Below are 135,231 nucleotides of genomic sequence, written 5' to 3'. Positions count from 1 at the left end.
AGAGAACCAGAAGCAGGGGGCGCCCAGGACCCTGGCCTTGGGCAGGGCCCTCACTGTCTCAGGAACTCAAGGGCCAGCCTGTGGCACTGTGTCCACTCAGCCACTGCCCTGCAGGCCTCTGGGACTGGGCCCATGTGTTCTCTGCCCTCGCCCCGAGGATGAGGCTGAAGGGGTTCCCTCCCGGGGAGGGAGTGAGCAGGCCTGGCTCACCTGGCTCTGGGACCACCCCCTAGCTCTGGGACCACCCCACCTGGCTCTGGGACCACCCCCTAGCTCTGGGACCACCCCACCTGGCTCTGGGACCAACCCCCTAGCTCTGGGACCACCCCACCTTGCTCTGGGACCACCCCACCTTGCTCTGGGACTACCCCACCTGGCTCTGGGACCACACCCTAGCTCTGGGACCACCCCACCTGGCTCTGGGACCACCCCACCTGGCTCTGGGACCACCCCCTAGCTCTGGGACCACCCCACCTGGCTCTGGGACCACCCCACCTGGCTCTGGGACCACCCCCCTAGCTCTGGGACCACCCCACCTGGCTCTGGGACCACCCCACCTTGCTCTGGGACCACCCCCCTAGCTCTGGGACCACCCCACCTGGCTCTGGGACCACCCCACCTGGCTCTGGGACCACCCCCCTAGCTCTGGGACCACCCCACCTGGCTCTGGGACCACCCCCTAGCTCTGGGACCACCCCACCTGGCTCTGGGACCACCCCACCTGGCTCTGGGACCACCCCCTAGCTCTGGGACCACCCCACCTGGCTCTGGGACCACCCCCCTAGCTCTGGGACCACCCCACCTGGCTCTGGGACCACCCCACCTGGCTCTGGGACCACCCCCCTAGCTCTGGGACCACCCCAACTGGCTCTGGGACCACCCCCTAGCTCTGGGACCACCCCACCTGGCTCTGGGACCACCCCACCTGGCTCTGGGACGCTTGCCCTCTGACCCTGGACTCCCTCTGCCTCAGATGTCAAGTGAGGGTCTGGGGTCGCTGTCTTCCTCCTGCTGGGTCAGTGGTACTGACTGAGGCAGTGGGACCGAGCCCTGGGGCAGGGGCGGGGTTAGTGGAGGCAGCGGTCCCTGTCTGCCCTGCAGTTACTGACCAGCAGGGAGGCCACCTGCTGCTGCTGAGACCTGGGAGAGGAGGCAAAGAGAGCCTGGGACCCCTCCCAGGCCCCGCTAGGGCCCCCTGGAGGGGCGCTAGAGGCCACGCCTGCACAGCCTGCTGGTTTGTTGGCAGGTGGGGCTCAGTGGTCCCGTTTTCCGGACAGGAGAAGAAACAGACTGGGGGCAGCCAAGAACTCGCCCAAGGCCACGCAGCGGACTGGGCCTGCGGGGCGGGGGGCGCCTGTGTGCTCTGGGGGGAAGGGGAGAGGCGCAGGGGTCGGGGTGGGGTGAGCGCGGGGGAGGGGTGGGGGCAGGGCTCCGTCTCCCTGGGCCAGGAGAGGGAGTTTCTGGGGGGAAGGCAGGCTGCTGATCTCTAAATTACAGCGTCGCCGGCTCCGGTTGCTGTGGCAACCGAGCGTCCTGCACCGGGGAGTGTATACACATTGCCGCAGATGCACAATTAGATCAGCCAGAAGAATGGGATAGAAAATAGAAACCCCCAGCCTTGTAGGGTTCTGGGCCAAAACATTCTCGGGCACCCAGGCCCGGCGCTGGCCCTGGCAGCCGCTGGGGGCCCCGGCAGCACCGTCTCGGGCCCAGGGCTGCAGAGGCACGGAGGGGCGGACGGAGGTTTGCCTTCCCAGGCCCAGCTGCCACCAGCAGGGTGAGGGCCTCCTCCACCGCAACAGCTGGGGGCGCTGACAGGCGGCCCTGCCTCTCCCCGGCTCCCGGCACGTGGGGAGCAGGAAGGCGGCCGGGAGGGTGACTGGCTCTCAGCCAACACCTGCCAAACCCTTAGGTCCTGTGAGGTTGGAGTTTTCTTAGTTCCATTTTACAGATGGAGCAACGGAGGCCCGAGTGGGGGACATAGCCAGGCTGGGGGTGGGTCTGCCTCTGCCGAGAGCCAGCAGCGTTCACAGCACTGGGGCTGGAGCCGCTTACCTGGCCTCAGTCACGTTCCCGCTCTGAGCCGCCTGTGACCTGGGAACGGGGATGCGTGGCGGGGGGGCAAGGCTCAGGGCTTCCTGTCCCTCTGTTGCCACCGCCACTGCTCCAGGTTGGGGACAGGGCAGGAATCTGGGGCTCAGGGAGAGGAGGCTGGACTGAGGCGGGGCTGCCGTCAATCTGCAGCGGTGGGGGAAGTTTGTGTCTTTCTGCCCGTGTGGCTGTGAGTGCTCTGAGATGTGCCAGTGCAGACGAGGGTATGAGGTTAGCCAGATTCTCACATATCTGAGAGAGCGGGCAGGGCCCCCACCCATTACTTTACTTCTCAAATACCCACCTTGGCGGAAGCCGGGAGCCAGGGACTCCAGCCAGGTCTCCCCGGTGGGCGGTGGGCGGTGGGCGGTGGGCGGCAGGAACCCACTGACTTGAGCCATCACCACTGCCGCCCAGGGTGTGCATCAGTGAGAAGTTGGAGCCAGGGATCGAACCCAGACCCCCTGATGTGGGACAAGGCCAGTTCGCTGCAGAGAGCCACGGGGGTCAGTGGCTACTGCGAGGGGCAGCAAAGGAGGCCGCTCAGCCCCCAAGAGACCAGAGGCAGGGGCTGAAACCAGGGAGCAGAGCCGGAGCAGAGCCGGGCCAGGCAGCCCCGGGGAAGCATCTGGAACAGGAACCAAGGTGGGGCCGAGGGCAGCCTTTGGGAGACTGGCTCCTGGAACTACATCCTGGTGGTCTTGTCTGCCCAGCTGGGGGGACTCCAATCCCAGAGCTGGGCCGGCCTTGGGGGGCGCTGGCTGGGGCCCCGTCCTAGGAGCCACCGCGGCATCGCATGCCCCTCCCACACCCCGCCGCTGCGGGGGTGAGGTGGGGAGCCGTGGGCTCGGATCCCGGCTGGGCCTCCCTGGACAGGCGTCTCTCTCATGCTGCCCAGCGACTCACCTGCCCGCCTCTCCTCCCCTGCAGGCCCTGCGTCTTCCCAGGTGACCACGCCGGCCTCAGGACATGCACGGGCACAGCCGCAACGGGCAGGCCCACGTGCCCCGGCGGAAACGCCGCAACCGCTTCGTCAAGAAGAACGGCCAGTGCAACGTGTACTTTGCCAACCTGAGCAACAAGTCTCAGCGCTACATGGCCGACATCTTCACCACGTGCGTGGACACGCGCTGGCGCTACATGCTCATGATCTTCTCCGCGGCCTTCCTTGTCTCCTGGCTCTTTTTCGGCCTCCTCTTCTGGTGCATCGCCTTCTTCCACGGCGACCTGGAGGCCGGCCCGGCGGTGCCCGCGGCGGGGGGCCCGGCGGGCGGCACGGCCTCAGCGGCCCCCAAGCCTTGCATTATGCATGTGAACGGCTTCCTGGGCGCTTTCCTGTTCTCGGTGGAGACCCAGACGACCATCGGCTACGGCTTCCGGTGCGTGACGGAGGAGTGCCCGCTGGCCGTGATCGCCGTGGTGGTCCAGTCCATCGTGGGCTGCGTCATCGACTCCTTCATGATTGGCACCATCATGGCCAAGATGGCGCGGCCCAAAAAGCGGGCGCAGACGCTGCTCTTCAGCCACCACGCGGTCATCTCGGTGCGCGACGGCAAGCTCTGCCTGATGTGGCGCGTGGGCAACCTGCGCAAGAGCCACATCGTGGAGGCGCACGTGCGGGCCCAGCTCATCAAGCCCTACATGACCCAGGAGGGCGAGTACCTGCCGCTGGACCAGCGGGACCTCAACGTGGGCTACGACATCGGCCTGGACCGCATCTTCCTGGTCTCGCCCATCATCATCGTGCACGAGATCGACGAGGACAGCCCGCTGTACGGCATGGGCAAGGAGGAGCTGGAGTCCGAGGACTTCGAGATCGTGGTCATCCTCGAGGGCATGGTGGAGGCCACGGCCATGACCACGCAGGCCCGCAGCTCCTACCTGGCCAGCGAGATCCTGTGGGGCCACCGCTTCGAGCCGGTGGTCTTCGAGGAGAAGAGCCACTACAAGGTGGACTACTCCCGCTTCCACAAGACCTACGAGGTGGCCGGCACGCCCTGCTGCTCGGCCCGGGAGCTACAGGAGAGCAAGATCACCGTGCTGCCCGCCCCGCCGCCCCCGCCCAGTGCCTTCTGCTACGAGAACGAGCTGGCCCTCATGAGCCAGGAGGAAGAGGAGATGGAGGAGGAGGCGGTGGCCGCGGCAGCCGTGGCCGCGGGCCTGGGCCTGGAGGCGGGCTCCAAGGAGGAGGCGGGCATCATACACATGCTGGAGTTCGGGAGCCACCTGGATCTGGAGCGCATGCAGGCCACGCTCCCGCTGGACAACGTCTCCTACCGCAGGGAGTCGGCCATCTGACCTCCCACGCTCAGGGCTCCGAGGACCTTCGGCACGAAGGCGCGGGGGTGGGGTGGGGGGCTTCCGAGACTGGCAGAGTCCATTCCTGTGCACTCCAGAGCCCGGGCCTGGGAGAGGGCCCAGGGTCCCCCAGCGCCCACCCACGGGCGGCTCCGGGCCCCCAGACCCACTGTGCTCCCCGCACTGACCCTTGCAGGACATGCCCCGGACTGCTGCGGGGGGGAGGGGGAGGCGGCATCGTGGGGTCCTTGGGGGGGCAGGGGCTTCGGTGGGGGGAGGGCGGGGGGCTGCTTTTTCTTTGCATGACTGTGGCCTGTTGCTCATGACCGTGTTTTGTAAATATTTAAAAGGGAGAGACACGGAGACACCCATCCACCTTCTGCCATTTCTACCTGCAGGACGAGGAGATGCAGTCCCGATCCGCGCACCCCGCCCCGCCCCGCCCCTCCAGCCCAGCGCCTGCCCTTGCCCGGCTGGCCCCGTGCGGCCCTCGGGGCCGGCCGTCTTGGCCCCTGGATGGCTCTGGGTTTGGGTGCAGAGGGAGGACCCCAAGGGGCAAGGGGGAGGGCCCTTCCCTCCCTCCTCGTGGTCCCTCCAGGCTCCCAGGCCCAGCCAAGACTGACAGTGGAGTTTGTAACTATATATTTTTAATAAAGTATATGGTCCAGGAGGGGTAGGCTGGTTGTAGACGGAGGGGTGAGAAAGAAGGAGAGAGAGCATTTGGGAGCGTGTCTGTGCGTGCCTGTACCAGCACGCGCACGCGTATGTGTGTGTGTGTGTGTGCGTGTTTGTGTTCATGCTTGTGTGTGTGCCTGCGGGATGCGTACATGCCCATGTGTAAGTGTGTACCCACGTGTGTCGTGCACGTGCACGTGTGTGGCCCGTCCTCAGACACTGACCATGGGGGACTTGTCACCTGCGTTCTCCCCCTGGGAGCTACTGGGGAGGCTCCCGTCGGCACCACAGAGCCCGTGCCGGAGTCGAAGCTGAGTTATTACCTCCTGGGAGAGCCTGGCGGGGTGACAGGCAGCCCTCCTAACCGGGGTGGGGGCAGTGGGGGAGGGGACCTGACGCCGGCCACCGTGGTCACACGGGCTCCAGGAGCAGCGGGCGGCTGGTCCCTGCCCTGCTGTGGGGTCTCCAGGAGGCGCTCCCCTCCCTGGGCCTCCGCGGTCCTGGGCTGGGTCACAAGCACTCACTCAGGGCTCCCACCCTGGTTTCTCCCGAGCTCCCTGCGGCCGCTGTGCTCAGCTGGACGGCCTGGCTGTTTGCTGGCTGGGGTCCTTGGTCCTCCTCCAGGGGTCTCTCCTCCTCCAGCAGCCACCTTGGGCACCTCGGTGCAGCAGCCTTTGAGGGCAAAGGCAGAGGCTGTCAGGTCTCTGAACTTGTAGAACTGCCACTGGGTTCCAGTGGCCTATCCAGGTCACAAGGCCCTGCCCAGATTCAAAGGGTGGGGAATGGACCCCGCCCACCGCAGGAGCCCTAAGTCGAGGGGCCCTTCCAGCTCCAGCCCTGTCCCACGTGCCAGCCACACGCCCAGCATCCGGGCTGTAAGGAGGCAGAGGGCACCGTCCCTGCCCCCGGGAATCCCCTACCTCAGGAGCCAGCAGGCGAGCTCCCGGGGAGGGGCCACTCTGAAAGACCAGCACGGGCACCGTGCACCCGGCGTGCCTGGCAACAGTCTCACCAGGGGCCTCCAAGTCCCACCCAAATACCTGGGTGCACCTCTCACCTCCCTCAGTTCCCCGAACTCATCCCAGACCCCAAGAGGTCTCGTTGGGCAGGGGAGGAGGTGGGGGCTCAGGAGCCAGGGCCGGGAGACCGGAGGCAGAGGGGCTGCTTCCACTTTGCTCTCCGTGCCTCCAGCAGGGGCTGCCCCCACCTGACTTCCCAGCGTGCACTTGGCTGGGGCAGGGCTACTGGGGCGGGGGGGACGACGCCCTTCCACCCTCTGCCTGGGGAGACCCCCTCAGGCTCTCACCTGGGAGCCCCGGCCCCTCTCTCCAGCACTGCAGGCCTGGCAAGCCCTGGCCGGTCTCGCCCCCCTGCCCCTGCCTGCTGGGTTCTCCGTAAGGCTGCGCCGAGCAGCACCCACAGAGGACTCGGGCTCAGGTGCTCCTGGACTCAGACCCCAGGGCACATGGGGCCCACCCTGCGGGGCCCCCACCACACCCAGAGCTACGGGGCCCCTTCAAGGTCCCTCCCCAACATCCTGGCCCCCGTTTGCCACCTGCTCAGACACCCCTGGCTCTCCGGCCAGTCACAGCAAGGCGACCTGCGGGACGCAGGAGGGGCAAAGCCAAGAGCTCCTGAGCGCCAGGGAGGCACTGAGGGGGCGGGGTGCAGAGCTGCAGAGTGGAGCACAGGCGGGCGCAGGGCGCGGCTGCACGGAGCGGCTCCGCCCCAGATTCTGCCGCTCCCTCCGCTCAGAGCTGACTCACCTTCCCTCTCCCACCTGCTCCCCGTTCACAGCCCTCCCACCTGCCTCCCGCTCTGCTCCCTGCTCCCGCGTGTGCCGCTCCCCGATCTCCCCTGGCAGCCGTGGCGCTGCGCTGTGGGCATAAATCAAGCCTCAGCTATGGGGCTGCAGGCTGCAGGGGCCCAGCCGCTTGCCCCCCACTGCCCTGCCCTGCCCTGCCCTGCCCTGGCCCCTCCCGCTCAGTCACAGCCCCCAGGGAGTGGAAGAAGGGGAGCTGGGAGGGGTGCGGGGGGGGGTGCAGGAAGAGGGTGTGGTCTGGGGGAAGCTGACAGTCAGCTGCTTGCCCACAGCCCCCCCAGACACCAGCCTTGCGAATTCACTGTGGCTTCCTACCCCCCGCTGTTTCTGGAAACCTCCTTTCCTTAGGCGTTTAAACGCCTCACGGTGAAACAGAAGGACATCCGGGGGAGGTCAGCAGGGCACTGCGCCCAGGGCTGCTCCCTCCTGGTCTCTCTGAGTCCTCTCAGGTCAGCGGCCATGACCAGGACTCCTTCTTCCTGGGTTGCATTTCCTGGGTCGTGACTTTGCTGCGCACCGGCGGAGTCTTCCATGAGGACATCGTGCCCCGAGATCACAGGGCTCAGGGGCCTCTGACGGGTCCTGGGGGCAGCCCGAGCCCCGGAATGCGGGCACCTTGAACCCAGGCCTCCCGGCCCCCAGCCCAGCGACCTTCCCACGGCTCCACACAGGACCAGCTACGTCATTCGTGGGGCCCACGCTAGATGGGAGGTGTGGAATTCTTGTTCGATAACCAAGTAAACAGAGCCGTGAAAAGCAGTAAAATCTTGTGCTTTTCCTCGCTTCGGAGTTCCTCCTCTGCTCACACGTGTGCTGTGAAGTTCACTTGCAAAACACAAGCTCGAAGGTCGAAGGAAGACATTCTGAAGCGGAGAGCACAGGGCACGGGTCCCTGCGCGAGGCCGGCCCGGGACTGAGCTCTGCGGCCTCACCCTTCCCCCACTGCAGAGCCCCGGTGCTTCCTCCTCTCCATCCAAGCCCTCCGATGACCATCTGGGGGCAGCTTTGTCCCCCTTGTGGCCGTTTGCTTGGGCTAAGCGCTAACTATAAAGGCTGTCGGGATTCCAGGGAACGTTTGCCAGCCTCTCTGTAAACACAAGCTTCAGGGGTGGGCATGAGGACAGCACTAGGGGCCGGCGCTGTGGCGTAGTGGGTAAAGCTGCCGCCTGTGACGCCAGCATCCCATACGGGCGCCGGTTCGAGCCCTGGCTGCTTCACTCCCAACCCAGCTCCCTGCTAACGGCCTGGGAAAAGCAGCGGCGGATGGCCCAAGTGCTCGGGCCCCTGCACCCACGTGGGAGACCCTGATGGAGCCCCTGGCTCCTGGCTTCAGCTTGGTCCAGTGCTGGACACTGAGGCCATCTGGGGAGTGAACCAGCAGGTGGAAGACCTCTCTGTGAAAAGACACCGCTGTGTATCTCTGATCTGCGCCCTCTATCGGAGTGCCTGGGCTGGAGTCGCAGTTCCTCTCCCGACTCCAGTGTCCGGCCGCTGCCCCTGGGAGACAGCAAGTGGGGGCTCGAGCAGGTGCGCCCCTGCCACCCACGTGGGAGACCTGAGTGGAGCTCCTTGGCTCTTGGCTTCGGCCCAGCCCAGTGTCCAGCTGTTGTAACATTGCACAATGAACCGGTGGGTGGGAGCTGTGTCTGTCTCTCTTTGTGCTTCTCAAATTTTAAAAAAGCCAACTTTAGGGACTGGCACTGTGGCACAGCGGGTTAATGCCCTGGCCTGCAGAGTCGGCATCCCATATGGGCGCCGGTTCGAGACCCGGCTGCTCCGCTTCTGATCCACCTCTCTGCTGATGGCCTGGGAAAGCAGTAGAAGATGGCCAAGTCCTCGGGCCCCTGCACCCATGTGGGAGACCCGGAAGAAGCTCCTGGCTCCTGGCTTCAGATAGGCACAGTTCTGGCCATTGTGGCCATTTGGGGATTAAACCAGCGGATTGGAGACCTCTCTCTCTCTCTCTCTCTCTCTCTCTCTGCCTCTCCTCTCTCTGTGTAACCCTGACTTTCAAAAAAATAAATAAATATTAAAAATAAAAGCCGACTTTAGCACCCAAACCTCTCCACGAGGATAGTACAGAGCAGGATTGCAAAGAGGGGACAAGGAAAAAGCTTCAAAACCAAGCCCCCACCCCCTCTCCTCAGGGTGCTCCCCCGGCCAGTGAGGAAAAGTGGCAGGCACTGGGCACATCCGTGGGCAGGAGGGTGGCCCTGGGGCTCGGGGCCAGGTCCAGTGGCACTAGCATGCCTGTCTGCAGAGGACGGATCTTGGCTGGGAGGGCCCCAGAGTCTTGGGTTCGAATTCTGCCGCTGTCATACAGGAGCTCTGTGACTTTGGCCAAGTTGATTTCTGTCTCTGTGTCCAGATCTATAAAAGGGCATGGCTGTCTGTCCCACGTGCTCCAACAAGACCCCGCGTGTGACCAGGCAGGGAACGGGGTCAGGCACGTGACTGGAACCAAGACAACATGCCCTGCCTCTGGGAGGATTTTGGCTGGCTTACAGGACGAGCCCAGGTGGTTTACGAACGGCCTCTGAGCTTCCTGGCAGCCGCGCAAAAAGGGAAACCCGACGGGCGGCAGAGCTCTCAGTGCCTGAGCCCCGGTAGCAAGAGAAAGAGCTTGGGTTTGACTCCCTGTGGCCCAGCGCAACCTCCTCCCTCCTCTGGGCCCCTCTCCCCCCGCAGCCCTGGCGTGTGGCATCAGCCAGGAGGCCTGAGACAATCCTGCCACGCCTGTCAGGCCTGGGGCAGCAGCGGGCTCCCCCCTGGCTGCACCGGCTGCCCGCTGTGGCCCCAGTGCTCGGGCCGGCCGTGGAGGAGGCAGACCCCTGGGCAAAGCACACCGCGGGAGGGAGGCCACGAGGGGGCTTGGGTGCCCCCTGCAGGGGGACGACGTGCTTGCAGCTACCGCACAGAGCATCTCCCGACCCTGACCGAGGCCCCACGGAGCAGCACCTGCCCCGTCCACTTCCTGGGTCAGCTCACCTGACCCTCCCCTATCACGTCCAGGAGCCGCTCCGGGTCTGTCTGAGCCCCCTTCTCCAGGTCTCCCAGTCACCACCTGGTGCAGGGACAGAGAGGGCTCAGGGAGAGGTGGCAGAGACAGGCGGCCGAGTCGGGCGGAGAGGGGGCGGGACGAGAGGAGACCCGAGCAGACTGGCAGCTCAGCTATGGCTCCTCCCAAGGCCCAGCGAATGCCGGTGCTCAGCCTGCACCTGTCCACACAGGACCCGGGACTTTGGGGACGGGTGGGCATGGAGGGTGGCTGGGGCGGCGTGGGGGGTGTACCCCGAGGACAGCACCGGGGTGCTGAATAACCAGCTAAAGAGAATTCGGAGGCTGAGGCAACCTTGAACTAGAGCAGCTGCCCAAGCCTGGGCCACCCGGGGCCGGGGACCAACCGGTCAGCACCAGGCGCGGCAGCAGCGCCCCGAGCCCTTCCTTCCCTGGGGGTGGAGACAGCTCTGGCCCTGCCCTGGGGGCTGATCTGCATGGTCACGTGGGCCACAGCAGTAGCTGGAGAGGCCTGCACTGCCCTGGTTGCAAAGCTCCCCCTAGCAGGGCGGGGGTCCAGGTCCTTCCCTACCCTGTATGAAGATGGACAGGCTCAGCAGGGTCTTATCCCAGGTCGCAGGGCACCGTGGCCCTCGTCCCGAGGCTGCGGCTGCCAGCCCCCCCACCCCGCCCGGAAGGCAGACTGCAGATGGGGGGGCTTTCCCGTGCGGGCAGCGGTGAGCCATGGGCGGTCTGGGAGCAGAGGAGTGAGAGCCGGGGCCGGCATTCGGGGAGCTGCATGTGGTGGCTGAGTGGTCTGGAGTGGGAGCGGGCGGGGGCAGGAGCAGGAGGCGGGGGCGGGCGGCGCCGCAGCCGGGAGGGGCACAGCCTGCATGTAGCCCTTGCCCAGCTCCAGCTCCCTGGCTCCGGCGGGGGACGCTAGATGGACAGCAGGGAAAGGACGGGCCGTTCTCCCAGCTTGGAAACACAGGCAGGACCCGGGACTCCGGCCGAGGCGCACACACACGTGTGTGAACGTACGTGTGCATGTGTGTGCTTTGCAGCACGGTGAGCACCTGCCCCCCCCCCAGGACACCAGCGCTGCTTATGGCCCGGCCGCCCCCAACCCCCAGCAGCCAAAACCCAGGCTGGAGAGGGCAGGGGGCTGTGCGCCAGGCCCTGCGGGCTCGGCTACCACCGGTGCCCCCTCCCCTGCGGGGAGTCCTGGGCTTCAGCTGTAAACACAGAGGCCCAAGAGCAGTCCCTCCTCTGCAGGGGCGAGGCCGGGCGGGTGGGCCCCTGGGGAAGGCGGGCAGCCCCCGGGCCATCACACAACCTCCGGATGGACAGCCCTTGGGGCCTGCATGACCCCATCTCCTGGAAGCTCAGATGGAGACACCGAGGCAGCAGGAATGGATGCCCACCCCTCCCAGGTCGCCCCCGGGGCACTCAGGGGACAGTGGCTCCTCCTCGTCCCGCCCTCTGCTGTGCAACGTCCGGCATCGTCCGGACCTGGGCTCAATCCCGGCTCTGCCACGTGCTGCTGTGTGACCTTGGACAAGCGTCTCGGCTCCTCGGTTAATGGGGAGCCCCAGTACCCACTTCCATGAGGGTGGAGGGGATAAGGCGTGCAGCCCCCCGCACCCCTGCCTTGCACCCCACCCCCAGAGCCCTCATCTCCTCCCTCGGGGGAGGGGGGCTGGCCGCAAAGGGACTGGACAGGAAAGGACTCCTGCTCCTCTCACGCCCAGCGGGGTCCTGTTTTCGCTCCCCTTCCCCACCCAGGGGCCCAGAGCACCGGGCAAGGGCGTTTGGCTGCCCAAGGCTTGAGGCGTGAGGCCGGTGCCCGCTTTCTAGCCAGAGCCTCAGACTCCAGCCGCGTGGCCCAGGCTTGCGCCCCGCACCGCCAGGCAGGAGAGGAGCCCCTCGGGCTGGCCAGGCGCGAGCCGAGGGCGCGCAGAGGCGTCTGGTCCCCCCGCGGAACCGAGGGATCTGGCTGCGGGCAGGCCGAAGGAAGCGGCGGGAGCCAGGAGAGCGCGGCTCTGCCGGGAGGCCCTGCCCCGCTCCCGTCGCAGCGACTGCAGGGGGCGCGCGGAGCGCTCACCTGCGTCTCCCCCGCTGCCGCGCAGAGCGCGCCCCGCCGCCTCCCCAGGGAAGTCGGCCCCGGGCCCCGAACCGCGGACGGCACCCGCCCGGGCCCCGCGGGGTCCCTGCCCCCCACAGCGCCGCCCCGTGGCGGCCTCGGGCGCTGCGGCCGCTCGCGGACCCCCGCACCCCGACTCGGCGCGGAGCCCCGGCCCTCCGCGCCCCCCGCGTCGAGCACCCCGAGGGCGCCAGGGCTGTGCCGTCCGCACCTGGCACCTGCTCACCCGACACGTGCGCACCTGCACAGCTCCCAGGCCCTTGGCCCATTTTGCAGGCGAGGAGAAGGGATTTGCAAGGCCGTGCCGCGAGCAAGGGGAGAGGGGTTGGGGTAGGAAAGGTTGGGGAAGGGGCTCAGGTAGCCCCGCCCTCAGGGCCACTGGATTAGGTAGGACGTGCTGTGTTTGGAACATATACACTGTATCTCGAAGACCTGGAACCTAAAAAAAAGATTCTATTTTTTTTTTTAATACGGATTACATTGTTTAAGTGATACTGTGTGGGTCATAGTGAGTTACATACATACTGAATAAAATTAATCTCATCTGCTTTTTATTGGATTACTGGAACACTCCCATTGACACGTGGATTATTTGTGCGGCTCTTGTATTTCTAGGAGACATCTCCGGACTGGCTTGACACTAGGTGCGAGCTCCCAGGCCACCCCCAGACCCCTGACATCCCGACCTGGGAGTTGGGGGCGGGGAGCCTGCATTTTAGGAGGATATCGCCCGGGATTCTGCAGGTCCTAGATGGAGACTCATCGTAGCCCCATCATAGTTCTCAGCACCTGACGGAGTGAGTGCTCATTAAACACTTGTGCCGTGTGCGTTATCTCGTCCAGAACTCGTGAAAGGTAAGTAGAGCAGATAACACATTTTTAAAGTTCTGTGCACCTGCTCACCCCCAGAACTGACGTACATGCAAGGACTTTAAAACGGTCGTGGAGGGGCAAGCGTTTGGTGGAATGGTTAAGACCCTGCTTGGCACGGCTGCATTCCGTATTGGAGCCTGGGTTTGGGTCCTGGCGCTGCCTCTGACCCAGCTTCCTGCTGCTGTAGACCCCGGGGGTCAGCAGCTGACGGCTGAAGTGGTTGAGTCTCTGGCACCGTGTGGGAAACCTGGGTTGGATTCCCAGCTCCTTGGGTCAGCCAGAGGACTGAACCAGTGGATGGAAGACCTCTCTCTTCCTCTCTGCCTATCTGATATAAAAATGAGCAGAGGCCAGCACTGTGGCACGGCGGGTTAAAGCCCTGGCCTGCAGCACCAGCATCCCATATGGGTGCTGGTTCGAGTCCTGGCTGCTCCACTTCCCATCCAACTCCCTGCTGATGGCCTGGGAAAGCAGCAAAGGACAGTCCAAGTGGGCCCCTGCACCCACATGGGAGACCTGGAAGAAGCTCCCGGCTCCTGGCTTCAGCCTGGCCCAGCCCTGGCTGATGCGGCCATTTGGAGAGTGAATTGGTGGATGGAAGACCTCTCTCTCTCGCTGCCTCTCTGTAACTGACTTTCAAATAAAATAAATCTTTAACAAGAAGAAGAAAAGGAGGAAGAGAACGGGGGTTACGGAGCTGGGCTGGAGGGAGGAAGGGAGATGAGACCTTGGGCAAAGGACACAAAACCTCCCTCAGAGGACTGAGTTTGGAGCTCCAGTGGTGCCCCGGTGACTGGTTAGCAGCGACGCCCGGTGCTGAGAATCCACTCCGGCCTTCTCACCACGGGAACAGCTGGTGGGTGACGCGTATGCTAATTAGCTGGACACACTTCACAACAATGCACTGGACTTGGTAAATGACTGGAATTTGTCAATTTAAAAAGACAAACAAATATGATTCTTGAAAATTGTAAACTAAATTAAAAAATCTGTGGGGTGGCGGGCGGGCACCGCGGCACAGCCGGTGGATCGACGCCCGCACTGGGGCCTGGTTTGAGCCCGGCTGCTCCACTTCCCATCCAGCTTCCTGCAGGTGCACCCAGGAAGGAGCAGGGATGGCCCAGGTGCTTGGGCCCTGCACCCACCTGGGAGACCCAGATAGCGCTCCTGGCGCTGCCTTGGGCCCGGCCCAGCCCAAGCTCCTGCCGGCATTTGGGGATGAACCCACAGATGGAACATCTCTCTGTCTCTGTTTCTCTCTCTCTCTCCCTCTCTCTCGGTTACTCTTCCTTTCAAATAAATAGGCATTTTAGAAAAGTTTGTGGAAAATAAAAGACAAATTTATTCTGATGCAAAAAATTCTGAAACTCATGTATACAAAAGGTCTCCCAAAAGTTAACGGGTAATGTATTTTTGAAAAAGCCATGGGGCTGGCGCTGTGGCATAGTGGGTAAAGCCACTGCCTGCAGTGCTGGCACCCGATAGGGGCACCGGTTCGAGACCTGGATGCTCCACTTCCAATCCAGGTCTCTGCTATTGCCTGGAAAGCAGTGGAAGATGGCCCAAGTCCTTGGGCCCCTGCACCCGCGTGGAAGACCTGGAAGAAGCTCCTGGCTCCTGGCTTTGGATTGGCACAGCTCTGGCCAATAGGGGAGTGAACCAGTGGATGCAAGACCTCTCTCTCTCCCTCTCCCTCTCCCTCTCCCTCTCCCTCTCCCTCTCCCTCTCCTTCTCCTTCTCCTTCTCCTTTACTTTCTGTGTAACTCAGACTTTCAAATAAATGAATAAATCTTTAAAAAAAAAAGAAAAATCCATGTCTGATTTTAAAATTTTTAACAAAAATAGCTTACCTTTTAACTTAATTTTCCATGAATTTAAAAAATTCACTTATTTATTTAAGATTTGTTTTTATTTATTTGAATGGTAGAGTTACAGAGAGAGGTAGAGACACTTCCCAAATGGCTACAACGGCTGAGCTGATCCAAAGCCAGGAGCCAGGAGCTTCTTCCGGTCTCCCACATGGGCCCAAGGACTTGAGCCACCTTCTACTGCTGGATTGGAAGTGGAGCAGCCGGGACTCGAACCCGTGCTCTGATGTGGGACACTGGTGTTACAGGTGACAGCTTAACCTGCTGTGCCAGGAGTTAATTTTTTATTAAAAAATATTGATTTATTTGCAAGGCAGGGTGACAGGAAGGAAGGGAGAGAGACCTGTGTGGTCTGCCATCTGCTGATTCACTCCCCAGATGCCCACGACAGCCAGGACGGGGTCAGCCTGAAGCCAGGAGCCAGGCACCATCATGCACTGCCCCAGGCTCGTTAACAGGAAGCTGGGTTGAGAGCAGAGGCAGGACTCAAACCCAGGTGCCCCATACATGACGCGGGTGTCCAAGTGGCGGCTTCGGCCCTGCCCGGCCCTGGCTATTGTGGCCATTTGGGGGAGTCAACCCGTGGAAGCTCACTCGCTCGCTCACTCTCTGTCCCTCTGCCTTTTAAATAAAATAAATGAATATTTTTAAAAGATTTACTTATCTATTTCCAAGTCAGAGCTACAGAGAGGGCGAGGCAGAAGCCAGGAGTTTCATCTGGGTCTCCCATGCAGGTGCAGGGGCCCAAGGACTTGGGCCATCTTCTACTGCTTTCCTAGGCCACGGCAGGGAGCTGGATCAGAAGTGGAGCAGCCGGGACTCAAACTGGTACCCACATGGGATGCCGTCACTGCAGGCGGCGGCTTTACCCGCTACGCCACAGCGCTGGCCCCATAAATGAATATTTTTTAAAAGGCAGGTATTTGTCCGGCGCCGCAGCTCACTAGGCTAATCCTCCGCCTGTGGCGCCGGCACACTGGGTTCTAGTCCCGGTTGGGGCGCCGGATTCTGTCCTGGTTGCTCCTCTTCCAGGCCAGCTCTCTGCTGTGGCCCAGGAGTGCAGTGGAGGATGGCCCTGCACCCACATGGGAGACCAGGAGAAGCACCTGGCTCCTGCCTTCTGATCAGCGCGATGCGCCGGCCACAGCGTCCATTGGAGGGTGAATCAACGGCAAAGGAAAACCTTTCTCTCTGTCTCTCTCTCTCACTGTCCACTCTGCCTGTCAAAAAAAAAAAAAAAAAAAAAAAAGGCAGGGGCCGGCGCCGCGGCTCACTAGGCTAATCCTCCGCCTAGCGGCGCCGGCACACCGGGTTCTAGTCCCGGTCGGGGCGCCGGATTCTGTCCCGGTTGCCCCTCTTCCAGGCCAGCCCTCTGCTGTGGCCAAGGAGTGCAGTGGAGGATGGCCCAAGTGCTTGGGCCCTGCACCCCATGGGAGACCAGGAAAAGCACCTGGCTCCTGGCTCCTGCCATCGGATCAGCGCGGTGCGCCGGCCGCAGCGCGCTGGCCGCGGCGGCCATTGGAGGGTGAACCAACGGCAAAGGAAGACCTTTCTCTCTGTCTCTCTCTCTCACTGTCCACTCTGCCTGTCAAAAAAAAAAAAAAGAAAAAAAAAAAAAAAGGCAGGTATTGAACATCATTAGCCGCGATGGCAGAAATTACAAGTTTGCACGGCTTGGAAAGACGGTGGCTCTGTGGGCCTCGTGTGCTCTGGGCGGGACAGCAAGTGGCCGGCTGTCCCAGGGAGACAGCCTAGCCTGGCGCAGCAGGGCTGAATACGTCAGCAACTCTGGTCTCCAGTTTCAGACAGAAGGCGACCTGTGTGGGGAGGCGGGGCCGTGCCGTGCAGGGGGCGGGGCTGTGCCGTGCAGGGGGCGGGGCCGTGCCGGTGCAGGGGGCGGGGCTGTGCCGTGCAGGGGGCGGGGCTGCGGCCGGGGGAGGGGGGGCAGCGTCCAGCTCGCAGCGTCTCTGCTGCTTCTCTTTTGCTTGTGCATCGTGGGACCTACTGCCGAGGCGTTGGGCTGCCCTTTGGAACTGGCGGCCCAAATCAGGTCTCCCAGGTGGGTGCAGGAGCCCAAGGACCTGGGCCATCTTTTACTGCTTTCCCAGGCCACAGCAGGGAGCTGGATCGGAAGTGGAGCAGCCGGGACTCAAACCGGCTCCCATATGGTGCCACTGCAGGAGGTGGCTTTACCCCTGCGCTACAGCGCCGGCCCCGACTTGGTTTATTTTCAAGACCTCACGAAAGTGAGTGACTTTAAAACAAAACCCAAGTAACGGACAGGAGATACACGAGGACCAGGAAGGAAGAGGCCTCCCGTTCCGGGCCCTCAGCTTGCCCGTCTGTAGAGTGGGCCCACGGCCCCGTCTACCAGGGTCCCTGCAAGACTGGGTGGGATGAGAGGGGCCCCGGCCACAGAGATGGTGCTGAGACCACGGAAGGAAGGGAGGGGGTGTGGGGATTCCACGGGGGGCTAGGGGACGTGGGGACGGCCGCATGATGGCACTGTGGCTGGAGGTGGGGCCAGCTGGGCCTGGGGAGGTGGGCACTGGGCAGGAATAAGATTGACCCAGAGATGGTATGCAAATAAATGCAAATGTGCATGCAAATGAGCCCAGCTGGGTGGCCAAGGGAAACTTCCCAGCTGTCGATTTTATTGTGAAGTGCGGCCCAGGGCCACCTGTGCCGACACCTTGGTCCCCTCCCCCCACCAGCCCTCTATGTCCGTCTTCTGGGGCAGCAGCCCAGGAGCCCACGTGTGGGGAGACCCCCGGGTGAGTTTTTCTTCCGCACACACGTGGCGTGCGGGGTGTGAGAACACACTGCGCCACACCGTGTAAACATCCCGACAGCGCCCAGCCCCTCCTCACAGGCAGTGCCAGCGCCGTCCTGTGCCCTTCTGGGGGATCCTCTGCACATTTCAGATCCATGGCGTCTCAGGGTCAGGCACGCTGGGAAGCCCACGCCCCCAAGCACTCGGGTCTCTCCCGATCAGCCCTTTCCTCCAAGGCCTGCCTCCTCCAGGCAGCCTTCCTGACTTCTCCGGCTACGAGAGGTGGAGAAGGAGCACTCACTGCCCACCAGGCTCACCAGGCACCTGCTGCTGGTCCTGCACTTCCACCCACAAAAATACCAAATGGTGGGGGCATTAGCCTAGCGGCTCGGCAGAGCACCTGGGCTCCGGCTCCGACTCCTGGCTCCAGCTTCCTGCGGCTGAGCCCTGGGAGGCAGCGGCCAGGGCTCCAGGGATTGGGTTCCTACGGCAGAGCTGGGCTGAGGCTCCGGGCTTCTGCGGGCGTTTGGGGAGTGAACCAGCAGATAGGAGAGCTCGCCCTCGCCCTCGCCCTCGCCCTCGCCCTCGCCCTCGCCCTCTCCCTCTCCCTCTCCCTCGCCCTCTCCCCCTCTCCCCCACTCTCTCTCCTCCTCCCTCTCCCTCTCCCCACCTCTCTCTCCCTCCCTCTCCCACTCTCTCCCTCTCTCTCTCCCTCTCCCTCTCTCCCCCTCTCCCCCTCTCCCTCTCCCTCCCCCACTCCCTCTGAAATAAGTAAACACAAATTTTAAACTAACATCAATAAAAAAAGGAAAAATTCTGATTTGTCTCCCTGATTCCTTGATAGCATTAGCACCTGTGATGACTTGGGCTCTGGGGCCGCCCGTGCACGCTCGGAGCCTGCGCCGTCCTCTCCTTGGGCCTCCCAGCAGCGACGCCCGGGGACAGGGCGGAGCCGGGCCAGCTGGGCTCCCGCCAGCCCAGTCACTCATTAATGGGTGACCCTGGGTGACCCGGCCTGCTCTCCTTCCTCTGGGCCTTAATGATCTCATCCGTCAAACGGCCTTGCTGGGGCCCTGGGCGCGGGGGTGCTGCTGGCTCCACCTGGGCGCCCCACCCCGTCTTCCCCCATCTTCTTGTCTCTGCTGCAGGCCCTGCGTCCTGTGGCTTCTCCAGGCACAGGGCTCCCGCAGAGCAGCTCTGTGGTCCCCGTGGGCAGGCCCAGGCTGCTTCAACTCAGAAACACCTGCAGGACAGGCGCACCGGCCGACAGCAGTGCTGCCGGGGGGGGCCGGGGGCCATCTTCCGTGGCTGTCCCGGGTAGGAGCGAGCTGCAATGCCGGCATCCCACGCAGGTGCTGGCTTGAGTTGAACTCCACTGTCAGTCTTGGCTGGGCCTGGGAGCCTGGAGGGACCACGAGGAGGGAGGGAAGGGCCCTCCCCCTTGCCCCTTGGGGTCCTCCCTCTGCACCCAAACCCAGAGCCATCCAGGGGCCAAGACGGCCGGCCCCGAGGGCCGCACAGGGCCAGCCAGGCAAGGGCAGGCGCTGGGCTGGAGGGGTGGGGTGGGGTGCACCCGTATGGGATGCCGGCATTGCAGATGGTGGCTTAACCTGCTGCGCCACAGCGCCGGCCCCATCAAAAGGTCACTTTCTTTCTTTTTTTATTTTGATTTTTTTAATTTGAGAGATAGAGTTACAGAGAGGGAGAGACAGAGAGAGAGGTCTTCCATCTGCTGGTTCACTCCCCAAATGGCCACAATGGCCGGAGCGTGGTCCATCTGAAGCCAGGAGCCAGGAGCTTCTTCCAGGTCTCCCAGGAGGGTGCAGGGGCCCAGCAGAGAGCTGGATGGGAAGAGGAGCAGCTGGAACATGACGGTGCCCTTTCAGAATGCTGGTGCGGCAGGCAGAGGCTCAGCCTACTGCGCCACAGCGGCGCCGGCCCCAGGTCACTTTCGAATCCACACCAAGTAGCTGGAGGGGCGCGCACTGTCAGGCTCCAGGCCTTTCTGGCCCTGGCCCCGACACCCCGTGACCCGCTCTGCTCCTTCCCCTCAACTCACCCGCCCTGGGCCAGGTGCCTGTCTCCCGGTCCCAGACGGAAAGCAGTAGGTACAGGCCATAGCCGGGGCTACGGGACTAGGGGGCAGCACACCCAGAGCCGGGGTGTTCATGCAAAGGGGGGTTGTGCACCCCTTTCATGCTGAGAAGGGAGCACGGGAGAGGCTAAGGCACTGCTGGAGCCCCACAGCTCCCAGGCTCGGGGAGGCCGGACAGGGGCCACAGCCTGGTCACGTAGCACCGCCTCCCAAAAGCGGCTCTGGTTTTCCACTCGGAAGTGCACCCGTGCAGGGCACTTCTGGGGGTCGTAGGCTCAATATGGAGAGGCTTCCGGGCTGGGGGTTCAGGGCTCATCCTCTCTCTGCCTCAGGCTCCCTGGACTTGGCATCAAGAAAGGGCCCGGTCTGATGTGACCCGGACCCGGCCGTAGCCCCGCCGCCCGCCTGCAGCGTCCGACCTGGCCACACGGGGGCAGCAGGGGAGCGCCTCCCGAGGGCTGCAGGTTGAGCCCCGCCCCCGCGCTGCCGGAGGAGAAAGGGGGCGCCCGAAGCCCCAGTATCTCCATCCGTCAAATGGATCAGGCTGCCTGCAGAGGCCTTTCTGACCCGGGCTTTGCAAAACGGAGAGGGCTTTGTGCCCGTGCGCCCGTGTCCCCGCCCACTGCCTTCTCACCAAAGCCCTCAGGCCCGGATGGAGCCAGCCCCAGAGGCCACTCCCAAGCCCAGCTCAGCTCTGGGTGGGGCTGGGGGAGAGAGAAGGACTGAGGAAGAATGAGGCCCCCCGCCCCGGCCTCAGGTAGCCCTGGCAAGAGAAAGATGTCAGCCCGAGATTCCTCCTCCTCTTTGTCACCACGGTCATCTCCATCATCATCATCATCATCGTTGTCATCATGGACATCAAAGAAAAGCAAGCGACTTCCTCCTCCGGCCCAGTGAAGCCTCGGAGGCAGGAGGCCCCCACCCGTGGCTGGGGAGTGGGCTGGGGGGGGCAGGGGCCCTGCTCGGAGGACACGCCCACCCGTGAGCTCTGAGGCCCGGACAGGCTGTGTGCGGCTCCGCTCACGCGAGGGAGCCGGACGCACAGCGACAGAGCAGAGTGGTGGCCGCCAGGGGTGGGGGGCAGGGCGGGGGCAGAGTTTCAGTTTGGATGATGGGAGCTTCGTGCCACAGGGCTGTGCGCCTACAAGTGACAAAAATAAGCAATTTTGTGGGATGTCGATTTTGCCACAACTTGAAAAAGTATTTTCAGGGCTGGCATTGTAGTGCAGTGGGTTAAGCTGCCACTGGCATCCCAGAGTCCCAGATCGGAGCAGGGGTTCAAGTCCCGGAGGCTCCACTTCTGACCCAGCTCCCTGCTAATGCACCTGAGAAAGCAGTGGAAGATGGCGCCAGCGCTGGGCCCCTGCACCCATGTGGGAGACCCGGATGCAGCTCCTGGCCTCAGCCTAGCCCAGATCTGCCTTTTGCCGCCCTTGGGGGAGTGAACCAGTGGATGGAAGATCTTTTTTCTTTTCTGTCTCTCTGCCTTTCAAATAGATAAATAAATCTTTAAACACTTACTTTCATTAATTCCTTTTAAATGAGCAAGAAATGGGCAAATGGAGCCCCCGGGGGCAGTGGGGGGGTCCTCAGAGGGCAAGGACACAGAGGGGCTGGGGGCGTGCACTGGGACCGCCACCCACACCTCTTCCTCCCAGCCCCCCTCCCCACGGAGCCGCGCTGGACATGGCCAGGCGCAGGGACTCTCAGGCCTACGTGCTCCCGCCCTGCCCCGCTGTCAAACAGCCCTGCCTGCACGGAAGACCCTCCCCCATCTGTCCTAGGCCAAAAGCCCCCTGGAGCCCGGCTCAGGCCCTCAGGCCAGGTGGGGTCAGGTGACAGGGTCATGGGCCTCACACTCACCCACAGCCGGTGCTGAGCCTGCCCAGGCCTGCTGGAATGTCAGGGAGGGGCCGGAGCTCTGTCACCACGCCACCCTCCTCTTCCTCACACACTCATCCCCACTGAGAAGTTCAAAGCATTTCCTGCTCTGGAGAGGAGGCTGTGTCCTTCCCGACTCTGGCCTTGCCCGCCACTGCCTCGGCCTCCTGTCTCAGACCCCGCTGGGACCCTGCAGCCCTCATCCCTCCCGGCTGGGGGCTCAGAAGGTCCCCCCCATCCCCTGCGCTGAGCCGGGACCCTGCAGCCCTCATCCCTCCTGCCTGGGGGCTCAGAAGGTCCCCCCACCCCCCGCGTGCGCACCAAGGGCCTGGAGTCCCACGCTCCCTCCCCCCAGGCTGTGTGACCTCCGGCAGGGCCCTCTCCCTCTCTGAGCCCAGGACTGCTCTAAGCACAAAGAGAAAGTGCGGGTGCTCTCTGCGGCTCGGGGAGTGTGGCGCTCTGGGGGCGCCGTGTGTGTGGGCACTGGGCACTGGCTGGAATGGCAGCAGGAGGCTGAGTGGTCTTGGGGTGTCACGCCACCCTACCCCTAAAGACCCAAGACAAACATGGCAGCCAGGTGGGGGCAGAAGTGGGGTCCCCAGCCCCGGAATGAGGTCAACTGAACTGAATTCATTCCTGCCCTGGCCCTCGCCACTGCCCAGGGCTGGAACCCAGGTAAGTCGCGGGCTCCCTGTCCCTAAGAAGCCGAGGGTCTGTTGGGGTGATGGCTGGCTGCCCCCGGAGGGGACCGGAAGCCAGATGGGGTGTGGGGGTCCCCGGGCTCCCAGCTCACCCCTGAGCCCGACTTGGGAGAAAGCAGCGTTTGGAATCAGCAGGACAGTGGTGGGAGCCCCGTGTCCCCTAGAACTTTCTAGAAATGTCTCCTTCAGAGAGGAGGGAACCCTAATCCAGAAAGACATGGCTATAGCTCAATCAGAAAAATAGGCCCGTAGATTTTATCACAGAACCAGTTAATTGGATTTCCTTCCAAATCTAGGCCTATTGAGAAAGCCAGACTCCAGAGCCTAAGTTGGAAGCAAACCCCGACGTGGTCCCACGAGCGGGCCCCGACACATCCAGCCCGGGGTCCCTCCAGTCCACAAGTGACCATTCGATGGGCTCAGCCGTTCCTTCTTGAAACGAAGTGTGGTTTAGGCCAACGAGAGCCCACTTTGGGCAGAGGAGCGGAAAGATCGGAACAGGGCTGGCGCCGTTAAGCGAGGAATCCGTCGCCCCTGCTCCCCATCCAGGGTGGCACTGTGTGGCGACAGGGCCAGGGGGAGGGCTGTTGATGCGAATCGGACACCAGCTGCCCCCCACGTCCCCGCCTCGTGAGTCCTCGGTGTCACCCTCTCTCCCTGAGCCCAGTTCCCCCCCATTTAGAAAATAGGGAGACAGCAGCGAAAACTAAATCCAGAAACCCAGCAGAGACCCCCACCCCCAAGGGCTCCTCTGCCCCGCTCCCTCCCCCTGGGCCTGGGGAGACAGGACCCTGCTGCCTCCCTCTCTAAAGAGGATGCGGGCACTTTAAGGGGCTCAGGAAGAAGTCTCCCACCCTCCAGTCCCCTAGTGCCCACTCCCACTCCTGGACATCATCAGAGGCTAGGAGGATGTGCAAGGTGTGTGTGTGGGGGGCAGGGGCCTGTCCACGCCCCTCCCCACCTTTCTCGCACACGCAGCTACAAAGCACAATGTGCCCCCACCCCCCACCCCGTGGCCCCTGCTCACTGCCAAGGCTCTGTGCAGATCTGTGCAGGACGCTCTTCCTTGGCCACGCGCTCGGCGCCGTCACGGTCCGTGTGCGTGGGGGTGCATCCCCCACCAATGGACACAACTTGCTCCCCGCCTCTCCTCTCTCTCTCTCCCTCACCTGCTGCTATGAACAACCCTTCCTGCAGATCCTTCCCCTCCCCTGTGGGTACCCCGGTGGATAAACAGGAGGGCCCGGAACCCCGCAGGGAAGGGCCGGCCGGGGTGGCAGCGGGTTTTGAGAGAGAGGGACGCCACCGTTGTCGCCAGCCTGGTGGTGTGCTCTCCTCTCTCCCTCACAGAGCTGCCTCCGTCCCCCATCCGGGTCTCCCACGGGGGCGGCAGGGACCCAGCGACTTGAGCCATCATGAGTCAGTCCCCAGCCCAGGCACCCCGGGTGCAGGACGTGGCTCTCAGCCACCAGGCCAAGCGTGCCCGGCGCAGCCTGGTCTTCCCCGTGAATGAGGTTTTACCGCATTTCAGAAGATCTCGTACTGCCTTTCCCGCAGACCCTCCCTATGCCTTTATCCTGGAGGGCTGGCAGTGTTCTTGCTGCTCTCTAGGTGTTCTTTATAAATACTGAGGACACGCGTGTTCCAGGGGCACTTTGAATGCGCGCGACCCGGAAGGAGTTTCCGCCGGCTGGAGGTGCATCCCTCCGGAGCTCGGGGGCCTCTCTGGGGGCAGGAGCTGCCGACCCCAGGGCTGTCTCCAGCAGGCAGGGAGCATGCGTGGGTGCAGCGCCCAGGCCTCTCCCGCCGCCCGGCCATCGCCATTCTCAGACCTGGGCCTCTGCTCTAACGAAGTCTGCACACCCTCCCCCACCTGAGGGGGCTGGGCCACACCCTCCCTCGTGCTCCTGCCCCAGGGCAGCATTGGGTCAGGCTGGAGTCTTTGGCCACAGCTCAGATCACACGTCAGGCCTTACCCAGGTGGCAGGCCCATTCCTCTGCCTGGACTGCCCAGGGCAAACTCCTACACATACCTGAAGGCCCCACTGCGTCAGGGAAGATGCCAGGGTGCCCGCCTCCTCCCCTGTGAGGTCTCGGGGCACCTGTCTGCGTCTGTATTTGCCCCAGCACAGCTGTGTTTCACAGTCCCTGTGTCCCCTAGATCTCCTGAGACGAATGACCGGGCGACTCATCAAAGGCAGGGCCCTCACCTTTGTCATCGGAAAAGGGCCATCATGACGCAAGGGGTGCTGGGAGGAGCAGGTGAGTCAGCTCCTGTGAGGCCCGGGTACGGGCCAGGCACACGGGAAGGATGCGGACTGCACATCCGCCCCCGGACCTCGGGCAAAGCCCTGCCTCTGTGCACGCTGGCGGGTGGAAAGTCACAGGCTCCCAACCGTGGAAGACGGCCCAAGTCCTCGGGCCCTGCACCTGTGTGGGAGACCCAGAGGAAGCTCCTTATCCAGCCCTGGTTGTTGTGGTTATCTGGGAAGTGAACCAGCGGATGGAAGACTTCTCTCCTCTCTCTCTCCCTCTCTCTCTCTCCTCCCCCCCCCCCCCCCCCCCAGCTCTGCCTTTCAAGTGAATAGAATCTGAAACCCACAAGGATGCTTTTAGCCAAACCCAGACTGTGGCAACCTTGGTGTGGGTCTCGCTGAGCTGTGAGGAGGGCGGAAGCACAGGCCCGTGTTGTCATCCGTGAACCCTGATGCCATCTGCTGAGAGAGAAGCCAGCCGCAGAAGGCCACAGACACAGGACTGCACCTGCAGGAGGCGCCCAGAACAGGCCGGTGCACGGAGACAGAGCACGACACATGCTCACCCGCGGGGAGCCGCGACTTGGGAGGGCCTGCTGGCCTACAGAGAGAGAGATGTGAGAGATACGCGGAGCAGATCTCGATTCAAACAAACCAACTATAAAAAGACACGAGACATTCCGGACACAATTAGGAGGATTTGAACCCTGACTGAAATTACACGCTCTAATGAAGGGAATGGCCGCGGCTTTGCGCGCGTCCTGACCCAGCCCCTGCCTGCTGGAGGCATTCCCTGAGGGATCCAGGTGACATCTCCGGGTGTTGCCTCCCCTTCCACACACCCCCCCGTATATGGGGGGGCTTGGGAGGGGCCCCCACCCCTGCCAGGCCAACCTCACAACCAGACAGAGACAGCAGGACAGGCAGGATCTGGGCCGCCAGCATCACGCAGGGGCCTGATACGCAGGCCAGGCCCGGGATAACTGTGCGGCAAGAACGCCAGATGGCCAGCCAGCTGCCCTCCTGGGGGACAGCGCAGAGACCGCCGGGCCTCCAGCCGCGCCGCAGCGAGTAGACCCACGGACGTGGCTGCTGGGAGCCCCCGCCGGCCACTGCTCAGCCCCAGGACATGGCCAGTGACGGCAAGCACACCAGGGGACCGGGCCCTCAGCCCCACAGTGGACGTCACCGTGGTGCAGGCAGTGCGGTGCTTCCTGCTTCCAAAGGCGTGAAGCCGGCACACAGCTCAGCTGTGCCCTGACGAGGCACAGGTGTTGGGCTTCGGGGCCCCCTGAGCGGCTACAGCAGCCCCCCTCTGTCTCCCACCATCTCAAGAAAAGCTGGGGTTCCCCGTTTTACAATGGGGGAGACCAACGCACAAGCGTGGAAGCGTTGACCTTGGGTGCGGGCGGCACAGGTTCACTGTCCACAATAAAAAGTGAAGCGTAAATGCATTGCCTTCCGTTTCTTCTTCCCATTTTACTGGCTTTCCCAACTGTCCACAGAACACGCGTGCACACACACACACACACACACGCACGCACACGGCTTTCATCACCAGAACCTATCGATGCCATGAAACTAGCGGGGCCGACGCTGCTGACTCCCAGTGGGAAGCCCCGCTCTTCCTGAGGCCTGGCTCTCGGGCAGCACCACCCTCGCAGGCCCCGGGGTGGGCAGGAGGGGCTCCCCTGGGTGGGCAGGAAGAGGCTGTGCTGGGACTCCTTCCGCCACACCCCACCGCCTCCCCTTGTCCCAGTCCTCAGCTCCCTTCAGCCCAGTGGAGGCTGGTGACCTTTTTAAAAATTTTTTTTTTAATTTTAAAAGAAGATTGATTGATTTGAAAGGCAGTTACAGAGAGAGAAAGAGAGAGAGAAAGAGGTCTTCCATCCACTGGTTCGTCCCTCAAATGGCCACAACAGCTGGAGCTGGGCCAGGCTGAAGCCAGGAGCCAGGAGCTTCTTCCGGGTCTCCCACGTGGGTGCAGGGCCCCAAGCACCTGGGCCATCCTCCACTGCTGGGAGCTGGACTGGACATGGGGTGCCAGGGTCGCAGGCAGCAGCTTAACCCACTGTGCCAGGACGCCTGCCCCTGGTGGCCCTCGAATCAGGAGCGTCCAGGGCGCCCTTGGCCTTGGCACGGAGCGGCCTCCCTGTCTCTGTTCTTTCTCACACTTGATCACCCAGGGCTCCACTTCCCATGGACCAGGAGAACCGGCAGTCCCAGCCCAGGGCTACTGCTAGGACTGGGAGAGGGGCCTCCCCGGACCACGCCCGGTGCTCAGACAGTAGGCATGTGTTCATGTGTTAAGAAATGAAGGCACTCTCTGAAAGCGCTGCGAGCCCACTGGATGTTGAAAACACAACAAACCCGGCTCAACGGCGCACTTCCACGTGCCGCCTCGCAGGCAGGGGCGCAGCAAGCTGTCTTTCCCGGCTCGGCCCTGGGCGTAAGCCTGTTTTCTCCTGAGCACCAGTGCAATCCCTGCATGTGGACCGTGAGAGAGACAGAGAGAAAGGTCTTCCTTTTTCCATTGGTTCACCCCCAATGGCCACTGCGGCCAGCGTGCTGTGGCCGGCGCACCGCGCTGATCCAATGGCAGGAGCCAGGTGCTTCTTCTGGTCTCCCATGGGGTGCAGGGCCCAAGCACTTGGGCCATCCTCCACTGCACTCCCTGGCCACAACAGAGAGCTGGCCTGGAAGAGGGGCAACCGGGACAGAATCCGGCGCCCCGACCGGCACTAGAACCCGGGGTGCCGGCGCCGCAGGGGGAGGATTAGCCTAGTGAGCCGCGGCGCCGGCCGCTTATGTTCTCCTAATAGGATAAACTATTTCTGGGGCCAGTGCTGTGGCTCACCAGGCTAAAGCCGCAGCCTGCAGTGCCAGCATCCTATCTGGGCGCTGGCTGGTTCAAGTCCCGGCTGCTCCACTTGTGATCCAGCTCCTGCTAATGTGCCTGGGAAAGCAGCAAAGGAGGACCTAAGTCCTTGGGCCCCTGCACCCGTATGGGAGATGAAGAAGCTCCTGGCTGCAGACTGGCCAAGCTCCGGCCATTGCAGCCATTTGGGGAGTGAACCAGCAGATGCAAGACCTCTCTCTCTCTCTCTCTCTCTCTCTCTCTGTAACTCTGCCATTCAAATAAATAAATAAATAAATAAATCTTCAGCATAATAAAGTACTTCCTTGTATGGTTATAAGCTACGCGCATGCCTGGTGCTGTTGTGTAGTATTCCATTGTGCACCCACGCTGCTAGCCAGTCCCCATTGTTGGGTGTTCTGAGTGGCTCCGTCACACAGAACGCTGCATTGAGCATGTGTTCTGGGTGACTTCATCACGGTAGGTTTCCTGGAACGGAGTTGCTAAGGCAAACACGTGTTTCAAGTTCTCGGGTAGTTAAACCTTTCGGAAGCCGGGGCTTTTGTCTGCCACCACGAGCACCCGGGCACTTTAAACAAAGAACCTGGCCGGAGGGGAACCAGCTCTCCGAGGAGAGTCCGCGGTTTCCTGAGCACAGGTGCCCTGCCCTGAGACAACGGGGCGCGACCACCCGGGGCCCCTCACCCCGCGCCGGCGGCGTCCCAGGCTCCTGCGTTCTTTGTAAGCCGGCGCGGGGTTGGGCCGGGCATTCCGCCTCTTTTTCGGATTCCTGTCCTGTCCGCCCAGCCCGGAGGGTGGCTTTGGCAGGCACAGCTGCGGCCGGGGAGCCCACGCGGGGCGTGCGTGAGGGCAGAAGAGTCCCCGCACCTCACCCCGCAAGCACGAGAACCACGAATCCCCCGGGGCCGGGAAGCCGGGGCGGGGCCGGGAGGTGACGTCACGGCCCCGCCCCCGGCCGGCTCCCTCCTCCTGGCTCGCGTCTCCCTAGCCGTAGTCCTCACCTGGAGAGACAGGTGTGCGCGTCTCGGAGGCCGACCCGCAAGTGTCAGGTGAACGCCAGCCGGAGCCGGGGCAGGGGCTGGGAGCGGGGCGGGGGCGGGGGGCCTCAGCTAGCTCTGACCTGGAGCGGGGAGGGGGAAGAAGCCGCTGGGGTCCCTCGGGGGCGGGGGGCGCAGATGCTTTCTGTCCAGTGGTTATCGCGGCCCCGCTGTGCTGAAACTGCAGATCTGGGGTGGGGTGGGGTGGGTGGGGGGCTGGAAGGAGAGGGAGCTGAGGAGAAAGCTGCGGGGTGCCCGGTGTTTGGACCAGAAATGTAGCATCAGGATCTTTGCACAGTGTCTCTGCTCTGCCGCAAAAGTAGTGCGCGCTGATTGGCTGCCTGATGGACAGAGAAAAGTAGGACCGAGCCCGCCGACGGTGCTAAGCGCCGAGGACACCAGTGGGGATGCCTGTGTGTTTGTGTGTTCCCGTCCAGCCTTTTTTCCACGCACGACCCTTCTCCCGTAGTTTTCTCCCACGGTGTTTACAGTTCTTTATGTCCTGCGCTTCCTCTCCAACATTGTGTCATTAGCATTTTGGGGTGTTGGGATTAGTCATCGAGCAGGTGTAGTCATTCTTTTTAATGGCTGTAGTGTTACACTGGAGGGGTTGGCTGGAGCTGGGGCCCTGACCGAGACAAGGAGGCCATGACCGAGGGCAAACAGGGGCTCGGGCTGGCCGGGGCCTCTCCCGCCAGCATGGAGATGCGGGAAGAGACTTCTCTCTCCACACATCAGCTTCCACGTCTGGGAAGTGGGCACGTAAAGCAACTTCCCCAGGGTGTTGTGAGGATAGGAGGAGCTAATTTAAAGTAGAGTCTCTGCCTCCTCTCACTCGCACACACGTCTGGCAGGGAAAGGGGGCACGTGTGTGTGGGTTTAAAGGAGGGACTGGAACCAGGTGACGCTGCTTCGAGGCCACAGGTGGGGGTGGGGCTGGGGCGAGGGGGAGGGGGAGGGGGCCGAGCTCCAGGAAGCCCCAGGTGGCAGGAAGGAGCCAACGGGTGGCAGAGACCCCGGTCTGCTCTACACGGGCCAGGCACAGACAGAGCCCCCCGGGCAGGGCTGGGATCTCCAGGCCCCCGGCTGGGTTCAGCCCTTGGGACAGGCTTCGGAAGAATTCAGAGAGAGCAGATGGGTGGGGCTTGGCTGTGAACTCCTCGTGCAGGCGAGGGAACGGACGCTCAGAGGACAGAAGATTTGTTCAGGGCCATGCGCGGAGCAGAAGTAGGTTTGGACCCCGGAGTCCGAGGTCCCCAGGGGCCTCGATTCCAGAGCACCCCGGAGGAGGCAGGCAGAGGCGGGTCCGGGCTGAGTCATCCGCCGCACGTGGACCAAGCCGAGGGCAGCTCCTCTGTTCCTGGAGCCTCCGTGTCCTCACCTGCGAATTGGGGATAATGACTTCCTGTCCACGGACGGCGAGCCTGGCCCTCCTCCCGCCTCCAGGGGCCTGTCCAGTCCGTCTCTGGCCAGACACCCTCCACCCTGACCCCTCGGCTTCTCACTGCCTGGCCATCTTCAGAGGGGGGCCTGGGTGTGTGTCAGCTGAACCTAGCCTGAGGCCGCAGCTCGGCTGGGGGAGCCTTGTCTCTGCCTCTAGTGTGCGCCCACAGTGTGCGACTCGGTGTGGGGGATGGGCTCTGGGACCTGGTGGGAGTTCTGGGTGTTGGGGCAACACGATGTGGCTTCCCCAGCCGCAGCCCCAGCCCCAGCCCCAGCCCCAGGCCACCTCCCTCTGCCTGACTTCTAGCTCCAGGGCGGTGATCAGGGTGTGGGGTCTCTGCCAATGCAACAGAGTAGGGGCAGCTAGCTCCTGAGTCCCAGAAATTCAGAGGTGGTCAGTGCAGGGTCAGGGTGACAGTCCCAGGACCCGGAATCAAGGCTCTGCCCTGGGCCTGGGAAGTGAGGCTCCGTGCTGTTCCCACGCCTCTACCGCTTGCCCTTCGAGATCTGACAACCCCTCCCTGGGAGCCCTATTTCTCAGCCTCTTGTTCTGAGTGCGCGCAAGGAATACTGTGAAATGGGTACATGACTCTTTTACAGATGGTGAAACTGAGGCCCAGAGAGCTAGCGTGAGCTGCCCTAGTGGTGTAAGGATTCGACAGCCTCCCTCCAGGCCCCCTCTGTTACCACCCTGGGACGCCTCTTTAGCCGAAGTCAGTGTCTGGTTCGCCACATGCCTGGGTTTTCGGTGCACGTCCGTGTTGCCTCTGCCCGGGCATCGGTGTTTTCCGGGAGAGTCCCCGAGTGCCGGGGTCAGCTGGCAGCCCCGTCTCTGCCTAGTCCCTGACTCGGCTTGCACTGGTTCACAAGGACCTGGTCTGGGGCCTGGGGATCCTGGAGGAGGTGAGCGCTGCCAGGGCAGGCCCCACGGGCATCTCCTCTCCGCGCTCCCGCAGGGCTCTGCTCCCCTAACTGAACCGCTGGTGACAGCCCCCACTGTCCGCGTGCCAGGCTCTGGGCTACAGCTTCGTGCACCTCATCTTCCGATCCGCATGGAGTGGCTGCTGTCTCCACCCCCATTTCTCCTTTCATGCTTGTTTACTTACTTCCATTTTTATCTGGAAGGCAGAGAGACAGAGACACAGATCTTCCATCCACTGCAACAGCCAGGAGCCCACGACTCCTCCAGGTCTCACGTGGGTGACAGGGACCCCACACTCTAGCCGTCACCTGCTGCTTCCCAGGTGTACATTAACAGGAAGCTGGATCAGAAGTGGAGCTGGGACTCGAACCCAGGTGTCCCGGGTGGAGCTGTACCCACTGTGCAGCAGTGCCTACCCCGACCGGCCCATTTCTGAGATGAGAAAACTGAGGTTGAGGAAGGGTTCCGTAAGCTCGCCCAGCCGCCACCGGCCTGGAGTGAGAGTAGCTGATCAAGGAGGGAATGAGCGTGCTGCAGCCTGGTCTTTCCCGGGGGTCTCCCACTGCCCTACAAGGTGCACCCTCTGATAAAACAGGGCCCGGCATGCGCTCCGCAGTCACAGACGCGCTTGCTGGCTTGCCTGTAACTCAGGAGTATCCAGATCTCTGTAGGAGAGTGTGCGCTATAAAGGAGAGATGAAAACCACGGAGTACAAACCCCCACTGTTTCCTCCCCACAGCCCACGGGGTCGCTGGGTGAACTCGATGGGGTGCGGGCATTCACTTGGAGACAGCCACGCTGGCTGCTTCCCGTGGGCCGTCCTGAAGGCGGAGGGAGACTGAGGCAGGACGGGGCTCCGGGGTGGGGTGCTCCCCAGCCTTTCTGACCATGAGGTTGGATTCTCTGAGGCTCTCCGGGTCTCTCCCTGTAGAGCAGGTGGGGCGATCTCCAGCCGTGGAACTAGACAAGCCCCAGGGATAAGTGCCCCGCGCCGAGCTGGCACTTCGTCCCAAACCCCGAGCTGTCAGCTGCCTGGGGTTGGGACGCCCTGCCCGCCTTCTCCCTCCCCAACAACCTGCTCTCCCAATGGAGGTGATCCTGGGGGCCATCTGGCAGGCTCCCCACGTGGCCCCTGCAACCCCAAGTCTCTGGGGTTCACCTGCTTGCTCAGGTCGTCCCTTCCCACCCCTTTCATCCCCTCCATGTTCAAATTCACCCCCCCCACCTCCTCTCACCCACCCAGGGGCATCTCCCAGCTTTCTGTGTGGTCAGGGCTTGGGGGCAGTCTGGTGGTTGTCCACACTGGGGGACTGATCCGATGGTGAATCCACATAGCCCCTCACATACAGTTAGCCACCAGTGTGCCCCTCATAGAACACCTGGAAGAGGGGGAAGGGGGTCTCCTGGGTCCCGTGGCCTGTCCCGTGGCCCTCACCGTCCAGTGGGTTCTTTCTAGTATTGCCCATATGTGGTCTGTCTTGTGTATACCCACGCAGGAATCAGATTATCCTCTCGGGCTCTGCGAGCAGTTGGCATTGGGAAACAGTGGCAGAGGGCCACGTGACATGGCAAGGAGAAGAGGGTGAACCGCACCAGCCCTGTGGAGCCGAGGACTGCTGTTGTGGGCCTCGGGATTGGTAGCCGCCGCAAGCAGCCTTGTTCCGTGGCCCGGCTGAGCGGTTGTGTGTCCCCGGGATGGTGAGCCCCACTTCCTGGAGGGTGGGAGGAGCAAGCTGGGGAGCAGAAGTGGCTCTTGGGATGAGCAGAGGGGTCCGATGTGCCCAGAGGGCTGGGAGGCGACAGACAGGCAGGGCTGAGCTGGGAGCAGGGCAGGGGGCCTTTGGGGAGAAGGGGTTGCTTGGTGCTCCCTGTGCGCCAGGGAAGCCAGCGGTGTAGGTGATCCCGAGAGGGGTCCGCGTGCCTCCAGCCGACCTGGAGCAGGGGGCACAGGGTGGAGAGGGGCCACAGGACAAGCCTGTTCCCGAGAGAGGGCTGCTAGGCCAGCTGTGGCCCAGGGATGGACAGCGCCAGCCCCTGCCTCTGCCCACCATGGCGCATGGCACAGTATTCCCCACTGGATGTCCGAGGAGGAGTGCCGTCTCTTGGAGCTTACGTTCAAGGGCATTCAAGGTGAAGCAGCTAATGTTTTCAACCGGTCTAAGTGGCACAGAGGAACAGCCTCCCAGGTAGAGAAGGACCAAGGGAGAGGAAGCTCACCTGCAACTGCGTGACCAAGGAACCCCGGGGAGGAAGTGGCTTCTGACTTGTGTCCTGAGCCACGAGTAGGCAGCAGCCCTTGAGGATCTGGGGGGTGGAGGGGACAGCCAGTGCAAAGGCCCTGAGGTCTGAGGACATGACAGAAGACCAGTGAGTGGGGGGAGTGAGGTCTGGGCAGGCAGGGGCCAGAGTGTAGCAGGCCCTGGGAGAGGATGTGGGTTTTATGGCAAGAGAAGGAGCCGAGGTTGTGTTTTCAGTAGCCAAGGACATGGTCTTGATCCACAGGCCACTGTGGTGTCCAAGAGAAAGACACACCTGGCACGGGGGTCGGGGGGACTGGGAGGTAGAGCTGACCGGAACCACTCGCATAACCCTCCCCACTGAGCCTAGATTTGCGTGACTTCAGACGCCTTTTCAACACAGTGCCTTGGACCCGGATCTCAGCCCCCGGTTTCCCTGGGCCTACCCTGAACGGCTCTAGGTAGCACCACAAACAGCCCCCAGAAGGGTCCCGCTGGACTCAAGCCCAGGCTCTGGGGCCCCGTCCTGAGCCTGGAGGAGGAGGGAGGGGCCGCCACGGGGGCTGACCCGACCGGGCATGGCCCTGTGCTGAGGTCACCTGCAGGGAGACGCCAGGCTGTGGCACTGCCTTGGGCACAGTCAGGGGTGGGGGGACCCTCATGGAAGTTGAGACAAGGAGCCGAGGCCTTGCTGGGCATGGCGAGGAGAGGGGAGCTGACGGGGCAGCATCTTCTGGCTGGTGGGGCCTGGGTCTGCTGACCGCTGACCTCAGGGGTCTGGGAGAGATGTGAGCAGCACCTGAGGTGGGGAGGACCCCGGAAAGTTTTCTGCAGGGGCCCCTGAGGAGCGAGACCGAGACGAGCAAGGCTGGTGGCTCCCCGGGGCCCAGCTAGGTCTGAGACTCCAGCCCACCTGCTGCAGTGGGGGAAGGGGGAGGCTGGGGATCCAAGTCCCAGCAGGAGCCCGGCCCAGGGCCGCTCTGTTCCCCACAAGAGGACGGGCCAGCGCCTTCCCTTGCTCAGGGATGCCGCTGCACTGCTGTGTTTGTGCATTCAATTTTTTTGTTGTTGTTTTGAAGATTTATTTTATTTATTTGAAAGTCAGAGTTACGCAGAGAGAGAAGGAAAGGTAGAGAGAGAAAAATCTTCCATCTGCTGGTTCACTTCCCAGATGGCCACAACGGCCGGAGCTGCACCAATCTGAAGCCAGGAGCCAGGAGCTTCCTCCAGGTCTCCCATGCGGGTACAGGGGCCCAAGCACTTGGGCCATCTTCCACTGCTTTCCCAGGCCACAGCAGAGAGCTGGATGGGAAGTGCAGCTGCCAGGACTCGAACCAGTGCCCACATCATGGGATCCCAGCTCTGTAGGCAGTGGCTTTACCCACTATGCCACAGCACCAGCCCTTGTGCATTCATTTTTTTATTTGACAGGTAGAGTTATAGACAGTGAGAGAGAGAGAGACAGAGAGAAAGGTCTTCCTTCCGTTGGTTCACTACCCAAATGGCCGCTATGGCTGGCACTGCGCCAATCCGAAGCCAGGAGCCTGGAGCTTCTTCCTGGTCTCCCACACGGGTGCAGGGCCCAAGCACTTGGGCCATCCTCCACTGCACTCCCGGGCCACAGCAGAGAGCTGGACTGGAAGAGGAGCAGCTGGGACTAGAACCCGGCGCCCATATGGGATGCGGTGCCGCAGGTGGAGGATTAACCAAGTGAGCCACGGCGCCGGCTGTGCATTTAATTTTTAAAAAAGATTTATTTATTAATTTAAAAGAGTTACAGAGAGAGATCTTCAATTCCCTGAATGGCCACAAGAACCGGGGCTGCGCCAGGCAGAGGCCAGGAGCCAGGAGCTTCATCCAGGTGTCCCACACGGGTGCAGGAGCCCAAGCACTTGGGCCGTCCTCTGCTGCTTTCCCAGGCCATCAGCAGGGAGCTGGATCGGAAGTGCAACAGCCAGGACTCAAACCAGTGTCCTTATGGGATGCTGGCATTGCAGGCAGCGGCTTTACCAGGTACAATGCTGGCTCCCAGAATTTTTTTTTTTTTTAAGATTGATTGATTTAGGCCGGCGCTGCGGCTCACTAGGCTAATCCTCCGCCTAGCGGTGCCGGCACACCGGGTTCTAGTCCCGGTCGGGACACCGTATTCTGTCCCGATTGCCCCTCTTCCAGGCCAGCTCTCTGCTGTGGCCCAGGAGGGCAGTGGAGGATGGCCCAAGTGCTTGGGCCCTGCACCCCATGGGAGACCAGGAGAAGCACCTGGCTCCTGCCATTGGATCAGCGCGGTGCGCCGGCCGCAGTGCGCCGGCCGCGGCGGCCATTGGAGGGTGAACCAACGGCAAAGGAAGACCTTTCTCTCTGTCTCTCTCTCTCACTGTCCACTCTGCCTGTCAAAAATAAAAAAAAAAAAAAGAAAAAATGAAAAAAGATTGATTGATTTAAAAGGCAGAATTACAGAGTGAGGTGGAGGGGCAGAGAAAGAGAGATCTTCCAATCTCTCCATCTTTCCCTCTCTAATGGCCCTGATGGCTGGGGCTGGACCAGGCCAAAGCCAGGAGCCCACATCTCTCATCTGGGTCTCCCACATGGATCCAGGTGCCCACGCACCTGGGCCATCTTCTACGGCTTTCCTCGGAGCATTAGTAGGGAGCTGGAGCTGAAGCAGAGCAGCCAAAACTCGCTGGAACTGGCGTTTGTATTGTGTCTCAGACAGCGACTTAACCCACTGGTCCACACCGCCAGCTCGTGTGTGCGTTCTCACTTGCATCATCCCCATTTTACAAGCAAGGGTCAGAGGGTTTCAGGAACTTGGCTGGTATCACACAGTTAAAAAGGGGCAGAAGGGCCGGCACTGTGGCGTAGCCGGTGAGGACGTTGCCTGCAGCACCGGCATCCCATATGGGTGCAGGTTCGAGTCCCGGATGTTCCACTTCCAATCCAGCTCCCTGCTAATGTGCCTGGGAAAAGCAGCAGAAGATGGCCCAAGTGCTTGGGCCTGAGCCGTCCATATGGGAGACCTTGATGAAGCTCTTGGCTTGGGCCTGGCCCAGTGCTGGCCATTGCAACCACCTGGGGAGTGAACCAGCAGATGGAAGACACCCCCCCCCCCCGTGAATAAATAAATAAGTAAATCTTTATAAAAAAAAAAAAGTGGCAGAGTCAGCATTTGAAGCCGGCTGCTTTGCCATGGCGGGCCTCCCGCCACCCGGCCATAGTCCTTCCCCTGCCCAGGCCTCCGTCTCTGGGTCTGTAGGGCAATGGCGCAGAGCAACAGAGCGCCAAGGACCTGCAGCTGTCCTGCAGTCCGGACTTGCGTCCAGGAGAGGGGGGGAGGGAGGGGGCTGGGGGCTTGCTGGGGCCACGTCCTCTACCTGCCTCCTGGGAGGGTGGCTGTGAGCCCTGAATGAGTGCAGGCAGGGGGCTGTCTCTTTGCAGCCCATTCACTCACACACTCAGCAAATACTTGTGAGAAGCCTCCTGGGTGCCAGACTCTATTCTAGATATTGGCCACACAGTGGTGCCCAGAATAGCATCAACTGCCTGCCTCCCTGCAGTTTTGTCCTTTAAGTGGGGGACACAGACAAGAAAGTCCTAAAGTGCCTTACGGGGTGCCTGAGAGCGCGCGAGAGCCAGCGGAACAGTGAGGCAGAGAAGGGGAGAGGCAGGCCCTGGGGGCTCGGAGGTGTTTTTTGGCTTTAATATTTATTTTATTTATTTGAAAAGCAGGGTTACAGAGAGAGAGGGAGAGGCCCAGAGAGAAAGGGATCCTCCACCCACCTGTTCATTCCCCAAAGGGCCACAAGGCTCAGGGCTGGGTCAGGCAGAAGCCAGGAACCAGGAGTGTCTGAATCTCCCGCGGGATGGCAGGGCCCCACGCACTCGGCGGCCTTCCCAGGCGCGGTAGCAGGGAGAAGGATCAGAAGCGGAGCCGTGCGGGGTGCTGGTGTCTCACGGGGCCATGACACAGGCCCCGGGTGGGTGGGTGGGGGAGGTAAGGATTTCTAATCAGGACACAGGAAGCCCTCCCTGGGAAGGCCCTGGGAGCCAGGACCCAGAGCCCTGCCAGGCCGTGTGGCTCCCAGGTGGAGCCTGCAGCTGCACTCACTCCGGTGAGACACTGCGCTGTCTCCTGATTAGAAATCCTTACCTCCCCCACCCACCCACCCACCCACCCGGGGCCTGTGGCCCCATGAGACACCAGCACCCCGCACGGCTCCGCTTCTGATCCTTCTCCCTGCTGTCGCGCCTGGGAAGGCCGCCGAGTGCTTGGGGCCCTGCCGTCCCATGGGAGACGCAGGAGTTTGCAGGCGGTGAGCAGGAGCGAGGCTTGCGGGAGCAGAGGTGAGGGTTGAGGGGCAGATCCTCAGATCCTGCAGGGGGCGAGCGGACTCAGACTCCCGCAGGGGTGCTGACACCGTCTCCCCTCACCCATTTCCTCCGCGGCCCTGTCATCACTGGCTGGCAGTTCCGGGGCAGTCCATGGGCCCCCAGCCCCATGCCTTGGGGTGCTGCGGGCTCTCAGGGGACTCTGAAGATGGCAAACAGGTACAAAACGTCAGGTTGGCAGGCGCTAGAAAGCTGTTCCTCTCCCTCCCACCCAGTGCTGTGGCGGGGTGTTGGGGTGGGTCTATGCCTGGAGCTCCAGCCTGGTTACCTCTTCTGGGAGGAAGCAGGTGTGTATGTGTGTGTGTGTGTGTGTGCGCGTGCGTGCGTGCGTGTGTGCAAGTGGCAAGGGGGTGGGAGGCTGGGGGACTGCGGCTGGCCACACCTTGCTTTGCGGTGGGGGGTTGGAGCTGTTATTTTGGTGGCGCAGCGGGCTAAGCCGCCTGTTGCTGACACTGGCATCCGTGTCAGAGTGGCTGCTGGACATCCGACCCGTTTCCCTGCTAATGTGCCTGGGAGGGTGGCAGGTGATGGCGCGGGGACTACTCACGTGGGAGACCCCAGTGGGCTTCCTGTCTCCTGGTTTTGTCCTGGCCCACTGCTGGCTGTGTGAACATTTGGGGAGTGAACCCATGGATGAAAGATCTTTCTCTCCCTGTCTTTCTGTCCCTCGTCCTCTTGAATAAACACATCTTTCAGGAAAAGTAAACTTGGGGGTTAAGTCCGGGAGGAAGCATTGAGGATCAGGTTGGAGAGAGAAGCCAGGCCTGGGGCTGCTGGCACATGGTGAAGGGGCCTCTTGCTTTGATGGGTCTCCTGTCCGCTCTGCATCACCCCTTGCTTCCCCTGGAAGCTAACCTGCAAAGCTGGGAAAACAAAAAACCCATTTTTTTTTGAAAGGCAGACACACAGAGAGATCTTGCACCTGCTGGTTCACTCCCCCAATGCCCTCTCAACAGCCAGGGCTTGTCCAGGCCAAAGCCAGGAGCCAGCAGCTCCATCCGGATCTCTCACGTGGGCGGCAGGGACCCCAGTACTTGGGCCGTCACCTGCTGCCTCCCAGGGGGTGCATTAGCGGTAGGGCGACTCCAACCCAGGGACTCCAATAAAGGGTGCCGGTGACAGAGCCACTGCACCAAGTGCCTGCCACACCTGCCCCCGCTGAGCTCTTCAGAAAGATCCATGGCCAGGTAGTGGACAGGAAGAGGACTTGGGCCCACAACCGCCAAGGGGGTGAGGAGACGCCTCTGAGGGTCCAGGAACTCTGGGCTTCTTAGCTGGCTCTGTGGGCAACCGGGAGGCCCAGGGGCCTACCGCGTCCAGGGCCCCTGCTGAGTAGTGGGGAGGTGGGGCATGGCTGTAAGCGTCGGGTGCCTGGAAGCTGCAGACCCATGAGGGCTGGGGTGGGGCGGGGGAGGTGTCCAGGCTCCTCCAGGTTTGGGGCTTGCAGGAGTTACCTGTGCCCGTAGGCAGCTGCTGGGAGGAGCCTGGTTCGCTGTAGGGCACAGGAAAGAGAAGGATGCCCTAACAGCCTGTTGGCAGGAAGTGATGCAGAGAATGCCTGTCCCAGGGCTGGGCCCTTTGCTGGCACCCAAGAAGAGTAGGGTCTGGGCTGCTCCGAGAGGCCAGGGCCCTGCTGCCCGGGCTGCTGCTCAGGCCGGCCAGGCAGGGGCCAGGTTGACCACGGCGGGCCTCACTCTCCTCCTCCAGGGAGTGGGCTCCTGAGAGACTTGGCTTCCTGGGAGCCACTGGGAGAACAGGCCTGGCTTGTGCAGCTGTGTGTTCCTGCCTGGGCCACCGTCTCCTGACCTGGGAAAGGACCCGATCAGCCAGGCTCCGGGCAGTTTGGCCAGCGTGTGACTAAGGCCCTGAGGCTCGAGGGTAGATGCGCCCATTATGGAAGTGACTCTTCCCAGGGCCCAGCGCTTCCGGATGGCACGCGGGGCACTGGGGCGTTCTGTGTGTTCACGGCTGCCGTCCTGTGTGTGTGAGAGCCTGGGTGTGTCACTGACGTGAAGCTTTGCATGGCACAGTGTAAATATCATTGTTTTAATAACCCGTGCTGGACCCTTTCATCGAAGCCGCGGAAGCCTTAATTAATTCTCCTGGCGACCCGGGGGAGGGCACTTCTTCCCAGGGCCAGGTGGGAAGACTTGGTGAGGTGTGCACCTGACTCCAGGGTGATGGCGCTGTGTGCCGTCGCTCATTCAACAGGTGAGCGGAGCTCGGTCAGGATCTGCCCTCTGCCCAGCGCGGCTCGAGCTGCAGGGCAGAAGGGAAAGCTCTTGGCGCTGAGTCTTCCGTGGCTGGAGAGGGCGAGAAGGCAAGGCTGCCTGCCCGGGCCTTTTGTCAACGCCCCTCCCACCCCCACTGTCTCTGCAGCACCCAGAGGCCGCAGGGAGGGAGCCCCCAGCTCCCCAGAGCGCGAGCACCCGCAGGGCAGCCAGGAGCGGGGCCACCAAAGCCCCGGCCCCACCCCGCCCTCCCGGCTGGGCCCCGGCCGGCCGTCTGGGTGTCGGTGTCCATCTTTGCTCCCCGACACCCCCCTCCCCCGCCGCGGACGCCTGCGTCCCAGGCAGGGCTCCCCCGGGGGCGGCGGGCACTGCGTCTCCCCGGCCGCGCCACCCCCACCCCCGCCCCCCGCGTCCTCGGACTCCGGCGCGCGGGCCCTTTAAATCCTCCGGGGCGGCGGCGGGCCGGGGATGACATCAGCGGGCGGGCCCGGGGCTCAATGGGAGCCGGCGGGCGCGCGCCGGGCGGGAGCGCGCGAGCCGGCGGCGGGGGCGGGCGGGCAGGCGGGCCGGGCAGAGGGCGGCGGCGGCGGCGGCGGCGGCGGCCAGAGCTCGGAGCCAGAGCCCGGCCGGGCCGAGCGGAGCGGAGCGCGGCGGCGGCGGGGCCGGGAGAGGCTGGCGCGCCGGGCGGCTCCGCGAATCCTCCGGCATCCGCCCCGGCGGGCCGCCCCCGCCCGCGGCAGCCCCCCGAGCAGCGGCCCGGCACCGGCGCCTTCCCGGCGGGGTGAGTATGGGGGGTCGGCGGGCCCGCGGCGGGGCGCAAGCCCGGGGGGAATCGGGGCTCCCCCGCCTCTTTGTTTTTGCCGGGAGAGGGCGGCGGACACGCGCGTCCGCGCCGGCTGTGGGGGGCGGCCCGCTCGGCCGGGCGAGGACAAAGGCGCGGCCGGGGCCGGGTGGGGGGGCGGCTGTTATTTTTCGGGCCGGCCCCCGCCTGCCCCGGCGGGTGCCCTCGAGGCCCGCGGCGGCCACCCCGGCTGCGGTCGGGGGCGCCGAGGGCGGGGCCCGGCGCCGGGGCGCCGGGGCGCGGGTGGCCGGGACCGGGGTCAGCTAGGCCGCGGGGCGAGCGGTCGCCGGGCCCGCGGCCGCGTCCTCCTTTGTGGAGGGAGCCGGGCTGGAAGGGGACCGCGGGCCCCGGCGCCTCGGAACGGCCAGCGGCCGAGCGGGGTGGGCCCCGCCTCAACTTTCCCCCGAGTTGTGTCGCCGCGGGGAGGGAGCGGGGACGCCCGGTGTCCGGGATGCGCCCTCCGCCCGATTTCGACGCCCCAGCGAGAGGCCCGTGCGCCGTGCGGGTTGTAGTTTTCTGCTTTTTTTTTTTTTCTTTTTTTTCTTTTTTTAACCAGCTGAAACTCCTGAATCTTCGATTTGTGTTTTTTGTGTTTTTTTGTTTGCCTTTTTTTTTTTCCTTACTTTCTCTCCCCACCCTCGCGGGAGAAGCCCAGAGAACTGGGAAGTCTCTCCCTTTCGTGAATGAAGCTGTCTGCCCGCCTCTGGGAGGCAGCCCTCCCTGGGGCCGTGGCCCCCGTGGGGTGGGGGTGCCCCCCCGGGGGCCTGGCTGGAGGCTCCGAGCAGTCCCAGGGGCCCGCTGATCCGGGTTGTTGCTGCCGGAGTCCCCGCTCTGCAGGCGGCCCCAGCCAGGGCAGAGGGGCTGGGGGTCATGTGCAGTGTATTTACGTAAGACACCCAGACAGAGGGCTCGGTATTTATGTAACCCGCGTGGGTATTTATGTAATATAGGATGCGGATATATTTCTGTTCCTCTCCTAACCTGCGGCTTTCCTGGCTCAGTGCGTGGTCTCTGAGTTGGCATTGGTGGAGGATGGACTGGGGTGAGGAGGAGGAGGGAGTGTTTGCGCGGGGTGGGGGGGTTGGGGGACGCGTGTACACCCATGCCCCCCTTGGGAGCAGGGCCCCCGTGTGCCTGGTTTCCTATCTTCCCTTGGTGTGTACACACTCGGGAAGCTGGGCGCTGTGTGTGGGGGAGCAGCGTTCTGTACGGGTGCGCTGCTGGCAGCCGCGCACCTCGGCTGGGCCGGCCAGGCTGTGGGCAGAGGCCCTTGATTGAGAGCCCAGAGTGTGGCTGGCACAGGATGGAGGCTTTTTCTTGTGGCTGTTGGAGAAGCGCTCGTGGTGGCTCCCTGGAGCCAGGTGCCAAGGCTGGGGTGTCCCCTCGGGCCGGTCTGACCCCGGGCTCAGCTGGGGTGTCCCCTCGGGCCGGTCTGACGCAGGGCAGGAGTCACTCGCGTCTTCCTTACTCTGTTGGCCTGGCTGCTGGGGGCACCCTTGCCGTGGGGTGGGGCAGACCCTCGCCAGCACAGGCACAGCTGCTTCTTGTTTGTGAGGGTGGAAGCCACAGGATCCCTGACTGGTCCTGGGCGGCGCTGGGCCCGAGTCCCTGGCCTGCTGGCTGTCCCCACGGCGAGGCGAGGCTCTGGGCTGCCTCTTCTCTCACAGTCCACTGTCCCCGTCCCCCCCAGCAGCTGCAGTGACTCCCAGGCCTTCGAGTTTCCCACTGGTCAGTCAGGAGCGTGAAGTGCCTTGATGTCCCGCAGGATCCGGGAAGGAGTCAGAAGCTCCCTGCCCCGTGGGGCCTGAGCCCCCAGCACAGGGGCTCCTGGGAGGGCAGAGGTCTCCAATTCCCTGAGGCTTTGCCTGGCCTTTGGTGGGCGAGGGGCAGGGTCCAGCAGGCTGGGCCCCTCCCTCAGCTCCCATTCTCTGAACCTGGTGTTTCTGCTTCTGTCTGCAGCTAGAGCGAGTCATGGAGCTGCGAGTGGGGAACAAGTACCGCCTGGGGCGGAAGATCGGGAGTGGGTCCTTCGGAGACATCTACCTGGGTGAGTGTTCCTGGGCTCAGCCCTCCTGGGGCCCCCTGGGGACAAGGAGGAGGATAGGTCCCAGGTGTCAGCCCCAGGGCCATCCAGGGGGAGGGCAGAGAGCCTCAGGTGTGGGTGTGACCGCTGGGGGCTCCTCCCCTTCTGGGTGGGGCTCTTGTTTGCTGCAGGCTGGGGTGGGGGGATTCTTAGCTCTGATTTCCAGCTGTAGCTGCCCTGGGTCTCTGGCTGGGCGTGGGAAACCCCAGGCTGAGTTGCATCCTGGTGGGTGGTGAAAGGCCTGGGCTGCCCTTGACCCCCACCCCCAGTGAGGTCCGCTCCCTGTGGCCTGGCTCCTGGAATGTAGCCCGCGGGAGGGCCTTGGGGATGAGGGAGGGAAACTCTCCCCCCGGATGTGCTTCCTGTTGAGGAGTCTGAGCTTGTCCTGGTGTTGTCTGATTTTAAACAAATCGCCCACCGCAGCCCTCTCACGTGGCGTGTCTCGGGTCCTTCTCAGGGCACAGGGCCTGATCATGAGCCACAGCCCCGGCTTTGCAGTTGTGGAGCGGAGGTCTTCAGTGGTGGGGGTGGGGGTGCCTGGGGCTGGTGGAGGAAGGGGCGAGCCCCCGCCCTGCCAGTCTCAGGGCCTAAGAAGCAGGCTAGCGCCTGGTCTGGGCCTACTTCCCTCCTTGGAACTGAAAGTGACCGGGTTCCGTCCTGGCCCCTGCGGCTCGGGGAGCCTGTGCCACGGTCACACTCTTAGCCGCTGGCCCCTTCTGAACGGGCTCTCTCCTCCTGGCCGCCCTGGGCCTCTTTCACACATCGGGAAGTGGAGGCAGTGCGTGGCCAAGGCACCCTCCCGAGGTGACGGGGGAACTCACTCAGGCGTCCTGATGCTGCCGCCCACTCCTGAGTGGTGGGAGGGAGTCCCAGCCCCTGCTGCGGGGCTGCCCTGCGCCTCAGTGTCCCCACTGCGCAGGCCGGGCGGTGATGCAGCCTGACTGACCACTGCTCTCAGGAGGCAGAGCCGGAGCAGCGCGGGGCGAGCTTCGGCTGCTGAGGGGCTGGCCGAGTGTGCAGGCTGCTGCCAAACGCTAAGTCGATAACTGGCCCAGAGGAGAGTGTGCCGCGCTGCGGAGCTGGTCAAGGGTCCTCTGTGATCCCCGCTGCTCTCAGGAGCCAGTGTGGGTGACGTTCGTTTGCCCTTTGTCCCCTGGCCGTTCACTGAAGCCTTGTCGAGGGAACCAGTGGGGAGCTGGGGACCGTGAAGCGGCTTCAACTTAAGGCTGGGCGGAAGAAGGTTGGGGTTTGGGGATCCCGCTCATTTCCCTCACTGTGTGACCCGAGATGAGCCCTTGTCCCCCTGAGCCCGGCGTTCTTACCTGAGAAACGAGACTGTGAGCTTGTGCTGGGGAGAGAGGGTCCTCCTGCCGGACTCAGCCCTGGGGCCCGGAAGCCGCACTCCTGAGAGCAGCAGGTGCAAGGTTAGCTCTTGGCACAAACGCACCCCCTCTCCTGGAAGGCACCCTCCTTTTACAGAGGGAAACTGAGGTCCAAGGCCACTCAGAAAAACCAGGGTCCCTGGCTCGTGTGGGGACCGCACTTCCTGTTTATCTGTGTGGTCGTCTCATTCTTTTAAAAACGTTTTTCCAAATCTGCTCCTCTTTGTAGCAGCTCTGCAGTACCTTTGACCCAGGTGTAGGTACTGGTGTCTGGGTCCTTGAGCAGGTGATGGCCTGCGACCAGTCTTGACGTCCCCATCCGTAAAAGGGGGTTGTGAGAAGTAGTGACCCTGGCTGTGGAACCCGGGCCCGTGCTGGGCCCAGCAGTGGCATGCATCTGCTGCACCCATCCTCCATCCTCGTGGGAAGCCGGTGCTGTCAGAGGCCCTGGGGCTCCGTGGGTGAGATTGGGTGCGGGGAGTCAGTTTTCCCAGCTGTCCGGCCTGCGCCTTCCTGTGGTGAGCGCCTCTTCCGTCAGTCTGGATGGTTCCCTTTGTTCTGAGTTCTGGCCCCGTTCTTGCTGCTGGTGCCCAGGCCAGGGCCCGACTCCAGATGGCCTCTGCAGGTGGGCCTGGGCAGAGTCTGCAAGTCCTGCTTTCCAGGATCCGCTGAGGGCCAGCACGTTGTATTTGCAGCTGCAAGGCCTGCAGCACCGCCCCAAGCCCTCCGCGTCACGAGGGGACAGCCAGGAGAGACCGGGCCCCGAGATGGCCAGAGCGAGGCCTATCGCTGGCCCTGCGTCCTGGACGCTCTAGCTCTGAAGCCTGGGGCAGTGCCCTCTGGCAGGGGTCACGGGGTGCGAGTTAGTGCAGGACGCTCCAGGCTGTTGCTGGCATGGGTGGGCTTCCTCCCGTGTCCAAGGGTCTGGAAGGAGGCACAGTCCCCCCCCTCCCCCCCACAACTCTCCAAGGTCCTTCCCTTCTGTGGCCGACCAGGCTCAAGCCCTTCTCTCTGGCCAGTTGTTTTGGGACTGTCCAGTGTCCCCAGCAGTGCTGCCGTGTGACCAGCCTTGCTCTGCGTCTTTGGGGCAGTTCTGGCCTCCAGGCCTTCATCCATAGGGCCTCTCAGCACACCTGCCCTGCTCGGCCTTCAGCGTGGCCTTCGCCAGGAAGCCCTGTCCCGCCGGCTGGTGCTGTGGCTCCCTGCGTGCACTGCTCAGAGGAGCTGCTGAGGTCCTCCAGGGCCGGCCGTGCAGCCAGAACACAGCCCGGGCCCTGTCTGCTTTGGATGAATGAGACGCTCGGGAATTAGGGTGGAGGGAAAATCAGGGGCTTGGGGGCTGCATTTCCCACCTGGCTCTGCCCTGCGCGGTCTGGCCGACCGCAGGCCTGCACCCGAGCGCAGTGACTGCGAGCGTGAGGAGAGCTTGGAGAAGACTGACGGCTTCCTGACAGTTGGAGGCAGCCCAGGCCAGCGTGGTGGGACCGGCTTGGAGGGGCCTGAGCCAGGGCCAGCTGTGGCAGGAGGTTTCCAGCACTCGGCGAGGCGCGGCAGACTTTGACAGCCCGGGGCCCTGTCCCTGGGAAGCCGTTTGACCTGTGGCGTCTCAGTTTTCCCACGTGTCGGGTGCCGTCCTATGCAGGACGGTGCCCTCTGTTCCCCCAGCTCGCCGCCACCCTGCTCACATCCGAGAGTCCCCAGGGCCGAAGCCCCGCCTCGAGTGTTGTCCGGCTGCACGCCCTGCCTGGGCAGGGCCGCCTTCAGCTCTTGCCTGGACAGCCGCAGTGCTGCCTCCCAGGTCACCTCCCCCACCCCTTCCAGATACTCCAGTGAGTCTCGGGACTGATTTCTGTCCCCAGAGGATGTTTGCCACAATTTGGAGACGCCTGTTTGTTACAGGTTGGAGGGGTAACTTTGGCCTGTGGTGGGCACAGCTTACGGTGCACAGGAACGTTGGTGGTGCTAGGGGGACCGCTGGCACCCACACACCTGCGCCTGGCGTGGGAGGCCTTCAGTCTCCTCTCGCTGTCTTCTTCAGCTCTCTGGGTCCCACTGCACCGCACCAGGCAGAGCTGACTGCTCCTCCCACCAGGCCTGTGCACGTGCCGCTGTATCTCTGTGTGTCTGTCCCGGTTCTGCCTGTGCGCTGGGCCCAGGCAGCCTGCCCTCCGGGAGACCCGGATGCTTGCTCTCCCTGTGCCCCCACTGGCCTGTGCGCACCGAGTGTGCAGGGGCGCAGCCTGTAGCCCAGGGCCTGTGCGCACCGAGTGTGCAGGGGCGCAGCCTGCAGCCCAGGGCCTGTGCGCACCGAGTGTGCAGGGGCGCAGCCTGCAGCCCAGGGCCTGTGCGCACCGAGTGTGCAGGGGCGCAGCCTGCAGCCCAGGGCCTGTGCGCACCGAGTGTGCAGGGGCGCAGCCTGCAGCCCAGGGCCTGTGCGCACTGAGTGTGCAGGGGCGCAGCCTGCAGCCCAGGGACTGTGAACACCGAGTGTGCAAGGGTGCAGCCCAGGGACTGTGAACACCGAGTGTGCAGGGGTGCAGCCCAGGGCCTGTGAACACCGAGTGTGCAGGGGTGCAGCCTGCAGCCCAGGGCCTGTGCGCACTGAGTGTGCAGGGGCACAGCCTGCAGCCCAGGGCCTGTGAACACCGAGTGTGCAGGGGTGCAGCCTGCAGCCCAGGGCCTGTGCGCACTGAGTGTGCAGGGGCACAGCCTGCAGCCCAGGGCCTGTGAACACCGAGTGTGCAGGGGTGCAGCCTGCAGCCCAGGGCCAGGCCAGGGCCCCTCGTCAGATGTAACGCGGCTTGCTGTGTCCCAGGCACACCAGCACCTCCGGGTGGCGTGGTGGGTGAGGTGCCAGTTCTGTCTTTGGTTTGGAGTAAGGCACTTGTAGCTCGAGGGGTGTTCGGACTGGTCCCATGTGAGTAGGTGGCAGGATTGGGCCCCCGCCGCTTGGCTCTGGAGCTCACACCTTTAAGATATACTTATTTATTTGAACAGCAGAGCAGCAGAGAGAGATAGATCTTCCATCCACTGGTTCACTCTCCAGATGGCTGCAACAGCCAGGGCTGGGCCAGGTGGAAGCCAAGAGCCAGGAACCCCATCCTGGTCTCTCACATGGGTGGCAGGAACCCCAAATACTTGGATCATCATCCACGACTTTCCCAGGCACATTAGGAGGAAGCTGGGTAGGAAGTGGAGCAGCTGGGATTCGAACCAGCACTTCTGTGTGGGCTGCCGGCATTGTAAGCAGTGGCTTTACCTGCTGCCCACAACCTGGCCCCCAGAAGGCTGCACTCTTACTTAACCACTGCACCCTCCTGCCTTTGTCTGCTGGGAGCTGGGGCGTGGCTGGGGGACCCCCGGAGCCCACCCCCCCCCCATGCCCTGGCAACACCTGGAGCCGCGCAAAGCACTGCATTTCCTCTCCCACTGCTCACTGGATGTAGTCGTCTGTCCGAGTTTTCGTTTTCTTTTTATGTGTGGTTCAGAAACCAAAATACGCAAAACCACAGAAGTGTTCCGTGAAAGCAGCCTGTCCCAGGTCACGTCCGTCCGCGCCGTGACACGTCCGTGAAGCGAGGATGTGGGATACCAAGGGCTGCAGGTGTTTGGGGGTGAGGAAAGCATTGTAGAAGTGGTGGTGATGGCCGCACAACCTTGCAGTATCCTGAAAACTGCTGAATTGTGCACTTTGAATCGGTGGTGTGTGAATCGCATCTCCAGAGGGGGCTGAAGTAAAGTGCAGTGTGTAGGGAGGAGCCAGTGGCGTGCCCCCCGCCCCCCTTGGTGCCCGTCTTTCCTGGTTCTGGTTCTTCTCAGCGTCTCCGTGGGTAGACAGAGCTAACCGCAGATGCCTGCTTCTCCGCTGGAGCGAGCGTAGCGGGCGTGCCGGGCTGGGCTCCGCGGTTCACTTCCTGCATCTTGGAGCTCTTTCCACTTGTGCACAGAGAGCTTCCTCATTCTCTGTCCTTTGTGTTCTGCTTGGTGGATGGGCTGTGCTTTATTTAGCCAGTCCCTGAGTGATGGGCATTTGGGTTGTGTCCAAGCTTTTGCTGTTGTGGACAGCCTTGTCCAGGCCTGGCTCTGCACCGTGCGAGGATGTCACTAAGCCCCCAGAAGTGGCATTGCTAGTCGGAGCTGGGTGGTGTCAGTTCACCCTCCGAGAGGGGTTGGCCAGATCCCACCCTGGCCAGCTGGGCACGGGGGCGCAGCGCCCTCCTCTCGCAGACACGCGCAGCCTTGCTCGGTTCTTCCTGCGGGACGCTGCACAGCCCTAGGTGGAGGTGGTTTCGGGGATCGCTGGGTGATGCTCTTACGAGGAAGCTGAGCATGCTTGCCTGTGAGAAGCCGTTTGCTCTAATGAGTTCCTGCCCAGGGAGGCGTCTGTCCACATCCTTCGCCCCGTTTCCTGCTGGATCTTCTACCGGTGTGTAGGAGCTGGTTTTATCCTAGTCCCTGCCTGTGGTAAGAATTGCAGGGATGTTTTTCTTAGGACATTATTTCTGGTGTTTCTGCCACGCAGAAGGGATTCTTTTTTTGGTGGAGAGAGAGGCTTTTTTTTTTAAACAGCTTCTGGATTTTAAGTTAAAAAAAAAAAAAAAAAAAAAGCCTTGCCTAACCCCAGGCTTCTGGGGCACCTCCCCTGGCACCAGGAGGATGTGGCGGCCCCCTGACGGCCCCTGAGAAGTCCCTGCCCACCTGTCTGAAGTCCTAAATTGTTCTAAGTTGCCCCTAAGCTACATTGTAGCGTGCGGTGTAGTTTTGTAGCTTTGTAGCTGCCACAGGCAGGTTGTGCTGCCTTCTCTCTCTCTCTCTGAGAAGTTGAGGGAGGGAGCGGATTCCTGGCCTCGCAGTTAAGACGCCCCTTTCCTGCCCCTTTCCTGCGTCGTGAGCTTTCGGTTGGTTCTCTGCTCTGACTCCGGACTCCCACTTCCTGCCAGCAGACCCCCGGAGGCAGCCGTGACGGCCCAAGTCCTAGGCTCCTGCCACGCACGTGGGAGACTTGGATGGTGTTCCCAGCAGACCCCGGGGGGCAGCCGTGACGGCCCAAGTCCTAGGCTCCTGCCACGCACGTGGGAGACCTGGATGGTGTTCCCAGCTTCAGCTCTTGGCCATTACAGGCATTTAGGGAGTAAATCAGCAGATGGGAGCTCACTTTGTCTCTCTGCCTCTCAAATAAACAAATAGTTCTCTAAAAATAAAAATTGAGGTAAGGTTCACATAACATGAAATTAGCCATTTTGAGAGTACAGCTTGGGGGCCGGCGCCGTGGCTCACTTGGTTAATCCTCCGCCTGCGGCGCTGGCTTCTCATGTGGGCTCCAGGTTCTAGTCCCGGTTGCTCCTCTTCCAGTCCAGCTCTCTGCTGTGGCCCCGGAGGACAGTGGAGGATGGCCCAGGTGCTTGGGCCCTGCACCCACATGGGAGACCAGGAGGAAGCTCCTGGCTCCTGGCTTCGGATCAGCATAGCTCCGGCCATAACGGCCATTTGGGCAGTGAACCCACGGAAGGAAGACCTTTCTCTCTGTAACTCTACCTGTCAAAAAAAAAAAAAAAAAGTACAGCTTGTGGCAGTGCACTCACAATGTTTTGTCACCTCTTCTCGTTTGTCACCTGCCCTGAAGAACACCACATGCTCGCTAAGCAGTGGTTCCCCGTCCCCACCCCTCCCCCAGCGAATCCCTGTCTGCCCCGAGCCCAGTGCCCTATTCTGAGCATTCCATATATACATCGAGGGTTCAGACCACAAGTGTTCAGATTTCAGATGTTACCTGGGGATGTTTTATACGGAAGAGGTGTGTTGGGGCTGCGCTGGCACAGTGGTTAAACCACCACCTGCGATTCCGGCATCCCACGTGAGCACCGGTTTGAGTCACAGCTACGTTGCTCTGCTTCTGATCCGACTCCCTGCTCAGGCACCTGAGAAGGTAGCAGAATTGCTACCCGTGTGGGAGACCTGGTTGGAGTTCCAGGCTCCTGGCTTTGGCCTGGCCCAGCCCTGGCCATCGCAGCCTGCTCCCAGTAGATAGAAAGATCTCTCTCCCTCTCTCCTTTGTGTGTGTGTGTGTGTCTTTCTGTAACTACCTTTCAAATAAATCTTTGTTTAAAGACATTTTATTTATTTGAAAGAGATACAGAGGTAGAGATAGAGATCTTTCATCTGCTGGTTCACTCCCTAAATGGCCTCAACAGCCGGAGCTGAGCCAATCCAAAGCCAGGAGCCAGGAGCTTCTTCCAGGTCTCCCAGGTGGGTGCAGGGGCCCAAGGACTTGGGCCTCCTCTGCTGCTTTCCCAGGCCACAATAGAAAGCTGGATCAGAAGGGAGCAGCTGGGACTTGAACTGGCGCCCATATGGGATTCCAGCTCTGTAGGCTGGGGCTTTAACCCATGGTGCCAAGTGCCAGCCCCATAAATAAATCTTGGCTGGCACCGTGGCTGAATAGGCTAATCCTCTGCCTGCGGCGCCGACACCCTGGGTCTAGTCCCGGTCGGGGCGCCGGATTCTGTCCTGGTTGCTCCTCTTCCAGGCCAGCTCTCTGCTGTGGCCCAGGAGGGCAGTGGAGGATGGCCCAAGTGCTTGGGTCCTGCACCCCATGGGAGACCAGGAGAAGCACCTGGCTCCTGGCTTCGGGTCAGCGCAGTGCACCCGCCACAGCGGCCATTGAGGGGTTGAACCAACGGAAAAGGAAGACCTTTCTCTCTGTCTCTCTTTCTCACTGTCTACTCTGCCTGTCAAAAAATAAATAAATAATTCTTAAAAAAAGAAAAAGGTCTGTTGAGGATGTGACCAGAGTCTAAACATGAAATTCATCTCTATTTTGTATACACAGAGGCTGAAAGCCGTTCTGTACAGTGGTTGTAGTAGTTTGTGAGTGTGGTGTGGGTTTTGCACTCGGGGTGTATGTTGGCTCCCAGGTCTTGGCCTGTGAAGCACCTCACATTTTGGATTCGCAGTTTGGGGTATACGCTTTCCTGAAGGGGCTGCCGCGTGGAGCTGCCCGGCTCAGGGCGTGGGAACTGGGTAAGCGCAGCGCAGCTGTGCCAGCCCCGCGTCCCTGCTGGGTGTGGTTTTTTTTATACAAACTCTTGCTGCGCTCGGGTTTTGCCCAGGCCGCGTGTGAGGACCCCGCTGGCCCGAGGACGTCCGCTGACTGGGCTGTCTCTCTGCCAGTGCTGAGGGCCAGCTGGCGCCTGCCCTGAAGCCTCCACTGGTCGTGTCCCCTCTGGACCTCTGTGTCGTCTCTGGGTGCTGACAGCACGCCGTGCTAGCCCACCCATTACTGCAGTGGGAGGGGGTGAGGCGAGGACTTGATCTGTTGTCACTTCTGGGGCCGTGGGGTGGGCGGGGCAGAAAGCTGGCCTTGCTGTGTGTGAGGGTGGTGGTCTCAGCCGGAGCCCAGGCCGTAGGTGGGACCCTGCAGTGGGCTGGGGGTGCAGGCAGGACCCTCTTTCCTAGACCCAGAGGCCAACAGACTTAGAGCTCAGCCTGTCTTCTCATCTGTGAAAGGGAGATGAGAGCTGGGGTAGAAGGCGTGGGGCCCCCCCGGCAGGCGCCACAGTGACGTGGGCGGGGCGGGGCCGCAGTGCGCGCTCTCCATCCAGGCTCCTTGCTGCGCCCCGTCTGTGGGTCTGCAGTAGCCCGGTGCCCCCTCCTTCCCTCGCACTGCCCCTGTTCTGTCCCACTGCCTCCTTCCCGTCTGCCCTGAGGCAGGCACCCAGGGAGCTCGGGCCCGGGCCACAGCAGAAGTGCTGGCCGGGAGGCCTGCCGGAGGGTGACGCTGGGCCTTGCTTGCTCCGCCCGGCAGGTGCCAACATTGCCTCTGGTGAAGAGGTGGCCATCAAGCTGGAGTGCGTGAAGACAAAGCACCCGCAGCTGCACATCGAGAGCAAGTTCTACAAGATGATGCAGGGGGGAGGTGAGGCGCGGGCGGGGCGGCGCTGATGCCTGTGGCGGGGTGGGGGTGGGGGGCTGCCCCTGACAGAGTCCCTCTTCCCCGGCCCCCAGTGGGGATCCCGTCCATCAAGTGGTGTGGGGCCGAGGGCGACTACAATGTCATGGTCATGGAGCTGCTGGGGCCCAGCCTCGAGGACCTCTTCAACTTCTGTTCCCGCAAGTTCAGCCTCAAGACGGTGCTGCTCCTGGCCGACCAGATGGTGAGTCCCCTGCCTGCCCCTGCCAGGGGTTCCTGGATCCTCTGGGCGCCGGGGAGCGCAGAATGCCAGCCCTGTCTGCAGGAGACTGGAGGAAGAGGGCACAGTGGGTCAGGACGGGGGCCCACTGACTGTAGAATCTTGCAGGCGTGTGAAGTACGGATTCCAGGCCCCTCTGCAGACCTACAGGGCAGGCTCTGGCTCCGGGTGATTTCAGTGCCTCCAACCACGCAGACCTGGGTGTCGCCCCAGTGTGGTGACCACAGGTGCACTGCCAACTCGCTCTGAGCCTCGGTCACCTCTTGCAAGAGCCTGCCCTGGGTCAGGTGGTTGAGGGATGAAGTGCGTGGCCCTGAGCAGGTGCCCGCTGATGAGCAGTTGGGCCCTCCAGGCCTTTGTGGACGTGGGGAAGCTGTGTATGGACGCAAAGCCTTAGACTTTTGGAACAGCACCCTTGTGCGGCCAGGTGCTGGTCTTTGTTTGCAGCTGGCCTGGGAGTCCTTGCGCCCTGCCACTCCAAGCTGCACATGCGCAGAGAAGGGGAGGGGGCTCCTAGGGTGCGACTCAGAAAAGCCTCCAGGGCTGCTTGGCCGTGCTGAAGCCGGAGGCCCTGGTGAGATGGCGTGACCTGCCTGGCCACGTGCTGTGTGCCCCGAGAGATGGGATGACCTGCCACGCGCTGTGTGCACGGAGGTGCAGGAACCACAGAGGCGGCTTATGTGTCTGCTTGGCTTTGCTGTCCTTTGGGAGCGAGAGACAAGTCCTGGCTTTCGTGTTCCGTTTCCATCACCCCTGCCAGGTCTGGGCCTCCTGCCCCTCCCCCCGACTCTGGCTCTCTGCCTCCCCAAGTCCTGGGAGGAGCAGCCAAGCAGCCTAGGCTCCCCTAGGGGCCAGAGTCTTCCTCCCTGATCTTGCCATTAGCTTTCCTACCTTGCTGTCACGTATCTCACGGCAGACTTAGTTCCTCCGTGCCACCTCTTTCAGGAAGCCTTCCTTGACCTGCCCCTTGGGGTCCTTTGTAGTTGGAGACAGATCTTTTCTCCCTGTTGTGTGCCTTTCCTGTCTCCGTGGCCCAGCACGTGCTGAGTGACGCGCTGTCGCCTCCCGCAGATCAGCCGCATCGAGTACATCCACTCGAAGAACTTCATCCACCGGGACGTGAAGCCGGACAACTTCCTCATGGGGCTGGGCAAGAAGGGCAACCTGGTCTACATCATCGACTTCGGCCTCGCCAAGAAGTACCGGGACGCCCGCACCCACCAGCACATCCCCTACCGGGAAAACAAGAACCTGACCGGCACTGCCCGCTACGCCTCCATCAACACCCACCTGGGCATTGGTGAGTGAGCCAGGCCCAGCTCTGCGGCTGCCAGCCCTGCGTGGCGGCCCCGGGTGCTTCTCCGGCGAGCCTCTGAGAAAGCCCCCTCCCACACCCCCAAGCCTGGCCCTGTTCCAGCTCCGTCCCTTGGTCAGCAGAGCCGTGGGTGCTGGCCTGCCTTTGCTGCCCTGCTCCGTCCTCACAGCAGCCGTCTGGATAAGGACGTCTCCCTGCTGGACAGGCTGGGAGACGCAGGCTCCCACAGCTAGCATGAAGGTCACGAGCTTAGCAAGTGCCAAAGCCAGGTGTGACCCCAGCCCCGACTGATGCCAAAGCTTGTGCCGTCTCCATGGAGCGGGCCAGGCGTGGAGGCCAGGCCCACTGCAGGTTGTTGAATGAGTGAGAGCCTAAGCAAGTGGCGGTGGGAAGGCCCTGCCTCAGCCCCTGCTCTGTGCTAAGGGGAGACTCGGAGCGACTGTTTGTCTCGGGTTGTAGTGAGCGATGCGGGGATCAGGTCCTGGGTGCACAGTGAGGAGCGGAGGCCGGAGGAGACCCTGCCCCTCACCGCCTGTTGCCTCTGCAGAGCAAAGCCGTCGAGATGACCTGGAGAGTCTGGGCTACGTGCTCATGTACTTCAACCTGGGCTCCCTGCCCTGGCAGGGCCTCAAGGCGGCCACCAAGCGCCAGAAGTATGAGCGCATCAGCGAGAAGAAGATGTCCACGCCCATCGAGGTCCTCTGCAAAGGCTACCCCTGTGAGTGCCCAGGGCAGCGGAGGGTTGGCCTGGGCGCCCCCTGAGCCAAGGGCCACTCCTGTGAGGACCCCAGCGGGCAGCTTCTTCTCAGGGAGGGTCAGGTGACAGGGAGCTCGTGCTGGGCCACACAGCCCGCGGCGCCGGAGCTAATCTCGTCCACTGGCGAGGCCTGGACGCCACCCCACGCTCGTGCTTCGCCTCCTGAGGCTCCCCGGCTTTGTGGCCAGGGCAGTGGGAGCTTTCCTCCTGTTGCTTAGACCCTGCTGGGTCCCTGGAGCTGGTGACAGCTGCTGCCAGTGTCTCCATGTCCCCCGAGCAGGTGACAGCAGTGAGCTAGGCTCCTCTAAGCCAGCTGCCCGAGAGTCAGGCGGGGGCTTGGTCACCAGCGGGAGGGCTGTCCTGTTCCCTCTTGGTCCCACCACCACTGGGGATGCGGGTGGGTGACTGGCGGTGTTGGGAGTGTGGCCTCACCCGTGGCCTCTTCTGTCTCGTGGTCCTCGCCAGCTGAGTTCTCAACATACCTCAACTTCTGCCGCTCGCTGCGGTTCGACGACAAGCCCGACTACTCCTACCTGCGCCAGCTCTTCCGCAACCTCTTCCACCGGCAGGGCTTCTCCTACGACTACGTCTTCGACTGGAACATGCTCAAATTCGTGAGTCACCTGGAGGCCGAGGCGGGCGTGGGGGACTGGCTGGGGGAGGCCGCAGTGACCTGGTGGCGGGCGGGGCTCCCTGCAGGGGAGGGCCACGAGCCGGACCGCGCGGGAGACCTCGCCGGGGCCTCAGCGCCTCCCCTCTCCGGCCGCATCTGTGCGGACAGCACGTGCCGGCGCAGTCGGCGGGGCCCAGGCAGGGTGCCGCCTCCCGCCAGAGCCAGGAGGACCTGGCTGGGCCTCCAGTCCCTCGTGCGTGCCCGTGGCAGGGCGTGGACGGCACTGGCAAGCCCCCGGGCCGCCCTGCTTGCCGTCTGCACCGTCCTGCTGCTCCTGCTCGGCGCTCCCCCGGCGGCTGCCCTCGCCGCGGCCCCTCTGGCCAGCCCGGACCCGTGCAGAGCGGCGGCGTTCCTCCTGGTCCTGGGCCCCTGGGTCTTGCTAGGTGGCTGTTCTGTCTCCCTCTTTTAAGGGTCCTGGGGGTGGGGTGGGGCGAGGCGCTCATCCGCTGTACCCGGAGCCCTGGAGTCCGTGAAATCCTTTGTCTTGTTTCACATCTCTTCTGGAAAAGGGGGCTTCCTCGAGCCAGGCTCAGCCCCGTGACAGCGAAGCTGTTGCACCGCCCTGCCCCCGCCCCTGTCCCTGTGCCGGGCCCACGTACTCACCCACGTACTGGTAAGGACCCTCCGGGGCCTGCGAGATTTGTCACTTGACCATTGAGCACGAGAGGCTGAGCCTCAGCTGTGCTCTCTCTGTCCCTTCCAGGTGCCCGGCGCCTCTGGGCACCCAGGGCCCCCCAGGTAGGCTCGTGGAAGAGGTAGAGGAGCTGCCCCCCCAAAACTACTGGCCTGTGGTCTGGACTCCGGGGCCTCAGTTCTGACATCGCCAGGTGTGCTTGAGCCCATCGGGACCAGGCTTTGGGATGGTGGGGGTGACCTGAAGAGGGCGTGGAGAAGACGCCCTGCCGCAGATTCTGGGAGTGAACCGCTGCCCGCTGGCCGCGCCAGAGCCTGGAGCAGGAAGGGAGGCTGCCGCCCAGGAGGGCCTGTTGGGAGCTGACACCAAGAGCAGGCTCAGACCGTCGGCGACTTCTGTACTGAACCTGAACTCATTAAACGCCTCCCACGCTGCAGCCTGTGTGCCTCTCCTTTCACGGCAGGGCTGGCCTGCCGCTCTGTCAGGTGTGCAGGACCAAGGCCTCGCTCTGGATGCCGAGCCGCCGCCGCCGTGGGCTTCTCTTCTCTCTGGGTCCCAGGAAGTGGCCTGGACCCGTTTTCCCAGGAGGGGGACAGAAGTCAGCAGGGACAGGGGTCTCACAGGCCGAGGAGCCCAGGGAGAGGCCTCTGTTGCCCTCCTCTCCAGGGGTGGGGGTGGGAGGCCTTCACCCCAGACCACAGCTTGGAGTGTGGCCGAGGGCTGGGGGCACTGGGGCCAGCTCTTACCCACCCTCTGGGACGTCGCTCCCAAGGCTGGTGTTGCGGGAGGCTTGGCCTGGGGCTCGGCACAGCTCTGAGAACGGATTCTGCGTACCGTGCCGTCTGCTGCGGCAGCCGTGGGCTACACGCCTCTCTTTAATTTACATTGAGTGCTTGGCCAGAATTGAAAAGGCAGCTCCTCAGTCGCGCTCAGCTTCAAGCCCTCAGCAGCCACGGTGGCTGTCCAGTGCAGCACATCCAGCAAAGCAGACCCGAATTCTCCATCTTGCCAGAAGGTTCTATGGACTTGTTGGCAGAGCCTCTCCCGGGACCGTGCAGCCCCCAGGATCTCTTCCCGAGCCAGGCCAGGCACACCCTCCCCACCCAGTGCTGGCGCTCTGACCCCATTCCTGAGTTGGACGTGGGGCCGTTGGACTGGAGAAGTGGGCGCCTCTGTCCTCACCGCCGTGGTGAGCCGGGCCGCCCTGCCAGGGCGCTGGCCGGAGCCCGCAGTGCTGACCTGCACCCGTCCCCCAAGGCCGGGCCTCTCCCCGCAGAAAGCCTTCACCGCCCGCCCGGCAGCCTCTGCCATGGGAAGGATCCCGCAGCCACTCGGTGTCAGGGCAGCGACTCCCTGGATCCCGGGAGCTGGGAACTGCCAGCTCACCGCGGCCCTGCGCACCAAGGCCCCAACAGCCAGGAATTCGGACAGAGCCGAGGACACCGTGCAGCGGGGGACGCGTGTGTGGCTTTGATGTGGACTGTGTTTTCTCACGGGCGAATAAAGGCCAAGAAAGCTCCCTGGCATGTGTTTCTTGAGGGGTCACTTGGTTCTCTTGCCTCTGGACCTGGCACTGGCGGAGGGTCGCAGAGGGCAGGGGCTCCAGCCGTCCACTCATCTGCTGGCCTGGGGCTGTGCACCTCAGAGCGGATCGCCGAGCCTCAGTTTCCCCAACTAGGGGACGAGCTGGGACCTGGCTTGCAGGGTGGTCGTGCCCCTGCCGCAGGGGGTTTTGATAAGCGGGTGCTGCAGCTGTGTTTCTGCTGAGCCGCTGTCCGCGAGCCTGGGGTGAGGACCGAGGGTCAGAGGTCAGGAGGCGGAGCCCTCGTGGTCCCAGGAGACACATCCAACCCTGACCCCAGACTCCGGGGAAGTTGTTCCTAGCATGTTCTGCTAAGGCAGGTGCCAGAGCTGTGTGCTTTTGGGCTCGAGAGCAGAGCAGGGCAGGGCCAGGTGACCTTAGACCCCACATCTACCCCATGGCTCATGGTCTCCACCCGGCTTCCCCATTAGGACTCAGGGGTCCTTCTGACCCCAGCCATACCTCTGTGGGCTCCTGAAAGATAAGAACCACCCCCACCCCATTTCTTGACCAGTCCCTGGAGACGCTGGGTTTCAGGAACCCATATCCCATGGCCTGGGAGCAGGCCCCCAACTCAGCCCTCAGCTCTCTCCACAGATGCGGCCCCCTCCGCGCCAGCCCCCTGCCCTTCCCTGTGGACGGCCCCAAGACCAACTAGGTAATGCGGCCAGGCGCTGCCTGGCCCCGCGCTCCTCTCTGGGCCTTTCTCCCTTCCGCCTGCACTGGGGGTGGCAGTGGCTGGAGGGCTCAGGGCCCTTCTGCGCCATGGCGCCTCGCCTTCGGGCCTCTTCCCTGTGGGGCAGCTCGCCCCAGTTTCTTGTCTGTGTGGGTCCCCGGGCCTCCTGCTGTGACCTCCTAGCACCTGCCAGGTCCTGGGGCAGGGGGAGGACAGCCTTCTGACGACTGGGCGCTGGCGAGCTGGTCGAGTCCTGGCCCTGCCTGTAGCTGGTTCCGTCTCCGGGCCTGTGCTCTCCTTCCTCGCGACACTTCTTCCTGTCTGCTGGTTGGGTCTCTGACCACTTTCCCTGCTCTGGAGTCTTTGAGGGGCTGAGGGCTCTTGGGACACAGAGGGGCCAGGGCAGCTCGCCGTCCCAGGTTGGGAAAGCCAAGGGTTGTGCTTGGTCGTCCCCGGGGGTGTCAGCCTCTGGGCCCCGTGAGGCCAGGGTGGGCTGACCTCTGGTGGTCACGTGGTGTCATTTCCCTGTGCTGTGGTCGTGGGTCATCTCCAGCCTTCTCCGGTCGTGGTTTCGCGCTCTGTGGGAATTCAGTTGGACCAGACGGTTCCTAAGATGTGCTCCCCGGCGCCTGCTGCCCTGTCCCACGAGGGGGCCGGAGCCCAGAGCACCGTAGCCTCCCTAGGCTGACCAACATCTCGTCTTGCATTCCTGCAGGGTGCAGCCCGGAACCCCGAGGACGTGGACCGGGAGCGGCGAGAACACGAGCGCGAGGAGAGGATGGGGCAGCTGCGGGGCTCTGCTACCCGGGCCCTGCCCCCTGGCCCACCCACGGGGGCCACCGCCAACCGGCTCCGCAGTGCAGCCGAGCCTGTGGCTTCCACGCCAGCCTCCCGAATCCAGCAAGCTGGTAAACGGGCCACGGGGCGCAGGCTGGGTCTGATGGGGTGGGGTCCCCGCTGTGTGCCCACACTGAGGCTCGCTGCTGCCGCCCCCCAGGCAATACCTCTCCCAGAGCGATCTCGCGGGTGGACAGGGAGAGGAAGGTGAGCCTGCGGCTGCACAGGGGCGCGCCCGCCAACGTCTCGTCTTCAGACCTCACTGGGCGGCAAGAGGTCTCCCGGATTTCAGCCTCACAGGTGAGCAGGGGGGAGTGCAGCCTGGCTGCCCTGTCCTCTGTGCAGCAAGCCCCCCGTCGTGGAGCTGGACTTGGCCTTGCTGAGTCCTCCAGGGTCTAATGAGCCCACTGAGCAGAGTCAGACACTGAGGCGCAGGGAGGTGGCTCAGAGCGGTTGAGCCCGAGAGGACAGCTGGGGTCCTGGTCACGCCACATGCGTGCGGTGGGCTCTCTCCAGCATCCCCGCTCCAGCACATCACACTAGGAGAGCTGAGAAGGGGGCAGGTAGCCGGGCAGGGGTGGGCAGCGGAGGGCGGGGGTGTCCCCTCCTTGTCTACCGCTTGGCTGTGGCTGGGAGCCTTTGTCTACAGAGTAGGGGTGACCTTAGGTCATGGGGATCACACACCCCTCCCTTGGCTTGGCGCCTGGTGGGCTGGGGGTGGAGCTCCAAGCCTCTGCTACCAGCAGCTCTCACGCCCCATCTCTGCCCCCTCCCCCAAAGACAAGCGTGCCATTTGACCACCTCGGGAAGTGAGGAGGACGGCCGTCGGACCAGTGTTTGCTTAGGTGAGTGTCTGCCGCGGACGTGGCCAGCTGGCTCTAGAAGCACCCTCTGGGCCGCCAGGAGACCGTGAGTGGCAGATGGGGTGGTGGCAAATGGTGCCTGGCACCCCTAAAACCAGCAGACCTCAAGCGAGCTTACAGCATGGAGCCTGCTCCACGCGGGGTCGATTGTTTAGGAAAGTGTCTCCAGGCACCTGCCCTCAGTTCCTCTTTGCCTTAATGTATTCTGGAAGGTTCTAGCAGAGACTGAGCCTTGGCCACCTCCTGAGCTGCCCCAGGGCTGCCGCCCAGTGTACCAGACAGGTCAGCTCACACCGCACCTAGGACAGCTCACCTGCCGGCCCTGGGAGGCCGCGAGGCCGAGAGCAGCGACTGCACTCAGGCCTGGCTGTGGTCGGGCGTTGCGCTGGGGGCTCCACGAGGGTGTGCTGGCAGCGGGGTGGGGGTGGGTCAGCTCCGTGTGCAGGAGGCAGGCCCAGGACAGCCCGAGCGATTCGCCTTGCAGGGATTTCCTGAGCACGAAGCAGGCGCCCGCCTCACCCCAGAGGCGGCAGCTCCTGGAGGCTGCTGCCGGGGCGAGCCTGGGGCTGTGTGCTGGGCCTCAGCTCTGGCCCGCCCCCGCAGAGGGACAGGTGGGGACAGGCCGGCGGGGGCTCCAGGGCTTGGCAGCTGGGCTCCTAGCCGGTCTTCTCTCTGCCCCTTCTAGTGTCTTCACTGTATTTTCTTCTAAAAAGCAACGACAGACAAGATGGAGGAAAAAACCACTCAAAAGAACAAAAAGGAAAAAAAACCCAGCACAAAACTGACGATGGAGTTTGTTTCTTTAGTTACTTTTGCCAACTGCAAGAAGACGGGCCGCCCTCAGCACCGAGGACCCCTGTCCCCTTGCATCGCCCGCCACGTGCTCCCCGGACAGCGGCCACAGAGCCAGCCGCCAAGCCCCGCCCCAGCCACCACCACGGCCTGCTGGGAGCGGCCCAGCGGGACAGCGGAGACGCTGAGATAAGCGGCCAGACGTTCTGTGGGGGCTTTCCCAGCGCCCTGCGAGCCCTGGGTCCCGGCTTCCTCTCCGAGACCCCGCGCAGGTGGAGGTGGGCCCGAGGCCCCGTGTGCCAGTGTGTATGAATTTGACCTGTTGTCCCCAGGGCCAGGTGCTCGGCGCTGCCTGCCAGGCCCCGTCTGTCCTCATCCCCTGACAAGGACATGGGGGTGGGCGGTGACCTCCACGTCCCTCAGGGCACAGGGGTCCCCGCCACCCCCGCCCCCACTCCACTGTCAGCCTGTGCAGCCCCATCTTCCACTCCTGGTCTTAGGGCGGAGTCTGCGAGACCCTTCCCCAAAGCCCCTGGCTCTGGGTCATAGGTGACTACTAGGTCCCCACGACCAGCTGAGGCCCCGCCCCTCGGAGGAGGGGCCGGGGTCAGGCTGGGAGTGGATTTATGCATTCTTCCTGGTTAACACCTGTTTTTGTTTTTATTTTTTGTTTGTTTTCTCTGTGTGTGTATTTCCTAATTTATTTACCTCTGTTTCCCTGTTTTCCTTTTTTTTTTTTAATTAAGGAGCAAAGCTTTTTATTACTTTGTAATTTAAAAAACTGAAAAAAAAATACTGAAGAACTTTGGGGGGAATTTTGTACTTTTTTCCTGTGTAAATATTGGACTTTTTTGAGCTTTATTGTGGTTGTTACTTTGAAGTAATAAAGTAGAAAAGGATCAAGTCACGCAGGAGCCTTTGTCTGCTCCCCCGCAGCCCTGGGCCAGCCCTCCAGGGGCTCAGCTGAGGGTCTCCATGAAGTGAGGACCCCGACCAGGAGGGCCACACTTTGGGCAGCAAGGTTGGCAGGCCCCTCTGTGCTCCTGGGAGTCCGGGAGTCGGAGGTACAGCGAGATGCCCGAGGCCACAGCTTGAGTGGCAGAGCCAGGACTGGAACCCAGGCCATCTTGCTCCGAGAGTGAGGCACCTGGGGTCGGGGTCCAGCACTGACCGCCCCAGGGGCCCTGGGCAGGATCCCGCACTCAGGCCTGGGTCAAGGGCAGCCCCTGGCCTTGCCTGCCTCTGTCTTGGACCCAGTGGAGTTGGTCAGCCCGTGCTTGTCCCCACTTTCTGCTCCCCTGCCCCCTCACCCGCAGATTCAACTCGGAAGGACAAGCAGGACCAGAGGGAGGGGTCAGCTGGGGCTGGGGCGGGGGCTCAGGAGCGTCCCCTTGGGCTTGGCTCAGAGCCCTGCGGGCGCGGGCATCCGAGACCCGGCGACCCACAGCCTGGCGCGTGGCGAGGCCCGGTGTGTGAGGCGCAGGCAGAGGCAGGTGACCGACTGGGGCGCGTTGCCCCAGCCCTGGATCTGCAGGGAGACCGCGCTGGCCGGGTGATGGCGGGGAGGCCGCGGGCACGGCTGGTCCGTCAGGTACCAATGCACTGACCCAGTGTTGGCTGGACGAGGGGCGGAGGGTGCAGCCAGGAGCCCCCGGCGCTCTCCTCCCCCAGGACCCTCCCTGTGGAGCCTTGGAGGACATGGGAGGGGCTCATCTCCACCTCCACGGGCAGGGTGCTCGCCGAGTCCATGGGAAGCGCACATTATGGAAAATCCAGGCAGGAGCTTCTGAGTTTTCGCTTCATAAAAACGAACTGAATTCTGTTTCCACAAACTTCCTGAAATGCCCAGTGGTGACAACTGTAGCTCCTACTAACGTTATGTCGGTTTGTATTTCAAAGTAACCATTTTACTATTACTTCTAAAGAGGAGCCTATGGAATAAACACTTATTTTTTTGGTAGTTGTGGCTAATCCTCTGCCTGTGCCGCCGGCACCCCGGGTTCTAGTCCTGGTCAGGGTGCCGGATTCTGTCCCAGTTGCCCCTCTTCCAGGCCAGCTCTCTGCTGTGGCCCGGGAAGGCAGTGGAGGATGGCCCAGGTGCTTGGGCCCTGCACCCCATGGGAGACCAGGAGAAGCACCTGGCTCCTGCCTTCGGATCGCTCAGTGCGCTGGCCATAGCGACCATTTTGGGGGGGTGAACCAATGGAAGGAAGACCTCTCTCTCTCTCTCTCTCTCTGTAACTCTGCCTGTCAAAAAAAAAAAAAAAAAAGAATAAATCTCACTAGTAAATCTTTAAGGGGGTGGCCTTGTGGCGTAGGGGGTGAAGCTGCTACCTGCCTCGCCGGCATCCCATGTGGCCACCAGGTTGAGTCCTGGCTGCTCCGATTCTGATCCGGCTCCCTGCTGACGTGCTGGGAAGGCAGTGGGTGGTGGCCCATAGTGAGTCCTTCTACCCACTTGGGAGATCCAGATGGAGTCCCAGGCTCCTGGCTTCAGCCTGGTTCAGCCCTGTCATTCCAGACATTCGGGGAGTGAACCAGCGGATGGAAACATCTCTGTTTCTCTCCCCTCCCCTCCCATTTTGCCTTTCAAATAAATAGATCGGTCTTGGGAACTTGAAAGGATTCTTTACACTGTGCGGCTGTTTCACCCCTTTCCGTGAGTGACTGTCCCCCTCCCTTTCTGGGCGATGGGTCAGTTTCCGGATGTGTGAGATGTTTCCGCAGATCCAAGCCAAGCTGAGCGGAAGCTCTCGGCGTCTGCCCTGCTCTCTGGCTTATTCCCGAGCTCCTTGTGCAAGGGAGGGCGCAGGGGCTGACAAGGATGCGTCTCCACACAGGTTAGGAAGTGCACCAATAGCCCCCAGCCACAGGGGCCAGCACGCCCCCTGCTGACTGGTTTTATTATTTATTTATTTGAAAGGCAAAGGCGTAGAGAGAGAGAGAGGTCTTCCAACCGATGGTTCACTCCCCAGTTGGCCACCACGGCCAGAGCTGTGCTGATGTGAAGCCAGGAGCCAGGAGCTTCTGCCTGGTCTCCCACGCAGGTGCAGGGGCCCAAGCACTTGGGCCATCCTCCACTGTTTCTCAGGCCATAGCAGGAAGCTGGATCAGAAGTAGAGCAGTCAGGCCTGAACCAACACCCACAGGGGATGCTGGCACTGCAGGTTACCCACTGTGGCACAGCTCATGCTCTTAACCCTCACCATACCCAGGTACCGCGTAAGGGTAGCCATTTCCACCCCGAGGTGTGAGACTTGCAGCCTGGCTAGTGACACATCCCATTCCAGAATGCAGTGAGGTGCCCAGTGTGAGCGAGGGACCAAGGCGGCGGGCGGGGTGGGGAGGGCAGCAGGTGTCTGTTGTCTGCAGGGGAGGTGTGTCAGAGACGCTGGACCTGAGCCAGGAAGCGCGATGGGGCGGGCAGAGGGAGTTCTTCCCAGCAGTGTGAACAGCATGTGCAAAGGCCCACAGGTAGGAACTGGCTTGGAGTATCTGGGGAGGAGGAGGGGAGCTGTGCAGAGGGGGGAGGCTGCAGCAGGCGGAGGCGTGAGTGCAGATGGCTCTCCCACTCCCCACCTGCACGTAGCTCGTCCTTGAGCCCGAGCTTCCTCCCCTGTGCCGCGGGAGCAGCTGCCCCGTGCAGCGCTGTCATTCCCTCTCAGCCTGAGCACTTCAGTGCCCGCACCTGCGCCCCGGGGCGAACCCTGAGCCAGGAGAGGACCTGAGGGCTGTTAACTTGAGGAACTGAGTCTGGCAGGAGCCGGGAGGAGGTGGGAGGAGGCCGGAGGAGGCTGGAGGGGACGCAGGGAGAAGCATTAGGGAGCCGTGGCCGCAACCAAGGTGGCAAGGGTGACAGAGCCCTTCCAGAATAAGTCGGTTCTTAGCAGGCAGAAGGGGCCGAGGGAAAGCAGGTGGGGAGAGGAGGCCAGCGAGAGGGGAGGGGCATCAGGAAAGGGTGGGGCTTGGAGGAGGCCTGACATGAGCTGGGGCATGGTCAGTGTGCTGAAGCCAACGTGGCGGTGAAAAGGGTGAAGCCGGCAAAGTCCCAGCTGTCCACTTCTCCCCAAGTTCCTTTATTAAAGTTTTTTTAGGGGCTGGCACTGCGTTGCCAGCAAAGCCTCCACCTGTGACGCCTGCATCCCATACGGCAGTTGGTTCATGTCCTGGCTGCTCCTTTTCCAATCCAGCTCTCTTCTATGGCCTGGGAAAGCAGTGGAAGATGGCCCAAGTGCTTGGGCCCCTGCATCCATGTGGGAGACCTGGATGAAGCTCCAGGCTCCTGGTTTTCGTCTGGCCCAGCCCTAACCATTGCTGCCATCTGGGGAGTGAACCAGTGGATGGAAGATTCTCTTTCTCTCTGTCTCTGTCTCTGTCTCTCTGTCTTTCCCTCTCTCTGTAACTCTGACTTTCAAATAAAAATAAATATTTTTAAAAAGTTTTTTTAAAAATTAATTAACTTGGGGGTGGTGGTGATCAGGCAGACCTGACGCAGGCTCCAACAGGTGTGCCTCCAGCCGTTCAAGGAGAGAGGCTTCTGCTACAGTTTTCTCTCTCTTCCCTCTGCCCACCTCCATCCACACTACACTTCAGAAACAGAGACGGCCGTCGTGACAGCTGAAGGTGCTGAGCCCCCAGTCCCCCTCCCCAGAACCTGCAGCAGAGGCACCAGAGGAACACATCAGTCATTCAAAGGAACAGGTGCACCCCGAGCTCCAAGCCCCAACCCCAAGCCACCCGGTCCAGGACCTGCAGACTCTGCTCGGGTGTCCCTCTCCCTCCCGGGCCTGTTCCGCTGCCTCCCTGTGGGCTGGGGAGGGAGAAGGGGTCTGGGGCAGCATGGTCGTTGCTGTGGGGACACCAAGCCCCTTGCTCTCTCCTCCTCATCCTCTGCCCCCCACCCCAGCCTGAGTGTCCTCCCAGCCGCCCCATGTGTGGCCACCTCCTGCAGCCCAGGTTCAGGAAGCTGCAGGGAGAGGTTGCTGGGGTGGGAGGGCAGCCCCCTGGGGACTCCCGGGAGCCATGGATGCCAGCGCACAGCAGCCTGGCCCCGCCGGGTCCCTGGGAGAAGGCTTCCTGGTAATTAGGGCTCCCCGAGCCCTTTCATCCCAGCGTCTTCAAAGCACCTGTGATTACGGAGCGGCGGTGGCGCCTTTGAAGCCCTCAGGTCCAGGTTTACCCAGGGGGGCAGGTGGCCTGATGAGTCACTGTGGCTGGCTCTGGGGCGGGGGTACCCAGGGCTCCTGCTTCCTCCTCACCCCCACTCCACACGAAATCCTCCCTGGGACCCAGCCTCCCTGGCTCCCGACGGCCGTGTTCCGCACCTTTGCCTCCAGCCTGGGGTTTTCTAAAGACTCGGACACAGACAGAAGACCCTCCCCCGGGCCTGTTGTTGGTTTGTGTGGGCTGGCTGGGCTGGACTCGCCGATGCTGCCCGCCCAGGTGCGTGTGCAGCTGGACGGGCGCCTTCTCTCTGGTGTCTCCAGCCTGCCAGCCACCAGCCGCACCCCCGGCTCGCTCAGAGGCACGCCCCAGATGGCGTCCCCCCGCCCCACATGGCGTCCCCCCAGGAATGCTGCGCTCAGAAAGGGCTGTGTGACATGGAAGCATTCTCTCTCTCTCTCTCTCTCTCTCTCTCTCTCTCTCTCGGCTGATCCCTACGGGTGGGGGCGCGGCTGGGTCCCGGGTTCACCCAACAATCCACCACAAGGACTGGCCACGTGCCAGGCTGCACCGATGTGACCTTGGCCAGAGCAACGCTGCCTCCCCGTGCCTCAGTTTCTGCATCTGCCAGCTGGCAGTCACGGCGGTTTGCTGAGATAATGGAGAGCTGGGTCCATGGCCTTCCACGTGGTAGATGCTCAATAAAAAAAAATTAAAAAGTGCTGAAGATGATGGAGAAGAGGACACGAGCTGCAGCCCCCACGTGTCCGGTTCTGAGAACACAGCGATGGCAAGGCCTCATCCGTGTGCCCTCGCCTCGTGCGTGCATGCATGCGCGCGTTCTCCCGGCTTCCAGAAGGTTCCTCCGCATTTAAAGTCACACACATGCATGAGTGCACACACACAAACACAAGATCGTGGAAGACACCTGCGATCTTTTAATCCAATTCCCATGAATTTTTAAAGCCCTCTTGTATTTGTAGTAAACGAGGCAACCAATATGTACTGCTCTGTAGAATATTTTATTCTTTCTCAATTTTAAATTGCTTGTTCATTCATTCATTGTTTATCAGAAAGACACAGAGAGAGAGAGAGAGAGAGAGAGAGAGATTTCCCATCTGCTCATTCACTCCCTAAATGCCCACAACAGCCAGAGCTGGGCCAGGTCCAGGCCGGGAGCCGGGGGCTGGCACTGTGGCGCCATGGGCTAAGCCATCACCTACGGTGCTGGCATCCTAGTGGGCCTCTTTCTTTGCTGATTATCAGACCAGAAACGACACTTACTGAGTGCTAACATGGCCCAGCCCTTCTGTGTGTTATCTCATTTAATCCCCACGTCAGCGCCGTTATTATCTCCACTTCGCAGATGTAGAGACCACGTTGGCCCCGGGCGGGCAGCCTCCTCAAGCTCTCCTGGCTTGTCGGGGTGGAGCTGGGATTTGAGCCGGTGGTTTGGCGACTACACAGACCCAAGGCCTCCCAGGAGCCGCCCCACGCTGACGGCCCTGTCCTGGCTCCCCCCATCCCTGCCCCGCCGCGAGGTCACACCTGTCCCTGCCCTGCCTTTCTGGGGACCCCAGGAGCTGCGCCACAGCTGAGGTCTCCCCCACAGGCAGTTCTTTCCCTGTTCTGGTGGTGACGCCCCATTTTTCCTTTTCCGGACTCCTCCCTCCTTCTCACCACCCCGGACTGGCTCCAGGGTCAGGGCTGTAACCTAGGCCTGGCTCACTGATGCGCTGCATTTCCTGGCTGTCATGATTGGCTCAGAGAAGGGAACACCATCCAGGCTGAACCAATCAGAAGCGATCCTGGGACACACTTTGGAATTCTCTGGAAAGAGGCCAACACCCACCCACATGGAGGGAAATAGATTCCAGTGTGACCTCAAATCCAGCTCAGCCTGGGGATTCCCAACTAAGTAAGCCCAGAACCTCCTTCTTCAGCTTAGTTAGAACTGGGGCTGGTGGGCTGCGACCACGGGGTCTAATTTGTGTCTGCAGACAGTGGCACCCCAGCCCTGTCGTCCGGACCTCCTGCTGCCACGGTCCCTCTCGCACTGCACTCCCGACCGATGGGGAAACCGAGGCTCAGGGGGCAAACCCACACGCCTGGGCTCACATCACTCGGGAGGCAGTGGCGCCCTGGGCATCCTTGGTGACAGACGGACAGAGGGGCTGCAGGCGGTGAGTCCAGAGTGCCGTGGGCTCTGGGCAGCTGCACGCCGGAGGCCTCTGCTCTTTCCCCCACTTCCCCCACCATACAGTGCGGTGGATTTAGGGCAGAGGGAAGGGTGACGAGTGGAGGGATGTAGGCTCCTTTCTGCCTCCCCAGACACGAACTGCCACGGCTCAGCAACCTCCGGGCATGGCCAGCACAGCCACACTCCCCTCTGCAGCTGGCACTAATGGAACAGAAGGCATTGACTGAGCCACACTCCCCTCTGCATCTGGCACTAATGGAACAGAAGGTATTGACTGAGCCACGCTCCCCTCTGCAGCTGGCACCAGTGGAGCAGAGAGTGCTGACTGAGCCACGCTCCCCTCTGCAGCTGGCACTAATGGAATAGAAGGTATTGACTGAGCCAGGCTCCCCTCTGCAGCTGGCACTAATGGAATAGAAGGTATTGACTGAGCCAGGCTCCCCTCTGCAGCTGGCATTAGCGGAGCAGTGGGTGCTGACTGAGCCATGCTCCCCTCTGCAGCTGGCACCAGTGGAGCAGAGAGTGCTGACTGAGCCACGTTCCCCTCTGCAGCTGGCACCAGTGGAGCAGAGAGTGCTGACTGAGCCACGCTCCCCTCTGCAGCTGGCACCAGTGGAGCAGAGAGTGCTGACTGAGTCACGCTCCCCTCCGCAGCTGGCACCAGTGGAACAGAAGGTATTGACTGAGCCACGCTCCCCTCTGCAGCTGGCACCAGTGGAGCAGTGGCCTCTCGTCTGTGGATGCTCGCTAAATAGGCCTGGGTGGGGGCTGAAACTCCACCTGGGTCCTTACCCTGATGCTGCCTCACCTGGGGGGGGCATGGGGGCAAGGGAGGGCAGTTCACTCAGAAGGAAACAATACATCACTTCTTTTCTTTAAGATTTATTTATTTGTTGTGAAAGTCAATTACAGAGAGAGAGACAGAGAGACAGAGAGAGAGAGAGACAGACAGATTGACAGAGACAGAGAGGCATCTTCCATCCATTGGTTTGCTCCCTGGATGGCAGCAACTGCCAGCCCTGGGCAGGCCAAAGCCTGGAGCCAGGAGCCTCCTCCAGGTCTCCCAGGCGGGTGCAGGGGCCCAAGCACCTGGGCCATCTTCTGTTACTTTTCCCAGGCCGTTAGCAGGGAGATGGATTGGAAGCAGAGCAGCTAGGACTTGAACCATCACTCAGATGAGAGACACTGTGTTCCAAGTGGCGGCTTCACCCACCGCACCACAAAGCCAGCTCCAACTTTTATTTCTTAGTTTGAAAATCTTGCAGACAAAATTTAGAAAGTATAGAGAATATTAAAAAGACAATGGCCAATGTTTGCAACCCCGCCTCTTAGGAGGATCCTGTTCATTAACACTTCATTATATTTCCTTCCAATCTTTTTTTTTTTTTTTTTTTTTACAGAGTTTAGAACAAGCTGACATACAAATGTATTGTCTTTTTCACCCAATATTATATCTAATCATTCCCTTCGTGGACATGATCAGGAACATACAAAGAGGTTTTTTTTTAAAAGATTCATTTATTTATTTGAAATGCAGAGTTACAGAGAGGAAGAGGCAGAGAGAGAGAAAGAGAGAGAGAGAGAGAGAGAGAGAGAGAGAGAGAGGTCTTCCATCTGCTGGTTCACTTGCCAAATGGCCACAATGGCTAGAGCTGCACCAATCCAAAGCCAGGAGCCAGGAGCTTCTTCCAGGTCTCCCACGTGGGTGCAGGGGCCGAAGGACTTGGATCATCTTCTGCTGCTTTCCCAGGCCACAGCAGAGAGCTGGATTGGAAGTGGAGCAGCTGGGACTCCAACCAGCACCCTTATGGGATGCTGGCACTGCAGACCCACAGCTTTACCCACTACTCCACAGCGCCAGCCTCAGAGGTTATTTTTTTTTTCTAAATATTTATTTATTTATTTGAAAGTCAGAGTTACAGAGAGAGAGAGAAAAAGTGAGATCTTCCATCTGCTGGTTCACTCCCCAAATGGCCACAACAGCCAAGATTGGGCCAGGCCAAAGCCAGAAGCCAGGAACTTTTTCCGGGTCTCCCACGTGGGTGCAGTGGCCCAAATACACATTAGCCCAGGCACACCAGCAGGCAGCTGGATTGGAAGTGGAGCAGCCGGGAAATAACCAGCGCCCAAACGGGATCCTGGCGTTGCAGGTGATGGCTTTACCCACTACACCACAACGCTGGTCTCACAAAATGTTATTGTAATAGCTACGTGACGTTGCATGGTGTGGCTCTACCATGCTTACTGAACCATTCTCCAGTGACCTGCAGATTATTCCCAAACTTTTATTAGGGTGAAACTAATTAAAACAGAATCGGAGCGTGGCCTACAGGTTAAGATCCCTGCATCGCAGAGCTGTGGTCCAGCAGGCTGAGCTGCCGCTTACGACGCTGGCGTCCCAGTGGGAGTGCTGGCTGGGGCCCTGTTGCTCTGCGTCTGATCCAGGTGTCTGCTACTGCGCCTCTAAGGCAACGGAGGACGTCCTGCTTGCTCGTGCTCTGCCACCATGTGGGGCGCCTGCGCGGAAGTTCCAGGCTCCTGGCTTTGGCCTGGCCCTGCTTTGGCTCCTGTGGGCGTCTGAGGAGTGAGTCAGCAGATGGAAGACCTCTTCCTCTCTCTCTCTCTCTCTCTCTCTCTCTCTCTCTCTCTTTCTGCCTTCCACACAGACCCCGCATCGCACATCAGAGGGCCTGGGTTTGAGTCTGGCCTCTGGCCTGACTCCCTGTTCCGTCCTCCTGCTAATGCAGACTCCAGGATGCAGCAGACGAATCGAGCAGTTGGGTCCCTGCCACCCACACCGGAGACCCGGATGTCGTTTCGGCTCCTGGCCTTGGGGCGTGGACCAGAGGATGGGTGAGCTCTCTCTGTCTCTCCGATAAATAAAATAACAGAAAGGGGTTTAGGATCGTGGGAGAGCTGGGGGTTTGCTGGGAAGCCGAGGTGGGGCTGGAGGTGGGGTGAGACGTGTCTCCTTCATTGGCGGGGGCTGGGGTGTAGGGGAGGCCATGAGGCCAGTGTGTTGGGGATGGCAACCATCATCAGCTCCAGGAGTGGAGGGAGCTGGCATAGTTGTCAGAGGGGTCCTTTTTTTTTTAATATTTATTTATTTATTTGAAAGTCAGGGTTGCAAAGAGAAGAGGCAGAGAGAGAGAGAGAGAGAGAGAGAGATAGGTCTTCCATCCGCTGGTTCACTCCCCAGTTGACAACAGTGGAGCTGTGTCGATCCGAAGCCAGGAGCCAGAAGCTTCCTCCAGGTCTTCCCACGCGCGTGCAGGGACCCAAGGACTTGGCCATCTTCCCCTGCTTTCCCAGGCCGCAGCAGAGAGCTGGATCGGAAGTGGAGCAGCCGGGACTGCAGGCGGTGGCTTTACCGGCTGCACCACAGCACTGGCCCCGCCACGGGGGTCTTTGAAGCTCCTTCAGAGCCATGGACGGGCCATGCATGGATTCGGAGGAGGAACAGAGCGGGCGCTTATCTCCCTGTTGAAAAGGCTTTGAAGGAGGCTCTGACCTCCAGCACGGAGCACCGCCGAGGGCTGCCGGTGCCACAGCCCGAGCTGCCACGGCTCTCGGGCAGGGTGACTTCCTGTCCCTGCGCCCCCTTTCTGGCAACCCCCACCTAAAAATACGCGCCAGCTGCCTCCGCCCCAGCCAGCCTGGGGCCTCTGTAAGCTGAGAACTCAGAGCGCCTTTGTGGGGCAGGGACGAGGATGGGAATTTGTGGGGGACACTGAGGGCCAGACTGGCTCTGGCCTGTGAGACGCCGGTGCCAGCAGGGAGGGCGAGACGGAGGCGGTGACCTGGCCCGGCCCCGCAGCGCGCAGGTCGATGGCCATAAGGACTGGGAGGCAAAGGTAAACTTTGCTTGCTGGGACAGCCCCAGGGACTCTCTACCTGCCGCGGCCGGCCCCTGTACTCAGTGCTGGGATTACATCAGAAAACAGAAACGACACACATCTGTCTTCTGAGAACCTGTGCTCCACTGGAGGAAGCCAGGAAGCGAGGCAAGCTATACGGTGTGAATAGGAAAAATCTGAGAATGCGCCACAAAGTTCTTGGCAAAGGGAATTAAAGGATAGGTTTATCCTGGGGGGAGGGGGGGCTATGGATGCATGTGAGGGGGTCTGACAGTTTTGCCAGGGCGGTCAGTGCAGGCCTGGCTGAATTGGGCACATTCCAGCAAATGCCCGGGGAAGAGGAGGGAGGGACCACCTGTGTACCTGGGGGAACAGAGGGGACAGCCAGTGCAAAGGCCCTGTGGCCAAGTGTGCTGGGCTGGCTCCAAGAACAGCAAGGGGTCAGTGTGCAGCGGGAGAGGGCAGCCTCCAGTGATGCTTGCAGATGGACCAGCGGGCAGCCGGCAGGAGGCGGGTGGGAGGTGACTGGAAGGCAGGATGCGGCAGCCCGCGGGCGACCACAGCCCAGGGGGAAGCCGTGCGGGCGGCCCGGACCGTGCAGGTGGGGGGGCTCAGTAACCCACAGACTTCACCCGACGTGGGCGGGGTTCGTGGACGGGTCCAAAGGCTAGGCTGGATAATCCCCGAGGAATTCCGCCGGTCAGGCCGCCTGCTGCGGGGCGGGCAGCGAGGCCTCGGCTGGGGCGCGGGGTGGGGGTGGGGGGCTCTGTCCCGCCCGCAGGTGCGTGTCGCCCACCGCCCGCGGCCCTCGCTCCGCCTTCATCCCACAGCTGCACACGCGCCCTTGACTCGGCAAATGCCCACCGTATCTTGTTTCGCCCTCGAGAGGCTCCAGGGGAGGAAATTAGGGGGAAGAGAAGCGAAGCAGCTGACGGCCAGCGCGAACCAGGGGCGGAGCTTGGAGCTCACGGCTCGTCCCGGCACCCCGGGCAGCTCCGCCGCGGCTGGGGCTGGGGCCGGGGAACCCGACCGCCCGCGGCGGCGTTTGCGGCGCGGCCCCTTTAAGGCCCGGCGGGTGATCTCAGCCGCGCGCCCGCCGCCCCGCCCTCCCCGGCGGCGCGTCCAGTGCGCAGGCGCGCGGCGGCCGCACTCCGCTGGGCCCGGGACGAGCCGGCGGCGGCCGAGAGTCCGGGGCTGCGGCGCCGCCCGCCCGCCCGCCCGCAGAGCCCGCCGCCGCGCACCGCCGCCGCCGCCGCCGCCGCCGCCGCCGCCGCCATGGGCTCCTGAGGTACCCGGCCCCGCGGCCTCGCCCCCGAGTCCCGGAGCGGGGGGTGGGGAGCGGCCGCGGACTCCCGCGGGAGAGGGGCTGGCTGCTGGAGAGGCCCGCGCGGGGGGCGCCTGGCGGCTCGCGGCGGCCGTGGGTCCCCGGGCGGGGAGGACTCGGAGGCGGCCGGCGCGGCCGCGCCCTGGGGTTCCTCAGGGGTCGCCCCGTGGGTGTGCCCTCTGCCCCTCACGCCAGCGTGGCAGGCCCGCGCCCGGAGGGTGATGGGACTGGCCCGTGGGAGTGGCCGGGCCGACCGGCGCTTTGCAGGTGGGATTGCGTGCGCCCAGGTGCGTGGGGGGAGGCCCCGGTGCCCTGGGGCCGCGGATGGCCGGGAGAGGCCTTGGGGGCTGCTGGATGGAGGGTGCACACCGGTCATCGCGTTGGGAGGGAGGGGGCCGACGGGAAGCTGGCGCCCCAAGGGCTTCTGCCTCCTGGGGGCCCGCAGAGGCTGATTCTAGGCGGGGGTATCCACCCGGTGAGTTGTGCGTTTCCTCGCGGGCGCTCCTTGGGCTCCTTGATGGGTCCCCTTAGGACTGCATGTGCTGGGTGGTGCTAGGTGGCTGCGGGCCGTGGCGAGGCGGTGGGTTCCCAACGCCCATCCCCTCTGGGGGGTTGTGCGAGGCCAGAGTTCACCGCGCCCCTCCCTCCCAGGAGAGCGCGGGTGTTTGCGCGAGGTGAGAGCCTGCATTATTTATCCGACGGCCGGTGCTCTGTGTAAGGGAGACGCAGCAATCTGTGCCCTGGGGGCCGCGCCGGGCACACAGCTCGGCTGCACCTGCCGGCAGAGGCGCGGTCTCAGGTCTCAGAGGTGCCACTTCCTTGACAGGTGACTGTTCGCAGCGTCCCTTCAGCGTGCTTGGGGGGCGCTGGCCGTGCACCTCGGAATGGGAGTCAGAGCCGGAACTGAGGGCCAGGACACAAACACGGGATGATGCCCAGCTGGTCAGGTGGTGGTGGGGCGGCCGGCAGGTGGTCACGGTGACGTGAGAGGAGTAGACGCGCGGCAGGAGGGAGGTGTGGCCAGCATGGAGGACTGCAGCGCCCAGCACGGGTGACCTGGGGCCCTGGAGGGTAGCTGACGTCTGCCTGGGCTCTTGTGGCTTCCACGTACATTCTCCTAGCCAGTCCTCGTGCCTGCGTGGGAGTGGGGAGCTCTGGTTTGTGCAAGAGGGAAACCGAGGCCCTGCGGAGACGGGTGACGGGTCCGGCCTGGACGGAGTGGCCCTTGAAGTGGGCCCTGGCTCTGGCTGCTGGGTTTCGTTGCCTCGTAACTTACTGAGCGTCCACTGTGTGCTGTGTGCCCACGCCAGGGGCGCAGAAGTCGGGAGGTGCACACAGACGAGGCCCCGAGGGGGCGCTCTGGCTGCCCCCCACGGCGTGGGCACTCTGGGGCACAGCTGTGCCGTCGCGGGGCGTCTGACCGTGTGCTGAGCGGCTCCCACGGTGCCGGTGGGTTATGCAAGGAGCTCCCTGGGTGATTCTCGGCAGGCGGAATGCGTGGGTGACCCACTTGCCCTAGTTCACCGCGCCGGCCGAGTTCGGAAGCCGGTTTCTCCCACTCTGACTTCGGGTCTGGCTCGGCCCGCCCAGCGCTCTCCCCGCGCGGGGCTCGGCGCTATTTCCAGTCCCCGCTGTGCTCATTTCTTTCTGTGCGTTCCCTGGAGTGGAAACGGCCTCTGCGAGAGAGAGTACAGCCCTTGAATGAGACTGGAGGTTTGCTGTGTGCGTCTGGGAGGCTGTAGCTGGGCCCCGGGAGGGCCTCTGCCCCAGGACCTTGGGCCGTAAACACGGACTGAATGCCATGGCCGGCCCTGCACGGCCTGGGCCTGGGGAAGGGAGGCCAGAGGCCTGGGTCGGCCCTCCAGAGGCTGTGGTCCAGTGTTTAACAAGTAGGTGCGAGACAGTGCTTGTGATGGGGACAGAGGGCCCTGAAGGGGCGCGGAGGACAATAGGAACAATAGCTCATTTATTGAGCACTTACTGTGTGCCAGGCACAGTTCAAAGTGCTTCCATGAATCGCCGTGTTTCATCCCAGCGCGGTGGGGGCCCTCACCTCGGACTCGCGGGGGAGGTGGTGGACTGGGGCCTTGAGCTGGCTGGACTGACCCCCGGAGCTCACGCTCGTCCCCGCTCCAGTAGGGGTGCTGGGCCCATGGAGGAAGTAGAGGGCATCGCAGGTAGAGGGAACCCTGGGCAGACGTGGAGACCTGAGACCCTCACCGCTCAGGGTGGCCGTGGTGGGCCCAGGCTGCGAGGGCCCCACAGGGCCTGGCTGAGGGGCTTCAGCTGGAGCCTGGTGTGGTCACCAGGGAACCCTTGGACTTTCTAAAAAGGAGCTGGCGCACTTCGCCCGGTGTGGCGTGGGGGGTCGTCCCCCGTTGTCCTCCGTCGTTCACGCCCCCTAATTCCTCCTGGAAGATCCGCCTTCCTCTCCTTGCTCCCCCCGGCACCTGGCCCCCCTCGAGCCCTTGCCACCTTTGCCTTCTCCCCCTCCAGCCACTCTGGTCCTGAAGTCCCAGCGTGACCCAGGCCAGGCCTCTGGAGCCCAGGCCTCTTTGGCTCCACTGGGCTGGAACCTTTGTTTCCCTTAATTTTTATTTGAGAGAGAGAGAGGAATAAGCAGGTTCTCATCCGTTGATTGACTCTGCAAATGCCCACAGCGGCCGGTACTGAGCCAGGCTGGAGCTGGGGGCTGGGGCCTTGGTCTGGGCCTCCCTCGTGGGTGGCAGGAGCTCAGTCACTTGAGCCGTCACTGCTGCCTCCCAGGGTCTGTGGCAGGAAGCCGTAGCCGGAGCTGAGACTGCCCTGGCGCTCCAGTATGGGGTGCTCTGTCTTAACCACTAGGCTAACTGCCAGCCCCGGGACTTTTTTTTTTATATATATAAAAAGATCAACAGTTGTATTAACAGTTGACTTTCTTTTTTTTTAAAGATTTATTTTTATTTATTTGAAAGGCAGAGTTCCAGAGAGGCAGAGGCACAGAGAGAGAGAGATCTTCCATCTGCTGGTTCACTCTCCACATGGCCTCAATGGCTGGTGCTGTACTGATCCGAAGCCAGGAGCTTCTTCCAGGTCTCCCACTTGGGTGCAGGAGCGCAAGGACTTGGGCCATCTTCTACTGCTTTCCCAGGTGCATTAGCAGGGAGCTGGATCAGAAGTGGAGCAGCCAGGACTCGAACCGAGGCCCATATAAGATGCTGTCACTGCAGGCGGTGGCTTCACCCGCCACGCCACAGCGCCAGCCCCATCCCTGGGACTTTTTTTTTAAGGACCGCAGTTCTTCCTGGTTCCCCGGAGTCTCGTGGGTCCTCACTGACTTCCTGTGCCTGAGATCTGGAATGCCTTGAGAGCCGTGGTGGCTGTCCATCATCCACGCCCCCGAGGCATCGGCTCTAAAAATACAGGCAGCGGGGACAGAGCAGGACGTGGAGCCATGGAGGCTGGGTGTAACTGGCCGGTCTCATTTGTGAGCTCAGTGAGGAGTTAGCGGCTCCTCCCAGCCACTCTGGGGGCTGGGCTGGCCAGCGTTTGATGCAGTGGACATACATGCCAGCATCCCTCCCCACAGCTGAGCGCGTGGGGCCTTTCACCGCAGTGTCGCTGAGGCGCAGCTGAGGGGTCCTCACTGGGACACGGCAGACAGGGGACAGCAGCTGGCGGCGCTGGATTTGAGGAGTGGAGTCGGGGAAGATGTGTGAACTGGGTGTTTTTGGATAGGGGGCTGGGGATGCAGGACAGGGAAGGGGGGAAGGAGGAAGAGGGTGAGCCAGGAGAGAGAACTGGGTGGGATGCTCACCTGTTCTTTAAGGGTAGGGGTGGGGGTGTGGGGGGGTGTTACTGTGGTGTGGCGGGCAAAGCCACCGTCTGCAGCGCCAGTAGCCCATGTGGGCGCTGGTTTGAGTCCCAGCTGTTCCTCTCCTGATCCAGCTCCCTGCTGGCGCACCTGGGAAAGCAGCAGAAGATGGCCCAAGTGCTTGGGCCCCTGCACCTGCATGGGAGACCCAGACACAAGCAGGGTGGAGGTGGAGGTGTGTGAGGTAGGGGTGAGGGGATGGTGGAGTGTGAATTCTGACAGTGCAGCCGTGGTTAGGGCTGTCGTGACCCAGTGTCTCCATGGAGCTCAGCAGAGCGCCTGGCACATGGTACAGGTTTGGTAAACACCGGCTGATACTGAACATCCCTTACAGACTGCTTGTTTTATTCTGGAAAGAGGTGTCACCGGGCAGCCAAATGGCTGCAACGGCCGGAGCCGCGCCAATCCGAAACCAGGAGCCAGGAGCTTCTTCCGGGTCTCCCATGCAGGTGCAGGGCCCAAGGACTTGGGCCATCTTCCACCACTTTCCCAGGCCACAGCAGAGAGCTGGATTGGAAGTGGAGCAGCCAAGACTTGAACCTGCACCCATGTGGGATGCCAGTGCCTGAGGCACAGGATTAACCCATGCGCCACGGTGCCGGCCTCACAGTGCTCTTGAGGGAACCCGGGGCCACGCTTGCCTGGGTGTACTTCTCCAAGGGGCTGGTGCTTCAGCTGTTGCTGTATGTCGGGCAAGGAAGTGAGGCCCAGGCCCACGGAACAGGAGTGTGAAGCAAAGATCTGGTTCTTTGTCGGCAAAATGGTTTGGCCTGGGAGCCAACACCAAGTAGACCTGAGCAGACGTTCAGTGAGAGTGATCTCCTCCGGACAGACGGAAGGAAGTGACGGGGGAGGCGGCCGCGCAGAGAGCTGGACGGGCACCCACCTTCCCTCCCACCACCTGCACCTCTGCACCGTGCGAAGAGGCGCCCTCAGCGGGCCTTGCTCCGGCCTCTGCTTCCCCTGGGGCGGGCGCAGAGGGAGCGTGAGGCTGGGCTCGCAGGCTGAGCTCGGCTGAACGCAGAAAGGCACGCGGCCTCTGCTGGTGACTGACTTCGCAGCGCGGGTGCTGGGAGACTTCCTGACTCAACGAATGGGCAGTGGATGGATTGATGGCATTGCCACTCCAGAAAAAGCTGGAATTGTTGTTGGAAAAATGTCGACTATCAAGGCTGATGAGGACAGGACTGTTCACTGGCACGGAGTTCGTGTTGCTACTCTCAGGGCCTCGGGTTTGCAGGGGCAGGCTGGCCTGGGTGGTGTGGGCGCTCCGGCCTGTGAAGGGAGGCAGGAAGCCCAGCAGACAGCACTTTTCCTCCTCCTGCAGGGCGGAAACCAGCGGGGGAAGATCCCACCCAGAAAAACCTTTGTCCTGACCCGCGTCACTTCCAGCCCTACTGTGTTTTAAAAAGTCCTGTGCAGCTAAGCGATTGTGTCCTGAGAAGTCTGCAGTGTTGAGCCTGGTGCTGCCGCCTTGAAAAACAACAGGTTTCTCCGATATTAGAAACAGCGCTCGCTGACTGTAATAAACCCCGAAAAAGATGGGGGTAAGAGTAAGAACCAGCCCAGAGCTCAGTCCCGGAGGTTGAAGTGGGTGTGTTTCCTAGGCACACACAGGCCTTCGTTCTCTGCTTACCCTGGATTGCGTGCATTTCCCCGTGGGATGAAAAAGCTCGCTGAGGGTGGGTGTGGGCATAGCAGTTGAGACACCAGTCGGGGTTCCTGCATCTCCTGTCGGAGCGCCTGGCTCCTGACTCCAGCTTCCTGCTAATACAGACCTTGGAAGGCAGCAGTGATGGCTCAAGTACTTGGTCCCTGCCACCTATGCGGGAGGCCTGGATTGAGTTCCTGACTCTTTGACCTAGTCTAGGCCTGGCTCTCGTGGGCATTTGGGGATTGAAGGAGTGAATGAACGTTCATGCTTTTTTTCTCTCTCTTGAATTAAGAAAATGATAGGGGGACGGCCCTGAGGTGCCGCTGGTTAAGCCATTGTCTGCAATGCTAACATCCCACGTGGGCGCTGATTCTAATCCTGGTTGCTCCATTTCTTTCTTTCTTTCTTTTTTTTTTTTTTTTTTTTGACAGGCAGAGTGGACAATGAGAGAGAGAGACAGAGAGAAAAGTCTTCCTTTTGCCGTTGGTTCACCCTCCAATGGCTGCCGCGGCCGGCGCACTGCGCTGATCCTAAGGCAGGAGCCAGGTACTTATCCTGGTCTCCCATGGGGTGCAGGGCCCAAGCACTTGGGCCATCCTCCACTGCACTCCCGGGCCACAGCAGAGAGCTGGCCTGGAAGAGGAGCAACCGGGACAGAATCCGGCACCCCGACCGGGACTAGAACCCGGTGTGCCAGCGCCGCTAGGTGGAGGATTAGCCTAGTGAGCCTCAGCGCCGGCCCCCGGTTGCTCCATTTCTGACCCAGCTCCCTGCTGATGCACCTGGGAAAGCAGCAGATGATGGCCCAAGTCGTTGGGCCTCTGCACCCATATGGGAGACCTGGGAGAAGCTCCTGGCTCCTGGCTTCTCTGCCTGGCCCACCCCTGGCTGTTGTGACCATTTAGGGGAAGAGGGGAAGTGAACCAGTGGATGGAAGACCTCTTTCTCTTTCTCTGTAACTCTGCCCTTCAAAAAAGAAAGCTACCTATAGATAGAAAAGAGTCAGAATCAGAGCCCAGTGCTTTGTTCCAGGTTCTCTGTAGGGAGATGGGGCCCCAGCCTTTTTCCCGGGTAGCACCGTGGTGTGAGTGGTGGACAGGGCACTAGACTGAGAGTCAGAAACCTGGGCATGACCTTGGACAAGTCCCTTGCCCTCTTTAAATTTCACCCTTTCCAGTGGAGGCTGCTCGTGTCCTCTCTGCCCACCTCCCGGTGTCACAAGGTTCAGGTGAGGCCCAAGGTTAGAAAGTCCCCGTGGCTGGGAGGCAGGGCGGGTCGTGTGGCTGTGAAGATGGGAGGGTGTGTGTGCACTTTCCTAACACAGTCAGCTCGGTGATCCTCCTGATAACCCTGCTCCTACCCACTTTACGTGAGGGTCACGGTCAGCCCCAGGACGGCCGTCATCCCCCTCTCCCCGCCCAGCGAGGCCTCCGCAAGCCACTGCCTCCTTCAGCTCAGACAGCCTCCCCACCCTGGGGAGAGAGTTCATTCTCTTTGTTTTTCTCCTGTGCCACCCCTGCGGACAGCCTGCCACCCGGAGGCCCTGTGCCACCAGTAGGTGGCTGAGAACCTGTGCTCTGTGGGCGGGGCTGTTTCTCCGAGCTCTCTGGGGCATCGTTTACGGGGAGACAACAGGCGCTCCTGGTCTCCGTCTCCAGCGGCCGTGTTTCCCAGCTCCGAATCTGCGATTCTATCAGCAGTCAGCATGGGTGCCTGGGAGGGGAGGCGTAGCGAGAGGTGTTGGGGAGGGCGGTGCGCGAGGACATTAGTATCAGTGATATTAGCATATGATGGTGCTAACTTGACCGTCCTCCCTGGATTTTTTTTTTTTTTTTGACAGAGTGGACAGAGAGAGAGAGAGAGAAAGGTCTTCCTTTGCCGCTGGTTCACCCTCCAATGGTCACCGCGGCTGGCGTGCTGCACTGATCCAAAGGCAGGTGCTTCTCCTGGTCTCCCATGGGGTGCAGGGCCCAAGCACTTGGGCCATCCTCCAGTGCACTCCCTGGCCAAAGCAGAGAGCTGGCCTGGAAGAGGGGCAACCGGGACAGAATCCGGCGCCCCGACCGGGACTAGAACCCGGTGTGCCGGCGCCGCAAGGCGGAAGATTAGCCTAGTGAGCCGCGGCGCCGGCTCTCCCTGGATTTGCATTGTCAGGCTTTGCAGAACGTTTCGGAGAGTGTTTGATTTCCTTCCCCCAGCCCTGCAGCAGTCCCCGCGCTGTGTTGTAGATGGAGAGACTGAGACTTGAGATCCTAGGGAAGGGACTTTGGGTTTTCTGGTTCAGCATCCGCAGCCCCCGCTGCCCTCAGCGAGCTGGCAGCCCCCCGGGAAGCTCGGCGCACGGAACGGCCGCTTAGACCTGAAGAGCACGTGAGTTGAGGTTTCGACAGACGGGAGGCGGTCAGCTCTGCCCGCGCTGGGCGCAGGAGCCAGGGCTCCCAGAAGCGTGGTCGAGCTGGGGCTCTGGGAAAGCTGCAGTAGCAGGTAATGCTCGTATTAGCAAAGGGTCGGAAGCCACCTGAACACCCATCCGCAGGGAGCCGGGGACAGGTCCATCCTGACCGGGGAGTGCCGTGCAGCCAGGAGCAGTGAGCTGAGGGCTCGCGTGCTGTGATGGGCGGCTGCTGGGTGAGAGCAGCCAGCATGGGGAGCGGGTGCTGCCACCCAGGCACGCGCCGTGAGGCCCTGCGGGAGGAGAGAAAGGCGTTATCGTTACTACTACGAGAAAGGAGGCAGGAGAAACACGTCTCACGTCTGTCCCCTGGGTCCAGGGTGGCGAAGGTCTTCAGACTGTGTGGGAGCAGCACCTGCCATGGCGAGGCATGGGACCAGACCCGTGTACCAAGGTGGACATCTGTTCTGGGTTCCTGTGTTTGAGAGACTGCTCGCTTCTGAAGGGGCCCCGGGGCCGCCAAGCTCCTGTGTGGCTCCTGCCCGACACATCCTCCCACCTCTGCTCGTGCCCAGGCCTCGGGATGGCAGTTTCCTTCTCTGGGTTCCCTGCACGTGTGCAGCGATGCCCTAACAACAGAGACTCTAAAAATGCGGTCAGACCCATTGTGAAGGCATAAGGAGGGGCAACTTTCAGCAAAGAATGGGGAAGAATAACAGGAGGATTTCTGTGTCAGGGGAAGCCCAGTGAAAGGGCAGCCAGGTGTTGGGGTGCCGGTGCTGAGCGCTTGTTCCCCGAGCATGCCCTTTGACCATCACCTTTCCAAACATTAAGATAAATAACAAGCATAAGAACTGTAACGCCCCCTCTTGTCCAATGTAGGAAGGTCAAGGCTCTGGCCAACCCCAGGACAGCCAGCCTCACGCAGGCTCCTGACCGCTGTCTAATCAGAAACCGCATTCCTGGGGCCCTGGTGTTGTGGCACAGCGGGTAAAGCAGCTGCCTGTGATGCCTGCATCCCATGTGAGTGCTGGTTCGAGTCCTGGCTGCTCCACTTCCCATATAGCTAATGCTTATGCACCTGGGAAAGCAGCAGAAGGTGGCCCAAGTGCTTGGGCCCCTACACCTACGTGGGAGACCCTGATAAAATTCCTGGCTGCTGACTTCAGCCTGGCCCAACCTCAGCCATTACGGCCGTCTGGGAAGTGAACCAGCGGTAGGTTCATTCTTTCTCCTTTCTCTCTAACTCTGCCTCTCAAATAAATAAATCTTTAAAAAATTTTTTTAAGAACACACCCCTGATTCCTTCCCAGAGGACTAAAAGTGAGGGTCTGGGTGTTCTTGGTGAACGCCACGCTCAGCCTCAGGCCTGGAGAGACACGGCCACTTCCCTCGGCCCCTCAGCTACACTGCAGCGACTGGCTTTGTCATTTTAAACCCCTGCTCTGCTGTGCTCACTTCAGGGCATCCCACTGACAGCAAGGGCTCCAGATCTGACTGTCTCTGCTCCGCCTCGGGGCCGGCAGCCAGCCAGGCCCTGCCCAGGCCTCTGCTCCCGGCTCCGCTCCGCACACCTGCCTTTCCCTCCACGGGGCCCAGGTCCTTCCTGACGTTCCAAGCCCAGCCTGGTTCCCACCTGCGCACTGCCCTCTGACCTCCCCGCTTCTGTATCCGTTCTGGCATTTGGGGCTTTTTACAGCGTCCTCCATATCTGATTCTCACCGGGCTGTGGGCTCCCTGCCCCTGCATGAGTGAATGGGTGGCTACGCCCTCTGCATGCTGGGATTGGAAGTTGTGGGGCCCAGGCCTGACACCTGTGAACTTACCCTGGTGCAGTCACAGGCCTGGGCCCAGGCCTCCGCCGAGGGCCTTGCCTGGGTTCCTTCTGTGCCGTCTCGAGACCCCAGGACACACAGCTGTTGTGATTCACTCTGCACGTGAGAAGGCAGAGCAGGCACCTCGCCCAGGCCGAGGACTGGCTGACCCCTCTGGAGCCCCAGCCTTTGTTCCGGTTATTCTGCCACATCCCACGTCACAAGTAATAGCGACACCCTCGACTCACTATTCAGACCAGGCTGCGCACCAGCCCTGGAACCCTCCCCGGGTGACCGCTACTCGTGCCAACACTGGGTTTGCTGTGGCAGGTTTGACCCTCCCGTGAGCGGAAGTGCCCCATGCACGCTGGGGTCAGGAGGTCACCCGGACTGCCTGTGGGTCCTCTTCGGCGCCGGGGCAGAGTCCGCTGTCCGATGTGTGGCTGTTCCTCCCCTCTCCTGTGCACAGGTAGCCTCCTGCTGTGCGTGTCCAGCGCTGTGTCCTTGGGGCCCGTGGGGCGCGGCCAGGGTGGGATGCGGGCCCACCTCACTCGCTGTGCCTTTGTGTGAAGGAAGTTTGGGTTGGGCTTCTCCCCGAGCTTCCTGGGCTGGAGCTGGGCTTCCCACTCCCACAGGGCAGTAGGGGGTGTGGCGTCCGGCTTGTGCTTTGCAGGGGACCCGTCTTCTGCCCGTGCCAGATGGGATTTTGGCGGCTGGCAAGGGGATCTCCTTTACAGGGGCTTGGAAGCCCAGCTGAGAGGCTCAGCGTTGGTCCATTTGTTCTCACTTGGGAGAAAACCCGCACAGGAAGAGTCCGGACTGGCTTGCGTTGACGAAAGCAGACTCTCACAGCCTAGCGCAGGAAGCTTTGCTGAAGGAGCTGGGGTTCCTCTGGCCCCCTCCTTTCCCGTGCCCTCCCCCGGCCGTCAACCGAGGCATGGACGGGCGATCTTTCTCTGCTGATTGAGACGTCAGTGGGAACTTGGCCCTTCCACTCGTCTGTGTTGATGGCAGGGCAGTGGAGGGGAGAGGCCTGTGCCCCCGTGAGGGCGCCAGGCAGAACTGCCCAGCCGCTAATCTGCACTGGAGAAGGGCCAGGCTGGGGGTTGGTGACCTGCTCTGCTGTGTGGGTCAGGAGCTGACGACCCGAGCGGCACACGGAAGCCAGACGGGCTGCGTCGTTCCTAGGCAGCTGGAGTGGGGCAGAGGGGCCGGTTCGGGTGAACGGCCCTGGAGTTGGAGTCTGCCCAGCCGGCTCTGTGGGCGTGGAAGGCTCTCCGCGTGCACAGAGAGAAAACCCACCCTCCGAGCTGACCTTAAGTGTCCCAGAGACGTCCGTGCAGGCGTGGTGCTGGTTCTGCTCAGCGGTGGGCGGCAGTGGCCTGAGAGTGCGTCATGGCTGCAGCTCAGAAGGGCTTGGACCTGAGACTAATGAATGAAAGTGTGGCCTCAGAAGGTTTGGAAACGAAAGCACCAGAGATGGCCCGGCCAGCCTCGAAGGCCCTGGGGCACGTGAACTCCCAGCCTGTCCGAGGGCGAGCTTGCTGTGAGGTCGGGGAGCAGCGGGAACACATGCCAGCACCAGCGCCAGGGCCTGTGCTCAGAGCTGGCTCCCACTGTACAGACGAAAGCCGAGGCAAGCAGAGGTGATGTAACAAACACAAAGCTGCCCAGTGGCAGAGTGGGAGCCAAGTCCAGGTGGACTGGCTCCAGAGCCCCCGGCTCTGTGACAGGATGGCCAGGGCAGAGGAAGGGACCTTTGACCAGGTGGCTTGGGCAACCGCCTCAGCCCCCAACCACGTTCCTCCTTTGCCAGCTGTGGCTCCTGCTGCGGCGGCGAGTGACCGGAGCAGACTTCAGACAGACCCACCGTCCTGCCGTTTGGAAGTCAGAAGTCCACAGTGCGTTTCCCTGGGCTAAGGTCAAGGTGTTGGCCGGCTCCACGGCTCACTAGGCTAATCCTCCGCCTTGCGGCGCCAGCACACCGGGTCTAGTCCCGGTCAGGGCGCCGGATTCTGTCCTGGTTGCCCCTCTTCCAGGCCAGCTCTCTGCTATGGCCCAGGAGTGCAGTGGAGGATGGCCCAAGTGCTTGGGCCCTGCACCCCATGGAGACCAGGATAAGTACCTGGCTCCTGCCATCGGATCAGCGCGGTGCGCCAGCCACAGCGCACCAGCCACAGCGGCCATTGGAGGGTGAACCAACGGCAAAGGAAGACCTTCCACTCTGCCTATCAAAAAAATAAAAAAAATAAAAAAATAAAAAGGTCGAGGTGTCAGTGGGGCCAGCTCCTCCTGGAGTTCGGGGGGAGATCTGTGTCCTCACCTTTCCCAGCTCGCAGAGGGCACCTCCCCCGCTGCCACCAGCAGAGCCTCTCCCAGGCTCTCCTCCCTGCTGGTGTTTTCCTGCCTCTTTATTCACGGGCCAGCACTGTGGCGCAGTGAGTTAATCCTCCACCTGTGGTGCCAGCATCCCATATGGGTGCTGGTTCTAGGCCCGGCTGCTCCTTTTCTGATACAGCTCTCTGCTATGGCCTGGGAAAGCAGCAGAGGAGGCCCCAGCACCCACGTTGGAGACTTGGAAGAAGTTCCTGGCTTCAGATCAGCACAGCCCCAGCCGTTGTGGCCATCTGGGGAATGAACCAGCGGATGGAAGACCTCTACCTCTACCCCCCAACCCCCTGTATCTCTCGCTCTCTGTAACTCTACCTCTCAAATATATAAATAAAAAACCTTAATTTGAAAGGCAGAGAGAAAGACCTTCATCTGCTGGTTGACTCCCCAGATGGCTGCCAACAGCAGAGGCTGGAGTTGGGCTGATCCAAAACTAGGAGCCAGGAGCTTCCTCCAGGTCTCACACATGGGTGCCAGGTCACAAGCATTGCGTCAGCTTCCATTGCTTTCCCAGGCCATAAGCAGGGAGCTGCATCAGAAGAGGAACAGATGGGACACGAACTGGTCCCCATATGGGATGCCGGCGCTGCGGGCGGAGGCTTAGCCCACTACGCCACAGCGCCGGCCCCGTCCCTGCCTTCACTCTCTCTCCTGCCTCCCTCTTGAGGACCCTCGTGGTTACATCCAGAGTCCTGGCTCCCCCTCAAGGTCCCTGTCTCGTCTGCAGAGTCCCTCCCGCCGTCCCAGGTGCCTGTGCATGGGTCCGCAGGGCTGGGATGTGGATACCTCTGGGAGGTCGTCATTCAGCCCACTACACGGGGCAGGGGGGTGTGCAAGAGTAGGGGTCCCTGGTACATGAAGTCCAATGACTCAGAGGATGAGGTGTGGGTGAGGTGGTGAGGTGCCCTGGGAGAGCTTGCAGCCCGAGGCAGGGGCCACACCTACCGAATACCTCCTGCTTTGGGACTTGTCTGGAAAGGAGGTATCTTTGTAAAGCAGGGCCAGCCAGAGGATGTGTTTCCTGGAGGACTGTGTGTGTGTGTGTGTGTGTGTGCCGGGAAGTGGGAGTTTGTGCCACTCCTAATTAGGTCCTGGACTTGGCAGAGCTCGGACGGCCTTGCCAGGGTCTGGTGGACTCTCCCTCCAGACACCTGCTTCCCCGTCCTCTGCATATTCTCGAGTGTCCTGCTGGCTGTGGGGTTGGCTCCCGGCCCTCTGGACAGAGGGTGGGAGGACATCTATAAACCATGAGCTACTTCGTGTGGACCTGTTCTCTTTCCCACCAGCTCTCCTTGGACCCACGAAGTAAGCCTGGGACCTGCAGCCTCGAGGGGCCCCGCCTCTTGGTGCTCCCGGGTGTTCTGACTGGGACAAGACCCCGCTCACATGGCTGTCGGAGGGCCCTGTGAGCGATCGAATGCCACAGGAGTTTGCCAGCTGGGCCACACTGTCCCAGTGCGCTGTTCCACAGTGTCCTGGTGCAGGCGTCCTGCTCACACGTGTGCCTGTCCCAGTGACAGGAGATGGCACCCACGTCTCCTTGCCTTCCTCCTTGTGTTTCCTCGGTCCCCAAAGCACTCATTCAGCAACCATGAGGGCACTTCAGAAAGTGTAGAAAAGTGGCTTTGGCCCGGCTAAGCATTGGCCGTTACTGCTGTTTGGAGAGTGAACCAGCAGAAGGAAGATTCTCTCTCTTCTCTCTCTCTCTCTCTCTAGCTCTGCCTTTCAAATAAATTAAAAAAAAAAAAAAGATGTTTTTGGTGCCAAGACATTTTGAAATCCATGCAGTGTTTTCATAGTATGCATTTTGCAAGTTACTTTTTAAAAAAATTATTTATTTTGGAGCTGGGCCAGACCAAAACTAGGAGTCTGGAATTTCATCCGGGTCTCCCACATGGGTGCAGGGGGCCAAGGACTTGGACATCTGCTGCTGCCTTCCCAGGCCCATTAGTTTTGAGCTAGATCGGAAGTGGAGCAGCCGGGACTCAAACCGGCATTCATGTGGGAAGCAACATTGCAGGTGGCATCAGCCTGCACTGCCACAACGCTGACCTCCAGTGAACTTTTAGAAGATCCCTTGTATGCATGCATTTCAAAGTTTTTGCACCAAAATACTTTATTTTAAGTAAAGATTTATTTATTTATTTATAAGGCAGAGTAATAGAGAGAGAGCTAAAGAGATCTTCCATCTGCTGGTTCACTCCCCAGATGGCCAGATGGGTCAGTGCTAGGCCAGGCAGAAGCCAGGGACCAGGAGCTCCATCTGAGTCTCCCATGTGAGTGGCAGGGACACTAGTACTCAGGCCGTCCTCTGCTGCTTTCCCAGGTGCACTAGCGGGGAGCTAGATCGGAAGCAGAGCCGCTAAGACTTCTACAGGCTCTCCAAAGTAGGCTGCTGGCATCGCAGGTGCTGGTTTAACCCACTGCGCCCCAACACCGGCCCCCCAGAAACCTCCTGTTTTAATTCCACTTTTCATTATGGTGACCTGGGTGGACATGACCCCTGCCCTCAGGGAGCCCACCTCCCCAGGAAGTCAGGATAAGTGAGACATGGGAAGACTCGGCGTCCGCAACCTGCCAGTGCTCAGAGCTGGCGCTGTGCTAGTTGTGGCTGGAGTCGGAGCTGGACGGAGCCGTGGGGGCGGCCTGACTCGTGTGGTCATCGCCATGTACAGCCAGTGCATTTCAAGTGCTCAGTATGTGCACGCGTTCAGACAGTGCCCCTCGGGCGTGACCTCTGACCTCCAGAAGGTCCCTGTCTAGGGGAGAGGTCACCACCCGCCAGGGACTCCTTGGCCAGTGTTCCTGCCCCAGAGGACATCTCCCCCCGTTTGAGTGGGAGCTTCCATATTCTAGAAGCAGCCAGAATATTGCTATCTTGTTCCAGTTGGTAAAACGTCAGTGTCTAGGCAGAGCCCCTCCCTGTTGCCCCCACCACGTGGGCCGAGTTGTGTCCTGGTGGGGTGCGTCACACAGGCCCCTTTGCCTGCCTGGGCGTGACCTCTCCGCGCTGGCAGCCACCGGGTGTGACTCAGCCCCTCACCGCTCCCTCCGCTCCCAGCCAGACACTGCCGTGCAGCAGTCCAGCTGAGCTCGGAAAGTGTCGGCGCTGGGGGCTCCTGGGATGGGATGCCTGTGGCGTGTGGGGGAGGCCTGAGGCCAGCGATTCATCACTGTCCCCTGCTCCGCTCTTCCACATCCCTGCCGTGTGCCGGCATTGCGCAGTGCCTGGAGAGAGGTGGCCAGGGCAGGGGGACGCTGTCAGGCAGCACGGCACGGCCAGGGGAGGCCAGGGTGTGAGGAGTGGTCGAGGGAGGAGTCGCGGGACCTGTGGGAGCAGGGAGGAAGGAAGGAGTGGACTCGTGTGTGCAGGGGCTGCGAGGCGCCTGGGGAGGGAGCCCAGGGCCCCAGCTCTGTGCAGAGCCAGGACCGAGCCCGGCCAGTCAGGTTCTGCCACAGGTTCAAGAGGCCTTCAAGTTGAAAATAGGTAAAAATAAGTCACATCCAACCTCGCTTCCTCAGGCATCCTCTCCCTGCGGCTCTGGAGGACGGTCCAGGCGCCGTCCCCTCTCCCTGGCACTGGGACCCTGAATGCGCAGAAGTCCCCAAAGCCTGCGGCAGACTAATTGTGTGGCAAAAATCTGACCTGAATTGGTGGGGAGACTAATTAGCCTTTAAAAATATCTTACCTGGGGCGACCCTGTGTTAGACTCGGGGGCTGCCTGGACAGGGTGTCAGCGCACGTACAGCACTGTAACTAACATCTGGAAAATTCTGAGTCCCTAATCTCACCTGGTGCACGGCCCTGGCTGTAGAACAGTGCGCCTGTGTTCTCCCCAGGAGGCGAAGTGAGAATCCAGTCACCTGCCCTGCCCCGGCTCAGGTGGTGACACGGATTCCAGCTCAGCTCCCCGACTCAGCCAGGGCAAAGTGCCAGCTGCGTGGCCTGGCCTCTGCGCGGCTTGCTGGGCACCTGTGGTTGGAGACGAGTGTGGAATGGCCGTGCCCACTGGCAGGTAGGCCACTGGGAGCTGGGACAAGTACTTGACTGCTTTCTGTCTCATCTGGGACTGAGGGAGCCGGGACAGCGCTGTGAGGCAGCCCCCAGAACCTAGCACGTACTTGCACAGAGACGCATACGGCCGGCTGCCCCAGGGAGGACACAGGGGTCGAGAGACTGCAGAGAAGCGGCCGGGACATCAGCGGCCCAGCTTGGAAGCCTCTGGCCTCTGCCCGTCTGTACAACGGCTCTTCAGGCCTTTGCTCACGGTCCCTGTCAGGAAAAGAAAAGGCGAGCCGCCTGCAGCGCGCGTCCGCAGTGTGTAGTGCGCTGTGCGCATGCACGCCATAGAACCCGCTCGGAGGACAAACCAGGAGAGCCAGAGAGCCAATCACTAAAGAGTTCTCTGGTGGGTGACGCTGGTCATTTAGGGAGAGGGTGCCTTAACGCGCCCTGACATCTGGAAGGCCAGTTTGTGTAGACTGCGTCCTAGTGGCTGCCCTCCCTACGGAAGTGCTATGGTGGACGCTGGCCGCGCGGGGGAAGCACACGGTGGACGCTGGCCACGCACGGGGGACGCACAGGGAAGACGCTGGCCGCGCGCAGGGGACGCACAGGGCGGGCTCTGGCCACGCACGGGGGACGCACATGGTGGACGCTGGCCGCGCGCGGGGGATGCACACGGTGGACGCTGGCCGCGCTCGGGGTGGGTGGGTAGCGCACACGGTGGATGCTGGCTGCGCACGGTGGGTGGGTAGCGCACACGGTGGATGCTGGCTGCGCACGGGGGACGCACAGGGCGGACGCTGGCCACGCACGGAGGACGCACACGGTGGACGCTGGCCACGCGTGGGGGGTGCACAGGGCGGATGCTGGCCGCGCTCGGGGGACGCTGGCCACGCGGGGGGGACGCTGGCCACGCGTGGGGGACGCACAGGGCGGACTCTGGCCACGCGCGGTGGGGGGGGCACACACAGTGGATGCTGGCCGTGCACGGTGGACGCTGGCCACTGCTGGGGTTGCACACGGCGGACGCTGGCCGCACGCGGGGGGCGCACACGGCAGACGCTGGCCGCGCGCGGGCGGGGGCGGGGCACACAGTGGATGTTGGCCGTGCATGGTGGACGCTGGCCACTGCTAGGGTTGCACACGGTGGACGCTGGCCGCACGCGGGGCGCGCACACGGCGGACGCTGGCCGCGCGGGGGGGGCACACAGTGGATGTTGGCCGTGCGCGGTGGACGCTGGCCGCACGCAGAGGACGCACCGCCGGCTGGCTCTCCGGAGGGGCTGCTCCTGTTTCCGGCACATGCACCCGGCAGGCAGAGGACCTGTTGAAATGTGGCTGGTACTTTTCCATGCTCCCCGCGGGCCAGGCAGATGCTTTTGTAAACTAAATGGAAAAGGAGAGCATTTTGTTTTAATACACGAGTCCCAAACCCATTCAGATACTGTGGAAATTTGTAAACACTAGAGAATTTTGTTCCGTGGATTTTTTTAAAAAGTAGTTTTGATGTGAGAGTTTTTAAAAATTTTTATTTTTAAATCCGTGATCAAACTGAACGTTGTCTCTGGTAACACAACGCCTCCCAGAGAGGCTTGCTGACCGCCCCGGCCCGGCCCAGGCTCGAGCAGCTGCTGTCTTGTCCATTGCGCTCACCTGCCCAAGCCACGGAGACGCTGGCAATGCTGTGGAAACGTGGCCAGGAGACGCATCTCCGACAACCAGCTGCCTCAGAAAACCAGGGCAGATTGGAGCTTTTCTGTGAAAATGTGTAGCTTCATTGTAAGGTTTGACGACTGCTTCTGCAAGGTTAACAGCAAATCTCCAGTACCGGGCATTTCCTGAGTTTCTGCCCTCTCCTTACAGAGTTCATGGAGCGTCTGCCGTTCCGCTCTCTGTAGCTTTTCGTGGGGGGGAAGATTCAAGTGCACCAAAGTCGATCAGATGGGTTAACGCCTTCTCCTGCCCGTCACTGAGCGTGGACAGTTACGTGCTAGGGTGGGGGCGCGTGCTGTGGGGAAGTGCTTGGGATCCTGCATCCTCAGAGTGCCTGCTGAGTTCTGGCTGTGCACTTGCAGTTCTGTCTGCTGCAGCGCACAGTGGGTTCGAGCGTTTTGGTCTCTGCCACCCACATGGGAGACCTGGATTGAGTGCTGGGTTCCTGGCGTTGGCCTGGCCCAGCCCTGCCTGTTGTGGGCATTTGGGAAGTGAGCCAGCAGGTGGAAGATCTGATTCTGTCTTTGTGTGTCTTTGCCTTTTTTTTTTTTTTTTTTAAGATTTATTTATTTATTTGAAAGTCAGAGTTTTACACACAAACACACACACACACACAGGGGTCTTCCATCTGATGATTCACTCCCCAGCCCCAGATGGCTGCAACGGCCGGAGCTGTGCTGATCTGAAGCCAGGAGCTGATCTGAAGCCAGGAGCCTCTTCTGGGTCTCCCACGTGGGTGCAGGGGCCCAAGGACTTGGGCCATAGCAGAGGGCTGGACAGGAAGTGGAGCAGCTGGGTTTCGAACCGGCGCCCATATGGAATGCTGGTGCTTCAGGCCCGTTGTTAACCCACTGCGCCACAGCGCTGGCCGTCTCTTTGCCTTTCAAATAAAATTAAATAAATAGAAACTTAAAACCAGTTACACATCGTATAGTTTTGTTACATCCTTTTCCCTCCACCCGCTTTTCCAAGAGAAAATCCTTGATGCCGTTTGATTTTCACCCGTAGGAACTTCAGTGTGCGTCTATATGATAAAGACTTAAAATATTTATTGAGAGGCAGAAAAGGAGACAAAGTTCCCAACTGCTGATGGCTGCATGGCTGAGCCAGGGCTGGGCCAGGCCGAAGCCAGGAGCCAGGAGCTCAGTCCCGGTCTCCCGTGTGTGGGTCCCAGGGACCCGTCCACTTGAGCCATCGCCGGCCGCCTGCCCAGGTCTGCATTTTCAGGAGGGTGGAGTCGGGAGTTGCGTCTGCGACTCAGACCCAGGCGCTCTGATGTGGGATGTGGACGTCCTAACTGGGGGCTTGACCGCTAGGCCAGACACCTGCCCCGGAAAAGGTTTATGTCTGGAACAATTGTAGAGTCACAGAGAGCCGCACACACTCCCTCACCCAGCTTCCCCCTTTGTGATCTTGCCTGGATTGCAGGCGCTGGTTTAGGCGTGTGCGTGTTTGCGTGTGTGTGTATACATGCATGTGTATGTGTGCAAGTGTGTGTGTGGCGCCACAGCGCCAGTCCCGTCACCACCACTGTGGTGACGCACAAGCGGTTTCATTGCAGGAAGTCCGTCCTCCGTGACCCTCTATGTGCTTCAGACAGAAAGTCTGTGAGAGCTTTATGGTGACGTGAGAGAGTGTGGAAATCTGTGGAGTTTTCTCATGAAGCTCATTTTCGGGGGCGTGGGAAGTGGGACGGAGCTCCTGACTCCTGCCAGGGCCGGCTCCCTGCTCCTTGTCTAAGCGGAACCCTTGGTGCGTGGCCTCTGTGACTGGCTGGCTTTGCTGAACACTGCGTCCTGGAGATCCGTCCAGCCGTGGACGCCTCCGTCGTTGGTCACTTCCACTTGCCGAGTGGTACTCCCCTCTGGACGCCTCCGAGTCTGTCTGACCTTTCACCTGTCGGAGGACATTGGGTTGTTTTCGGGGTTTGGAGACTGTCGGTGCTGCTGCTGTAAATGTTTGTACCTAAGTCTTTGTGTACAAAACCCAGGGTGAACATCTAAGAGTGATTGCCGGGTTGCGTGGGAAGTGCGTGTCAGTTTTGTAAGAAACTGGCCAGCTGTTTCCATGATGCCTGGGTCACGGTTTCCTCCTGCCAGCCATGGCTGGGAGGTGCCCACCCTCTGCAGGGCCGGCATTGTGGGTCACGATTTCCTCCTGCCAGCCATGGCTGGGAGGTGCCCTCCCTCTGCAGGGCCGGCATTGTGGGTCACGGTTTCCTCCTGCCAGCCATGGCTGGGGGGTGCCCACCCTCTGCAGGGCCGGCATTGTGGGTCACGGTTTCCTCCTGCCAGCCATGGCTGGGGGGTGCCCACCCTCTGCAGGGCCGGCATTGTGGGTCATGGTTTCCTCCTGCCAGCCATGGCTGGGGGGTGCCCTCCCTCTGCAGGGCCGGCATTGGTTTTGTCTCACAGGGGATGGTATCTCATCGAGGTTTTCATTTCACTTCCCTGGTGGCTGCTGGCCAGGGACCTCTTCCTCAGTGAAATGTTCCTCGTGGGTTTTGTCCTTTTTCTAATCAAATTGTTTTGTTTTTACTGTTGACGTTTTTGAGCATTACTGTTTCTTTTTTAAAACACATTTTGTTTGAGAAGCAGAGAGAGAGAGAGACAGGACTCTCACCCACTGATTCACTCCCCGGATACCTACAACAGCTGAAGTTAGGAGCCAGGAACTCCATCCAGGTCTCCCACGCAAGTGGGATTTAAACCTGCAGCTGGGAATTGAACCCCTGACTATATGGGATGCCAGCATTGCAGGTGTAGCTTAACCTGCTGTACCACAGCACTGGCTCCTTATTTATTTATTTATTTTTAAGATTTATTTATTTGAAAGAGTTACACAGAGAGAGGAGAGGCGGAGAGAGAGGTCTTCCATCTGCTGGTTCGCTCCCCATTTGGCCGCAACGGCCAGAGCTGCGCTGATCTGAAGCCAGGAGCCAGGAGTTTCTTCCAGGTTTCCCACATGGGTGCAGGGGCCCAAGGACTTGGGTCGCCTTCTGCTTTCCCAGGCCACAGCAGAGAGCTGGATTGTAAGTGGAGCAGCTGGGTCTCAAACCAGTGCCCATATGGGATGCTGGCACTGCAGGTGGCGGCTTTACCCACTATGCCACAGCACCGGCCCCAGGCTCCTTATTTTTTATAAATAATTTCCTTTAAATTTTTAAGTTTATTTTCATTTTATTTGAAAGGCAGAGAGACATATATACAGATATACAGAGTCTCTCTCTCTTTCTCTCTCTCTCTCTCTCTCTCTCTCTCACACACACACACACACACACACACACACACATCTTCCAGTTGCTGGTTCACTTCCCAGCCTACAGCAGCCAAGGCTGGGGCTGGCTAGCCCAAAGGCAGGAGTCAGGAACTCCATCCCATTTCCCACATGGATGACAATAATTGAAGTACTTGAGGCATCGTCTGCTGCCTCCCAGTGTAAACTGTGAGAAGTGGAGGAGCTGGGACTTGAACCAGGCACCCTGATGTGGTTTGCAGGTATTCTAAGGGTGCATGGACTGCGTCGAATAAAGGGGAGTCAAGCAGGCCCCCACCCACCCAATCCTGCTGCACCTGCTGGCATTGCCCCCTGTCCCCTGCTTCTCCAGGGCGTAGGGGTCAGCCTCTGGCTTCTGAGACCTAGGCAGGCAAGAGCTCCTTCCCAGGGATACCACATCCTCTCCAAGCATACCCACCACATGCACTGACCAGCGGGCAGGGTCCCAGGTTGTGCAAACTGTCCTGGGCGTTGGCTGGCCACCTGTGTTGTTGCCTTGGTCCAGGGAGGAAGGCGAGCTCTGGGCCTTGAAGGAGCCCTGGGCGCCTGCCTCTCCTGGATACCAGGGCCGTGTGTCTGTGAGTCAGGCTACTACTTTCAGTCTTGGCGGGGAGACCATTATGAAAACCCTGGAATCGTTTGGTGCCGGGTGGCAAGTCCCAGGTCGTTTCTCCGAGATGAGACAGCGTTACGTACTTCAGACTTGCCGGGAGAGAACACTCGAGGTCACGTCTGGGTGATGGTTTGTAACCCACCAGGGCCTCCTGAGGGTGGCTTGAAGTCACAGGGTCCCGGCGCGGAAGTGAAGCCGACGCTGCCGGCCCGCGCCGCTCCCCTCTCCCAGGGATCTCCAGGCTGTGGTGGGACATGGTGGTCGTGTCCTGTTAGGAGGCGCTGGAGTGGGAGGGGCAGCTCAGCCAGGCCCCCTCTCTTGAGAGGAGCTGGGACGACAGCGTGAGACGCCTGGTTTGAGTCCTGGCTCTGATCTGTGTGGTTCTGGGTGAACCACACAATCCACGTAAGGAAACGTGAGCCGGCCCCACGAGTGCCGGTGGTGGCCCCTGGGGTCGTGGAGGGGCAGTGGAGTGGAGTGAGCAGAGCCCCGGGAGGAGCTGGGCCGGGGGCCCTCACCCACCTCTCGTGAGCAGACCCCGCCAGGGCGTCTGGTCAGCTTGCAGTGTCTGCTTCCTGTTCTGAAGCCGGCTGCAGTTCTGCCAGGACTCTCCGTGGGGAGGGGCTTCTCCTGTTTTGGCCTCTGGTCAGGAACCAACCAGCCTTGGACTTGCCCCGCCCCTCACCTGGAAGGTGCACCCCCCCCTTCCTGTTGCTCATTTAATTCGGGATGATAGACAACGATGATGATTTACACCCAAATCTGCTTTTTAAAGAAGCCCTCTGGCGCTGGCTTTCGGGTCTGCAGCATCTCGCAGGAGCTATTGTTAGACTTGTCGCCGTCTCGTTTCCCAGCTTGCCACCAGCCTTTTTCTTTATATAGATGCCTTCTCCATTTTTGAGTTTCTTTATATAGATGCCTTCTCCGCTTTTGCGTTTTTAGTCTAGATCCGGCTCTCCATGTCAGAGATCACCTATGTTAGGAAGGTGGAGATGTGAAGAGCTCTCCCAGTAGACTTCCAGGGGGCGCTGATGGTGGTGGGTGGTGGCAGAGGCTCCTGGCGACCTCGGAGAGGGCCCTGGGCCGAGTCAGTAACTGGGGGTAGACGGCGGGCAGGGATCACAGGGCCAGGCATGGCCTGGGGCCCCAGCAGCGTATTCCTGCCTGCACACTAGCTCATGGAGCCGGAAGGGACTGTGGGCTCAGGCTGAGATGGTCAGTGTTTAGAGTTTGGCCATGTTTGGGTCACGCAGCGGAGACCCTTAGGCCCAGCGAACTCCCTGGGGGTACCCGGCTGACTGGGGGTGCAGCCAGGACCCAGGTTGCCAGGCCTGGGTCTTCCCAGTGTCCGCACTGTGCATCTCACACAGTGTAAAACCATTCCATTAGCTGTCAGGTAGGCCTGGTTGCTCTGGTTGGTGACGGGGGCGCGTTGGTCTTGCAGGTGGCTGGCTGGGGCTCATGCCTGGGTGAGAGGGAGTGGCCAGTTCTAACTTCCTGGTTAGTCCTCCCGAGCTGCAGCAAGATGCCGTCCATTTCTCCCAGTTCTGGGGGCTGGAGAGTCCCAGATCCAGGCGACAGCAGCTCCCGTGTCGGTGGGAGCCACTCCTGTTCGGGACGGCAGTGCCCTCCATGGCGGACGGGCTGGGAGCTCTGCGAGGTCCTTTTCACGAAGGCGCTGATCCGACTCACGAGGGCTTCGCTCGTGATCCGATCGCCCCCCACTGCCCGCGCCCTGAGGATTAGTGCTCAGCCTGCGCGGCGTGGGGGGGCGCAGGCCTTCGGGCCCCGAGAGAGCCACGGGCTCGTCGATGGTAGTTCCAGCCTCTGGCCAGCCTGAGAGCCGCCTGTGAGCCGGGTCCCGTCCCAGAAAGCCGTCTCTGCCACAGCTCGACGCGTCCTCCTGAACTCGCCTGTGTCCGTTTCCTCGGCCCTTCACGTAGAAGCAAATTCTTCTTGAAGGAGTGGAAACCAGTGGGTGATAAAGTTTGACGTTGCACGTGGCCGAGGTGCTGGGGATCCCACGCCAGAAGTGGGGTTTGGCCTCGGGGAGTGGGCGGGAGGATGTCAGACACATGAGCGAAGGACGGAAGCAGTGGCACGCGGGTGTCTGGCTGGGGAGTGTGCGGAGGCTCTGAGGAAGCGGGGGGGCCAAGGCAGAAGATGGGCAGGTTGGGAAAGAGCCAGGAAGTCTCCCAGGCAGCCCAGCTCGGGGTGCGTGTGTGTGTGTATGTGTGTGTGTGCACGCGTGTGCATGTGGTCGTTAGGGGAGCTGGGGGAAATGGCAATGAAGTGGCTCACGGAGAAGTTCTTTGGCTGTCGCTGGGGTGTGGAGATGGCCGGGCCCAGCACCCCAGCACGTGCTGCAGGCACAGAGCCTCAACCCTCGGGGAGCCCGTGTTCTTGCTGGGGTGCAGCCGACAGATGCGTGATTTAGTAAATGTCGTGCGCTGGATGCAGTCAGATGTCGTGAGCGCTCAGTGCAGAGGAAAGCAAAGCGAAGCCGTCAGGAGTGCCTGGGAGGGCTGTCCTGTGTGAGCAGGTGGCCGGCGTGGAGACCGAAAGGAAGCGTGGGAGTGAGCTACGTGACCAGGCAGAGCGACAGCCAGTGCAAAGGCCCTGAGGCAGGAGCAGGGTTCGTATGTCCAAGGAGCAACAACGAGGCCGATGTGGCTGGAGCTGAGATGAGGTCCGGCAGCATCGAGGCCCTGTTGGGCAGTCCTGTGCGCCTGCGTGAGGATGCCAACCGTTCCTCTGGAGAGTTTTGGGCAGAGGAGAGGGGTCGTGGGCTGGCTGAGGTCTTAGAAGGCTCATGAGACTGCTGTGTGGGCAGTGGTGACGGGGCAGGGGCAGAGAGCCCGGGCGGCACTCTGTTCATCCACGCGGGCGGCCGTGGCCCTGGGCCATCTGCGGGTCGGGTGAGGTGCAGACGCGATGTCGCGGCCTGGGCAATTCTCCTCCCTGGGAGGAGGAGGCTAACGCTGCGGTTTCTTCCCCCAGGTGGGCTCCTCACGTCCCCCCAGGGTCTCTCCGGGAGCCCTTCCTGCTGCCAGGCACCATGACCGTGAGGGGGGCCGCGCTGGCCCCCGGCCCGGCGGCGTCCACGACCGCGGCCGCCTCACCCGGCGTCTCCACGATCCCCGAGGGCCGCCCCACGGCCATGGAGCAGCCTGTGTTCCTGATGACGACCGCCGCCCAGGCTGTCTCCGGCTTCTTCGTGTGGACGGCGCTGCTCATCACCTGCCACCAGGTGCCTGGCTCCCCTGCAGGGTCCTTAGGGGTCTCCGCCCAGCCAGGCCGTGGCCCTGATATCTGAGCCTCGCGTTCCCAGAGGCCTCACCCGGGAGGATGGGTTTCTTGCTTGCTCCCCAGCACAGCCCGGTCCGGGTTGGGTTCTGTTTTGTGGCTCCAGCATCGGTGTAGCTTCACGGTGTCTGACAACAGGGAGTCTGGAAAGCACCCTGGGTAGTTTGCGCCTACAGTCAGAAGTGACACTTGTCACTTCCGCCTGCTTGCTCTGGGCCAGAGCTGGTCTCGGGTCCAGCCTCAGCTCCAGGGGGCACATGGGTGGAAGGGACCCCCTTGCAGAGGAGAAAATCGAGAGCCAGAGAGGGAGGAGGGACAGGCACTAACCTGGTGACATGTGAGTTGGTGGCAGAGCTGGGTAGACATCATGTCTCCTGTCCCCTGAGCTCAGGGCCCCAGGGGAGGCTGCCGTGGGCTGGGGCAAGCCGTGGGGCTGGGGGGGGGGGGGAGTTTGAAGGTCGCTTGGTGAAGAGGGACGGAGTGGATCTGCACAGCTTCCCCCTGGGTAGCCCCTCGCCGGCTGCCCAGTGACTCCAGCCATTTTGGAACCCACTTCCATCCAAGGCATTTTGACTCACAGCAGATGGGGAATATTTCCTTCTTGTCCCCAGCCTGGGACTCGGCTAGGCCAGCTGTGATGTCATGAGAGCTGGGCCAAGACCCTCGGGAGCTGTGGGACGGCCGATCCCAGCCGGAGCAGTCTCGTGTGCAGCTTTTATCCTCTCCGTTGCTTTGTCAGAGTCTCGGTTTGCGTGGGGAGGGGGCGGCGCTGCCTCTGGGTGACAGATGGGGAAGAGAGGCCGGCGCTGCAGCCAGAGGGGCCCCCGAGGCTCAGGGCCCAGGAGGGAGCCTGCGCCAGGCCATAGGAAGAGTCTGGCGGCGCTGGAGTCAGGACGCATTCCTGTCGCCTCCGCCAGGCAGAGGGGAGAGGGTCCGTGGACAGGGCAGGAGGCGTGGCGTGACCGTGGGGCTGCGGCTGACCTGGCCCTCTGCCCACAGATCTACATGCACCTGCGCTGCTACAGCTGCCCCAACGAGCAGCGCTACATCGTGCGCATCCTCTTCATCGTGCCCATCTACGCCTTCGACTCCTGGCTCAGCCTCCTCTTCTTCACCAACGACCAGTACTACGTGTACTTCGGCACCGTGCGCGACTGCTACGAGGGTGAGCGCTGGGTGTGGGCGGGGCCTGGGGAGGCCACGTGGGCCAGCCGGACGCAGGGGCGACACCCCTCCTTCCTGCCCGGAGGTTCTTCCCTGCGGGGCCTCTGGGCTTCACGATGGACAGGTAGCCGGAGTCTCACCTGACAGATGCGCTTCGCGGTGGGACACAGACACCTGGGCAGGGGCCGCTGGCGTCTTGGGTCAGGGGTGGGCGGCGAGTAAGGGGACCATTTCTGGCTCAGAAGCCCAGGGAGCCCCAGGTGCCGTTGATCAGGATTCAGCCAGCAATCCATGGCAAGGCGGTGGCGGGGCTGGCCTCCTTCCCCACGCTGGAAGGCAGGACAGGGACAGAGCCAGCCTGCAGGCCACACAGAGAGAGGCAGACTTTCCTTTGTCCGTTTCACACACAGAAATATGACAGGATTGGAAACTGCAGGTTAGAAGCCTCTCCATGTGGAGGGAGGTTGAGGAGGGAGAGGCCGGGGGCTCCAGGAGCGCTCACAGGCCCATGCCTGGGCCCGCTGGTGAGGAGGGAGAGGCCGGGGGCTCCAGGAGCGCTCACAGGCCCATGCCCGGGCCCGCTGGTGAGGAGGGAGAGGCCAGGGGCTCCAGGAGCGCTCACAGGCCCATGCCCGGGCCCGCTGGTGAGGAGGAGAGGCCAGGGGCTCCAGGACCGGTCACAGGCCCGTGCCCGCTGGTGAGGAGGGAGAGGCCAGGGGCTCCAGGAGCACTCACAGGCCCATGCCCAGGCCCGCTGGTGAGGAGGGAGAGGCCAGGGGCTCCAGGACCGGTCACAGGCCCATGCCCAGGCCCGCTGGTGAGGAGGGAGAGGCCAGGGGCTCCAGGACCGGTCACAGGCCCATGCCCGGGCCCACTGGTGAGGAGGGAGAAGCCAGGGGCTCCAGGACTGGTCACAGGCCCATGCCCGGGCCCGCTGGTGAGGAGGGAGAGGCCAGGGGCTCCAGGACCGGTCATAGGCCCATGCCCGGGCCCGCTGGTGAGGAGGGAGAGGCCAGGGGCTCCAGGACCGGTCATAGGCCCATGCCTGGGCCCGCTGGTGAGGAGGGAGAGGCCAGGGGCTCCAGGACCGGTCACAGGCCCATGCTCGGGCCCGCTGGTGACAGGCGCTGAACTCGAGATCCCTGCTCTGAGGGGGTGTTTGTCACCCCTTGAGACACCCTTGTGCCACGTCCCAGGGCCTGGGTTCAGCTCTCGGCTCTGGATTCCAGGTCCAGCTCCTGTCAGGCCATCCACGTGGGAGACAGGGTGGAAGCCCAAGCCCCTGGCTTTGGCCTGGCACAGTCCTGGCTGTTGGAGACATGTGGGGAGTACCCTAGTGGGTGGGAGTTATCTCTCTTTCTCTGCTTAAATACACATTTTTAAAAGTCAAGAAAGTAAGCGGTGTGTGCTCCGACGCCTGCCCTCCTCGGTGCCGGCAGTTTTCCGTCTCGTGCCCACTGCTGGTTTCGGATCTGGTGAGCAGCTGTCTGCTCCCTGACCCGGGAAGGCTGCGCCCGCCCCTGGGCTCTGCGGATGTCGGGGTGCAGCGTGTGTGTCGCCCAGTCCTGGAGTCTTTCCAGTCCCACGTTGGGCCTGTGCATCCCTGCGGGCCTGTGGGGCGCGGGAGGTGCCTTGGAATTTGATGAGGAAGTAGAGGTGCTTATCAGGGGCCCCCTCGGCTCCCCACACCCTCCCTCTGGCCGAAGCACGACAGGCGTTTCCCGGCCTCCACACCCTGGCGTGTGCCGCTTCCCCGGTGCCTGCAAAGCTCTCCGCCTGCCCTGTGCCTGGCCGCTGCCTCTCCACCTCCAGCCTCCCTCCAAAGAGGCCTCCCTCGGAAGAGGCCCTCCCTGTCCTGGTCACTCCTAGCACCTTGCCCGCGTCCTGGGCCACGCATGGTTTGCAGGGCCCTTGACAGCCCTTGGCGAGTAGATCAGGCCTAGGGCCCAGGCCTAGACAGAACCAGGCATATTGGGGATTTCACTTCATAATTTCGTTTTAAAGATATATTTATTTATTTGAAAGTAGAGAAGGAGAGGCAGAGAGAGAGAGAGAGAGAGGGAGAGAGAAGTCTTCCATCTGCTGGTTCACTCCCCAATTTGGCTGCAATGGCCAGAGCTGCACCGATCCGAAGCCAGAAGCCAGAAGCTTCTTCCAGGTCTCCCACCGTGGTGCAGGCCCAAGGACTTGGGCCATCTTCTACTGTTTTCTCAGGCCACAGCAGAGAGCGGGACTGGAAGTCGAGCAGCCAAGACTTGAACTGGTGCCCATATGGGAAGCCAGCACAGCAGGTGGCAGCCTTAACCCGCTACGCCACAGCACTGGCCCCTTCATTCATTATTTTTAAAAAAGATTTTGGGGCCAGCGCTGTGGCGCTGCGGGTTAACATCCTGCCCTGAAGTGCCAGCATCCCATATGGGCACCGGTTTGAGACCCAGCTGCTCCACTTCCCATCCAGCTCTATGCTATGGCCTGGGAAAGCAGTAGAAGATGGCCCAAGTCCTTGGGCCCCTGCACCCATGTGGAAGACCTGGAAGAAGCTCCTGGCTCCTGGCTTTGGATTGGTGCAGCTCTAGCCATTGTGGCCAACTGGGGAGTGAACCATCAAATGGAGGACCCCTCTCTCTCTCTCTCTCTCTGCCTCCCCTTCTCTGTGTAACTCTGACTTTCAAATAAATCAATAAATATTAAAAAAAAGATTTATTGATTTATTTGAAAGGCACAGTGACGGGGGTTGGGAGAAGGGAGAGAGGGAGAGAGAGGGAGACAGAGATTTTCCCTCCCCTGGTTCATTCCCCAAATGGTTGCAATAGCCAGAGCTGGGCCAGGCTGAAACCAGTAGTCAAGAGCTCCATGTGAGTCTCCCACATGGGTGCAGGGTCCCAAGCACTCGGGCCATCTTCTGCTGCCTTCCCAGGTACATTCGCAGGGAGCTGGGTCTGAAGTAGAAAAGCCAGGATTCAAACCCGCACTCTGATATGGGTGCCAGCGTTGCAAGTGGTGGCTTAACCTGCTGTGCCACGGTGCCAGGCCCACTTCACAGTTTTTGAATGAGTTGCTTTATCAAACCTCTGCTGTGTACCTTGCATTCTTCCACGTGGGGTCCCTGTGCCTTCTTGAGGTGAGAATACTGGGGTCGTGTGGGGGCCTGCCCAGGGCCTGACCGGTGCTCTGGGGTCTGGTGTTCCTGGAAGCCTCTGGGGGCTGGTAGGGCAGGGACAGCCAGCGAAGCCTGGGGCTGACAGTCCTCTTCCCCGGCTGCCGGCCTCCCGGGGTTGCCTGGGAGCGACCTCTGCTCCCCTGGCTCCTTCAGAAACAAAACACTGTTCCAGCGGAGGGGGGCCCCTCCCGTGTGGGCGGGGCAGGGCAGGCACCCTTCTCCTGGGCCCTGAGGCAGCGCCGCGTCCCGGGACCCTCTGCCCACCCGCCTCCGTGCCCCAGAGGTGGCAGCAGGTGGCTGGCAGGTGCCCCGCTGCAGAAGTGTCTTTGTCCCGCCTCTGCCCTCCCACCTGCCTCCCCCCCCAGTGAGGGTCCCGAGAAGCATGTCTCCTGGCAACGCCGTTGTCCCTCCCTGGCCTCTGCCAGGAGTTCACAAACCGCGCACGGCTGCCGCGGAGATCGGGCAGCCCCGGGCACCAGCTCTTGGCGTCTGCGGCAGCAGCCTGGCCCAGCCCACCCCTTCCCACACCCCCCACCCTTCTGCCATGGAGAGTGCTGTGCAGCACCCCCTCAGGGTGGGTGACGGGGTGCCCCAGGAGCCCCGGGCCCTTCCTGTTCCCCCACCCACCACAAGCCCTGGGGCGGGCTGGGGGCAGCAGCAGCCTGGCCTGGGAGCTCCTGTTTCAGACGCAGCCCATGCCGACGGCAGGCTCAGGACCCACACTGCACAGAAGGACTTTTAAGAACAAAATTCTGCCTAAAAACGAAAGCGCTAAGATGCTACTGTTATTAAGAAGCAGTAGCCTGTGCGCGGTTGAGGCGGGAACTGCTGTGCGTCGCCCTCACTCCCAGGTTCCCTGTACTTTTCAGCTGTTTCTTGCGAGAACAACCTGAAAATGTGCTTCTCTTGTGGCTGCTTGGTTGTCTTCCCATTTTGTGTGGCGTACCCCAGGGGCTTTGTTCTAGACGGCTAGAGTGAGGGATCTCACCCCTGGCGTGCACACGCCACACACAGTGTGCGTACACACATCCTCACGCGTGCCTTTCCCTCATCTCTCCAGTGTGATTGTGTGTTCATTTTTCCTCTTCCAGTTCAGGGTTTTTCTTGTCTGGCTAAATGCCGCAGAGCCGAGGCGTACGGGGTCCCCAGACTGCACTTCCTGTCCTGGTAGGACTTGCTGTTCTGCCGTGGCCCTCCCCGTCTTGCCTTTTTACTCGGTTTTCTCTGTCCCTGCCGTTCCTTCGCTCCGAGTCCTTCTCTTCCTGCCCTGCCTGGCCCGCTCGCTGTCAAGGCCTCCACTGCTCAGCTGTCGCCTGGCTCGTCATTAACCATCACTCGGAAGTCGGCTTGCCGCCTACACCACCTGTTGCCCAACGACCGTTGCTTGTTTGCCGGCTCCGCTGGGCTCGAGGACATCTTCCGGGAGCTTCCTGAGAAAGAGGGTGCCTGGGAGTTGGTTCCCTGTTAACCCTGCCCGCGTCTTTCTCCCTGTGATCGGGGTGGGGGGAGTTCGGTTCCAGTTCAGAACGGTTCTGCCCGGGATTTGGAGGCGTGTTCGCGCTGCAGCTCCTGGCGCGGTTTTGGGAAGTGCGGTGGGCTGGGCCCCCTCATGCCTCCGTGTGGAACCTGCGTCCGTCCTCTTCCCCTTGCTTTCGGACCTTTGTCCTTGGTGTTCTGCAGTCCACAGCTGTGGGGTCGTCCTTGTGCGGGGCGGCCTGGCAAGCACTTCCCCATGGAAACGCCCGTCCTGAGGCTCTGGTTGATTTTCCAGAACGTTCTGTGATAATTTCTTCCCCTCTTCCCCCCTGCCCATCTCCCTCCTCCCTTTCCGGACACCTGTAATGGGATATTGCGTTTCTGGATTGTTTGCATTTTCTGTAGCTTTCCCAGCTCTTTTTTGTTCTGTTTTCTAGGAGCTTTTCTTGTTTGTTTGTTATTGTTGTTTTTGTTTTAAAAGCTTTAATTTTGCTATTGACTATTTCCTTTATCAGTGAAGTGTTAGTAGCTCTGCCCCATTCATTCATATGTATACATTCATATATATATACACACACACATATACATGCTTAGTTGTATCTGCATATGTATGTATTTTAAATTTGAGAACTGAGGAGCCAGCGTTGTGCTGTAGTGGGTAAAGCCACTGCCTGCAATGCTGGCATCCCATGTGGGTGTCGGTTTGTGTCCTGAATGCTCCATTTCTGATCTAGCTCTCTGCTGTGGCCTGGGAAAAGCAGTGGAAGATGGCCCAAGTGCTTGGACCACTGCCACCCATGTGGGAGACCCAGAAAAAGCTCCTGGCTTTGGCCTGGCTCTGTCCTGGCCATTGCAGCCCCCTGGGAGTGGATGGAAGAGCACTTGCTTGCTCGCTCTCTCTCTCTCTAACTCAGACTTTGAAATAAATAAATACATCTTGTCCACAGCAGGGCTGGGCTGGGCTGGGCAGAGAATCAATCCTGGGAGCTGGAATTCAATCCAGGTCTCCCACAGGCGTGGCTGGGGCCTGACCACTTGAGCCATCTCACCTGTTCCTCCAGGGTCAGCATTAGCAGGAAGCCGGGATTGAAGGGCCAGGGCCAGGAACCAAACCCAGATAGTCTAACACGGTGCAGGTATCTCAGCCGCTGGGCCGGATGCCCGCCCTGGTTTTATTGTGTGGCCCTTTGTGTTTGGTCTGGGACGGAGGACTCTTCTCTCTCCGGGGATGTTAATTGCAGATTTTTCTGTTCCCTGCATAGCCTCCATCTCCTGAATCCCTGCCATTCGTTAGCTTGGTCTTTGACCCTCAGATGTCCGTCCTCAGTGACTTGGACTATTTCAGAATCAGACTTGTGTTGCCAGGCCTGCCGCTCGGGGGGCGGAGCCCTTTGTGCGCGGCAGCGGGCACAGGTGCCGCGGGAAGGCTTTCGGGTCTGGGCCTGATTCCCCAGAGGGAACTCCTCCCCTCTGCTGCTGGGCAGGCCGAGTCGTAGGTGCAGAGCGGGAGACGGACGAGGGGCGCCTCGCCCTGCGTGCTCATACTCGGCTTTGCGCTTTCTGCAAGTGCCGTCATCACGTGCAGCCCCCCGCACGGCGGCCTCCAGGCCTCCCCGCTTCCTGGCAGCTCCGGGCTGAGGCTTCCTGAGGTCGCGTTGCACAGACCACACCCGGCCCTGTCCAGAGCTTCGGCCGTCTCCTCGTTGCCCATTGTCTCCTTGTCCTTGAGTGTTTGCAAGACAACCCCCCCCCCCAGTCTCATTTCAGTGACATCTCGGGGGGGAGGGGCAGGGAAGGTGGAGATGGGTGTGTGTCCAGCCTGGCGCCATGGATTGTGGAGAAGTGACTCGGCCAGCCCAGGGCCCGGGGTGGGGCCCGCCCAGTGTGAGTCAGTGTCGCCCACAGAGGATTCTGGGGCAGCCTTGGGGGCTGTGAGGGGAGGCGCAGGGGCCCCCGGTTCCGAGCTGGAGACAGCTGCCGCTGTGTGGTTACGGATGCGCGGTTGTCACTCACGGTTCCTTTCTCCTGTTTCTCATCACGGTCGGCTCATTCTCATCTCCCAGTGGTCTGTGGAGTATCAGTCTCACCCCCATTTCACACGTGTGAAGAACAGACCTGAGTGTGCTGTGCAGAAGTCATGGGAGAGGCCGTTACTGAGTGCTGGGGACGTTCTGTGCCAGGACGGAGAGAGGGCAGGGCAGGCCTTGGAGCTGGAAAAGCGGGCGCGCTCGCTGGGGAGAGAGATTTGCCACACGTGCAGGAAGCACTGGCGAGTGGTGCTGCGTTCGCCCGTGGCAGAGTGTGGTGAACTCGAGCTTCCTAGCAGAGGAGGCATAGCCGGGGTGAACCCGGCCGAGGGCCCAGCCAGAGGCCTCGCTCTGACAGGTGAGGCCAAGGACTACAGGTGCTTGGTCGGATTAACATCTGCGCAAAGAAATACTCGGGAGAAGCCAGTGGAAGGAAGAGATCAGAAACAGCACTGGGGGTGGCCAGAAGCAGGAACCGGCAGAATCAGCAGAGGACGGAGAAGCCCGAGGGAAGAGAAGAGGCGAGAACAGCCCGGTGGGAGCTGGGCGAGGGCGCCCGTGCCAGGCAGGTGCCCCACACGCCTGGCTGGCGCGCACTGTGGCCGTCCTTGGCAGTGATGACCACAAGCCCCCGAGAAGGGGCGAAGCGGTGTTCTGAGGCCCCTACGTACACAGAGCAGAGACTTCTGTCCCAGGTGTGTGTCTCAGTCCCTTCCCTGAGCCTGAGTCCTTCATCAGGAAAACAGGCGTGCTTTGCTCTCAGCTGCGGAGGCCAAAAGCCCGAGACTGCGGCGCCCCGACTCCGCCCCTGGTGAAGGCCTTGTGGCCAACGGCATCCCGGTGGTGTGACTGCATGAACCATCACGGGACGAGACGGGAGCCAGAGAAATTCTAACAGCAGCCCACTCTCACGGGGGCCAACCAGGGTTCCAGGAGAAGCAGCGGCCCCACCATGTCCCGCTCGGCCCTCCACGCAGTGCGAGGCAGCCCTAGGTGATGGACAGAGGGATGGACGGTGTCCGCCCGCTGCCCCGGGGCTGATGGCAGAAATGGCTGCAGGGCAGCTTAGCACGCCCCCTCCCCTGGGGCTGTGCTGTTGCTTCCTGGGCACCCCCCCCCCCCCAGAGAGAGAGAGGGGTAGAGAGGGCTCTGCTCCCGGACCTCCAGCTCCATCCTGGAGACGCTGTGGAGGAGGGAGGGAGCCCATCGCGAAGCCTCCGTGGGATGGGACTGGCGTGGTCAGAGGACGGCCAGGCCGCTGGCCGGCTCCTCGCTGCCCACCGCGTCGCGGCCTCGCGGCCTCTCGTCCTCTCTGCCCTCACGTCTTTGTGTTTGTTTCCGGGGTGCAGGTTGTTGGCTGGGATGCTGGGGTGCGGTGCTGTGCGCGGTTCTGTCATTCCCTGGGAGGGAGCCTGCTGCTGCAGCGGCCGTGGGCCCAGGTTTAGGCTGGTGGAGTCACGTCCAAGGAGGGGGAGTGAGACGGTCCTGACTCACCAGGGTTCTGTAAAGGGAACCGTCAGCAAATTGCTCTTCTCCAGACCGGCTGGCCCCAGAGCACCTTTAAAAGGTCAAGAGTGTTGAACTGAGAGACAGATGAAATTTGATGATTCTGACAGTTGAATGCAGAGCGGGAGGTGGACAGGCAGTCGCCCGCGTCACTGGAGTGTGCTGACGCACGCCCGGATGCAGGAAGGGGCGGAGCTCAGGCGCCAGAGCATCCTGGGGGCCTGGGAGGGGCGCTGACCTGCGGCTCCCCAGGTCCACACACTGGCCCTCCGGCCCCAGCTTCTCTGCAGGTTTTGTCTCTGCTCGCCCAGGGCAGGGCGAGGTCCAGCAGAGGAGCAGGCTGCCTGCCCCAGCAGCCTCACCCAGTGTGGGGCTCGCACAGGGTTCATCTGAGGGACCGCACGAGCCGGGACCTCTGCTTGTCCCTGGGGCGGGACTCAGCTCCTACCTGCCTGGCGTTTAGGGTCCAGAAGACCAACAGCAGCACGCGTGGACCGCGCCTCATCCTCCACTGCACACGCTCCTCAAAGAGTTACCCCCTGCTTGTATATGTGGAAACTGAGGCACGGACCCCTGGGGTGTTTGCCTTGTAGGGGGTGGAACCACGGGCCACGGGCAGACACAGGCCCAGGGCTCCTGAGTCCTGCCTTCTGCCCCTGGCCTGGAAGGATCAGCCAGATGGAGGAGACCAGTGGTGCAGGAGTGGTCGTGGGGATGGACGTAAAGAAGATGCCACCGTGCCGAGGAGGGGAGGTCCTGGCACGACCGGGAGCCTCCCCAGCGGCTGAGTGCGGAAGCACACGGCCAGAGCACCACCATGTACGCCAGTCTTGTTCACGGGTCCTGGAGGTGAGGAATTTGCCCAGGCCTCCCGGGAGCAGGGTGTCCCCACGCCGTGCTATCTGGGGCAGGGGTCACCTGAGGCTCACTTGGGTGTCTGGCAGTTGATCTGTCAGCCAGGGGCCTCAGCCCGCTCCGCGTCGCCTCCCCCATGGCCGCCCTGTGCTTGCTCAGGGCGTGGAGGTTGGGTCCAAGGTGAGAAGTTCAAGTTCAAGGGAAGAGGAGCCAGAGGAGCAGCCTTCTCTGCCCCCTGTGGCAGATGTCACAGAATGTCACTTCCGTCATGGTCCCAGGTCCCCCCCTCTGCAGAGCTTCTCTCACAAGGCAGCTGGACCCAGCCTCGAGTGGACACATCCGTTCTGCTTGACCCTGTGTGGCCTGGGACAGAGGTTTTCAGTGACAACAGATTTGGCTTGAGCTCACTCCTCTTTCCCCCTGCCCCAAAGTTCTAGTCAGCGAAGAGCGCCCTGGAAATCAGTGGTGCTCCTGCTGTCACCAGATGTCCTGAGCAGCCAGGGGCGCATGGGCCCCAGGGGGGCAGGCAGATTCCCAGGGGGCCGTGACAGCCGCCACTCAGTGCCTCTGAGCACCCTGCACACAGACGGAACCCTCACAGTCACCTCTCGGGCAAGTCTGTTACCACCAGCTGGTGGCAGAGCCGCGTCGCAAACCCTCTGCCGTGTGTGTGAACGGACAGCCACAGCGTGGCCGCTGAGTGCGAGGGGGTGTCCACGTGGGTGCTGCCTGGAAGTGGTGGGAGACTTGAGCCACCGTGAGTGGCAAAAACGACCCCAAATACAGCTCTTTGCTGATTGTTATGGCCAGCTTTTGCCTAAAAATGTGTCCTAATAGTTTCTGTGCTGCGGTTTGCGACGAGTAAGCGCTTGTGGCCTGCCCATGCGTGTGGCTGCATTGCAAGGAGAGTGGGCTCCTCGGGAGGCCCGTGGGTGCTCATGCCCCTCAGCGAGAAGTCCTGGAAAGCGCCTGCTACGTGAAGTCCGGGGGCGAGAGAGCGCAGATGCCACGCTGGTCCCCAGAGGTGTCTGGGTGGGCGGCATCGAGCTGGGCTCAGAGGGCCCACGGAGTGCCGTGAGAGGGGCACCGCAGGCCATGGGACTTGGAAGCACAACGTGCAGATGGGTAGAGAACCTGCTCTGAGGACCAGGGCAGCACTCGTGCTGCAGGAGCCAGGCACCCCCTGGAGCCTCGGGTGTCTGATGGAGCCGCGCCAGGGAGCCTGGAAGGACTGTGCTGCAGGGGTCAGACCAGGTGCGGGAGCCCTCAGGCCTCCCTACCGCTGCTGGCTTTGGATCATGCATTTTCTTTTTTTTCTTTTTTTCTTTTTTTCTTTTTTTTTGACAGGCAGAGTGGACAGTGAGAGAGAGAGAGAGACAGAGAGAAAGGTCTTCCTTTTGCCATTGGTTCACTCTCCAATGGCCAGAGCGGCTGGCGCGCTGCGGCCGGCGCACCGCGCTGATCCAAAGGCAGGAGCCAGGTACTTCTCCTGGTCTCCCATGGGGTGCAGGGCCCAAGCACTTGGGTCATCCTCCACTGCACTCCCGGGCCACAGCAGAGAGCTGGCCTGGAAGAGGAGCAACCGGGACAGAATCCGGCGCCCCGACCGGGACTAGAACCCGGTGTGCCGGCGCCGCAAGGTGGAGGATTAGCCTATGGAGCCACGGCCTAAGGATCATGCATTCTCATTTTATTAGAGAGAGATTGATCTTCTGTCTGCTGGTTCACTCCCCAAATGCCCGCAACAGCCAGGGCTGAGCCGGGCCAGAGACAGGAGGAGCCTGGAACCCCACTTGGGTCTCCCACTTGGGTGGCAGGGGCCCAGCTATTTGAGCTGTTGGTTATCTCCTGCCCCCCAGAACCATCCATGGGTCAGAAGCAGAGGAGCCAGAACTCAAACCAGGCACTCCCATGAGGGATACGGGCGTCCCAAAGTGGCGGCTTGGCCTGCCTCTGGCCTCGCTCCTCCGTGGACGCTCCCCTCGTCCCCGCGTCCTTGACTCCTGCTCTGCTCCCGCGTTCTCCCTAGTTGTGCCTTCTGCTGCGTCCTCTCGCTGCTGTCTGCGCTCTCCTCCTCCCTGGATCCTGGCGCGGCTGCGCGCTTTGGCAGCAGGCTTGGCCCCCACGTTGCTGTGTTGACAGCGACCTTCACACAAACCGCTGCGCGGATCCCAGGTCTTGGCGGGGACGCTGAGCCATGCCCCGGGTCAGAGTGAGCGGCCGAGCTCCCTCAGCCTTTTGTGTTGTGTTCTGTGCACCTCTCCCGGGCTTCCTCACGGCTTCTGGTGCTGTGCCCACACCAGGCACCGCCAGGGGTGCCGGGCGGGTGAAGGTTCTGCTCTCATTCTTGCTCAGAATTTCTCCTGGGACCCCCCCCCCCCAGGGAATGGGTTATCATCATCGTCAGATGAGCGTGTTCACCCCAGAACATGCCCCCTGCCGGGCCTCCCAAGCCCCCCTGTTTGTGTCCCCGAGAGCGGGGCTTCCCCGCACAATCCCGATATCCCCACCAGTGAAGCCGTGCATCCTAGCTTTGAACTTGCAGATGAATGTTCACTGCATTTGCTGTCGGTCAGCTGTGCTCCACAGCCTAGGACGGCACTCCCGACGCCTCCCTGCTGCCATGGCTGGCTCTCACTTTCACTGCTGTTTGGAACTCCACTTGCTGATGGGAGTGGTTTTCTCAACACCCTCTCCACAGCCTTGGTCATCTACAATTTCCTGAGCCTGTGCTATGAATACCTCGGGGGAGAAAGTTCCATCATGTCGGAGATCAGAGGGAAGCCCATCGAGTGAGTATGACGTGCCCACAGCCCCTGCACGTGAGCGGTCCTGGCACCAGCTGGACACTGCCCACGACCCGGGCCTGCTGGGCTCCTCCCACACGTCCCGAGCCGGGCCATTCACGGACTCCTGTGAGAGTCAGTGACTCCCCGCTCTGTCCCTTCCCGTCTCCCTCGTGCCTTCCTGTTAGTTTACTTCTCCCCGGTTTTTACAGTGAGTGCTTTCTGATAGGTCGGGCCAGGGCAGCCTACTGCATGGGCAGCCGCTCTGCCGCGCCCCTTCTTGGCCATGGCCATGGGTTTAAAGCTGCTCCCCATCTGTGCCTGGTGGCCTGGGTGGGAGAGAGGGCAGCCTTCCCCAGCCCCCCGGGAAGGGGTCTTGGCTGCTACCTCGCCACCCTCTTGCTGCGCTTGTCTCTTTCAGGTCCAGCTGCATGTACGGCACCTGCTGCCTCTGGGGGAAGACTTACTCCATCGGATTCCTGCGCTTCTGCAAGCAGGTGCGTCTACAGGCCAGGAGGGAGACAGGCAGGGGCTGGGGTCTGGGGTTGTAAGCCTTTGGGGGGTCGACCCTGCTGCTGGCCACTCTGGCCCCACTTGGGGAATTCCTGTTTCTCACAAGGCACTTCAAGCCCCCAGCATGTATGCCCCAAGCTGTTAAGGAGGCACCATGTTGGCCAGGGCGTGCCCGGACGGGCAGCAGTCGGGGTCCTGGGAGCGTCTGGTGTGGTGCGTTGGGCAGGAGCAGGTCCCAGACTCTGGCTCACTCTGACGTGGGCTAGCATGAGCGTTCTAGTCTTACCGGAACATCGCCGGCTGCGGCTGGAGGGTAGGAAGCTCTCAGCATTAAAGAAACGTGACCAAACAGGCCTTGCTTCCGGCGTCTCCCTGGGGGCTGTCCGGCAGTGTCGGTTCCCGTGGCTGTCCTCCCTGTGGCCTGCAGCAGCCCCGCCCTGCCGGAGGAGTGTGGTGGGCCCGGCTGTCTGGCTCGACTGCGTGACCTCAGATCACTCTCGGCTTCTCTGAGCGTTGGTTTCCTCCTCTGTAAGGTGGGAGTGAGACTTCTCTGCAGGGCTGGTTGTACGGTCGCACGTGCGAAGTGGTTAGCCCGGTGCTGGCCCAGAGCCCGTGGAGTCTGAGCATGCCACTCCCAGTCTTCCCGGCCTGGTGCCTGTCTCCTCCGGGGCTCCACGGGCCTCTGCCAGCCCCTCCTGCATTGCCAGAGCTCAGTCACGAGGTGGAGGGCCGCCCACAGCCGGGTCACCGAGTCACCGTCATCGTGACTTGCGGGAGGGCTGGCCGCTCCTCCCCCGTGGAGTCCCGTGGCCTGGGCACATCACAGCCTGGACCTGGACCTGCAGACTGCAGGCCTGCTTTCCAGAGCACCCTTCCCTAAGGTGTTCTGAATCCAGAGTGTCTCCCTGGGGACCTCAGGGAAGAGTCCGCAGTGCCTGGGGCCCAGGGTGGGGCAGTCAGGGTCATTGTCAGCAGCTGGCCGAGCTGTGAGTCACTGCCTCGCCTCATGGTTGTGTTGTCTGCAAAGTTGTAGTCTGATCACTAGTCTCCGGGGAATTCCTCCTAGGCCTGTGTGTGTGTGTGTGTGTGTGTGTGTGTGTCAGGTGAATCCCTCCCCCGCCCTGTGTGTGTGTGTGTGTGTGTGTGTGTGTCAGGTGAATCCCTCCCCAGCCCTGTGTGTGTGTGTGTGTGTGTGTCTCAGGTGAATTCCTCCCCCGCCCTGTGTGTGTGTGTGTGTGTGTGTGTGTCTCAGGTGAATTCCTCCCCAGCCCTGTGTGTGTGTGTGTGTGTGTGTGTGTGTGTGTGTCAGGTGAATTCCTCCCCAGCCCTGTGTGTGTGTGTGTGTGTGTGTCAGGTGAATTCCTCCCCAGCCCTGTGTGTGTGTGTGTGTGTGTGTCTCAGGTGAATACTCCCCAGACCTGTGTGTGTGTGTGTGTGTGTGTGTGTGAGGTGAATACTCCCCAGCCCTCTGTGTGTGTGTGTGTGTGTGTCTCAGGTGAATTCCTCCCCAGCCCTGTGTGTGTGTATGTGTGTGCGTGTGCGTGTGTGTGTGTGTGTGTGTGTGTAGGGGGAGGTTCTGTGATAGAGGAAAGAGAAGGGCCTCCACCCCTTGGCACAGGGTCAGAGGAGTCCCTGTAGCGCCCCAGAGCCCCAGGCAGGCACAGGTGTCCTTGGGGCCAGGGCCCCGTGTCTGGGTCTTGTGGGGCGCTCGTTGACGGCAGTCAGCCCCCCGACTGCAGCCCAGCAGGAAGGTCTGGGAAGGAGCTGGGCCTGGCACGTGTTGAAGCCCCTGCTGGTCGTGGTGTCCGGTCTGGCTAGGGCAGGCCCTCTGAGAGCAGGCTGGGGGCTGGGGGGGGTCGGGTGCTGCACTGCAGCTTCTCCATGCCTCAGTCTCCTTGTGTGCGCTGTGGGCGCTGGCGCTGGGACCTGCTCAGCGCGTCGTGAGCACCCAGGGAAACCCGGCCTCACCAGGCTCGGCGGCGTCCGCACTTCCCTCTTCCTCCCGGCTGGGGCTGACCGGGCCTCCGCACGTCGCTCTCCCTGCCCTGGCTGCTTGCCTGATCTGGAAGGAGCCAGGCTCCCTCAAGCCTGGCTGGCTGGCGCCCAGCTCTGCCCACCTCCTCCGAGGGGGCCTCCTGGCTTGGTTTACTTGCTTTCAGACAGGTGGCCCTGGAGGTGTTGTGGGCGCTGTGGACACCGCCTGGTTTCCTGGGGCCCCTGTAGGGGTTGTGGAAAGCTAGGTAGGATGGCAGAGCCCGTCCTGAGAGCGCAGAGGTGGGGACCTCCACGCGGAGGCTGTGCTTCTACGCCGCCTCCCCCTGCAGAGGCCCCGGGACAGGGCACTGGTGAGAGCCCTTCTCCTGGGGAGGCTGCCGCTCGGAGCCCGGGTACGGCCTGGGCCACGCGGCCAGTAGCGGCCAAGCCGAGCTTTCAAAACCCCAGAGCTGTGCGCTTTGTGCTGCGCTAGACCCTCCTCCCCCACCCCAGTGAGACCCCCAGGAAACAGCCATACTGGATGGAAGGGGGCCCTCGCCCATCCCACCCCCCACTCCCTGTGGGACCGGCATTGAGGCTCCCAGGACCCGGCCTGCCATCTCCCAGCCCCCTCCCCAGCACTCAGCCCCTGGCTTCCGTCCCCTCTGCCTCTAGGTCTTTGTGTGGGCGGCTTGCTCCACCATCCCCCTCTGTCTCGGACACGTGGCTGATGCCGCTCCCCCAGGAGCCTTCTGTCTCCTGGCCCGTTCAGCAGGTGTGGTTGGTCTTTCCGACACCCTGGCCTTGGCCTGGTCTCCCACAGAGGCTGCCTCCCCTGCAGACAGCAGTCCCTGTGGGCAGGCCGTGGCGCCTTCCCCCATCCCCAGCGTCTGGCCTGGGCTCCGGTGCCAGTGCTCATCCTCAGAGCGGCGCCGCCTCCTTCTCTCCCCGAACAGGCCACCCTGCAGTTCTGTGTGGTGAAGCCGCTCATGGCCGTCAGCACCGTGGTCCTCCAGGCCTTCGGCAAGTACCGGGACGGGGACTTTGAGTAAGCAGCGGGTCCCCGCCGGGGTGTGTGGGCCGTGCTCTGGCTGAGGGAGGGGGGCTGCCAGGCAGGTCCCGCGGCCGTGCCCCTCTGAGCATTAAGGATGTGCAGGCCTCGCCACACCTCTGATCCCAAGCCTGCTAGTGGGCACTCTTGCCCTTAGCCCCACTGCCGGTGCACAAGCGAGCGAGCCCTCGGCTGCAGCCGTGTTCGGTGGTGCTGGGGAGCAGGCCACAAAATCCCAGGGACCACTGCGGGGCCAGGAGCCACTTGGCTCTGTGAGCTGCATCCGCGTCATCCAGAGGTCGGCACAAGTGCCGGCCCTGCGCTTGGGTATCTCGCGCCCTCCTCCTGGGGTGCACACGACAGCCTTGCCTGGACACGGGGCTCAGAGGTGCAAGCCTGAGGCAGCAGGGCAGTCTGGCACCACCCACTGGCCTGTGGCCTCCCTGCTGGCCCCCACCAGGAGTGGCCCCCCGAGCTGGGACAGCCGCAAGCGCAGCTCTGCCCTGGGGCACCCCTGCAGGTGCTGTCTCCCCAGGCGCCTGTCGCCGCCCTCAGCAGCTCACTGAGCTCTGGGCTGCACACAGGCAGGGCGGGGCGGGGGGGACACTCTGCCTGGGGTGGGGCCGCCCCAGCCAAGCCTGCCCTGTTCTGCAGCGTCACCAGCGGCTACCTCTACGTGACCATCATCTACAACATCTCCGTCAGCCTGGCCCTCTATGCGCTCTTCCTCTTCTACTTCGCCACCCGGGAGCTGCTGAGCCCCTACAGCCCCGTCCTCAAGTTCTTCATGGTCAAGTCTGTCATCTTCCTCTCCTTCTGGCAAGGTAAGGCCCTGCTGGAGGCTCCCGGCTGGGAGCTTGGGGCGGGGGGGGGGGGGCTCGGGGCGCTGGGGGGGCCTTTCCCAGGAGCTCCCAGGGGACCCGGGCAGGGCCTCTTCCTGGGGAATCGGTGGCCCCGGTCTGGGTGGCCGACGAGGAGCTGGGGCCAGGCCGTGCCTCCCCACGCAGGCATGCTGCTGGCCATCCTGGAGAAGTGCGGGGCCATCCCCAAGATCCACTCGGCTCGCGTGTCAGTGGGCGAGGGCACCGTGGCCGCCGGCTACCAGGACTTCATCATCTGTGTGGAGATGTTCTTCGCGGCCCTGGCCCTGCGCCACGCCTTCACCTACAAGGTCTACGCTGACAAGAGGCTGGACGCTCAAGGTGAGAGCTGGGGTCCCCGCCCGGGGCCCGCCTCCCTCCTGCCTCCTTCCTGGAGGAGTTGCCGGTCAGCCGTGGGGTTCCCCGTCTACACGTTAGAGGGGGCCCCTGGGGCCTGGGGGACAAGGCCAGGAGGGACCCACGCCCTTGCCGCCAGCACTGCCGATCTGTCCTGGAAGCTAAGCCCACCGATCTCCTGCAGCAGATCTGAGTGTGGAGCCCAGGATGACAGAAAAGCAGACGGGGACTCTGGCGAACACGCAGGTCCCCCGGGGCTGCTGGCGTGAGCACGGTGATCCGTCCGGGCCCTGATTTCCTGTCTCTGAAGTTCTGAAAACAGACGAGAGACCTGACGAGTTCGCAAGCAGGCTCAGAGGGCAGCCGCCTCTCTCCTGCTGGTCTGCTGGTCAGAACTGAACGTGGAAATGCCCTGGCGAGCTCTTAAAGCTGTGCCCCCCGGCCCCACCCTCAGAGGCCCGCGGCTGGGACCTGCCTGGCGCCGCCTGGAGAAGCCGCCGTGGGCCGAGGGCCGAGGGCTGCCCCTGCAGGGAGGGCGAGCTCTGGGAGGCCAGGGAAGGGGCTGGCAGGTCTGTAGCCACTGTACCCAGCACGGCGTGGATTCCGTGGCCCTGGAATCCAGCTGCGGCCTCCCCAGGTCCTGCCAGCGTGGCCACCTCAGGCCTCAGTGGCGGTGTGACAGGTCATGGCCCCTGGGTGGCCATAGGGCTCCCTGCCCCACCCCCTCTTCTCCCCCTCATTCCTGCCCCCGGGGGCGAGGCCCACTGGGACCTTGTTTTCCGACACACCTGCGGCCCGGGGGCTTTCAGTCACTTTCTCTCTGCACACCGCCCTGTGCCCACCAGGCCCCCACTGGGAAGGATCCAGCAAATACCCACCCACTCCTGACGGCAGGGCCCTGGCACCTGGCCTGGCAGAGCCTGTGCCATGGGAATTTCACCCTTGGGCTTGGGGCCTGGGGCCTGGAGCCCCCCCCCCCAGGAGCAGGCAGGCCATGACAGAACCGTTTGTGCACTGTGGGGCTGTGCTTGGCCCGAGCTGACTCCTCACGCTGCCCCCCCAGACACACCCACCCCAGCAATACAGCCCGGCCACGCGGGCTGCCCTCCCCCTTGCCTGCCTCCGACTACGTGTGGCCAGGCCAGTTGCCCGCCTGCTAGCCCAGGCCCGAGCCGCATTTTCCTTGTCTGTAAAGTGTTGTGAGCTCTGTAAAGCTGCAGCCGGGCTTGGAGAGAAGTTGGGGTCGGGTGTTGAGCCTTAGACACAGAGGGGGAGCCCCCACCACCCTGTGTGAGCTCTTGGGAGGGGCCTTGCTGAGCTACCGTCCCCTCAGGTCACAGAGGACAGCTGGATGCCCTGGGTGCCTGGCGGGGTCGGGGGGTTGGGAGGGGAGGTGTGGGCGCCACGGTCACTCAGCTGTCTCTTGTCTTCTCTGTCTCTCCGGCTCCTCTCCCCGCCCCCTTGCCCCACATTTGCCCCGGGTTTGGCCGCGGGCAGTGCCGACATACGGCCCTTACGGTAGGTCCCACTCTCGGTCTGCACGTCTGTCCTGCACGTCAGTTCTGGTCACTGTCGCGCCTCTGTCCGTAGCTCCTCCTGTGTCCCATCTCCTTCCCACGGGCACTGCGGGTGGGCGCCAGCACAGCTGCCTGCCCCAGCACCGTCGGTAGAGCTTGCCTGCTTCCATCCTGGTCTCATTGTTCTGGAATCCACCCTGCTCCGTTCTGGGGCACAGTGCGTGTGAACGGGGTCGCAGGGACATTCGCGATGCTTCCACGGCGGGGAAGGCGAGGGTGGAGAGAGCTCCTTGGTTAAGTCCAAAAGTCCTGCGGTCCAGAGCTGGGCTCCTCGCTCGTGTGCCGGCACTGTGGCCCGGGCCGTTCTCCCCTCGGAGAGGCAGCGCGGTGGAGCGGAGCGGGGAGGGTTTCCCATGTCGGCTCTGTCCTCATGGGAGGGGCCTGGGCGGGGTGTCGGCGGAGCCTGGGCGCTCCCAGCTCCCAGGCCCTCTCGCCCAGCACACATGACTGTGTCCCGGCCCCGGAGCCCGGCCTGGCCTCCCGAGGGTGTCGTGTCTGCCTCCCCGCAGGCCCCCTGGCTGCTCTGTTCCCCAGCCAAAGGACTGGCTCCCACACCTGCCCCTTCTCGGGAGGTTCGGTTGAAGGACAGCCTCAGGGTGGGGTCCGGCCGGGGATCAGGGCCCGAGGCTGAGCCGCTGCCTGACCCTCCCGCCGCCCCCCGCCCCGCAGGCCGCTGCGCCCCCATGAAGAGCATCTCCAGCAGCCTCAAGGAGACCATGAACCCGCACGACATCGTGCAGGACGCCATCCACAACTTCTCGCCCGCCTACCAGCAGTACACGCAGCAGTCCACGCTGGAGCCCGGGCCCACCTGGCGCGGCGGCGCCCACGGCCTCGCCCGCTCCCACAGCCTGAGCGGCGCCCGCGACAACGAGAAGACGCTCCTGCTCAGCTCCGACGATGAGTTCTAGCGCGGGCGGCTCGGCCGGGGCCGGGGGCGGCCGGCGCGGCTTGGGCTGGCCCTTATGTATCGGACCAGAAACTCACATATCGCTTCCTGAGGAGCGGCCAGACGCCGGCTGCCCCGAGAACAGGCCACGCTCGCCCAGGCCAGGGGCAGAGGACACGGGCCTCCGCTCTCGTGGGGGCCTCGCGGGACTGGGCCAGATGCTCTCGGGGACCAGCGGCTGTGGCCTTCCACCCTCCCCCTGCCCAGACTCCTGCTGAGGTCGGCAGGCCCAGCCCACCCCTCGCACCGTGCAATACCCTGGCCTGGGGCTTCCGGGCCTGCTCCCGTCTCCCGCTCCCCTCTGCCTGATGCTAGATTCGCCTCGCCCCGGCAAGAGGAGGGCACGTGGACGCCCATGGGCCCCTCCTGGCCCACCTGCCTGGCATGCTGCAAGGGTCCAAGCCAGACACCACGTGCCACCGCCCCACCCGGGCAGGTGCTCAGGAAGAGCCCTGCTGGGTGGCCTGACGTGGCCGCGCCCTGCCCACGGCCTGCCGAGGACAGGGGGTCCTTCCTCTTGACGGGTGTGGAGCCCTTGCTTCCGGCTGCCCGGGCCGGCCTCCCAGCCCTCTTCCTGGTGGAGTAGGAGTCTCTGCCGGTCCCGGCTCTCCCTGGCGCTTCTCCCTCCGGTTTCAGGGGACGGGTCTGAGTCTCCGCATTTCAGGCCAGTTTCCGGGGGGAGGGTGGGAGGTGGGAGGTGGGAGGAGATGTCCCCGGCTCCTCTCCTGGGCTCCTGTCTGCACAGGGCCTGGCGCTCTGCCTCATGTGGCCCCCGGCCATCTCTTCTGTGCCTTAGTCACATATGAACGCTCGCTCTCCGCCCCCGTCTGCTCTGGGGCCTTCCTGCTGCTGGCACTCAGAGGACCCTGCAGTGCCGGGCCAGGCACCCTTGGACGGGCCTCAGGAGTGGCCAGGACCACCCCCTCCCCACCCCCCTCTGTCCCCAGACCCCTCAGGCAGGCCCGGCCTAGATGGGTCCCTTGTAGGAGGAGCCTCAGGCCGCCACGCAGGCTCACGTGGGCACAGTGCGCTGGCATTTGACACCTGGAGAGCTCTGGGTTCGGGCTGCAGCCGGCTCTCCAGGGAGGGAGGGTGAGGAGGGCCCTGCCCTGTGGCTTCCACAGGGATCTTCTGTCACTCCCAGAATGGGGGGGCCGCGGGTGGGGGTGTGGATCCATCCCAGCCCGGAGCCCACACGTGGAGTACTGGACGCCAGCTCTCGGCCGCCTGTCGGAGGGCGGCCCTGGCCAGCTCCCCGCCCCTTGCGTCCCCTCCTCGTTTTCCTTTCTCCTTCCAGGCCAAAGTGTGTTGCTGGGTCCTGCCCCCGTCCGTGCCTGCTGGTGTGGGGGTGGGGTGGGGTGGGGTCGGGGAGCGCAGGGGCGGGAACGCGTGTCGACTGCTCCGTCTCCTTCCCAGGACGCATAACCTACCTTGTCTTTGTTGTTTTAGTTTTTTCCAGATAGAGTAGCTCTTTGTACATAAAAAAATACTTGAAAATTAATTGTATGACGTATGAGAAGACAGAGCCTAGTTTTGTATCTCGTTGTATGACTGCCCTGAGCTCCACCAGAAAGCCGCTCTATTTTGGTCTCTGTGACATTTTAAATGCGTGACAGAAGTGAGCAGATAAAGTGAGGAAGAAGTATATATATATATATGAGATAATATAGATTGTACCGAAACCCTCCTGCCTCGGCTGCGCTGCTTCCAACCCCTGCGTGTGCTGGCCTGTGTGGGGCGGGGGTGGCAGGAAGCCCTCTCCCTCCCTGTGTGCCATGGGTGGGGGTGGGGGCTTGTCACATGGCCTCTCCCCAGCCGCCTGGCCACCAGAGGCCCCTCCAGCCAGGCTCTTCCTCCTCCCCTGTGCCCATCCTCCACCCTGGGACGCGGGTGTCTGGCTGCGCAGGCCTTCCTGGGACCTGGCCCGCGGCTGACAGGGGCGCTCAGGAATGCTGCGTGGGTGGGGGAAGTTCCTAGCCCGCCCCAGGCCCAAGGTAAACAGTCCCCTCTGCCCCCCTGGCCCCAGTGCTTTTCCAGAACCCACCCTCCCCCCAGTCCTGCTCACAGCCTGGGCGCCCAGTGCCTTCCCCACCCATGCCCTGGGGTGGATCCGGTGAGGCTGCAAGAAGCCAAGTGGGCGCCCCAGGCTCCACGGCGCGGGGCTGCTGGGTTCAGACACCAGTGCCGCGACGCCCCAGAGGGGCCGGCAGGTTGGGCTGACACTGGCGAGCGGGCCAAGGGCAAGGCCAGGGCTGCGCCGAGGGAGCTGCTGCCTGCCCCTCCCAGGACGTGGCCATATTTCTGCTTCGCTGGGAGGGTGACTCCAGGAGCCCAGGAGTTCTGCTCTGGGAGGGGCTGCGCTCGCTGAGGGGACGCCCAGGGACCTGAACCCTAGATTTCCTCGTCCTGGCCTTCCCCAGGGCGCCTTGTAAGTCAGCGCGGCCCTGGCCTGTTCCCGCTTCCAGGCCACCCCACGCCGCCGTGCGCAAGCCAGAGATGGGCCTCGCCCTCCCACCTGCCAGAGGGTCCCCAGGGGGCGAGAACCGACCCATCCTAGGCCCCCCACTCACACGCAAACACGTCTCTGTGGAAAAAGGACTTTATTCAGGAAGTCTACAAAATACAGAATGCGGATAACGCGCTCACTGTAAGTCAGAAAATAAATAACGTCTGGGGGCCGGGCAAGGGTGGCTTTTTTTTTTTAAATACTTTTTTTGTGTGTGTGTTGTTGCCATCCAGCTTTCCCTAAATATAAGATAAAATATTGTGATTTATTTGCAGGTATAAAATATAAATCCCAGCTCAGGGCCATGTGCCACTTTCCCCAGGAGTGGGAGTTTGGGCTCTGGCTGGGGAGAATAACTTAGATTCGTGCAATAAATAACCAGTGGGGGGCAGGTGTATACAGTGGGGGGGGGGCAGGAGAAAGGCCATCCGTGCACTGGTCGCCCCACCCCATAGCGGGCAGGGACGGACCCAGGGACTCACACCAGGCAGCAGGACCACAGGCTCTGCCTCCTCACCTCCACCTGCCACACGGTCACTTCCCTCGTCCCTTCTCTTTGGTCAGCTCCAGAGCACCCTGGCTGCAGGGAGAGCCCAGGGTGGCCAGGCCAGTTCCCTCCCTCTCTTCCGTCTGTGTCACTTTCTTGGTCCCTTTGCTTCTCCTCCTGTCCCTTGCAGAGAGCTGGCTCCCAGACCAGGGCAGCCCTCCGCCACCTCTCCAAGTCCCTGTCCACCGTCCCGTGGAAACCGTGGCTGGAACCCTGCAGCAGAGTGGGAACTGGTGTTTGGTTCCAGCTCACTCACTCACTGAATGTGGCCCCGGGCACCGTCCCCGTGAGTCACCGGGCTTCAAAGGTCGTATCCAATGACCAGGCTTTGGAAGGCCAGACACCCCCACAACCCAAGGCGGAGGTGGGAGCAGGAGGGGGGTCTTCCGGGCAGCGTCTCAGCAGGACAGCCCCACGTCAGGGACAGGGCCAGACCTGGTGTCAAGGGCGCATATTGGCACAATCGGAGCAGCTACCCAATAAGGGGTGCCCCCTTCTCGGGGCCGCCGTGTCCCATTCCTCCCAGCATGAGGAGGGGCAACTCCTCCCACGGTCCCACGGAGACGGCCGGAGCCCCGCCCCCACGACCTACCGAAGTTGCCCTTCCCCAAGGCACTGGGTCCCAGTTTCGGGGGCTGCAAGAGGAAGACGCGGCCCCGGGAGGAAATGTGGGTTCGCCACAGGGGCAAGTGGCTGCAGAGCAAGGGGGCCCTGGGGCAGAGACCTCGCTTAGGCACTTCGGGAGGGGCGATGGGATGGGGCTGGGGGCGCGGCTCGGGCGGGGGGCGGGGCGGGCACTAGGAGGAGCAGGAGGCGGGGCCGGGGCCGGGGGCCGGGCCGGGGCCGGGGGCCGGCGCGGACTTGACGATGGTGATGACGCTGGCGGGCGCCACGAGCGCGGCGGGCCCGCGCGCGGCGGCCACGGAGCGCGCGAAGCCCTGCAGCGCCTCGCACTTGCCGCGCAGCGCGTCGAGCTCCAGGCGCATGGCGGCGTTCTCGCGCGCCAGCTTGTCCACCTCGCGCTCCAGCTCCGACTTCTGCTTCTGCAGCTCCTCCTTCTGGCACACGCGCTTCACGCGGCAGCTGGCGGCGTAGCCGCGGTTCTTGAGCGTGCGGCGCCGCTGCTTGAGCCGCGTCACCTCCTCGGCCGAGAGCCCGCGCAGGTTCCGGTTCAGCTCGCGCACCGACAGCCCCATCAGCGCCTCGTCCGACAGGTGCGGCGTGTTCTCGCTCAGCTCGCGCTTGATCTGCCGGCAGGGGGCACCTGAGGCCCGGGCCGCGCGCGCCCGCCCCCGCGCCTCGCGCCCCCCACGCCCGCCCGCCCCGGCTGGTGGCTGGAATCCGGAAAGGGGAAGAAATGCAGCCGACGCCGGATCCGAGCGCCAGAGGAGGCCGCCCCCGGCTCGTCCCGCATTCCGACCCAGCACCGACCGCTCCTGAGCTCGGCCCGGAAAGCACCTTTGAAAGGGGAAGTGCTCGGCCCTGGGGGCGCACAGCCCCCCTGCGCCCCGGGCCTCCCGGTCCGCAGCCCGGGGGCCCTTCCCATGACGTCACGAGTGCCTGACGCCTGCGGAGCCCCCTGGAGGATTCCAGGAAGGGAAGGGGAAGTGAGCGCCCCGGCCGGGCCACCTCCTCACCTTCAGGGCTTTGCTGGATAAGGGATCCACAGACATGTTGGCAGCCGGTGCCCTCGGGGCTGGAGACCTAGGGGAGAAAGGAGGCCACCAGTTGTTTTTTGCTCCCCACTTAGAGTAAAATCCAACTCCTCCCTTAGCATTCGGAGCCCCTGCTGTGTTGGAGCGCACGCCCAGCCCCTTCCTCTGCACACTGGCCCAGCCACATGCTGTCCCCCGGCCTCCTCAGAGGGACCCTCTACCACTCAGGCCCGAGCCCAGGGTCGCCTCCTCGGGGAGGTCTTCCCTGGCCGCGGGGCTGAAGCGCCCCTGTGTCACTCGCTGCACCTGTGCACTGAGTGGTTTTGTGGTTCGTCTCTCTCCATCCGTTTTCCTAGGAGGGCAGAGGCTTTGCCTGTCTCACCACACGTCGATACGCCTGACTCCGGGGCAGTGCAGAGCAGGCGCCCCACAAACCCACAGCTCACAAGTGGGCACTCCTGCCCCGGCCCAGCTGTGATCTGACTTGATTTCTGCAAGTTCTCCGGGGCCAGCGCTGTGGCGTAGCCGGTAAAGCTGTCACCTGCAGTGCCAGCATCCCACATGGGCGCAGGTTCAAGTCCCGGCTGCTCCACTTCCGATCCAGCTCTCTGCTATGGCCTGGGAAAGCAGTGGAAGATGGCCCAAGTCCTTGGGCCCCTGCACCCGCGTGGGAGACCTGGAGGAAGCTCCTGGCTCCTGGCTTCAGATCGGCACAGCTCCGCTGTTGCAGTCAACTGGGGAGTGAACCAGCAGATGGAAGACCTCTCTCCCTCTCTCCCTCTCTCCCTCTCTGCCTCTCTGCCTCTCTGCCTTTCCTTGGCTCTCTGTGTGACTCTTTCAAATAAATAAATTAAAAAAAAAAGTTTTCCTTCAAGTATAACCTACATACAGAGAAGTACACATAACACACGTATAGCCAAGGACTTCACAATGTCCCCAGCACCCCATGGACACAGCGCGGGGCCAGTCCCCAGCCCTCCCCAAGCACAGGGGGCGTGGCCCAGCAGGGCCCCAGGCAGCGGGGCCCCAGGTGTGGCAGCAGCTGTTTGCCCAGGCGTGCACCTGGCACTGGGGGCGCAGAGGTTTATAAACACTCGAGGACGGCACCTGCCGGGGTCAGCGGTCACTGCTCTGGGACAGGCAAGGCCTCCCAAGGCCCCTTGAAAGCAGCTACCCTGTCCCTGCCTGGTGACCAGGCCTCCTGCGGTGTGACCCGAGCGCGCTCCTGGGCCAACCCCCGTGAGGAGTGGGAGAACACCAGGAAGCTGCCTGGTGACTGGAAGCCCGGCGTCCTAGACGCTGTCATTACAAGACCCCAGGAGCTGGAGGCAGGGCGTGAAGGGCCGGGGACAGGCCCTGGCTCCCTGACACGGCCGGCAGGACCCGCATGTGTGCTGGGGACCCTGGAGGAATGCAAGAGCAACAGGCCCTGGCCCGCACACGCCGGGGCTTGTGGAGGGCGGCCCGCAGAGCTCTCTGCACCACGTGCCGCCCCGCGTGTGACCCAGGGCGGCACGTCCATCAGGGCAGCTGTCCTCTCCCAGCAGCCTCCACGGCGCCCATCCCAGTGGTCTCCACGGCCGCAGCGGTGCGCCCCAGCACTGGCTGCTCCTCCAAGGGACCAGGGAGCTCCCTCCGCCCGGCATGCCTGCTCCCGGGACAGCCACGGAGCTTGCTTCAGATCCCATGTTCCCAGCCACTGGTGCCCACGGCGCGTGCACACACACAGCCTGTCTCCCTCCCCAGCCTCGGGTTTCTCTAGAGCACCGTGGGCGTCGCTGATGACCGATCCTCCTGCGTGTTGCGTCTGTGGAATGGAGGTCCTGTGGCCCACAGCTGCCTCCCGGGGCTTGGGGCAGGGGCCTGCCAGCCCCTCCCCGCCCACACGGCCAGGGGGTCCAGCAGCTCCAGGGAAAGGAGGAGCGGTTCAGGGGCGGGAAGCTGGCACCCACAGGGATCTCAGGCCAGCGGGCTCTAGGGACTTCCCGTGTGGTGGCCAGGAGGGGCGAGGCCCAGGGTCCCAGGCCAGCGCTCAGCAGCCGTGGTGTCCTGTGCGGCTCCCCGGTGGGGAAGGCCTGCTTCCTGGTGGAGCTCTGAGCTGTAGCCCTCACTGCTGAACAAGTGGGCTCCGCCTGGGCCCGGGCCTCAGTTTCCCTGCCTAGCCCCTCCAGTCCCTGTGGGCTCGGGCCTGGCTTGCCCAGCAAGCTGTCTCTGGAGGCCTCCATGCCTGCCCCCTCACTATCCCTCCTGCCTGGCCCAATCATATGGACCCCACACTGCCCTGACCAGTCACTGACATGTCCAGACCCCGCCCTCCGCCACCCTGCCCGTCAGAGCCACACACGGCCCTGCCACATAGTGCCCCAGGGAGCTTCCTGCCCTGTGAACCCTCCTGTGCCACCACCAGACTAGAACCTGCTGTGGCTCCCACTGTCCTGAGGCCAGAGGCCGGCCCATCCCCAGGCTAGTGCACAGCCTCAACTGTGCACCCCAGCCATGTGGATGTCTTCCTCTGACCCCACCCGGGCACTCCCCCCCCCCTCCTCTGTCGGGCAGGCTCCTCTTCATCCTTGTGCCCTCCTCCTCCTCCTCCTCCAGGAAGCCCTCCCTGACCTTTAGGCCTTGTTAGGCACCACCCCCCACCTCCACCCCCCTCTCCCCACCACACAGCCATGGGCTGTTTCCTTGTCTCTCCACCAGGCAGGGAGCTCCAGGGGCTGAACCAGGATGGCTGGCTGGGCGGAGTCACTGACACCGTCACCCAGCTGGTCAGCGTCCAGGCCTGGCCAGACACAGTCTGCGAGAAAACCTCAGGCCAGCCCCCAGTTCCTCCTCCTTCCCATCTGTGTCCCTTCCGAGGGGTAGAGACGGCACACGGGTGGGGCGGGGGGCGGGGCACGGCAAGGGAGCAAGGTGGGGAGTGGGAGACGGAAAGAGCACTGAGTGGGGGCACGCCCTGTCCGTCTTCTCCAGGCCACCTGACCTTGGCCGAGACTCCACCTCTCCGGGTGTCCACTCTCCTCTGCGCGGTACCTGCCTGGCAGGTTCTGGTGGAGCGGAGGGGTGCATGCAGTGGCGGTCAGCCAGCGCCCGGGAGGGCAGGAAAGCGAGAATCCGAGCTGCCGGAGCCGGGGCCACAGCCAGCCCTGGCAGCGCTCTGCCTCAGCAGCTCCCAGCTGCCCGGGGCCAGCCCAGGGACGGCCCTTACAGCCCTAGGCCCCACCTCCTCACTCCCCCAGGGGGCGGCGGAGACCCAGAGAGGCCATCGCTTGCCTGAAGTCCCGTGGGCACCTGTGAGGCCTGGACTGAGTGCCGGCTCCTCTGACGACTGTGACTTGATGCCTGGCAGCCCCCTGGGCCACACAGCCAGCACGGGGTGGAGTTCAGGACGGGGTTCATGTGAGGTTCAGGACGGAGGCCACCCTGGTGCCCACTGCCGGGCTTCGAGGGGCCAGGCTTTGGGCGGGGCCTGCCAGGACACCCGCATCCGGCTGCACAGAGGGGCCGGCCGCGAGGGGACCCCTGATGATGGGGTGATCCCTGATGATAGGCACAGCGCGGAGACACTGGCAGGGGCCACACGCTCAGGAGCCGCGAGTGGCTGGCTCGCCCACCACACCCCTCTCCCCCGCCCCTGCCCACTCATGGCTCATCAAGCCCACACGTACTCCCAGGAAGTGACACAGAGCCTCTGAGTCCTTCTCAACACAGCCCTGCCTGCCCCTCTCGCTGCTGGGGCTGGCTGGGACACGGACCCCAGGAAGTCCTCCGCACTCCCCTCCAGCCCGTCGGCTCCCGCAGGCCCCCGTGCCCAGGGGATGTCACGGAGGGAAAGTCACAGAGGGAAAGTCCCACAGGCTGCCGCGCTGTGCTGGGAGCCCTGGAGCCTGGGGCTTCCGGCCCTGCCGGCCTGGGGCTTGCACAGCAGCAGAGCCGGCCTCGGCCGGGTGGCTGCGGGTGGCAGTGGGGGACTGGCGCCCCGGGGCCTGCTCCCACCCCGGCCAGCGCTCTCTCAGGGCCTCCCTTCCTGGCCTCTTCTCTTCCCTCGGAGGCCGGCAGAACCCCTCCCAGGGTCTGCAGGTTCCTAACCTTCTTTGGAGGCCTGGGGAGTGAGCTTTCTCTTGGGGACTGACAGAGGCCTCGCCCAATCAGCAGCCAGCGGCTCTCGCGCGCAGCCCCGTCCCCGGCCCCCAGGCCCACCCCAGAGACAGCCTGGAGACGGCCCACCCACTGGCACGGCTCCTCCTGGCTGCCGAGCCATTCCGCTTGCGCGCTGTGAGGACACAGGGAAAAAATGTGTTTTCCTGGGTCTTGGCAGCTGGCGCTGGGGGCACTCCTCCCTGCTGGAAGGGGAGCAGGGCAGGGGGAACCAAGCACAGCAGGGAAGTGACGGCGGGTGGCTCCAGCCCGGGCTCTGCCCCCCACTCACATCCCGGCCTCCCCTCCCCGGCATGCCGACCGCCCCTCAGCCTGAGGTCCCGTTCCCACAGTAATGGCCTCCAAGCTAGTGGTATCCTCGGAGCACCAAGACCACCAGCGGAGGAAGGCCTGGGAGGAGGGTAAGGAAATCAGTGCAGGATTCCTGGAGGCGGGGGCGTGACAACACAAACTCCTAGCCCCTTCTGCGCTTGCACAGCCAGAGACCACTTCTCCTTTCGGATGGCCCAGGACCACAGCCGCCTCCACCTCCACGCCCTGTCCTCCTCGGGAGCTGTCAGGAGGACTGACACAGACCCACACCGCTGCCCGGCTGCCCCCCGCTCCAGCCCATACAGGCCAGGCTCTCCGCCTGCTCCCAGGATCTCAGGCTAACATCAGCTGAATGAATGGGCATACATCCTGTGTGCGTGTTCCCCAGACACATGGCAGCGTGTGTGCGTGCGTGTGTGCATGCGTGTGTGCGTATGTGTGTACGTGCATGAGTGTGTGTGCGTATGCACATGTGTGTGCGTGTGTGCATGCGCGTGTGTATGTGTGTGCATGCATGTGCGTGCGTGTGCGTGTGCGTGCGTGTGTGAAGCCCCCAGCCCCACTCCCTCTGGGGGACAGTGTCAAGACGCCAGGCCCTTTCCCGCCTCAGGGCGCGGAGCTCTTCGGGAACATGGGCCCAGTGCTCACGCACTGCGTCTGCAAACATCCAAGAGCTGTGGCGTGACGGGCGCCGAGGGTCCGCGGGGATCACAGCCCCTCACGCCAAGGGCTCCTCGGACAATCACCACGCCATCGCTCGCTAGTCACCTCCTCAGGGACGCCTCCCTGATTGCCTTGGCTAAGTCAGAGCCCCGTCCCTACTTTCAAACCACAAGGACTCCCCCCAGCGCCTGGTCCATTGGCAAGGCGAGGCTAAGAGCGTCGGCACTGGGGCAGCCCTCGCTGTCCTCGGCCCCGTGGACCTGGGGTGCGTCTGAGCGGCTGCAGCTCCCAGTGCTAACTTTCCATCTGCGACTGAGTCAGAGCCACTTCCCCTCAGCCCGTGACCCGCGGCCCTATTTGGGGATGTTCCCTGCCCGGCTTTGGCTCCCGGCCCCGCATCCTGCTGGCCCGGAACTGTGGGCTTTGCCTTCTCTCGTGTGCCCCCGGGAAAGAGGCTGTGCACAGAGGCGGCCTTAATGTCCCCTTCCTACCTGCCCTCTGCCACTCTGGGGGTTGCACACGGGGACACCGAGGGTCCCAGCCACGGGCGCAAAGCCCCAAAGGCTCAAAGCTTACAGACGACAGACGACCCTCGCCCTGGCAACCTTCGCTGCCCCCCGCCCCCGGTTCTGCAGCCTGTGCGTGGGGAGAGAGGGAGCCAGGTGAGCGCCCAGAACCCTCAGCAGCTGCCACCGGGCCAAACGCGTGCTTTCTGCAGCTTACAGGGAAAGGGGCCAGGTCAGTGCCCACCCTTCACACTCCGCCTGCTGACCCCGCCGGGCCCCAGCTGACAGCCCTGGCTCTGCCGCTGGCTGCTGACCGGCTTCTGCGGCCCGGCTGTCCGTCCATTCGCCCCGACTGGGTGGTCCCACCTGTGCACTACCAGGAGGGCAGAAACCAGCCCTGCCCATCCTCCACCACCCAGAATGCTCGCCTGGGACCCCCCTCTCCCCCAGGCCTGTCTGTTCCCCTGGGACAGGGGATGAGCAGCCCCGGGGGTGAGTGAGCGTCCTAAGGGTCCACCCTCCCCAGGGAGCCGGGAAATCTGGGGACGAGACCCTGGGCTCCAGCACACCTTAGTTCAGGGACCCAGCAGGGTGCCAGGTGAGAGGTGCCCAGCCCAGCTGGGTGAGGTCTGGCCAACCGCGCCCCACCCTGGGTCTGTAGGCACAGGCTGTGGGTCACATGGCTGCGGCCCTGGGAAACCCCACGGAGAGCGGTGGGAGGGGCAGCCCTGGTTGGCAGGAAAGAGTGGGAGGCGGGGAAGAATCCCTGGACCCGGTGCGATCACGGACCCGGCCGCCGCCTTCGCTGTCTTCATTCTGCCTCGTTCCTGTGGACGCCCTGGGGCACGCCCTCTCCTAGGTACACACGCGTGGACACCATGGACACACACAGGCACGCCCGCTGGCACCAGGGGCACACGCACGCGCGCCCCGCCCCGAGGTACACCGCGCGCGCCCCGGGCCGGATACCTGGACGCCGGCCAGAGAACACACGCAGCCGCCGGCCGCGGACGTAAACACACCGCGCACGCAGGACGGCGGGCGCGGGTCCAGGGCCGCTGCCCCCGGCGTCGCCTGCCCGCCCTCCCGCGGCCCCCGCGTCCTCGGAGGGGGCCCGCTCTGCCCCGCCCGCCCAAGCCGGCTGCGGCCGCGGCGGGTCCAGTCTTGGCCCCTCGGCCCGCGCCCGCCGCCGCGCGGTGGATCCGCGGGAGCCCCGACGGAGCGGGCCCGGGCGCCCCGCCTCAGCTACGACCCCCGGCGCGGGGACCCCGCCGCCTCGCGGCCCCGCGCGCAGCCCCGGCCCGCGCCCCGCGTCCTCACCGTCTCTCGGCCCGCTAGGCCTGGCGCCCCGCGCGCGTCTCGCCGCTGCCCCGGCCGCTGTCCGGCCCCGCGCCCTGACCCTCTGCTCTCCGGCCGAGCCGGGTCCCGGGAGCGCCGCGCCGAGTTTTGTTGTGGGGCGGGCGGCTCAGAGGGCCTGGGAGCGCGGAGTTGTAAGGCGAGCTTCCCGGAATTACTCACTCACAGGATTCCTTTCATTCATAAAAACCCAGTCATGCGGTGACGTCACCCCGCGGCCGCCCGCCCCGGCCCCGCCCCCGGGAGGCCCCGCCCCGAGAGGCCACGCCCCAGGGAAAAGGCCACGCCCCGGGGCCGCCTCCCTCCCTCCTGCAAGCCTGCCCCAGCCCCGGTTCCAGCGCCCCCGGGATGCGTTCGCGGGACGCCTCGCGAGAGCTCGCGTGGGTGGGGGTGTCATTTGCTTCCCTGGCTGCCGCTTTGAGCCTTTTGTCCGGATGACCTCATCCAGTCCCGTGATTTGTTATCTATTTATTGAAAGGCAGGGAGCCGAGACAGCCGGTAAAGAGGTTGTCCATGGGCCGGTTCACTGCCCACATGCTGACAGCAGTCGTGGCCGGGCCAGGCGGCAGCCAGGAGCTGGGAACTCCGGAGTCCTAGCCACCCACCTGCTGCCTCCCAGGTGCGCAGAAGCAAGGAGCCGGGATGGGGCGCGGAGCGGCGCCCGGGGCTGCAGGTGTGTGTCCGTCAGGCCCCGATTCATATTTTCAGGGCTGACGGCTTCTCTGAGTTTGCGACTCAGCCAACCACCCACCCCGCATCCCGCGGCTGTCAGATGGGACTGCGATCACAATGCCAAAGCCCAGCTCCCGACCACAGACCCCACCCCCGCTGCCGCCAGTCACCCCATGGGGTTCCTCTCCCTGGTCCTCCCTTCCTCCCTACTCAGGAATGAGCCCGTCTGCCCCCGCCCAGCCCCCTGCCCACCACCTGCTGGTCGGCTTCCCTGGACGCCGGCAGAGCCTCCCTGTGGGCTCCCTGCCCTGCTCCCCAAGGCCCTCTCCGTCCACGAGCCAACGTCCTCCTGGGAATGGAGGTCAGGTGTTTTCCACACCGCCTCTGGCTGCACACCCTCAGTGGCCTGTCTTCCGTTAGTAAGGAATTGTGCCTGTAAGGCCGTCACAAAACACAGCAAGCAGCGGAGTAAGGGAGAGGGCTTATTGGGGGAAACCCGACAGACTAGGGGAGGGGCGAAGAAGGAGAGCATAGGGGGGAGAGAGAGAGAGAGAGGGAGAGAGGGAGCCACGTGCAGGAACAGGTCTTCTTAAAACTTTGCCAGGGGTGGGCGGGGAAGTAGGAGCAGTGAATCCCATTGGATGGGGGTGGAGCTGACACCTGTGGTGGGGCCAAGGGGTCACCTGGCTTCCAGCAATGGCAGCGGGGGGGGGGGGGACTAGAGCCTAGGATGGCGTCTGGGGTGTAGATCGCACCACAGATAAGAGATAAGACTGCGCCATTTTACTAACAGCACCTCTCGGGGCTGGCACTGTGGCTGGGTAGGCTAAGCCTCCGCCTGTGGCACCGGCAGCCCACATAGGCACAGGTTCTAGTCCCGGCTGCTCCTCTTCTGATCCAGCCCCCTGCTAACAGCCTGGGAAAGCAGCAGCAGTTGGCCCAAGTGCGTGGGCCCCTGCTACCCATACGGGAGACCCGGATGGAGTTCCTGGCTCCTGGCTTCAGCCTGGCCTAGCCATTGTGGCCATTTGGGGAGTGAACCAGCAGATGGACGACCTCTTCTCTTCGCTTCTCTTCTCTTCTCTTCTCTTCTCTTCTCTTCTCTTCTCTTTCTCTGTAACTCTGCCTTTCAAATGAATAAATAATTTTTTTTTTAAAAAAGGAGGCCTTTCCTGACTTCCCTGGCAAAAGGAATCTTGAGCTGAAATTTGTTTTTATGTTACTTTATTATCGCTACAGGCTATCACCTTGTTCATGCACTTGCTTTTATTTCTCGTCTGTCTTCCCCAGCCAGAAGGTTGAATTTGCCGACAGAAGGACCTCGTCTTCCTGTTCACCGCTGCATGTGCAGTACCTGAAACAGTTCTTGACACATAGTGGGCCCTCGTGAGTGTGTGTTGAGGGAAGAAATGTGTGCATAGAAAGACTTTCCAGGGGCCACCACTGTGGCGCAGTGGGTTAAAGCCACCACCTGCAGTGCCGGCATCCCATATAGGTGCCGGTTCGAGTCCCGGCCCTCCACTTCTGATCCAGCTCTCAGCTATGGCCTGGAAAAGCAGTAGAAGATGGCCCAAGTGCTTGGGCCCCTGCTCCTGTGTGGGAGACCCGGAGGAAGCCCCTGGCTCCTGGCTTCAGATCAGTGCAGCGCTGGCTGTTGCGGCCAACTGAGGTGTGAACCAGCAGATGGAAGACTCTCTCTCTGCCTCTCTGTAACTCTGTATTTCAAATAAATAAATAAATCTTAAAAAAAAAAAGAAAAAGACTTTCCAAAGTCAGCTGGGAAGTGCGAGAGCTGGATTGGAGTCCAGGCCTGGCTCCCTTTGGGGCCAAAGTTAAGGGGCAGGGTGCGGTCCCATTTTAAAAGTGGGGCTCTCTGGCTTGAAGGGGCTCCTTTGGCCAAATCAAGCTCAATTTGAACACCAGCATAAAGGATGATGCTAACGCATGCTCACCCACCGAGTCAGATCAGAATCCGTGAGTCCACAGCAGTATAAGTAGGTGAGCAGGAGAGAAGAGAAAGGCTGTTGTTTGAGTTTCATTTATTTATTTGAAAAAGAGCGAGAGAGATCTTCCACCCACTGGCTCACTCCCCAAATGGCTGCAGGTCTGGGCCAGGCCAAAGCAGGGAGCCAGGAGCTCCATCCTGGGCTAGCACAGGGCTGGATGGGACGTGGAACAGCTGGGATCCAGACTGGCGCTCCTGTGTGGGATGCCGGTGTTGCAAGCTTGGTTAACCCACTGCACCATGACGCTGGCCAGAGAAAGATCTGTAAGTAGAAGGAATAATAGCAAGTGACCATCAGACAACGCCACCGTAATACGGATAGCAGCAGGAAGCATCGATGGATACGGACATGTGATGAGAGACAAGACATGGACATAACTTTGAGATATTTTCCCACAAGATAGCTATCAATTGTACAGGGAGGCCGGCGCCACGGCTCACTAGGCTAATCCTCTGCCTGCGGTGCTGGCACCCCGGGTTCTGGTCCCGGTCGTGGCGCCGGATTCTGTCCCTGTTGCTCCTCTTCCGGTCCAGCTCTCAGCTGTGGCCTGGGAAGGCAGTGGAGGATGGCCCAAGTGCTTGGGCCCTGTACCCCATGGGAGACCAGGAGAAGCACCTGGCTCCTGGCTTCGGATCGGCACAGTGCACCGGCCATAGCAGCCATTTAGGGGGTGAACCAACGGAAGGAAGACCTTTCTCTCTGTCTCTCTCTCTCTCACTGTCTAACTCTGCCTGTCAAATAAAATAAAAATAAAAAAAGTAGACTAGTGTTAAATGCAGGCTAGTGTTAAATGTAGACTATTGTTAAATGCAGACTAGTGTTAAATATAGACTAGTTTTTTTAAAAGATTTTTTTTTCATTTTTATTTTTTTGACAGGCAGAGTGGACAGTGAGAGAGAGAGAGACAGAGAGAAAGGTCTTCCTTTTTGCCGTTGGTTCACCTTCCAATGGCCACCATGGCCGGCACGCTACGGCCAGTGCATTGCGCTGATCCAAAGCCAGGAGCCAGGTACTTCTCCTGGTCTCCCATGGGGTGCAGGGCCCAAGCACCTGGGCCATCCTCCACTGCACTCCCGGGCCACAGCAGAGAGCTGGCCTGGAAGAGGGGCAACCGGGACAGAATCCGGCGCCCCGACCGGGACTAGAACCCGGTGTGCGTGGCGCCGGCTTATTTATTTATTTGAAAGTCATAGTTACACAGAGAGAGGAGAGGCAGAGAGAGAGGTCCTCCATCCAATGGTTCACTCCCCAATTGGCCGCAATGGCTGAAGCTGTGCCGAACTGAAGCCAGGAGCCAGGAGCTTCTTCTGGGTCTCCCACGTGGGTGCAGGGCCCCAAGGACTTGGGCCATCATCTACTGCTTTTCCAGGCCACAGCAGAGAGCTGGATCGAAAGAGGCGCAGCCGGGACTAGAACCAGCACCCATATGGGATGCCGCCGCTTCAGGCCAGGGCATTAACCCGCTGAGCCACAGCGCTGGCTCCAAATGTAGACTAATATTAAGGATTGAATTGTGTTCCTGTGTGTTAAGGTCCTAACCCCTAATACCCCAGACTGTGTCTGTATTTGGAAATAAGGTGTTAGTGGAGGTGAGTGAATTAAAATAAGGTGCTTAGAGTGGGCCCTGATTCAGCCTGACCGATACCCCTGGCGGGAGAGCAGCACATCTGGATGGCTAGGAACAACGGCGGGCACAGGCACGGGGAGAGACTCCGGCGAACGCAGCTCCCGCAGGGCATGGGGCAGCAGCGGGGCCAGGGGAAACCAGGCCGGGGATCGCAGACTCCAGCCTGCAGGCCGTGAGAGCAGACAGCTCCGTCCATCCTTCCGTCCGTCTGTGAGCCCCGGCTGTGATGTTTCCTGTGGCAGCCTGAGCTGACCAGTGTGGAGAGATGGGGGAGGGCGGGGGTTTCAAGCAAATTCGATCAAACGTTCACATTTGGGGAATCGTGGAGAAGAGCATGGGAAACTCTCCCATGTTCCTGCTGCTTTGCTTTATTTTTTTATTTTTTTAATTTTTTTAATTTTTAATTTTTTATTTTTTGACAGGCAGAGTGGACAGTGAGAGAGAGAGACAGAGAGAAAGGTCTTCCTTTGCCGTTGGTTCACCCTCCAATGGCCGCCGCGGCCGGCGCGCTGCAGCCGGCGCACCGCGCTGATCCGATGGCAGGAGCCAGGTGCTTCTCCTGGTCTCCCATGGGGTGCAGGGCCCAAGCACCTGGGCCATCCTCCACTGCACTCCCTGGCCACAGCAGAGAGCTGGCCTGGAAGAGGGGCAAGCGGGACAGAATCCGGCGCCCCGACCGGGACTAGAACCTGGTGTGCCGGCGCCGCTAGGCGGAGGATTAGCCTAGTGAGCCGCGGCGCCGGCCCTATTTTTTAAATTTTGACAGGCAGAGTTAGACAGTGAGAGAGAGAGAGACAGAGAGAAAGGTCTTCCTTCCGTTGGTTCACCCCCTAAATGGCCGCTATGGCCGGAGCTATGCCGATCCGAAGCCAGGAGCCAGGTGCTTCTCCTGGTCTCCCATGGGGTGCAGGGCCCAAGGACCTGGGCAATCCTCCACTGCACTCCCTGGCCACAGCAGAGAGCTGGCCTGGAAGAGGGGCAACCGGGACAGAATCCTGCGCCCCAAATGGGACTAGAACCCGGGGTGCCAGCGACACAGGCAGAGGATTAGCCTAGTGAGTCACGGCACCAGCCACCCGCTTTGCTTTAAACGACATCATAATGGAAGCAAGTTCTTAGCAGTGGGGACCTGGGGCTCCAGTCCCAGCTGTAGCCCTCCGCGGATGTCCCCACTCT

General features: G+C 62.2%; 4 protein-coding genes across 18 annotated transcripts in view; 3 read left to right on the top strand and 1 right to left on the bottom strand.

Annotated features, from left to right (window-relative positions):
- Window positions 1–5,059, top strand: part of KCNJ4 (potassium inwardly rectifying channel subfamily J member 4) — a 20,164-nt gene extending 15,105 nt beyond the window's left edge. For both annotated transcript variants that reach the window (XM_051845911.2, XM_017342095.3), the window contains exon 2: window positions 3,022–5,059. In XM_051845911.2, coding sequence (XP_051701871.1) covers window positions 3,061–4,389 — 1,329 coding nt within the window. In that variant the 5' untranslated portion in view covers window positions 3,022–3,060 and the 3' untranslated portion in view covers window positions 4,390–5,059. The remainder of the gene's footprint in view (window positions 1–3,021) is intronic.
- Window positions 5,060–27,857: 22,798 nt separating this feature from the next.
- On the top strand, window positions 27,858–61,137 carry CSNK1E (casein kinase 1 epsilon). Of its 11 annotated transcripts, none has more exons than XM_051845915.2 (12): window positions 27,858–27,987; window positions 42,407–42,494; window positions 51,717–51,827; window positions 51,917–52,065; window positions 53,173–53,401; window positions 53,964–54,134; window positions 54,639–54,787; window positions 57,648–57,720; window positions 58,454–58,646; window positions 58,736–58,875; window positions 59,356–59,420; window positions 60,124–61,137. In XM_051845915.2, the coding sequence occupies exons 2-11, from the start codon at window positions 42,419–42,421 to the stop codon at window positions 59,370–59,372; spliced, it is 1,308 nt and encodes a 435-aa protein (XP_051701875.2). In that variant the 5' UTR covers window positions 27,858–27,987; window positions 42,407–42,418; the 3' UTR covers window positions 59,373–59,420; window positions 60,124–61,137. The 11 variants fall into 11 exon arrangements, with proteins under 11 accessions (XP_051701875.2, XP_051701876.2, XP_051701874.2 ...); XM_051845916.2 differs by lacking the exon at window positions 27,858–27,987 and adding an exon at window positions 28,049–28,070; XM_051845914.2 differs by lacking the exon at window positions 27,858–27,987 and adding an exon at window positions 28,300–28,399.
- Window positions 61,138–72,604: 11,467 nt separating this feature from the next.
- TMEM184B (transmembrane protein 184B) lies at window positions 72,605–119,729 on the top strand. Of its 2 annotated transcripts, XM_051845909.2 has the most exons (10): window positions 72,639–72,738; window positions 97,487–97,736; window positions 98,792–98,957; window positions 110,682–110,772; window positions 111,188–111,263; window positions 114,210–114,301; window positions 114,959–115,128; window positions 115,312–115,506; window positions 117,019–117,039; window positions 117,768–119,729. In XM_051845909.2, the coding sequence occupies exons 2-10, from the start codon at window positions 97,545–97,547 to the stop codon at window positions 118,007–118,009; spliced, it is 1,245 nt and encodes a 414-aa protein (XP_051701869.1). In that variant the 5' UTR covers window positions 72,639–72,738; window positions 97,487–97,544; the 3' UTR covers window positions 118,010–119,729. The 2 variants fall into 2 exon arrangements, with proteins under 2 accessions (XP_051701870.1, XP_051701869.1); XM_051845910.2 differs by lacking the exon at window positions 117,019–117,039 and having other exon boundaries at window positions 72,605–72,738.
- Window positions 119,730–120,632: 903 nt separating this feature from the next.
- MAFF (MAF bZIP transcription factor F) lies at window positions 120,633–129,935 on the bottom strand. Of its 3 annotated transcripts, none has more exons than XM_051845936.2 (3): window positions 129,715–129,935; window positions 122,738–122,804; window positions 120,633–122,347 (listed from the first exon to the last, which is right to left on the bottom strand). In XM_051845936.2, the coding sequence occupies exons 2-3, from the start codon at window positions 122,771–122,773 to the stop codon at window positions 121,898–121,900; spliced, it is 486 nt and encodes a 161-aa protein (XP_051701896.2). In that variant the 5' UTR covers window positions 122,774–122,804; window positions 129,715–129,935; the 3' UTR covers window positions 120,633–121,897. The 3 variants fall into 3 exon arrangements, with proteins under 3 accessions (XP_051701896.2, XP_051701898.2, XP_051701895.2); XM_051845938.2 differs by lacking the exon at window positions 129,715–129,935 and adding an exon at window positions 126,047–127,639; XM_051845935.2 differs by lacking the exon at window positions 129,715–129,935 and adding an exon at window positions 125,739–125,991.
- Window positions 129,936–135,231: the final 5,296 nt, after the last annotated feature.

This window comes from Oryctolagus cuniculus, chromosome 11 (genome assembly GCF_964237555.1).
Source record: "Oryctolagus cuniculus chromosome 11, mOryCun1.1, whole genome shotgun sequence".
Lineage (NCBI taxonomy): Eukaryota > Metazoa > Chordata > Mammalia > Lagomorpha > Leporidae > Oryctolagus > Oryctolagus cuniculus.
Note: the sequence above shows the minus strand (reverse complement) of the source record. Positions and strands in the feature narration are given on the sequence as shown.

What these genes read in the sequence shown, in the direction of transcription:
- CSNK1E (XM_051845915.2), top strand. Translation starts at nt 42,419, where the DNA reads ATGGAGCTGCGAGTGGGGAACAAGTACCGCCTGGGGCGGAAGATCGGG. An exon ending in CAAGATGATGCAGGGGGGAG is followed by an intron (nt 51,828 to 51,916) that starts GTGAGGCGCGGG and finishes CCCGGCCCCCAG; the next exon opens with TGGGGATCCCGTCCATCAAG. An exon ending in CTCCCGAATCCAGCAAGCTG is followed by an intron (nt 58,647 to 58,735) that starts GTAAACGGGCCA and finishes GCCGCCCCCCAG; the next exon opens with GCAATACCTCTCCCAGAGCG.
- TMEM184B (XM_051845909.2), top strand. Translation starts at nt 97,545, where the DNA reads ATGACCGTGAGGGGGGCCGCGCTGGCCCCCGGCCCGGCGGCGTCCACG. An exon ending in CGTGCGCGACTGCTACGAGG is followed by an intron (nt 98,958 to 110,681) that starts GTGAGCGCTGGG and finishes CCCTCTCCACAG; the next exon opens with CCTTGGTCATCTACAATTTC. An exon ending in CAAGAGGCTGGACGCTCAAG is followed by an intron (nt 115,507 to 117,018) that starts GTGAGAGCTGGG and finishes GGCCGCGGGCAG; the next exon opens with TGCCGACATACGGCCCTTAC.
- MAFF (XM_051845935.2), bottom strand. Translation starts at nt 125,824, where the DNA reads ATGCACCCCTCCGCTCCACCAGAACCTGCCAGGCAGGTACCGCGCAGA. An exon ending in GAGGTGGAGTCTCGGCCAAG is followed by an intron (nt 122,805 to 125,738) that starts GTCAGGTGGCCT and finishes TTTCTCCCCTAG; the next exon opens with GTCTCCAGCCCCGAGGGCAC. An exon ending in TATCCAGCAAAGCCCTGAAG is followed by an intron (nt 122,348 to 122,737) that starts GTGAGGAGGTGG and finishes CCCTGCCGGCAG; the next exon opens with ATCAAGCGCGAGCTGAGCGA.